We start from the raw sequence: 127,879 nt of genomic DNA on the forward strand, positions 1-127,879 counted from the left end.
GGTAGAATTACACAATGTATTATGGGACTGTAATAAATGTATAATAAGAATGTATTATTACACTGTAATAAAGGTATAATAACACAGTGTATTATTACACTGTAATAAAGATATAAGACAATGTATCATTACACTGTAATAAAGGTATAATATCACAATGTGTTATTACACTGTAATAAAGGTATAATAGCACAGTGTATTATTACATTGTAATAAATGTATAATAACACAATGTATTATTACATTGTAATAAATGTATAATAACACAATGTATTATTACATTGTAATAAATGTATAATAACACAATGTATTATTACACTGTAATAAAGGTATAATAGCACAATGTATTATGGCACTGTAAAAAGGTAGAATTACACAATGTATTATGGGACTGCAATAAATGTATAATAAGAATGTATTATTACACTGTAATAAAGGTATAAAAACACATTGTATTATTACATTGTAATAAATGTATAATAACACAATGTATTATTACACTGTAATAAAGGTATAATAGCACAGTGTATTATTACACTGTAATAAAGGTATAATTACACAATGTATTATTACATTGTAATAAATGTATAATAACACAATGTGTTATAACACTGTAATAAAGGTATAATAGCACAATGTATTATTACACTGTAATAAAGGTATAATAACAAAATGTATTATGGCACTGTAAAAAGGTAAAATTACACAATGTATTATGGGACTGCAATAAATGTATAATAAGAATGTATTATTACACTGTAATAAAGGTATAAAAACACAATGTATTATTACATTGTAATAAATGTATAATAACACAATTTATTATTACACTGTAATAAATGTATAATAAGACAATGTATTATTACACTGTAATAAAGGTATAATAGCACAGTGTATTATTACACTGTAATAAATGTATAATAAGACAATGTATTATTACACTGTAATAAAGGTATAATACCACAATGTGTTATTACACTGTAATAAAGGTATAATAGCACAGTGTATTATTACACTGTAATAAAGGTAGAATTACACAATGTATTATGGGACTGTAATAAATGTATAATAAGAATGTATTATTACATTGTAAAAAATGTATAATAACACAATGTATTATTACACTGTAATAAAGGTATAATCACACAGTGTATTATTACTCTGTAATAAAGATATAAGACAATGTATCATTACACTGTAATAAAGGTATAATACCAAAATGTGCTATTACACTGTAATAAAGGTATAATAACACAATGTATTATTACATTGTAAAAAATGTATAATAACACAATGTATTAATACTCTGTAATAAAGATATAAGACAATGTATTACACTGTAATAAAGGTATAATAACACAGTGTATTATTACACTGTAATAAATGTATAATAACACAATGTATTATTACATTGTAATAAATGTATAATAACACAATGTATTATTACACTGTAATAAAGGTATTACAAGACAATGTATTATTACACTGTAATAAAGGTATAATAACACAGTGTATCATTACACTGTAATAAAGGTATAATAGCACAGTGTATTATTACATTGTAATAAATGTATAATAACACAATGTATTATTATATTGTAATAAATGTATAATAACACAATGTATTATTACACTGTAATAAAGGTATAATACCACAATGTGTTATTACACTGTAATAAAGGTATAATAGCACAATGTATTATGGCACTGTAAAAAGGTAGAATCACACAATGTATTGTGGGACTGCAATAAATGTATAATAAGAATGTATTATTACACTGTAATAAAAGTATAATAACACAATGTATTAATACATTGTAATAAATGTATAATAACACAATGTATTATTACACTGTAATAAATGTATAATAACACAATGTGTTATAACACTGTAATAAAGGTATAATAGCACAATGTATTATTACACTGTAATAAAGGTATAATAACACAATGTATTATTACATTGTAATAAATGTATAATAACACAATGTATTACACTGTAATAAAGGTATAATACCACAATGTGTTATTACACTGTAATAAAGGTATAATAGCACAATGTGCTATTACACTGTAATAAAGGTATAATAACACAATGTATTATTACATTGTAATAAATGTATATTACACTGTAATAAAGGTATAATAACAAAATGTATTATTACACTGTAATAAAGGTATAATAGCACAGTGTATTATTACATTGTAATAAATGTATAATAACACAATGTATTATTACATTGTAATAAAGGTATAATAACACAATGTATTATTACACTGTAATAAAGGTAAATTTCACAATGTATTATTATACTGTGATAAATGTATAATTTCACAATGTATTACATTGACATAAAGGTATAATAGCATAATGTATTATGGCACTGTAAAAAGGTAGAATCACACAATGTATTATGGGACTGCAATAAATGTATAAAAAGAATGTATTATTACACTGTAATAAAGGTATAATAACACAATGTATTAATACATTGTAATAAATGTATAATAACACAATGTATTATTACACTGTAATAAATGTATAATAACACAATGTGTTATAACACTGTAATAAAGGTATAATAGCACAATGTATTATGGCACTGTAAAAAGGTAGAATTACACAATGAATTATGGGACTGCAATAAATGTATAATAAGAATGTATTATTACACTGTAATAAAGGTATAATAACACAATGTATTATTACATTGTAATAAATGTATAATAACACAATGTATTACACTGTAATAAAGGTATAATAGCACAGTGTATTATTACACTGTCATAAAGGTATAATTTCACAATGTGTTATTACACTGTAATAAAGGTATAATAACACAATGTATTATTACATTGTAATAAATGTATATTACACTGTAAGAAAGGTATAATAGCACAGTGTATTATGGCACTGTAAAAAAGTAGAATTACGCAATGTATTATGGGACTGCAATAAATGTTTAATAAGAATGTATTATTACACTGTAATAAAGGTATAATAACACAATGTATTATTACATTGTAATAAATGTATAATAACACAATGTATTATTACACTGTAATAAAGGTATAATAGCACAGTGTATTATTACACTGTAATAAAGGTATAATTACACAATGTATTATGGCACTGTAATAAAGGTATAATAACACAATGTATTATTACATTGTAATAAATGTATAATAACACAATGTATTATTACACTGTAATAAAGGTATAATAGCACAGTGTATTATTACACTGTAATAAATGTATAATTTCACAATGTATTATGGCACTGTAAAAAGGTAGAATTACACAATGTATTATGGGACTGTAATAAATGTATAATAAGAATGTATTATTACACTGTAATAAAGGTATAATAACACAATGTATTATTACATTGTAAAAAATGTATAATAACAAAATGTATTATTACACTGTAATAAAGGTATAATAACACAGTGTATTATTACACTGTAATAAAGATATAAGACAATGTATCATTACACTGTAATAAAGGTATAATATCACAATGTGTTATTACACTGTAATAAAGGTATAATAGCACAGTGTATTATTACATTGTAATAAATGTATAATAACACAATGTATTATTACATTGTAATAAATGTATAATAACACAATGTATTATTACATTGTAATAAATGTATAATAACACATTGTATTATTACATTGTAATAAATGTATAATAACACAATGTATTATTACACTGTAATAAAGGTATAATAGCACAGTGTATTATTACACTGTAATAAAGGTATAATTACACAATGTATTATTACATTGTAATAAATGTATAATAACACAATGTGTTATAACACTGTAATAAAGGTATAATAGCACAATGTATTATTACACTGTAATAAAGGTATAATAACAAAATGTATTATGGCACTGTAAAAAGGTAAAATTACACAATGTATTATGGGACTGCAATAAATGTATAATAAGAATGTATTATTACACTGTAATAAAGGTATAAAAACACAATGTATTATTACATTGTAATAAATGTATAATAACACAATTTATTATTACACTGTAATAAATGTATAATAAGACAATGTATTATTACACTGTAATAAAGGTATAATAGCACAGTGTATTATTACACTGTAATAAAGGTATAATTTCACAATGTATTATTACACTGTAATAAATGCATAATAACACAATGTATTATTACACTGTATTAAAGGTATAATACCATAATGTGTTATTACACTGTAATAAAGGTATAATAGCAAAGTGTATTATTACACTGTAATAAAGGTATAATTTCACAATGTATTATTACACTGTAATAAATGTATAATAACACAATGTATTATTACACTGTAATAAAGGTATAATACCACAATGTGTTATTACACTGCAATAAAGGTATAATAACACAATGTATTATTACACTGTAATAAAGGTATAATTTCACAATGTATTATTACACTGTAATAAAGGTATAATAACACAATGTATTATTACACTGTAATAAAGGTATAATTTCACAATGTATTATTACACTGTAATAAAGGTATAATACCACAATGCGTTATTACACTGTAATAAAGGTATAATAGCACAGTGTATTATTACATTGTAATAAATGTATAATAACACACTGTATTATTACACTGTAATAAAGGTATAATACCACAATGTGTTATTACACTGTAATAAAGGTATAATAGCACAGTGTATTATTACACTGTAATAAAGGTATAATTTCACAATGTATTATTACACTGTAATAAATGTATAATAACACAATGTATTATTACACTGTAATAAAGGTATAATACCACAATGTGTTATTACACTGTAATAAAGGTATAATAGCACAGTGTATTATTACACTGTAATAAAGGTATAATTTCACAATGTATTATTACACTGTAATAAATGTATAATAACACAATGTATTATTACACTGTAATAAAGGTATAATACCACAATGTGTTATTACACTGTAATAAAGGTATAATAGCACAGTGTATTATTACACTGTAATAAAGGTATAATTTCACAATGTATTATTACACTGTAATAAATGTATAATAGGAATGTATTATTACACTGTAATAAAGGTATAATAACACAATGTATTATTACACTGTAATAAAGGTATAATAACACAATGTATTATTACACTGTAATAAAGGTATAATAACACAATGTATTATTACACTGTAATAAAGATATAAGACAATGTATCATTACACTGTAATAAAGGTATAATATCACAATGTGTTATTACACTGTAATAAAGGTATAATAGCACAGTGTATTATTACATTGTAATAAATGTATAATAACACAATGTATTATTACATTGTAATAAATGTATAATAACACAATGTATTATTACATTGTAATAAATGTATAATAACACAATGTATTATTACACTGTAATAAATGTATAATAGCACAGTGTATTATTACACTGTAATAAATGTATAATAACACAATGTATTATTACACTGTAATAAATGTATAATAACACAATGTATTATTACACTGTAATAAAGGTATAATACCACAATGTGTTATTACACTGTAATAAAGGTATAATAGCACAGTGTATTATTACACTGTAATAAAGGTATAATTTCACAATGTATTATTACACTGTAATAAATGTATAATAACACAATGTATTATTACACTGTAATAAAGGTATAATACCACAATGTGTTATTACACTGTAATAAAGGTATAATAGCACAGTGTATTATTACACTGTAATAAAGGTATAATTTCACAATGTATTATTACACTGTAATAAATGTATAATAACAATGTATTATTACACTGTAATAAAGGTATAATAACACAATGTATTATTACACTGTAATAAAGGTATAATAACACAATGTATTATTACACTGTAATAAAGGTATAATAACACAATGTATTATTACACTGTAATAAAGATATAAGACAATGTATCATTACACTGTAATAAAGGTATAATATCACAATGTGTTATTACACTGTAATAAAGGTATAATAGCACAGTGTATTATTACATTGTAATAAATGTATAATAACACAATGTATTATTACATTGTAATAAATGTATAATAACACAATGTATTATTACATTGTAATAAATGTATAATAACACAATGTATTATTACACTGTAATAAATGTATAATAACACAATGTATTATTACATTGTAATAAATGTATAATAACACAATGTATTATTACACTGTAATAAATGTATAATAACACAATGTATTATTACACTGTGATAAATGTATAATTTCACAATGTATTACATTGACATAAAGGTATAATAGCACAATGTATTATTACATTGTAATAAAGATGTAATTTCACAATGTATTACATTGTCATAAAGGTATAATTTCAAAATGTATTATTACATTGTAAAAAGGTATAATAACACAATGTATTATTATACTGTAATAAAGGTAAAATAACAAAATGTATTATTACACTGTAATAAAGGTATAATAACACAATGTATTATTACATTGTAATAAATGTATAATAACAATGTATTATTACACTGTAATAAAGGTATAATAGCACAGTGTATTATTACACTGTAATAAAGGTATAATTTTACAATGTATTATGGCCAGGGTTCGAATTTATTATGATTTCATCTTTGTGGGGGTCTCTTTAAAAAAAAGGAAAAAAAAGTAGCCAGGCGCGGTGTAGCTTACTAATGTAAATAAATAAAAATGTTTAATAAAAAAAGCGTTGCTAACAATTCAGTTTAAATACATTTGGTTTAATTTGTCATTTAATGAGGTCAAATGAGGACAAATTTGAGCGTGTACTTGAGTGGTCCAGTGGCAGAACTTTTGCCAAGCATGTCAGAGGTTCTGGGTTCTAATCCGCACTCGTATAGGTTTTTTTTTTTTTTTTTATCAAATCCGATTATGTTTATCAGTGGTTGTATATCAGGCAAGAACACTTTTGTGTGCATTTTGTTTTGTAATTTCACCGGAACGAATAGAGAGTTTCCACAACGGATTGAAGCGCTCGTCCGAGTGAAGACTGCGCGGGAGCCACAAGAGAACACAGTATCCGCGCCACTGATCGCAGCGACAACGAGCACTTTGATCACTTTATTTAAAAAACAACACATTTCAGCGCTAGATCGCCTCTTAAATGAATGCTCTGTATAACTGGAGATGTTTTATTTATTTGTATTGGTATATTAGTGCTGCGAGATGTTTCAAAAGTGGTGGGGACAATATCGACCTTAGCAAAAAGTGGTGGGGACATGTCCCACCCGCAAATTACGCCTAGGTTAAAATAACTCTTGCCTGATGGGTTATGCTAATGCTAGATCGGACGTTGACATCACTTCTGTGAGTTGAGAAAAGTCAGTAAAAGTCCTGGCAGAAAGCATAAGGACGTAGTGTGATGACGATCCGAGATCCCGTGAGATCCATGTGTTTGGCATCTTGTCCTATCTTTTAAGTCACGCTACAGTAGTCTGAAGGAAATAGTGCTTTATTTGTAATTTAAAATAATGGGGCTGATGATTTTTAGAGACCCCCACAGGTGTATGATTTTACTGCTTTCATGGGAGCTCATCCTCTCTCTATGGGAGCTCAGCTCCCACTGGCTCCCACGTAATTCGAACTATGATTATGGCACTGTAAAAAGGTAGAATTACACAATGTATTATGGGACTGTAATAAATGTATAATAAGAATGTATTATTACACTGTAATAAAGGTATAATAACACAATGTATTATTACACTGTATTAAAGATATAAGACAATGTATCATTACACTGTAATAAAGGTATAATTTCACAATGTATTATGGCACTGTAAAAAGGTAGAATTACACAATGTATTATGGGACTGTAATAAATGTATAATAAGAATGTATTATTACACTGTAATAAAGATATAAAACAATGTATCATTACACTGTAATAAAGGTATAATAGCACAGTGTATAATTACATTGTAATAAATATATAATAACACAATGTATTATTACATTGTAACAAATGTACACTGTAAAATATTTCCAGACTTTCACAATATTTAACTGTGTTTTTTTACAGTAAAATACTGTTTTAATTGATTTACTGTAAACAATTGTAATTTCACAGTAATGTGGATTCGCTCACTGACTTTTTACTATCTGCTGTGATATGACAGCAAATTACTGTAAAAAAAATAGGCTGTTCAGCTGAGAACGAAGACCCCACCCAGATAGCAAGCACAGTTGGGCCAACGGCTTTTTCTGTATGGGCCAGCCTGAGCCTCGGCTGAAATCAGTTGTAATGGTGTCAGGTCCATACTCGGTGTAGCTGTGTGTACCTTCGACCCGAGTTCGTTTTGTCACAAGCGGGCCACAAAAAAACTGAAAAAAAATTTTTTGGCGGTTAAATCCTGAGGATGATCCAACAGACGCGTCGCAGACCATTTCGTTTCCGAGAGGAATCATTCAGCTGAAAAAAACGGGTAAGTAATTTAATTCATTTATTGTTCTATTGTTTGATGTTTTAATTGAGATGGTTTGCGATGGTAATTAGGCCTTCGTAACATCAGAATACCCATTCGGTCGCGGAGATACGGAGTGTTGATGAAAAGGCCTAACGTTACGGTTTCATTTTAGGATGATTGTGTATTTGTTTTATTAGAAAAACTGCTGAGCTGGATCCAGTGCACTGTAATGTTGGCTAATGAAATTATATTTAGTAGTTATATTCCATTTTGTTTGCTAAAATTTAGTCAGTTATTTCGTCTTTTTCAACGAGTGATTATCGAATCATAGGAGTCGGACTAACGTATGCTTTCGGTGCATAGATTTGATTCACTAACATTTCAAAAGAGTCAATTACTTGTGAATCGAACTACTACACTGACCACCACGCTGCTGCATAACACCCGCGGAGACAACTCATTATATGTACAATCTGAAATTAAAAAAGACTTATTTTGTTGTAGCTAACACTTCTGTGGGGAGCTCCGAAACGGGAAAGCGTTATAGATAAGTGCAGCTTATTAATTCTTTGTCTTTTGCTCGACTTTTGTTATTGAATGTTACGTTAACGTCAACGTAATTTGCTTTAGAGCAGGTGCACTTTAGAGTGAAAGAAAAAATGAAAGAGTATATATCACTGTATATTGCGATTAAAATGGTTTAACATTTTACTGCAGTGGGGATATATGATGATTATGAGCGAACATACTAACTTAATTGATGTTTATCTGATCGCACTGTTTGGAATCTGACACCAACAGTTTTTGCAGTCTTGGTTACACTTTATAATAAGGTTTTATTTGTTAATATTAGTTTTCAACATTAGTTAACAGAGTAACCATGCGTAATACTTCAAAATGTATTAATCTTAGTTCATTTTCATTTTGACATTTAAAATAAAACAGTATTTGTTAACATTAGCACTGTGAACTACAAGAACAAACATTGAACAGTTGTATTTGTATTAACTAATGTTAACAAATACTGTAACAAATGTATTGGTAATATTAGTTAACACATTAATGTTAACAAATGAGACCTTATTGTAAACTGTTACCGATATTTTGCATATACTGCTGCGTGAACTCTGACAACAACATTTATCAAACCTATGCACATAAAAAACGGATGCTTAAGATTTAATAATGACTTCACAATATGTATTCCTTTATTTAAAAGATGCAGTTCAGAGAAACCCTGACAGCTAATGCTGCTGAAATGGAGGTCGAGGGATCATGGACTGGTGGATCCAGCCGTCTAACTGGCAGTAGATCGAGGAGCAGACACAAGGTAAGTCTTCCTAGTGTTGATCAGGAGGCAGACACACTCTGGCAGTTTAAATCTATATTAAAAACACACCTCTCTAACCTAGCATAAACATAATACATCTATATCATTAAAATCCCTATAATCCTATATAATTCAAAAAGGATTGTTAGGCCGCATAAATTAGCTCAACCAGAACCGGAAACACTTCTCATAACAATGAACAATGGCATTTTTGCTAATGTTAGTCTCTCTGTCTCATTCTTATCCCGAGGTTACTGTTGTCAGCCGGATCTAGTCCGTATCCAGATCAGATGCTGGACCTGCACCCTAAGATGAACACAGTGAGCCCTGAATGTCAGAAGAGACCATGACAACTAGACGAGACCTAGAAACAAACGCCTGTCAAGACCTTGTTGACACAACAGTCATCGGCACAGTCATCGGATCAGATCCACGAGAACCAGACCAGTCCTCCACACAGACCCAACGGCCAGCTTCAACTCCTCTCCCAACAATTGCCAGCGTGATCTTATGAAGGTAAAAGAGTAGCAAAACTCGAGATTAGATGTGAATTTGAGAACTTGTACAATTAATATTTGTACTTGTACACTAAAATTTACACTCACATCTCCAATGTGAAAACTTGTTGAATGTTGAGATCAGCACTTGCAGAAAATAGTCACAAACATGCATTCTGAATTTTAAGCTGCAGATAGTTACAAATGTAAAAGTCATTCACAGAAATACAATGACAGACACAAACTTGTATTCTTTCATTCACATTCGCAGCACAACCTCAATTAAGCACTTCTCAAATCTGCTTTTGCAATATCAAATCTTCACACATTGACTTTTGCAACTTTTTTTGCGATATATTAGATGCGTAACTAACTTTTGCATTTTCAAACTCAGTGGCAGTAAGAGAGATAGGCGTGGCAATTTGAAATGGCAGATTTGAGAAGCTGGAAGTGCCTAATTGAGTGTATACTGGGAATGTGAATGAAAGAGTACAAGTTTGTGTCTATCATTTTATTTCTGTGAATGACATTTTAACATTTGTGACTATTTATCTGCAGGTTAAAATTCAGCTGGTCCAAAATGCATATTTAGGCTGCATCAAAATAATCCACACGATTCTAGTCGACAAATAAAAGTCTTCTGATCTGAAACGATTGATCATTTTTATAAACAAAACGATAATTATGTAGTTTTTAACTGCAAACGCTCACCTTTTCCATCGCTCTGTGATGTGCACTTGGTCACGTGTCTTGTAATCGCATTACGTTACGCTTTTGCAAGCGTGCATTGCATTTCTTTAATTAAACTATCACTTTTTGAAGTTTAATAATTCTATTTCACTCTATATCATGACTCTTGTTTTTCTGTCCATAACATTAAGACTATTTTTAAAACGCCTTATGTTAAAGGGTGCTCATTCCTGTTCCTGGATATCTATCCCAGCAACAGGACCAGCACCTCTTACCTAAGGTATTTTGCATGTGCTGTTGTGATCAGCAAATGTGGAAAAACTTAATGGATTATTGAAAAATAATCACTGTAAAATATATTGTGAAGTTAGACTGCTTTTTCAAATTTATAAAAATAAATAGGGAATCTATCAGACTCTGAAATGTAACTTTTTTACTTGTCGTCTTAGGTGCTTCCTGGGCATCAACCTTGATACAGGATCTACTCCAAAAAGAAGCAGGGTGGCATCGATCAGCAAGTTTGTTCTCTATTGCGAAAACTTGTGGATTTTGAATGGATGGCAAAGCAGATTTTGTGCTTTTTTTCCATTTGCTCCAGTCATTGTTGCCTCTCTTCATTTTCACCTGCCATATTGCCACTGAATATTTTGGACTGCCCTTATGGTTGAGACCTTCTACCTGGCTATTGTTTTGGATTTTCCCTGTGTTTATTGGACTGATAATCTCGTTGCCTACTCCTGCCTGCTCTCACACTTAATCTGCCTCATCCTTCTGGGGTCGCTGCCAGTATAAATGAATAAACAGTTTTGTTTTTTGGGTCCTTACCCATTACCTGACCTGTGCACATTCATAAGGTAAAACACTCATTCACAAGCCAACATGCATTCAACATACATACACATTCACCTTTACCAGTTCTTGTGTCATTGCATTTGGAAGAATTAGAATTAGAATCTGTGTTCTGAGAATAGTGTCAGTCAAGTTAGAGTTTGGGATGCAGTCCTAACAGCTTAATGCAACATGTTTGTTATGATATTATTGTATCAATTGTAAAAAATAAAACAATTGAGGAAAGCATTGTTTAATCTTGTTTTTTTTATTACTACTTTTCTGTGATCACATTGCATTGCTGTATTTAATTGTAACTTTACAGTTAATTACTGGCTACTAATTGCATTACTTTTACAGCCGAAACACAATAAATCACTGTGAAATTACAGTAATAATGTGATATAATTAACTGTGAAATCACTGTACACAAGTGTAATTTTACTATAATTTACATTAAATTTCTTACTGTAAATTACTGTGAAAGTAATGCAATTAGTAGCCAGTAATTTACTGTAAAATCACAGCAGAATTTTTTACAGTGTATAATAACACAATGTATTATTACATTGTAATAAATGTATAATAACACAACTTATTATTACACTGTAATAAAGGTATAATACCACAATATGTTATTACACTGTAATAAAGGTATAATAGCACAATGTATCATTACACTGTAATAAAGGTATAATAACACAGTGTATTATTACACTGTAATAAATGTATAATAACACAATGTATTATTACACTGTAATAAAGGTATAATAGCACAATGTATTATTACACTTTAATAAAGGTATAATAGCACAGTGTATTATTACACTGTAATAAAGGTATAATTTCACAATGTATTATATGGCACTGTAAAAAGGTAGAATCACACAATGTATTATTACACTGTAATAAAGGTATAATTACACAATGTATTATTATACTTTAATAAAGGTATAATAACACAATGTATTATTACATTGTAATAAATGTATAGTAACACAATGTATTATTACACTGTAATAAAGGTATTATAAGGCAATGTATTATTACACTGTAATAAATGTATAGTAACACAATGTATTATTACACTGTAATAAATGTATAGTAACACAATGTATTATTACACTGTAATAAAGGTATTATAAGGCAATGTATTATTACACTGTAATAAAGGTATAATAGCACAATGTATTATGGGACTGTAATAAATGTATAATAAGAATGTATTATTACACTGTAATAAAGGTATAATTACACAATGTATTATTACATTGTAATAAAGGTATAATTTCACAATGAATTATTATACTGTAATAAAGGTATAATAACACAATGTATAATTACACTGTAATAAAGGTATAATAACACAATGTATCATTACACTGTAATAAAGGTAGAATTACACAATGTATTATGGGACTGTAATAAATGTATAATAAGAATGTATTATTACACTGTAATAAAGGTATAACAACACAATGTATTATTACACTGTAATAAATGTATAATAAGACAATGTATTATTACACTGTAATAAAGGTATAATAAGACAATGTATTATTACACTAATAAAAGTATAATTACACAATGTATTATTATACTGTGATAAATGTATAATTGCACAATATATTACATTGACATAAAGGTATAATTTCAAAATGTATTATTACACTGTAATAAAGGTATAATAACACAATGTATTATTACATTGTAATAAAGGTATAATTTCACAAAAAAATATATTTTAATAAAAGTATAATTTCACAATGTATTATTACATTGTAATACATGTGTAATAACACAATGTATTATTACACTGTAATAAAGGTATAATTACACAATGTATTATACTGTAATAAAGGTATAATACCACAATGTGTTATTACACTGTAATAAAGGTATAATTTCACAATGTATTATGCTCTGTAATAAAGGTATAATAACACTGTTTATTATTACACTGTAATAAAGGTATAATAAGACAATATATCATTACACTGTAATAAAGGTATAATTACACAATGTATTATTACTCTGTAATAAATGTATAATACACTCTAATCAGAGGTAAAATTAGGCCAGGTCCACAACACACCCTGCCGGAGCTCAGCTCCATCTCGTTTAGCACCAAATATTTTTATTCCACTTGAATTATTTTTCATCTCCTGGCAACTACATGGCATATGATATTGAATAATTAGCAAGACTACACAGAGACACCCAGGCTACATGGAATTATCAGACGTCATAATGCATTAATCTCTGCATTCCCTGGTTCAGCAACCCGCCCACAGTCATTAAGGGAAAACTGTCACAACTCTTTAAGCCCCGTTCACACTACAAGCGACTTTATCGCTGCATGTCGCCAGTGGCTGGAGATGAGGTCCTTAGTGGGCGTTCTCACTTCTGGTTGCCTAGGTAATGTTTGTGAGTGACATTCACGGATGTTACGTGTTGTATACAACAAATCTGTTTTCTTGCCGCTACAAGCTAACATTTTGGAAGGAAAAGTCTAAATATAAATGGGATCAGTACATAAAATGCATAATATTAAAGATAAATGAGAAACAGTGAGTGCCCTGTGCTATCGCGGCTATTTAACTGCAGAAAAAGGGCAAATACTGGTCTTTCTGAGTTCACGAAACCATTCGGGGTCGGAGTCAGCACGACGAGTACTACTGTATGGACACAGAGACATATCATAAATTATTGGACAGTTTCTGACTGCTAAAATAAACTTCTCATTCATCTTGCCTCGGTCAGACGCTGCACTGAAGAGTGACGGCTCCACTGACTTCACTCCTATTGGTTGTCGCTCACGAAAGTCGCTCTTCATTTGCATAAAGTTAAACATTTCTCAACTTTGTCGCGTCGCCAGACACGCCCCATCCAGTCGCCAACGGTCGCGACCGCGCGTGTCGCCGGAAGTCGCCCGCTCCCCATTGAAAATGAATGGTATCGCGTCGCTTGGTCGCGTGTAGTGTGAACGAGGCTTATGCGTAACAGCGACGTTATCAAGGAAACCCGCAAACAGCTAGAGTGATCGAGTTGCTACCACTGAAGTCCTCTGTTTACAGTCTTGAATCTTTGATTTTTTATTTATTTTTTTTGTTGCCAAATCAAATGTTTTATGGTCAAGATTCATCTCGTAGCTGGCTGCCTTGGTTTCAGACATAAAACTCTTTAATGAAACAACAATGGAGATATTTAACGGGGAAAACACTTCGGAAAAAAGAGCTGTTAAAAAATTCTCTTGGTCGGCGTTACGTCACAAATCATGTGACCTGCGTAGCAACAAGCCGCCGCAATGTTTGAAGGGTAAAACAAACCGATGGCAAAGCCCGAGGCAAATCAAAAAGGTATCTATTCTCGGAAGTTTTGCTGTGGACTATGTCAATTATGGATACTAACGGACTACTTTGTATTAATGATGAATGATATCTTTGTATGCAAATGTATATCGGTGGTGAGAAGTGAATGTAATAAAACACTCATGTAAAGTGCTTTGTGACTAACTACATGTCTGTGAAAGGCGCTATATGAATACAGATCTTCTTCTATTACAAAATGTCTTATCAGTAACAGTCTCTTAGCGTCTGTAAAAAAAAAAAAAAAAAAATATTGCATCACATTAAGTGTATTTTGATTGTCAAAACATTTTAGTAACTAAACCGAATTTGATTAGGTTTAGTGACAACATGTTACAATGTTTACATGGTACAATTTCTGGTAAGCTAACGTTACGCTTTTTTATTATTTCAATTCAATTATTGGGATTTGATTTAATATTGACTCATTTGGATAAATATTAGGTAGGCTACGTAAGATAGGCATTAATTTTTCTCAAGAAAAAAACAACTCGCCTATAAAAATAATAAAAATAGGTAAAAAAAAGTTTGAGCTGAAAGAAATGTTAGCTGTCTGTATGTTTAACCATTCAATTGAGCTAACGTTAATGTTAGCGAGCTCAGTAACATAAGCTAAGTTAGTTGACATTGCTCAGGCCCAATTTAAACTCTGATTACACTTTATACCTTAATTACAGAGTAATAATACATTGTGTAATTATACATTTATTAAAATGTAGCAATAAATGTTTAATTATAACTTTATTAACTCATTAACTATTAACTAATTATAACTTTACAGCGTGATAATACATTGTGTAATTATACCTTTATTACAGTCTAATAATAAAGTTATTACAGTGTAATAATAAATGTGTGATTATAACTGTATTACAGTGTAATTATACATGTATTACAGTCACTGATCTATATAATGTCATTCTATATAGATCAGTGATTACAGTGTAATAATACATTGTGTAACAATGCCTTTATTATGATGTAATAATGAATGTGTAATTATAACTTTATTACAGTGTAAGTATACATGTATTACAGTGTAATAATGCATTGTGTAATTATACCTTTATTACAATTTTATAATAAATATCTAATTATACTTTTATTACAGTGTAATAATACATTGTGTAATTATACCTTTATTACAGTGTAATAATAAATGTGTAATTATACCTTTATTGCAATGTAATTATACCTTTATTGCAGTGTAATAACATTGTTTAAATATACCTTTATTATGTCCTTCGGATGAGATGTTAAACCGAGGTCCTGACTCTCTGTGGTCATTAAAAATACCAGGATGTCCTTCGAAAAAAAGTAGGGGTGTAACCCCGGCATCCTGGCCAAATTTGACTCTTGGCCTCTGTCCATCATGGCCTCCTAATCATCCCCATACTGTCTACTGATTGGCTTTATCACTGTCTCCTCTCTACCAGTAAGCTGATGTGTGGTGGGCGTTCTGGCACAATATGCCTGCTGTCACATCATCCAGGTGGATGCTGCACATTGGTGGTGGTTGAGGAGATTCCCCCTTCCATGAAAAAGCACTTTGAGTACCTAGAAAAGCGCTATACAAATGTAACAAATGATTATTATTATTATTATTATTATTATTATTATTATTATTATTGAGCTTTTTATAAATGAGCTTTCATTTGACCCAGATATCAACAGTGACATCCATTTTTTAACGGCTCTGTTTCCGAAGTGATTTCCCCCATTCAATATCTCTGTTGACGTTTCATTAAACTGCTGATATAAAGAGTTTTAAGTCTGGAACCAAGGCAGCCAGCTACGAGATGAATCGTAACCATAAAACATTTGATTCGGACAAAAAAAAAACTTTTGAAAACGGCAAAAAAAAATAATAATTCAAGACTGTAAACAGAGGACTTCAGTGGTAGCTGCTCGATCGCTCTAGCTGTTTGTGGGTTTCCATGGTAATGTCACTGTTACGCTTACAATTCGCTCTGTGCACAAAATGGCGACCGTTGACGTTTCGAACTTGAGTGTGTGGGCCAGTACTTCCGGTGAAAACTTCCGGTGATCTGACAGCCAGAGCGGGAGACAACAGCGACCGAGGTCCATTACCACAGCGATATTTTTCACATTGAGTGTTTTTAGGATTCAAGAGAGGTGACTTGCCTTTCAGAGGGTGACAGCCTCAGCACTTGATTGTTGTGTGCCGTTATGTACCATGTCGTCACGTTATAACAGAGAAGTCAGCTTTCATGCATTCCCCGTTGACGCTGCGGAACGGGCATGAGTGGATACAGAAGATCCGGAGGGGTGACTTCAACCCGACCAAATTTTTAAATGCAGAATTTTCAGTGTATTTCACCTGTGCGTTTCTATGCTTTCTATTACTGCATTTATTTTGTGCAAGTGAGATGAGTAAAGACCATCTGTTTAATAAATCATTATCTGTCTGGTGTTTATATGCAGCACATACAGTATTTTTCTACGTGTGTAAAATATACACAAACTTACCCATACATTTTTTTGTGGTACCTACAGTTAAAAATGCAAAATATGTGATAATAATATTGATCGAGCGATTGATGTAAGTAAAAATATATGCGCAGAATTGAGAAAATAGTATTTATGGACATAAATTGTAGGCAGCCTATCACAGGGCAAACATGTGAATGTTCACGGTGCATTTTATGCAAACAACTCTAATCGTAGTTATAACTCTATTGGGTCATTGACGAATAAGGTTTTTAAAAGTGTAAAAAAAAAATAGAATGGAGATATAACTATATTTGAAACCATTTTTTAGTTTACTTAGTTTTTTTTAGTTTAAGATTTTGTGGTTTGTACAATCAATTAACACTGTTTTTTGTCATTTTTTACAAGATGGAAAAAATCTCACCAAAAAGTCATTGGTTTAACCACTGATTTGAAAGTTAAAAACGGATTTGACATTGATGTTGAGATAGTATATAGTGTGTACCACAGAAGAAATTAAAACAAATTATCACTGATCTCATAAATGTAATCATTTATTGGACTACTCTAAACACTCCAACATATTCAAGTAAAACATTGCACAGGGAAAGGAGAAAAGGGGAAATGTAAAAAAAAAAAAAGAGCCTTGTATTTGTATTATTGTAGTTCCTTTAGTTATTAAAAGCAATATTATTCCATTTAAATATTTACTATATCGGTTTTACCGAATGACTTTTTGACACTTCAAAATCTTTAAAATACCTTTATATGTAGTATAATATAATTAAAACCTTTTGGATTCAGTAAAAGAGATCAAGTTGTACTACCTTACATACTTTGGATGTTATATATTTGTTTTTTATTATTATTAAGGCCTTTGGACAAAAAAAAATGACCCGTCACGTCATTGACCCATTTACAGTAGGCATAATTGTTATTGCGTATACAGCATGAGTCAAATACAATCTTCTGTTCGTGAACAGTTGTATTTCATTCATTAATCTGACTACTGTTTTTACTTACATCTATTGCTCGATCAATATTATTATCACATATTTAACATTTTTAACTGTATGGTACGACAAACAATTTAATATGGGTAAGTTTGTGTATATTTTACTCATAGTAAAATACTGTATGTGCTGCATATAAACACCAGACAGATAATGATTTATTAAACAGATGGTCTTTACTCATCTCATTTGCACAAAATAAATGCAGTAATAGAAAGCATAGAAACGCACTGAAATACACTGAAAATGATATGCATTTAAAAATTTGGTCGGGTTGAAGTCATCCCTCCGGATCTTCTGTATCCACTCATGCCCGTTCCGCAGCGTCAACGGGGAATGCATGAAAGCTGACTTCTCTGTTATAAGTAACGTGACGACATGGTACATAACGGCACACAACAATCAAGTGCTGAGGCTGTCACCCTCTGAAAGGCAAGTCACCTCTCATGAATCCTAAAAACACTCAATGTGAAAAACATCGCTGTGGTAATGGACCTCGGTCGCTGTTGTCTCTCGCTCTTGCTGTCTCCCGCTCTGGCTGTCAGATCACCGGAAGTACTGGCCCACACACTCAAGTTCGAAACGTCAACGGTCGCCATTTTGTGCACGGAGCGAATTGTGACAGTTTTCCTTTGATGGCTGTGGGTGGGGTGCTGAACCAGAGAACGCAGAGATTAATGCATTATGATATCTGATAATTCCATGTAGCCTGGTTGTCTCTGTGTAGTCTTGCTAATTATGCAGTCTCATATATGCCATGTATTTGCCAGGAGATGAAAAATAATTCAAGTGGAAAAACAATATTTGGTGCTGAAGGAGACGGAGCTGAGCTCTGTCAGGGTGTGTTGTGGACCTGACGAGGCGGAGCTGCGCTCCGGTGTGCTCCTGCCCAATTTAACCTCTGGATTTATGGTATATAGCCTGGCCTGCACACTAATGCACAATATATGTAGCCTATAAGGCACTACAACAGCTACATTGTTTTGCATTGTAACCAGTAGATGGTAGCATTCTCACTGAAAATAAACTCCTTAGCTTCTTTAGCTTTCAATTGGTGCATTTTGATCTCCAGTAGGTGACTGTGGCAGTGTTTTCTTCTTGTCTGTTATGGTCGGATCTGAGGAGAGAGAGAGAGCGAGAGAGAGAGAGAGACAAACAATAATAACGTCAATAACATCACTCATCACTTTGCCTAAATTGTAACGCTATTAGGCCTACGTGACATTAGGTCTACGTTTCGACTCCACTTAAAATGTGTTATTGCCCATTTCATTTACGCCTATATAATAACATTTATTTATTTTTTTTGTCAATTAGGCTAGCCTACTGACATTTTTTGAAATGCTTACAAAATACACTAATCTTTACACAGCACAAGTGTAGCTATTAGTTAAACTGTATTCGATTTAGACCTTCGAAACATATTTTTAGACAGATAAATAGCCTAAAATGCAAACAAAAACTATATTTTAGTTTTTATATTTTTTTAGGAAAAATATATATTTTCAAATTGTATTATTAGTAGGCCTATTAGTATTATTATAAAACACAAACTGGAGAGATTAGCCGATATGCCAGGGAGCAAGAAAATAACGAAGGCGACATTTTTAAAGGATTCACAGTTTTCATTAGAAGAATCAGAAATCAGATGCACAGTATAAGAGAAAAAGGTTGAAGAAAGGCTTACTCTTACTAAATTTACACTTGTGTGTAAAATATTTAGCCAAGTTTGGAAAATTTGTTGATGTCGCTTATTCACGCATGGTGACGTCACCTGCTCTGATCGCGCAACATAACTCTCGCATCATGTCGGCAGCTCACATGGCGCGCTTTCATTCAAAGGTTTCCTAGCAACGAAAGATGACCAGAGCAGAGGACACAAAAGGAGCCACAACCTGTCTGACAGGAGCTCTGAGTGTAGAGGATCTCCCAGACAACAAAGCTCTGGCAGGTAAGAGTGCTTTATATACTCTACACTCGGTGAAAACTAAAACTAGCCTATATATTTTATAATGTGATAATTTCCCAGTTAATCTCCCAAATTAATGTAGAAACAAGTAATTGACATTAATGTAATGCAATGTAATTGAACAAGAGCGTGATCATATAGGCTAGCCAATGTAACTCTAGCTAAAGGATGACAGAAAAATTACCAGATACTAGTGCTGTATATATATATATATATATATATATATATATCATGGCCTGCACTTGTAACGAGTCACGTGTCTTGTAATTAAGAGGCTGTTTACATTACTGTCCAAATGACTATTCCAACGGATAATTAAATGTGATTTCTACTATTTCCCATAATTTCTTGGAGGTTCTAGGATCTTCTCTATGGCCGAAAAGGAACGTGGTTTTGCTCCTCTGGTGTTCCGACTGCATGGAGGAGCTCCGCTGGTGGTGCGTGAGGTTCTGCTGGAGCGAGGATGGGAGGAGTATGATGAAGACGAGCAGGAGGAAGGAGACTGGAACCTCTATTGGAGATCCTCTGGCTTCCGAAACTCTGACTACAAAAACATCCTGCCCTGGCAGAGACTGAACCACCATCTCAAAATGACCCACATTACACACAAGGACTATCTAGCACGACATTTGAGAAGAATGAAGAGCGCTTTCGGCGCAGCCTTGTATGACTTCAGCCCTGCTGCTTTCATTTTGCCAAATGAATACACAAAGTTTCTAGGGGTGTACACTAAGAATCGCACCACTGATGGAGGGAAGTCTTGCTACTGGATTTGTAAGCCTGTTCACCTGTCGAGAGGAAGAGGTATATTTCTGTTTAAAGATATCAAGGACTTGGTCTACGACTCTTCAGTAATCATACAAAGATACATCAGCAACCCGCTTCTCATTTCAGGCTACAAGTTTGATCTCCGCATTTACGTTTGCGTAAAGAGCTTCTGTCCTCTTGTGATTTACATGCACCAGGAAGGCCTAGTGCGTTTCGCGACAGAAAAGTACAACCTTGCTTCTTTAGACAACCTATACTCTCACCTGACGAACACCAGCATCAATAAGTTTGGATTGTGCTACGCCATGGACAAAGAGCGAGTTGGCCGAGGATGCAAGTGGACCATGAGCAAATTCCGCAGCTTTCTTCACAAACAAGATGTAAACGAACTTCTCCTTTGGCACAGGATCAGCAATATCATCACGTTGACTCTGCTCGCAGCCGTTCCTTGCATTCCCTCCAACCCCAATTGTCTGGAACTGTTAGGGTTTGACATCCTCATCGACTCCAGCTACAAACCGTGGCTTCTGGAAGTCAACCACAGTCCGGCGCTTTCATTAGACTGCCCTGCTGATGTAACTGTCAAGAAAGGGCTGATCAATGATATAATCGACCTGATGAATTACAGGATGATGGATGGTTTCAGACAGAAGGAAGACCTCAGAAAGAGATATACAAGACCAAACATTCCTCTGCTACCCAAAACTTTGCATGCTACTCCATCAGGCAAGAGAAGCTGGAATCAGTCTATCTCAACCTCTTCAAGTTCTCAAGACACTGTGTTGTGTTCTGTGGATGATTGTGCTAGAAATAACAGCAGGTATGCTTCTCGCCCCGTTCACCCCATTTCAAAATCCACAATGTCCAGTGGACATGAAAAGGCTCCACAGAAGCTGGAGGAAATTTACGTTGAGGTGGAATCTGATAACCTAAAACTCACAACGCTTAACAGTACGAGGCAGTCTCACATAAATACACCATCTTCCACATTCAAGTTGCCTTCTCTTCACATGCATAAACTCATATCCCCAACCATCCCATGGAACCGCAGGACTCAGGACAGAGACATCCCTCCTTGTCGTGTTGGAGACTTCATACTGACGTTTCCCTTCAATGAGGCTACGTGGAAAGCCTCTCAGGACCAAGTGGATGTTAAGGCTATTGTGAATGAGGTCCGTAAACTCACGAAAAGACTGGGATCTTCCGTTAACGAAAAAAAGAGGACAAAGGTGGACAGCAGTCAGAGTTGTAATGCTGTCAGGGACAAATTTGAGTCTCTGCTTTGGGGGCCAAAAGATCCACCTCTTCTCAGCGAATGCTACTCCTCAAATTCAGAAACGAAGTAAAATGGTTTAAGTAGGCCTAATTTTTTCAACGATTTGTAATCTTTTACAAGACAAGACAAATGGGGAGAGCATATACAGTATATCGCACTTGCACATAGCTTGTTTACTAATTCAGACAGAATTTTCTTTTTGCCTTTTACATCTTTGACATGTTAGCAATTGTTACATATGACAATTAAACTCACTTGTGTATTTTTTTCTTTTTTTTCTTTTAATGCTCACCATGGCTGCATTTAGTTATGCAAAAATACAGTAAAACGCTTATATTATGAACTATTATTACAATTTAAAAGAAATGTATTTAATTTTTTTAATTACCTTTCTAATTTTTCTGACCCTGACTTTTGAAAATTAGTGTACATGCTACGATTAGACAATACAAAAACATTTTCAAACACGAAACATAATGCTTATGTAAGATATTTATCCCAGCTCTCCCTTACTATTTTAGGAATGTTCCTCTACTGAAACCGGAGAGTTGCAATGTAGTACAATGTCACGACTAGGTCAGAGGGTCTTCACCTGAATACAGTATCAGATGTGTTCATGCTGAGAGAAACTCTTAGCAACACAAGACACCTGCTGACAGCACATGTAAAAATAGGCAGGCTTAGTTCACCCGATTGTCATTTACAGTTTATTGATATGTTCAGATCAAAGACAAATAAATAAAATGAAAATAGTTTTTAGAAGTTCACTTTTTGTCCATTATAAGGACACATTCATTGTTCTTAATGTGAACCCTCCCAGATGAGAACTTTGTCTCTTGTCTCCCATCCCTATAGACAGTTTTAACGGTTCCATCCGGATACATCCTCCTCTTGTACAGTGAAGTGTGGATCTCTCTCTGTCCATTAGTAAACTCCACCATCTTTTCACCATGTCTGTGGAAGCAGTGTGTAAGAGAGTAAATAAAAAAGAAGCGGAAAAGAGAAAGGAACAAACAAACAGGAAAGACAGACATTCATCTTACTGTGATATCTTGACAATAGTTCCATCTGGAAAAATGCTTTCCTCTCGACCATCGGAGTGGAGAATCTTGACGGTGCCATCCGGGAAGGATATTTCCCTTGTGCCATCAGGATGGTGTTTTTCTACGGAAATTTAACATTTAAACAGACATTTATAATCCCAAATTCAAATTACCCTGACATTTTTTTATAATTTCACTCAGAAAGTAACTAATTCCTGTAGTGAAAAATAAATATACCAAAATGTATTTGAAATACATTTATTTTAAGCTAAGTATACTACAAATACATTTACATATTTATGCACTTAATATAAATACCCTACAATTGTACGCTTAGTATACTAAATTGATAGACTTAAAGTATGCTAAATTGGATACTAAATTGGAAACTAATTTTGAAATTGTACTCAATGTGCTTTAGTTATCCAGAAATAATATTGCAGTCCAACTAAAGATATATATATAAGTATTGGTACACTTCAAATATCTTGCATTTAAAGACTGATATTATACAGAGGTCATGCTATCCTTACTAATAGTGATATTAAAACACATTTTAAGCTTAATATTGAGAAATGTGCTATGTTTCAATAAAGAAGTACTCCAAATAAAGTTTAATTATAATATTTATATCTGTAAGTCTCAAGCGATATATCAGTAAATACAGTGAGGAAAATAAGTATTTGAACACCCTGCTATTTTGCAAGTTCTCCCACTTGGAAATCATGGAGGGGTCTGAAATTGTCATCGTAGGTGCATGTCCACTGTGAGAGACATAATCAAAAAAAAAAAATCCAGAAATCACAATATTTGATTTTTTATATGGATTTTTTATATTTTTTATATTTTTATATTTATTTGTATGATACCGCTGCAAATAAGTATTTGAACACCTGTCTATCAGCTAGAATTCTGACCCTCAAAGACCTGTTAGTCTGCCTTTAAAACAGTCCACTCCATTTATTATCCTAAATTAGATGCACCAGTTTGAGGTCGTTAGCTGCATAAAGACACCTGTCCACCCCATACAATCAGTAAGAATCCAACTACTAACATGGCCAAGACCAAGGAGCTGTCCAAAGACACTAGAGACAAAATTGTACACCTCCACAAGGCTGGAAAGGGCTACGGGGAAATTGCTAAGCAGCTTGGTGAAAAAAGGTCCACTGTTGGAGCAATCATTAGAAAATGGAAGAAGCTAAACATGACTGTCAATCTCCCTCGGACTGGGGCTCCATGCAAGATCTCACCTCGTGGGGTCTCAATGATCCTAAGAAAGGTGAGAAATCAACCCAGAACTACACGGGAGGAGCTGGTCAATGACCTGAAAAGGGCTGGGACCACCGTTTCCAAGGTTACTGTTGGTAATACACTAAGACGTCATGGTTTGAAATCATGCATGGCACGGAAAGTTCCCCTGCTTTAACCAGCACATGTCAAGGCCTGTCTTAAGTTTGCCAATGACCATTTGGATGATCATGGGAGAAAGTCATGTGGTCAGATGAGACCAAAATAGAACTTTTTGGTCATAATTCCACTAAACGTTTTTGGAGGAAGAAGAATGATGAGTACCATCCCAAGAACACCATCCCTACTGTGAAGCATGGGGGTGGTAGCATCATGCTTTGGGGGTGTTTTTCTGCACATGGGACAGGGAGACTGCACTGTATTAAGGAGAGGATGACCGGGGCCATGTATTGCGAGATTTTGGGGAACAACCTCCTTCCCTCAGTTAGAGCATTGAAGATGTGTCGAGGATGGGTCTTAATGACCCGAAGCACACAGCCAGGATAACCAAGGAGTGGCTCTGTAAGAAGCATATCAAGGTTCTGGCGTGGCCTAGCCAGTCTCCAGACCTAAACCCAGTAGAGAATCTTTGGAGGGAGCTCAAACTCTGTTTCTCAGCGACAGCCCAGAAACCTGACTGATCTAGAGAAGATCTGTGTGGAGGAGTGGGCCAAAATCCCTCCTTCAGTGTGTGCAAACCTGGTGAAAAACTACAGGAAACGTTTGACCTCTGTAATTGCAAACAAAGGCTACTGTACCAAATATTAACATTGATTTTCTCAGGTGTTCAAATACTTATTTGCAGCTGTGTCATACAAATAAATAGTTAAAAAATCATACATTGTGATTTCTGGATTTTTATTTTTTTTGATTATGTCTCTCACAGTGGACATGCACCTACAATGACAATTTCAGACCTCTCCATGATTTCTAAGTGGGAGAACTTGCAAAATAACAGGGTGTTCAAATACTTATTTTCCTCACTGTATATTAATGGATTTGTAGTATGAAATAAATGTGTTTTTATGTTTTAAATACATTTTGGTATAGGTTTTTTTTCACTGGGGTCACACTGCACTGACAGACGCAGACCAATGCCAACAATCACTAGATTACAGTGAGTCATTTCTCAGACATTCCACGTCCCGACAAAAGCAGACTGAACGTGGAAACATTAAAACAAGCACCGACCAAAAGCAACAGACACTGGGTCAGACAAAACCCACCGAAGCGTCTGTCACTGTTGGTCAGCGTTTGTCTGTGCAATGTGAGTTGGCAATTAAACACGTTGAATTAAACATGAATCTTGAAGTTGAAAGACTAGAAATAGTAATGTACCCCAAAAGTTTATTTTTTTACAGTGTGTCAACAAAAGAACATGTTTTCTTCTAACCTCTTTGGTTGTTTGGAAACTGTACAACCTCCAAACCAGATGGATAGGTTGAGTGAGTTGTTTGAGCATCACAATAGTAGTATATCTATATAAACAGAATTTAAAACAGGCTAATCGTTAACTAAAATGGCAAAACCAAACAATGGTTTTTAGTAAGGAAACCATACTAAAACTGGAAACCAAAATACAAAATGAAATAAAAATAAAAACAAGTGACATTTTGAAAACTATAAAAAAACCCTGATCTGAAGACTTATCTGAAAAATACAAATTCAGGAACAAAGACAAAAGGCGTGGTGAATTACGGGAAACAAAAATCAAAGCTTAAGCCTGTAGGAACATGTAAATATTCTGGTGAATGTCCACAAAATATTTAGTGAATTTTGAAGTGTTGCAATACAGCAGCAGTAAATGTGGGAACAGACTTGAAAAGACATCCTTATTCTCTAAGGGCCTCATGATACACACCACAGTCCCGTCAGCCAGCGTGCGTTTAACATCTCCATTGAAGAAGGAAACGGTGACCGACTTGTCAACACCAATCTCTTTCTTTGTTCCATTGCGAAATGTGATCACACGACATCCGTTCAAAAAAAGACGTTCTACCTAAGAGAAAGTAGAACATTTTGAAAAAGGGTTGGAAGATAATGCGTGATTCAAATTTCTAATTGCACAACACCCTCCTTACTCTTCCATCTGGATAGTGAGTTTCCTCCCGTACTTTGTCTTTTCTGGCCTGGGATGCCATTTGTGCATCGTTGCAGGCAGTATGATGATAAAACAAACTTCCCTGTGAACAAAAGTGTCACTATGATGCGTTGCACATTTCATAATAGAAACTGGGTCAGAGTCTATTCTGTCATGATGAGTGATACATATACAAAATACACTCAGAAAAAAAGGTACAAGAGCTGTCACTGAGGTGCATTTAAAAGGAACAAGTGTGCCTTTTGAAAATGTGATTGCTTTTGTACCTTTTTTTCTGAGAAGTGTGTGTAATTCCTTCATGCTCTGAGAGTACTGATGTTGACTGCCTGCATCGCGTGAACTGTGCCTTTAAGAGAAAAGTAAATACCTTTCCGCCACTCATGCCATTGTTCTGTGGACTGTCAGTGGAAAGTGCAGAATTCTTTCCTTTTGAAAAACATAACACAAGATATAGCAAGTTGAACACAGTAGGCTTAGATTCAGTGATGACAACTTGTATTTTGGCTCATAAGAGATGAAGCACAAGCAAACATACTTACTCAAAGAGTCAGCTGAGCATTCTGTTATCCTGTTAGCTTTGGTAAAAGAGTGTCCATTTGTCTGTCCATCAAATAACAAGAACCAAGAATAACTTGAAAAAGACACTGAAATCAAATGTTTTCAATAAACAGTATTGCACTAAATATCATTTTTGTTCTGTTATCCATTAAAATATCAAAAAAGAAAAGGAAATTTATTTATTCACTTACATAAATCAAACAAATAGATGATGATACAGATGATCTGGATGCTTAATCATGCATGTCACAACAACATGCACAGTGATTGAATACATATATTATGTGAAAGTGATTCTGCATTTATTCTATGTTCCATTAAATTGAATAGCTCTTTGTGTTCATAAATTATGAACATGGCAAACAATTACAAAATAAAATCAGGATTTAACACTTACACTGTATGAAATGAAGATGGGTAGATGCATTGCACAAGCATGAATTAATTATAAAGAGCTGAGTCAATTATCTGACACTGGGCTTTGAGAGCCACCATGAATTATTTCTGAAGAGATTAAAGGGCACTTGAGAACACATTACACACCTCAACGGCTTTAGCAATTGAGTTTATAACTAGTTGTATGGGTCCTTACAGCAAATGACTACAAATAAAAAAGGAAATATTTACTTTAAAGTAAAAGAATATTTTCATAATTAATCATTTATAGCAAGACCATGCACATTAATAATGTTTGCATACTAACATCGCTCTTTTGTGTCCTATGGATGGTGGGTTTGTTAAAGGCTGGAGTTGCGCTCCTAACACGAGAGGTCTTCTGTGGTTCCTCTCTGCTTTTCTCAAACTGAAGCACAACATATGTGTTATTCATTGAGGCATATATAAATACAGATATTTGTTTTTGTTCTGAGTAAAGATCATAACCTGCTGAGAAATATTGCCCTCCATGTTTAAATATTTAGGTATATGAGACTTTAGACATTCTTCTAAGTAACTTTGCAACTACAGTACATGTCAACAAGCAGTCATTCGAGTATTAGTAGACCGTAATATCTGCTAACACTACTGACTATAAGTAACTTTGCAACTACGAGTCAACATATTATACTAAATCTAACCTGACAGTCTACTAATGAAAGTTAGTTGACATGTAGTTGCAAATGAATGAAATTAATGAGTTAGTTGACGTAGTTGCAAATGAATGAAATGAATGAGTTAGTTGATGTAGTTGCAAAGTAATGAGATAGTTGACATGTAGTTGCAAATTAATGAGTTAGTTGACATGTAGTTGCAAAGTAATGAGATAGTTGACATGTTGTTGCAAATTAATGAGTTAGTTGACATGTAGTTGCAAAGTTAATTATAGTTAGTAGAATGTCTAAAGTGGACTGTCTAAAAAAATTGTAATCAACCGTATGTTCATTCAAAAAGATCGTTTTCATTCTGCCCTGCTTTCCATATAGAATATCTAAATATTCTTAAAATAAGAAATTTCCTTTGAGCAAAATTGCCAAATGTACTAAGGCACTTATAATAAAACAGAATTATAGGAGACTTGACATCTATATTATATTTTAATAAATAAATAAATAAAGTTATATATTCAGATTGTATTTCAATAAATAAAAATAAACCTCAAAGTTCAAAGGGAAAGTGTACAATATTGGGAAATATTGTAAACCTCTTTAAATTTAGCTATATTTCTCTGAAAACAAAACTTAATGGGCTGGTTTCAGACAGGGCTTAGATTAAGCCAGAATTTGGCTTTAGTTCAATAAGGACATTTAAGTAGCTTTGATAAATGTGTGTAAAAATATAGTTTAAATCTAAATATTTGATCTGTGGCTCATTATTGAATAAGGTTTGAATTTACTCTCACTGCGCTGTATGATCCAGCATGAGGAGCAGAGGAACCAGCGCTCTGGGGCAAACTCTTGTTCACATTAAACCTGCTGTGAAGCTCCTGGTTCTCTCGGATGAGGGCTTCCACACGGCTCTGGAGGAGACTGTGGGCCTGTGACCAGTGAGACTCCCTCTCCATCAAATGCTGCTTCAGAGATGAGATCTGCTGGCTTAGATCCTACAGTAAATGCACAGTGATTTAAACATGATATGAAGTACTTTCTGAATGCATATTGCTATTAAAACCATGTAAGGATCCTAAAAAAAAACTTGTTTGGCATCAATAGCTCCATGAAGAACCATCGACATCTATAGAACCTTTCCACTGCATGAAAGGTTCTTTATAGTGGAAAAAGTTCTATATAGAAAAAATGGTTATTTAAAGAACAACTTAATGAAAGGTTCTTTGGGGAGCCCAAAATAATGGTTCTATGAAATCGCTATGAGACCCCCCTTGTATTTTAATAGTGTATAAGAAGTATAAAGTGGTGGTTCTTTACAAGGTCACACATGGAGATTTGATGTGAAAAAGGAAGAAACTTTGGTCTAAAATGTCTTGTTTTTACCTGAGGTTCATGAAGTTCTTTCGTAAGCCTGAGCAAAGGTCTGCAGCCATCCTCTTGTTTGAAACCATGCTCTTCCATCTCAGACCTAGTCAAATTCAGGAATATGTTCAATCAGAGATAGAAACTTAGAAATGTTCTGTTTTCAGTTGAAAACGATGTAGTGTACGTGGCCCTTAAGTTGATAACTAATGATTTTTACAATGGAAATGAATTAATCAAAAACATACCCAGGCAGCAAAATAGTGTCGGCCCAGATCCGGCCCACATCACACATACCAGATGTGGGCCGGATCTGGACCGACACTATGTTGCTGTCTGGGTACTTAAGCTAGACAATGACTTTCTTCTAGAGCTGCTGTAGGGCCAAAACAATCTTTGTTGCATTAATTTCCTATCACTGTAAATCTGCTATGAAACAATCTGTATTGTAAAAAGCGCTATATAAATGAAGGTGACATGACTTGGTTTTAGGGCATATAGAGCATAGTTTCTCTTAAAAATACCCCAAAATTGGTAAAAGTCATAATCTTTCTACAAAACCTGATTGAAGTATGTGGTTTCTCTTTCTCCATGCCATGTGAGACGTCTTCTGGAGTAACCTTGACTTTTGGAAATGTCTTTGTGAGAGTGTCAGGAACAGAAGGTGGTCTAAAATCAGTGTAGATCCCTCTTTCTTCTGTTTTTTTGGAGCAGTTAGCCATAGACCCCTCTAAGCTCTTGAGTTCAGAATCACTGCTGAAGCACGAAGAGCTAGACGTAGGAGTTGAAGTGCGTTGTTCTTCATTGAATTGAGTCTCACTCGGGGCATCACTAGCATAGTCACCATCCGACAGATCCAGACTCTGATCTTTGTGATCCGTGTGCCTTGAAAAATAATTAGGAAACGGCCTGTGAGGCTGAGAGTTGGGTCCGTCTTCGCTGCTAGAGCTGTTGTTAGATTCACTAAGAGCCAGTGACTCCATCACCTCATCGGTTAAATTGACTTCTTTAGACGTCTCTTTGGTATGTCCGCTTTGACGGTGGTTTTTGGTAAGACAGTTTTTCTCATGGACTTTGACAATGTGGTCATTAACTTTTTTAAAGCCAACACTCCTGCTTTGTATCGGAGCAGATCCACTTGGCTTACTTCCACTGGTTTTACCATAATTCCTCAAAACTCCTTCCCTGTGCTTACTTTTAAGTGAGACTGCATTGTTAGCATTATTAGCAGTCAAAGCTTTGACTTTCCCTTTGTTGTTTGATGAAAAAGAATTGTCTTGTAGAGCAATGGTCTTCTTTAGAGAGTCTTCCAGGCCAGGTTTTTGGTCACTGAGGTTTCCCACACCCTTCAGTGCAGGACTGCTCCTATTTGGCATCTCTTCACTGGGTCGTACTGACTGCTGACTGGGCTTCATGTTCATCATTTGTGGAATAATAGAGCATCTCCTCTTTAGACTTAGTGAGCCGTCCTTAACCTTCGAAATTTTAGATGTTCCTTCTCCTTTACGAAGAAAGTTCCTCTTCTCTGCTCCACTGATTTGTGTACTAGCCTGTAAAACAGAAAAGATCATGCTTAGAACACACTCAATCTGCAGAAGAGTTTAAGAGTTTAAATGCTGCTCATACCTGATTCTCATATTGTAGAACAGCCTGGTCTGTTTTTAGATGTTCTTCAACAAACTCTTCAAATGTTTTTTGCTCTTCTCTCAGTCCTGGTCGAATGGGCCTGTGTTTAAATTATATTTCTTTTTAAATTGTACAGCTCTCATACTATACATATTGCAAAAGTCTTCTATTATACACTTGTGATGAACATGATGCACTGAGTCACATGATGTGTGGAGCACATGGCTTAAGAGAGTTGGAAGATGCCAGTTAAAGGGCAATGCCTTGTGCAGTGGGAAGATGTGGGAAGTTAATCCCTGCATATCTCCAATCACTAAGCTGCATTTATTTGGTCAAAAACATAGTAAAAGCAGCAATATTGTGAAATATTATATATTTTAAAATGTAATTTATTCCTGTGATGTCAAAGATGAATTTTCAGCAGCATTACTCCAGTTTTCAGTGTCACGTGATCCTTCAGAAAATTGTGCTGATTAATACTTTTATAGAAATTATGATCATTATTTTTAGGATTCTTTGATGAATATAAAGTCCAAAAGAACCGTATTTAATTGAAATAGAAAACTTTTGTAGCAATGTAAACTATCACTTTTGATCAATTTAATGCATCCTTGATGAATAAGATTTCTTTAAAAAAAATCTTAACCCAAACTTTTGAACGATAGTGTATATGAAACCAATTAGCCACTTAAGTGACTTGAATGGCTTATTGCTTTTACTTAAAAAAAAACAGCAATATAATTATAAATATCAATAAACAGTTAAATTAATCATACAAAAGTCATTAGCCAAATTGAGGCAGTTATATTAATTTATAACTTGATATTTAATGTAGGCCATGTGTGTTTCAGAATTTGACAACAACTTAAAAAGTGGCTCATCCAGTCAGTATTTAGAGTGATAACTAAATGTTTTCTAAATGTATTTTTGCATCATATAATACCTTTCCTCTGGGTTCGGTGGGAGACCTTGCCTCAGTCCGAAAGGGCTAAGAGGACAGTCGTCTTGTGCAGGTTCTGAAGACTCTTCTTCAACAGGAGACAAGCATCTGAGCTCTGCTACTTGTGCAACATCTACAATACAATACATCTCATGTAATATTATGACTCAACTTATTGGCATAGTTTAGTGTACAGGAAGTCGGGAACCTGAACTTCGAGAAACAAATGTAATGCAATTCACCTTTCCAACATTATGCAAGATATAAAGTCTTAGAAATGAACGTCTGCATTGTTAGTAATAGTGAACTAAAAATCGGCTTGCTGTGCAAATATATAAGGTGTGGCAAATCTTTTAAACAGGTCATAAAAGGCAATACTTGCCCTTCAGCTATTTTTTTTCTTTCACATATCTGCTCAAGCTCGTCTGGACAAGCCACTAAATAGTCTAATCAATGCGTGTTTAGAAAAGAATATCAATAACCTTCACATTTTTTCATGTACATTTGTTATAACTTGCATGGTGTAGTCAACACGCCCACTATTGTCCTGCCTAAATATGCTCAGTTCTTATTATGATCTTTGCATTTGACTGTCTTTAGCAGACTTTTTTTTTTTTAAATGTTTGTTTGCTTTGTCCACTGTCAACCTTCCTGACACTTGATCTCTATCAATGCACGCTCACTGAGTGCTCTATAAAAGATTTAACCTTCAGTTGTCTTTGATGACTGCACTTGTCTTTTTCAAAGCAGTTCGTGACATCAGGCATTTAACTTCTCAACAGGTAGAGACTTGAACGCTCAGGCGGAGGAAGGGCTTCGCCTTTAAGTCTGAGGAGCTTTAAAACGCTCAGCTTTGGGAGCACAGACATTCAACATCTACACCCTTTAGGAAGCGCTTCAGTCCAGGGATCTGTAAAACATGGATGATTATAACGAAACGGACAACAACTGTCAGGATAACATCGACAAAAGCAGAGCGCTGTATATTTTCTACTCTTCTGTGGTTGTGCTGGAGTTTATCTTGGGTCTCCTGCTGAACATTTCAGTTATCCATCTCTTCGTCATCAAGCTCAAGTTCTGGAAATCTAAAACCATTGACATTTTCCTGTTCAATCTGGTCCTGGCTGACATTTTGTTGCTGATTGGATTGCCCGTAAAGGCGTATAACTTTCAGCAATGTAGTGAAAATAAGGTCGTGTGCAAAGTACAGCTCTTTCTGCAGTTTCTCAACCGAGGAGCCAGCATCGCTTTCCTGACGGTCATCTCCATTTATCGATATTTTAGCGTCGTCCATCCAGGGAAGAGGAAACTCCTTTGGATTTTGAGACGGTCACCTCAGATTTCTATATTTATCTGGGTGCTACTGGGAATTTTGACTATTCCGGCCATGTTGCAAAGTTTTATCAGGTGCAACAGCAATGAAAAGGATGAGGAGCCCAGCTTGGTGGTTCTACTGAGGGAAATTGTGTTTTTTACCCAGATTCTGATCCCCTTTTTTGTTCTTGTGTACTGCTCAATACGGATAATCAAAAGACTCAATCAGAAGTCGGTGGGTGACAAGACTAAGCTCCGGAGAGCGATGTTCCTCGTCACTACGGTGGTTCTCGTCTTTGCCGTCTGCTTCTTGCCGTATACCTTTACAAGAGTGGTGCAGCTGAAGAATGGGTTTGTAATGAAAGAGGAAAAAGTCGCTGTCGTTAAACTATACGATGGGTTTATTTGTCTCTCTTATCTGAACTGTCTGCTGGATCCAATACTGTACTGTCTGAGCAGCAGTAAATTTAAGAAGTTATACATATCAATGTATCTCCCCTTTCTGCTGAAGAAGGAACAAGTGGAAATTTCAGATGACACTGCAGATGATTGAACCTGAGCATGCCAACTGAAAAAGAGGATTCTTGGAAAGACTGTTTTGGGGATTTTTTTGTAAATTATTTGCAATTGTATTGTGTTTAATACATTTGAATAGTTGACTTGACACATCATGACATCGTGTCCAAGACTTATTTAAAAAAAAAAAAATGTTTTTTTTAAATCAAAGTCTGGATTTTAGTTAAAAACGTTAAGGAATGTTTATCTTATGCACTGTAATCATTTTAAATGACCATTTTGCCTTTATAGTTCATTCTAAATGATCCTGCGGTGTGACAATTTTAATTTCACAAATAATCCATGTATTCTCATTTTGCATTCTACTTATGTCCTCATATTATTTTACTATTTAACAATTATGAAAGCTGTATGCATAAAAATGACAAAACAATTAGACATATGCCATTTAAAATTGTTTTAAATGACGTAGCATGCCACACGGAAGCATTTTTAACAGCTTTATCTCCCGTTTACACAATGTGTCTTGCACATATCGGACATTCTGATGTGAGTGATGTATTTGTAAATGTGACTCATGATTTGGACTCACAGACGGTTGTCTGTTTTCTCTTTAACTGGAAATGTATGATTCTAGAGACTTCTCTGTCAGGCACAGAGGAGGAAGAAATGTCCAAGATTTTGTTTTACTTGCATTCTATGTTAGTCTACTATAAAAAAAATGTTTGCATGTATTATTATTGTATTGATTATTAATGTAGAGAATATAGTATCTCAAACTGATTTTTATCACAACACTATTGTATGATAAAGGACTTCTCGATTCCTACCATTGCTGTTATTAGTTGCCAGCAGAGCTTCTGACTTATTCTCAACCTGGCCGGTATATGAGGGTTTGGTTGAGCTTTCGTTGAAGGGATCTAAATTCTCAGTAGTGTTGTTGAGATCAGCTTCTGAAGTGCTCGGAGGTGTCTGGGCTTGCCAGTGCGCTAAGAATGTGGGAGATAAAATCAGCCCTGAAAGAGAAAGGAAGGTTCTGTAATGACAGTGGTCAACTATAGGTATACTGCATTTGCAGAGCTGGTGGCTTGGTGGTTAAAGCTGAAAAAAGGTTGTAATGCAAATGCCACAGGTCTAATAACAGATTAAAATTGTCATTTACATTACGCTTCCTGTAAGTATAATTTGAAAACTACAGCATTTCAGATATGAAACCCTAAAGAATGAAGATACTTTCACAAAGATTTGTTTTTCTCAACCTGATAACCGTCATAAACAACTGTTATATGCATGAGGGTTTCTCCAGTCATACCTGGACTGATGAGAGAGAGCAGTGTGTTCTGTTCCTGTAAAACCCTCTGCAACTGAGTCACCTGACGCTGAAGGAGAAGCACATTTTGGCCTGGATTCTGTTCAGACAGATATAAAAATCGAAATCTGTATTGAGATTCAAAATGTAAAGGTTCTACACTCTATAATATGCATCAAGCTAATAGAGCCACTAGTAAGTGTTGCAACAAACCTATTCCACACTTCTTAATATATTTATAATAATAATTATTAGAATCAAACATTGACGGAGAAGTATTTGTACTTTTAGGTTTTATTAATTTACAGTTATTTAAATAATCACAGTTAACCCCTTAAGTGTCAGTGTTTTTTTTTGGGGTTTTTTTTTTATAAACATGAAAATGCACATTCCGAACTTAAATGGTTGTAATTCAAGAATGCTTTGGAACATAGATGTAAGATTGGTCTTGTTTTAAAGAAGACATTTGGCCGAAATTTAGAAAGTTATAGAAGTTTGAGTTCTATAGTTAAAAATTTTAGTTATTCATATTTTATATAAAATATATATTTTCAAATCATGTCTAAAACTGCAAGAAAAAGAAAGCCTATTATCTGAACAAGTTGTATTTCAAATTTTGATATCTCAAAAAATGAGCTTTCAGTAAGATTTTGTTTGGGCGCACAAACTTTTTCACTAGGTGACAAATTACTGCCCATATCAGGGCGCCTCCATTTCCATATATGTTTTGAGTGATCTGAACCATATATTTCCACAATTTATGAAGTAGACATCCTATTCAGAAGTAGTATGGGAAGTTTGGCAGATTTTGATATGAATTTAACCTCTAATAAACACATAAAAAGAACACGTATGTGCGTTTTAGTTCTCTGGTGAATCTATTTATTTTATTTTATTTTATTTTATTTAAAACATTTTCAGACCTTTTTTTCAAAGAAAAATTAATGGATGTTATCTTTTGTACTCTTGGCATGAAAACAAACTGAGATTTCTACCATTCTTTCATTACCATTTCAAAATAAAGGTCTGAACACGCCTTAGGAATATGAAAATATTCTGAAAATATTGAAAATAGCCGTTTCACCCAGATATATGTCAAAAAGCTGTTATGTTTATATAAAAAAAAAAAAATAAAAAAAAACCTTGTTTCTAATAAGAATGTTTGGGGTGTGAGTGTGTGCAGTTTAACAAAAATGTTCAAGTATCGGCAAGTTATGTTTACCAAATACATTATTTTACTCATAAACTAATAATAATATCTACTAACACTTTATTTTGATGCTCCATTCTACAGACTAAAAGTAACTTTGCAAGTAAATGTCAACTTATTCTACTAACCCTAACCTTAACAGTACTGAGTTGACATTGCAAAGTTACAGGTGTCTAAAGTGGACCATCGAAATAAAGTGTAACCAAAAATTATTTAAAACCAAAAGAATACACATTGAATAAAAATATTTGTCATTTTATGTAACGATTTAATAAAAAAAAAAAAGCAGTACCATAATAACCATACCATAGTCTAATCAAAATACAAATATCAAAGGTTTCTTATACAGAAAATATGTGTGTTTTTCAGAGTGAAAGTCAGGACCATTTAATATCAGAACATCTTTTCTGTTTACCTGTGAGTTTACCATCTAAAGGTAGTATTAGCTAAGACAGTAGATTTCTGTTAAAACATGGCTTCATCTTACACATCTTACACACCTGCAAATTCCAACTTGCACATTATTTACTGAGATTCTAAAGGCCACATTCAGCATTCATCATGTCCACTAACTCATTGATAAACAATACAAATTAATAAAAATGTAAATACCAAAAGAGACTAACCTCCTGAGGCGATCTTTGAGACATTATATGTTGGGCAGGTTGGCAGGCGGCTCTGCCCATTTCAGATATCTGCTGTTCCTCAAACGCCTCTTGACTCACTGACTTAGGGTCAGACTCACTCATTGGAGGTAGTTGGCGGATCGACTGGTTTTCTTCATGATGCTGGACAACAGAGCCGACAGATTGAGACTCCAAACTGTCTGTCTTTGGGCTTAAACTGGTTTCTACCACAGTTCGGTTTTGGGGTATTTCTGCAGACATTGCCCTCAAGTTTGACTGTAGAACTTTGGTGAAAGATGTTTGATTGTTGTTATGAAATCAATATAGCATTAGTTATGGACAAACAAATGAAGCAAACTCAAAATCAATATGATCTTAACAAACCTTAAAATGTCATGCTTTGAACAACTTAATTCAACTCCATGTGAACACAAAACTGATACATAATCTGTTTAATTTAACATAAAAAAACTACAACTTACCTTGATCAATCCTTTAATCTGGTTAAAGTGAGCAATGAGCATATACATGTGTGGACTTATGCGGCCATGCACACCCTTCAGCGGACAGTTTCAACTGTACTACAGTAGTTATAGTAACTGTAAACAGTGGATGTTGATACCGGATTAAAATGACAAACCTTGAATGCTTCCTACAGTTTTGCTGAATGGGATAGACTGAGGAAAACAAGCTAAAAATCTAGTGTATTTTTCTGAGACTGCATGTTTTTTTTCTCCATTGCACTATTTTTGCCTTGTTAGCTTTTTTTGCTGTCATTCTGTCTATTTTCCATTCAGTTCAAATCTTTAATTACACTAGTATTTTTCTCATGGTTGCTTGGCTCAATGTTCACAATTGCAAAATTAGGCTGTTCTGTTTGTGTATTGAGTCAGATGACTCCTAGTCTCTCAGTTGATAATTAACTTGTTGATTTGCTCTTTATTATTTGTGACACTGATGAGAATATTCTTTTAAGGAGGATTGAATTAATATGTATCTAATTTCATTACTTTAAATCTGTATTCAAATATTGAAATGAAATACATTATTTACTTAGCCGGGTCTTAAGAAACAATCTTGTAGTTTCTTTAATCGGTTGCTTTATAATGGATGACTTTCTCAGCCTATCCTTTCTTCTCGACTTTATTTCTTATAGTTTTTCTCAATGCAAATTTTAGTACCAAACCAATATGAAATAAAACCAAAGATGTTAATCAAATAAAAAAAGTCCAGCTCTGATAAATCATGTGATCAGAAACAGTAATGGTGGGTTCAAACGCACTGATCGACAAACACTATTTGACCTGGTCCATGTCCTTGTTAGGACAATGATTGACTGATGAGTGACGGCCCTATGATGTTTGTTGTATTGATATGCTTAAAAGATTGAAAACCTCTCAAAGTCCCTGCCTGTCAATGCTCCAACATGAAGGTTCACAAAGCTGTTCTTTTACTTAGTCTATTCCTTTTTACAGGTAAGCCAACAGATATTTATTCACAGTGCCTTAGTTATTAAGCTATTTCTGCGATCTATAAATGAACAAAAATAAAATGAACTGAGTAAAATCTATAACTAATAGCATTCATTTATCTGAATTTCATTAACAACTCATGTTACCTTCAGATTTCCCAAGGGCTCAGACCGAAAGCACAGGCAAGTAAATCTGAAAATTAGTTTTTTCAATTCATGTTTTGATAGTTCTGTTGATCAAGTTTCAGATCTTTATATTTTAGAAATAGTAGTACAGTTGGTAAGGGCTTACATGGGCTTTTGTTCAGGATAATTTTGCTTTGTTGGTTTCACTGAATCTAAATAGCACAGTCCACAGAACCCGTTCGTCTTACTTCATCAACATCGGTAATCATGTGTTTATAATTAGAAGCGTAACTTTCTCTTTTTGCCACCCTTTTTTTTACATTTTACAGATGTTCTGGAAGCATATATTAAAACGGATGGGGCCTGGATAGTGAAATTGCCTAAAGTTGTATACACTGTGAAAACAGTGGAAGAATGTGCCTCCAAGTGCGACAAAGAGACTTCCTTTACATGCAGGTGCAAGTCAGACCATAACTATAACTCTCAAAATATATGACAAATGATTTATTCTGCTCTATTATGTTAAAATACTGGGTATATATGTGCTTTGCAGGTCCTTTTTGTACATCGAAAAAGATCAGGATTGTGTAACATTACCTGCCAACTCAAAAACTGATCAGATACTGCGAAGAATGAGTGCTGTTCTCTATGAGAAAAAGGGTAAGATTTTATAGCCCAATCTATTTGATCACTTTACAGATTTGAAAGTTTAATAGCAGATGATGTTATGAATTATCTTCAGCATGCATTACTCTTAAGTACATTATGAATTATAATTGTAAATGGTTACGCTTTTTCTTGTTGTTTTTTTCTTCTTCAAAAGTCAGTCCGAGTTAATATTTAATCTAGATTTATCAAAGTTTAGTTTGGTCCATGTCAGTAAACAAAGTAAAGAAGATTATCTGAAAATCTATCGTCCAATGAGGGATTTCTCTTTCAAATGCAAATGTATCAAGTACTGTCTAGGTTAAACAATGAGAAATGTTTCGCTCAAAATATACCTGATGGATGTTGTCTCAACAAGCATACTTAAGGTCAATGGTTCTCAACTGGTTTTGTATTAAGACCCAGATTTTACATTTAAAATCATGTAGTGAATAGTATTATCATAAAAAAGTCCTTAAACTCAAACATTTTAAAATTGTCACAAACTGCATAAGACCATCAATGTAGAAAATAATTGACACAACATAGATTATAAAAATAGACAATTGTTTAAATGCATAAACAGCAGAATTGTAATTTACTGGGCAAACCCTTGGCTATCGCATGGAACAAAAAATGGGCCAAAACTGTAGAGCTTGTTTCACCATACAGTACGTTGACATCAACAGATTTTGCACTACCTTTGGTCTAAAAAGCCGGTTTCTTTTGCCATCTTAACTATACTGTAGCACTAATTTTGTCACATTTCAGTATTAGTATTTACCATCTTTCCCTTATGTCAGAAAAGACATGAGACCCATTTTTGTATCACAAACTACATACCTTGTGAGAACCACTCCACTTGTGGGCCAAAAGAATGTACAGTAACTACCAATAAGGAAATTAATACATCATCATCAGTACTGTATCAATATCAAATTAAATTAGTGTACTAGATTGTAATAGCTACAGTTAATGTGTTTTTAAGTATGTTGTAATGAATGCATTGGATTCCTTCATGCAGAGTACTTACTGGAATGCGTGAATGGCATTGGCACGGACTACAGAGGGACAAAATCCAAGACAAAATCAGGAAAAACATGTCAGCGATGGGAGGGAACTTTCCCCCATGTGCCAAAGTAATTCTTAATTAGAATTTTTCAATTGTTATACTGTAAAAGGAAATACAGAAACTAGTGGTTAAGTCAGCTAATTAACCTCAATAGTAACTTTCTACAGCATAACGCCAAAGTCACATCCAAAAGCTGACTTGGAGTCTAACTTTTGTCGAAACCCGGATGGAGACAAGGGGGGCCCCTGGTGCTACACTACAGATCCACAGAAACGATGGGAGAACTGCGATATCCAAGACTGCACAGGTACATTTAGCAAAGAATGTGTAAATGATGTGTGAATCAAAAGAATGTCACACTGATGTGTGAATCTCATGCAAAAATTAACCTAATTATGAAATGCACTTGAGGTGAGCACTCTGAAGTGAGCAGGGCATTAGCTGTGTCACTACCACTTTGTCCTTTATCCATCTATATTCTGAACATTCTTAAATCCATATTTACAGTATTTCAACTTGTATAGTGTCTCTTTGTGCAGCGTTTGATAAAACTGGATTTAAATCCCTGGGAACATCACAACAATGATAATTAGCCTAGGTGTTAAAATAAATCAAGAAGATGTGCCACCCAGAATCATGTATCCATAAAAGAGAAGATTAGTTGCTTGAGACGTCCGTGCACATTTCATTAAGGGCCTTGTGGAAAAGCCTTTCGTGAGGGGATTCATTGGCTCACTTTCATTTGGAGCAACCTTTTGAAGCAATGTACAAGAGTGCAAAAATTTGGAATTTGTCCCTTGAATCTGCTCTTTAATATATCCAGAGGAATGTATGCAGTGCAGTGGAGAAAACTACAGAGGCAAGATCTTCACTACTGTGAGTGGATTTACCTGCCAACGTTGGGACTCTCAAAAACCCCACAACCACGGTTACATCCCTTCAGCGTGAGACATTATCATTTATAGCACAAATGAGATATGGTCTATTTTGTGCTTATTTTGACTATGGTCTGTCTTTTGCAGTCTTCCTGATAAGTACTTGGAAGAGAACTATTGCAGGAACCCCGATGGAGAGCCAAGGCCCTGGTGCTTTACCACCAGTCCATCCAAACGTTGGGAATCCTGCTCCATTCCACGATGTGGTAAGCAATGTCCTTGTCAATCTGTAACACAAAGTTGTGTGTCAAATGATTAGTCAATCATTAACTGGTCACCGTTTTCTTGTAGCAACTGAACCACCCACAATTGTACCAGAGCTTAATTGTACAAGTGGAGAAGGTAGCTCCTACAGGGGCACCATTGCGGTGACGGTCTCAGGAAAAACTTGCCAGAACTGGGCTTCCCAAAGTCCCCAAAAGCATTCCAGAACTCCAGAGAACTACCCATGCAAGTAAGTATCCACATGATGGATTTGATAAACTGGTTTTGAGAGACATTCAGGTTTTGATTAATTTCCCAAGCGTGTCAAATCCTACACATGGAGGTCCATCTTTGTGCTGAGCAGCTAATCAAGGTGTTCAAGATTACTTGAAAATTACAGGTGTTTTGATCAGGGTTCAAACTCTGCAGGACAAGGCCCTTTCCGGAGCTCCAACTCCATTTAGCAAACATGAACCAGCTAATAAAGGTCTTCAGGATTACTAGAAACTTCCAGGCAAAAGTGTTGGAGTTAAACTCTGCAGGACAGGGCCCTCCAGGAGCAGTATTTGACACAGTTTAACTAGAAGAACGAAGTAGACGGACTTCTTCAAAGTCTGAATTATTCTGTAGGGCAAAAATTTTACTTGCCTCAGTATGCCAAACGCATACAGAATAGTGACTGCACAGGGAATGCAACTAAAGTTTGTTTCCATCCCAGAGGCCTTGATGGGAGCTACTGCAGAAACCCTGATAATGAAAGAAGTCCATGGTGTTACACCACAGACCCAGAGACCCGCTGGGAGTACTGCAGTGTGCCTAGTTGTGGAGATCAACCTAGACCTGGTCGGTTTTGAAGGAGCCATTACAAACCATATAACATTAAATGTAGATTATGGTGTCCTTTCTTTGTATGTTACTTCATATGCCCCTAGAACTGGAGAAAGATCCATGTATAACGTAAATATTTTATTCCCAGAGGAGCCGGTGATCCCTGAGGGTGAAGGATGTTATGAAGGTGATGGAACCTCCTACCGTGGTGCCATGTCAGAGACCATCAGTGGAAAGAAATGCCAGTTCTGGACATCCATGGAACCTCATAAACATTCCAAAACACCTCAGAATTTCCCTAAAGCGTAAGACACTACACTGAACTATATCTTGAACTGTTGCAACTTTTGACTCCACTGATTTCCCCTCTGGCTCCTGACATGATTTCACCCATCATGCAGAGATCTGAGGAGGAACCTGTGCAGGAATCCAGATGGTGACCGAGCCCCCTGGTGCTACACCACAGATCCCACAGTTCGGTGGGAGTATTGCAACATCGAGCGGTGTGAAGAAAAGCCCGGCTCACGGGAGCCTCCTACCAATCCATCAGAGGCTGCAGCTTCTCCATCTATTTTTCCACCTATTTTTCCACCTACTTCTCAGGAAATAGGTTAATCCACCTACAAGCTAACAGATTGTATCAAATGTCTGGGGAACTATAGTATTTACTAAGGGAGGAAGTGAGTTACAATGTGCTTTGTTTCTTTTTACAAGATTGTAAGGTTGGTAACGGAGCAAGTTACCGGGGTCCCACATCCACTACTATTATGGGAGTGACCTGCCAAGCATGGAGTTCTATGACCCCCCATCAGCATGCCAGTTTTACCCCTGAAACGCATCCAGACAAGGGTCTAGAGTCAAATGTAGGTCTATGTAGAATTTCAAGTATTTTTTCAAGGCAATTCCGGACATTTTAACACATTTTTTACTTGATTACACAATTAGCAATGCAGAAACCCAGACAGTGACGTGAACGGACCTTGGTGCTATACAACGGATCGAAATAAGAAGTGGGATTATTGCCAGATCCCAGACTGTGGTAACTCTTAATATTCCTCTTGGAAATGCTTGATTCCAATTGCAAGGAAATTACCAAATGCTAATTGTTATTTCGAGGCGATCAAATATCCTTGCTATGTAAGAAACATGACATGCATATTCCTTTCTAATCAGATGGCCTGAAATGCGGACAACCAGCAACGAAACCCAAGCGGTGCTTTGGGCGGATCGTTGGGGGATGTATTTCCAAACCCCACTCCTGGCCTTGGCAGATCAGTCTTCGGACCAGGTATACCACCAAGCAACCCCCCCTCTGCCTCAGTACTCATTTCCAGGCTCAGATGAATTGTAGTTATTTACTGTCATTTTCTGTCATGCCAGAAGCAAAATTCATTTTTGTGGTGGAACGCTAATTGATGCACAATGGGTTCTAACTGCAGCTCACTGTCTAGAGAGGTAAGTGATTTTTTTTTAATTGTTTGAGGAGACAAAAATGCAAATAAAGGGTTGAAAATGTTGCCAATGTTTAGAAGTGGAACCACTGTGCTAGTGGTTCTCACTCCACTACTGGGGATTCACAACACTGTACATTGTAATTATCTGTGGACTCCCTGAAATGGAGTTGACAACCATGTACTCCACTAGCATATACAGATGACCTGCCTAAAGCCTAAAGAGACAAGGAAAAAAAACCACACAACTCTTCAATGGGGTCTTTATACAGAAAATGGTTAAATGTGTACATACCACTATGCAGGTCTGCAAGTCCATCTGCCTACAAGATCTTCCTTGGAATCCACACAGAACGTGCAAATGAACAATCCAAACAGGAGCGAGAAGTTTCGAAGATTATTAAGGGGCCAGCTGGAACTGACATCGCTCTTCTCAAGTTGGACAGGTTAGAGTATTCTGTGTGCAACTGTTGCCATTGCAACTGAAACAACACACTGAATCTGGTGAAGTGTTTAATGTTTCATTTGTTTATACTTTGTCGTATATCCCAGTTTAATATACAGATAAAAGAATGATTAAGTGATTTAACAGTTGATTCATGAGTTTTAGATGGGATTGTCTGTACATTGGAGTAATGGCAGATGGAGAGTGTTGAGGAATCCTTATTGAAAACAGTCACTATCTTTGCAATTCGATTTGGTTACACTAGTGGCACAATACTTCTCGTTTAAGCATTATTTAATGTCTTTGTTGCGTTAAATGCAGTTCTGGCTTTTGAAACTGTAACCTCATTCTATTTATAAATTACATTACGAAGGAAAACTAATTTTGTCTGATTTTAGGCCTGCATTAATAAACGATAAGGTATTGCCTGCGTGCCTACCAGAAAAGGACTACATTGTACCAAGCAATACTGAATGCTATGTAACAGGCTGGGGGGAGACAGAGGGTAGGTAACTTTAACAAGTAGGTATAGCGAAATGGATTCTTTATCAAATCTCTTTACTGTTTTACTCGATAAAGATGATTGATTATTGATTAAAGATTTCACAGTGTTCATAGCTTCAAGACCTTCTGTTTCCTAGGAACCGGTGGAGAAGGTTTCCTGAAAGAAACTGGTTTCCCTGTAATTGAGAACAAAGTCTGCAACCGTGCATCTTTTTTGAATGGCCGCGTGAAGGAGCATGAGATGTGTGCAGGAAACATAGAAGGTGGAACTGACAGTTGTCAGGTAAGGGAGCTTGCACTATTATTAAGGTTCAGTCACTTCTCTGATTTAAACCCTAGTAAGCTGCCTACCTAGGCACCACTTTTAGCAATAATTATACACTGAAAAAAAAAAAGATATGATTAATAAGTTAGGACAGCACATGTTTTTACATTGCTTTAACTCATCAAGTTTAGCCATTTTCAACTTTTTTTTATACGTTATACAAGATTCAACTCATCCTTTAAGTCAGTTTAATGTAATTTAAAAAGTGCACTTTTTCTTTTTGGAATTTTTAGTGTGAACACACTACTTGCACTGTTTATACTTAAAAACGACATAGAATAGTGCACAAGTACACAAATTGGGACGCACCTTATGAATACAAACAGACGTAGCCATGTACAAAATGCTTTGAAGGAAGCATTGCAAATATTTGTCACTGATAAAGCAACAAGTTCAACAAGTTTTTAGCTAACTGCATGATATATTGTCTTAGAACTGTAATTTCTGCAAAATGGATATTACTTTGACACAGTCACCTGATAACAGATTACTCTTAATTGTAAAGTAGAAACATGCATTTTCTGTGAAGCTGCTTTGAAACGATATGTATGGTGAAAAGCGCTGTACAAATAAATGTAAATTGTGCATTTAAAGGAATAGTTCACCCCAAAATTCAGTATTTTACTATAATCATTATCTCACCCTCATGTTCTTCCAATCATTTATAACTTTCTTTCACAAATGAAATTTGAGACCTACAATTAAGTGAATAACAGCTTAAATTGTGACGTGTTCCCCACACTTATACAGGGTGACAGCGGTGGGCCTCTTGTCTGCTACGCACAGAACACCTTCGTCCTTCAGGGAGTGACGTCATGGGGTCTTGGCTGTGCTATTGCCATGAAACCTGGAGTGTATACCCGCGTCTCCAAGTTTGTCGACTGGATAGAACGCAGTATGAAAGAAAACTGAGAATTATTCGGATTAGTTGAATGATGTGCAGCGGAATTTAAGTTAACTGATGGTAAAATAATGAAATTACATATTATTGATGCATAAGCCGTTTTAAAGTTACAGACCCTGTTAAGATGTTCAGTTTTACAAACTGTCAAGCCCACTTTCAGTCTGTACGGTTATATGCACAAGCTGGATGTGTTCCAATTTGAGGCAGTCCCCAGTAAACATGTTTTATTACAGAACTCTTCAAAGAACCAAAAATGTAATCAGATTTTAAAAAATGATCATTTCCTTCATTAAAGCGATAGTAAACATCTTTGAAGAAAGTCTCTTTATTTGTGCTCCACAATACAAACAGTTTTGCTGTTACAGTAACAGTGCTCTAAAATGTGCAAACCCTAGTAAGCGACAGAAAAAAATAAGTACAATTTACTATTATCATGAATAATTTAAGACAACATTTAGAAAAAAAATATATATACAGATATTTTTATTGGGAGTTATTTTACATTTTTTTTTAAATAAACATCTTTGTCAAAAACATTCATTTAAAGAAATGTCAAATTATAACAATAACTAACTAAATATATATATATATATATATATATATATATAAACTACAGTCAATGACAAATCATTAGTTTGGGAACAATAATTACATAATTACATAGCTGTGGAAAATCATTGTTCCTTTGATTAGATTGCTACATATTTTCTAACTTTCTCAGCTTGATTACTAAATCAAATTCATATTTTAATAGTTCGTTAACTTTTGGAATGACAAAACTTGTTGATTAATGAGAAGTGGTTTTCAGTTTGTATAATTTAGATGAAATCCTCAAAGGAAAAGGGATAAGCAGCATCACATAATAGTCAAGTTAAGGAGGTTGCAGTATTCAGACTGCTGTAACTTCTTTGTTCGATGTCAGATCAGAGGGCAGCAAATTCTCTAGCTGTTGACCTTTCAGATGGTTTTCTTTGTTTCTGCATGTACAGTTCACATTTGTGAAAAAAAGGTTCAAGGTGACAAATGTTACCATGGTGAATATGTGCAGGGAGTAAAACCTCACCTCTTTGGACATTCGATGTCATCAATGGTTTCTGGAAGAGGCACACCTTTGGTTTCAGGTAACAGAAGAACCAGTCCACCAGCCACAAACGCAAGAGCACCTGTGAGAGTGAACATTGATCTTCACCAACCTGACACTGGAGCTAGAACATGCTCAACATCACTTTACTATGGTCAGGGGTGTAATGCATTTATTTTGAGGGGGCACCAGTGAAAGTCATGCTAAGATATGACCAACGGAAAACCCTTTTAATAGAGTTTCTGTGAGACCTGGGTTCTGCGATAATACCTTATTTGCTTTGTAATAAACAAAACATTTGACTGGAACATCCAATGAGGAAATGTTGGTCCAAGAGGGTCAAAGTTTGTCTGGTTAACATGAACCTACTAGCCCCTGGTTGTAGAACTACACCGTGCAGTGGGCAAAAATAATAAATAAATAAGGTGTATATCTATACATTAATCTATAATTTATCCAAATATATATATAATACATACAGTACATTTTTTATATAATATATATACACACACACACACACACACATATACATTTATATATATATATATATATTATTATTATTATTTTATTTTTTTTGGTCTGTTAAAATCCTGACATTGACTGCTGCCTTTGATAGTTAAACCAATTTTTTTTTTAGTTGTCCTTCTCAAGTTGTTCTAATCCTGTTGAACACAAAATAAGACATTTTGAAGAATGTTGGTGACCAAACAGTTTCTGGTCCAACTTTCTTTTTTTTTTTTTCACACTATGGAAATCAATGTGGACCTGCAACCCTTTGGTTACCAACATTCTTCAAAAAATCTTCTTTTGTGTTCAACAGAACAAAGAAACTCATCCATGTTTAAAACAACTTGAGTGGGAGTAAATGATGCCAAAATTTTCATTTTTGGGTGAACTGTCCCTTCAACATCTCACCTCAATAGTTTCTAGTGAAGTGTTTGGGACGGTGTGTGTTAATCAGCCATTCAGCAGTCAGGATGTAATTTTCCTGCATCTTTTACTTACATTCAGTGCTCTATCTAACACAAACAACTCAGTCTGATTGTATGTGAAATAAACATAACATCTGTTTTTGTACCGAAAATGATAAGAGGTAGTTCTAGCCAGATGACAGAGAGCCTGTAGAGCAGGAAGGGCGCTATAATCCCTCCAATGTCACACAGTGTGGAACAGGCCGATACACCCAGATTTCTGCATCAAACAACGTCATATACAGTAACAATATTGACCAACCTGACCACAAACAAAATTCTAGAAATGATATACTGATTATTCACATGTTATATACTACATGCAATGCATACTGAAAGATAAATGCGGTCCATCTGCAATATAACTCACCTGATAACAGTGGGATACAGTTCAGTATTCACAAACACTACCATTTCGAAAGCCATCGTGATGCCCAGCCTTCCAACACAAGCAACAGCGCTTTTTAACCAGAACATACCTGTAGAAGATACAAAATTTAAAGTAAGCATACATGTACCGCCCTTTTTCAGTCAGCTTTAATTACAACCACAAATGGTATCTCACTGTCCGGGATGAATGCTGTGATTAAGCAAGCCGCTCCTGCCACGATATTCGCAGCTGCAAAAGGAAGCCGCCGTCCGATCCGCTCAATAGTGAGAAGGATGAGGAAAGCTGCTGGCAATTCCACGACTCCAGATATGAGGAAGTCCACATACACGTTTCCTCCGAGGAGTCCCAGCCTCATAATAAGACCCTGGTAAACCACAGCACTGGTGAACCTACAACATGAGGTTACAGATAAATGTTCGCCCTAACGCACTTAATGTGGTGTTTAGGATCTGACGTACCAGTTGAAACTAAGGATGAATGTGTATCTTCTCAATTTGGAAGTCTTGAACAGATCCATGAAAGAAGCAGCTGAGACAGACTCTGTGTTTTCACCTGACAGTGTCTGATGGATGAATTTGGGGCATTTAAGAGACATTCGGTATAAAATTTATGCTCCTCATCTATGTGCATGTGTTGTACCTCAATATTCTTGGACAGCGTTTTCTTGTTCTCTTTGGCTATCATTTTTGTGATCTCCAGTGCTTCGGTTCTCTTGTTTTGGCTGAGGAGCCATCTTGGTGATTCGGGGATAAACCTGAAAAAGTATATTTAAATAATGCAACATGGCTACACCTATCTAACACAGTGTAACACAAAAATATTTAACTACTCGTATACAGTATCCTAAATGAAAACCCTGCTTGAAATTGTTCTTTACGTCCATCCAGAAACCAGCCATGTCATTACAGTTTGGAGAGAATAATAATAATAATAATGCTAAAATGTTACAGTATGATGTTCATCTGTTAAAGAGCACATCGTTTGGAAATTTGCATTTGAACCAAATGCTCAAAAATACATTTTCAGATGAAAATGCAAGTCAAATAGATACACTACTGTTTAAACGTTTGGGTTGGTATGATTTTTTTAAATGTTTTAGAAAGAAGTTTCTTATGCTCACCAAGGCTGCATTTACATTACAGTTAAAACAGTAATATTTTGAAATATTAGTACAATTTAAAATGACTGTTTTCCATTTGAATTTATTTTAAAATGTAATTCATTTCTATGATGTCAAAGCTGAATTTTCAGCATCCTTACTCTTCAGTGTCACCTTCAGAAATCATTCTAATATGCTAATTTGCAGCTCAAGAAACATTTATTCTTATTTTCAATGTTGTGCTGCTTAATATTTTTGTGGAAACCAAAAGAACAGCATTTATTTAAAACATACATTTTAAAACATTGATCAATTTAATGAGTCCTTGCTGAATAAAATGATTCAATTCTTGCCAAAAAATGTTACTGTTAAAAACTTTTTTAATGTTACCCAAACTTTTGAATGGTAGTGTATCTTGAAGATATACATGTGCTATAAAAAGCACTGGGTAAAACACAACAGTTCTTGTCTCATAGTTTATATTTAATCTGTATCTATATTCTTTCAAGTTCTATAAAGGTGGGTTGGTGAAGATTATAAAAGGACACAATATTTCAATACAAATTTGCACACAAACAAGTTAATAAATCTGGAAAACTCAATCAATTAAGAGCAGCCTTCCGAAGACTCTACCTGTATTGCAGATAATGCACAGGCCCTTACCAATAGTAAGTCAGGAAGAAGATGTAAGGTACGGTGAAGACCACTTGCAGCCAGCGCCAGTTTGGTATGAGGTAAGCTAAGAGAGGAAGGACGAGAAGGCCAATGCTGAAGAACATCTGATAGGTTACTCCCACTGTTCTCCTGTAGTCCACGCCAACCAGCTCCGTGACTGCAGCCAGGAAATATGAGGATATCAAAAATCCAAATAATGCGGTAAACATTTCAATCAAGAACACTGCAGCTGGACTGACTGACCCGATCATTGCTAGACCATAACTATGAAAGTACAATTAGCTGTACACAGAAACGTATTTAATTTAAGTGTGATTAAATAAGTGAAAAATGTTTAGTTAGGCTACTTAGCACGTATCCAACCATCCAGCCGCCCTTCACTCCGAAGCCAAAGAGAACTCGGAACACCAGCAGGGCGATGTAATTCGGAGAAGTGGCCACCAGAATCCCTGTTATTGCGATGAAGAAGTTGGTCATCAGGAAACTCTTCATTCTGCCATATCTGAAAGAAAACGGACACACAATTCACAATTGGATGGTTACTGAAATAATAATAATTTGGTTTTCATTTTGTATAGGCAAGCCTACTGCTTGATAACATTTACTCTACCGTTCAAACGTTTGGGGTTGGTAAGACAAGTCTCTAAAGCTCACCAAGGCTGCATTTATTTGTAAAAAAAAAATTGGATTGTGAAATATTATTGCAATTCTTTTAAAATAATTTTTAATATGTATTTATTCCTGTGATGGCAACGCTATATTTTTAGCATCGTTACTCCAGTCTTCAGTGTCACATGATCCTTTAGAAATCATTCTCTGATTTGCTAAATCAGCATATTAGCTAACCCCTCAAGAAACATTTCTTATTATTATCAATGCTGCGCTGCTTGATATTATCATTATTTTATTATAATATTTTTGTGGAACTGTGACACATTTGTTTTTTGCAGGATTCTTTAATGAATAGAAAGTTCAAAAGAACAGCATTTATTTCAAATATTTGTTGTGACATTATCAATGTCTTTAATGTCACTTTTAATCAATATAATCCATCTTGCAGAATACAAGTATTAATTTACTGATCCAAACATGTATGATTGCATTGAATAATTATCTTTTTTTTATGTCTTCTTTTCCTCTAAAACATAAAAACATGATAAATTTACTTGAGAATCAGCACAGCATACCGGTAAGTCCCGCCCCTTCCGTAAAACCCCGCTGGACCTCAAAGTTGAAAAACCGTCAATGCAAGTGAATGGGAGAAAATAATTATTTTCTGATCCCGTTTGAATTGTGCCATGAATTGAACATATGTTGTCTGTGAATTTTTTATATAACTTTTCATGTTACGAGTTTGACAGTATATGGTATGATTCTTCGGCTAGCAGTTGTGGAAAAGACATAACGAGAAAGACTACATATCGCCTATGTGACGTCACCCCATAAAGTTGACTTACCCGTGGTTTTCGCCAACCTCAACGATTTTGTCCTCTCCCTGAAAGACGGCGGTGAAGTGCACCAAAGACACAGCCATGTTTAGCGGGATCCGTGAGCTAGTGTCCGTGTGCGAGTGGTGTTGACGTTTCAAACGCGTCGAAAGCAGCGAGAATTGTAGTCCACAAAGTGCCCTCACACAAAGTCTAACCGTATCAAACTTCTACCCGCTAAATTCTAGCATTCTTTACACGAAAAGTTATATAAAAAATTCACAGACAACATATGTTCACATTCATGGCAAAATTCAAACGGGACCAGAAAATAATTATTTTCTCCCATTCACTTGCATTGACGATTTTACAACCAAGAGGTCCAGCGGGGTTAGCGGAAGGGGCGGGACCAGCTCTAATACCAATGCTCACCTCATAATGGATTCTGATTGGCTGTCAATGTTTTATCGTTCATCAGCTGGAAAAAAAATTCTGATCATGATTCCAACTAAATTCCAACTAAATCATTCCAATGATTATAGTTCTGGTGCAGATTTTGCTATTCCTTTAGAACGATTTTTAGAACTACATCTTTACGTCATTGGTGTATGCCTTAGGGGCCATTCACACAGAACGCGTTTTTCCATTCCAATGCATACTTTCCCATTGTTTTTCTATGCAGACGCGCTAGATGGAAGTGTATAACCGCTGCGCTCGTGTCTTGTATCTTCTGCAGTGTCTTGTTGAAACTAATTTTAACTTAACTTTAGAACGCAGTGTCATGATACGCGAGACGCCGCAAAAGACGCAAGACGCCAGTGCAACGTTATACACGTCAGTCTAGCGCGTGTTTACATAGAAAAACAATGGAAAATGCTGTGCGAACGGCCCCTAAGCCGGGGACACACTTAACGACTAGCTGAAACATTTTAAGACTGAACTGAACACAATTACAGACTGTTTCCAACGACTGCAGCAGACTTTAAACACCGACTGTGAAGTGAACACGACTGAACGCAAGGTTCGGCAGGTTTTCTTAAGTATCAAATTACATTCATAATGGGCCTTACAGTCGATAAGTGTACCCCTGGCTTAAAGGGATACTTCACCGATTAGTATTAGGTTTTGTATCAGTAGAAACCTGGTAGTATTTTTCGAGTAACCATGCTTCCAGCTCCCTCATGTCCCCCTGAGATGAGAGATTTCTGTATTGTGTGTCAAAAAAAAAAAAAAAAAACCTCTGATGAGGTTTTATCAGAGGCTTTTTTGGCCAGAGGCGAGAGACTACAGCCAGTAGCAGGAGCTAGTTCCGCATGTTTTCAACCCACCCATAGAGGGTGGGATGTAACGATAAAATGGCGTCTTTTCAGTTTCGAGCATAGACAGTAAAAGGTTTCGAGTCAACTAGTAGCCTAGTTGTATCATTTCTTCCGATACTGCCCTTTGTAACCGGTAGGCGTGGCTTGGGAGTGGCCTCGTAGGGCAGTGAAGCAAGTGCATTCTGGGAGTTGTTGTCCTTCATCCACATGAGCAAAAAATACATTTTCTGGCTTTTCTCAGTCTAGAAGGCACCAACTTCTAAAATAATTTCACATTTCTACTTCATAAATGACCCAATTTAAATACACATTCAAATTTCCAGCAGTGAAATATACCTTTAAGACTTGTTTTCAGAGAATGTTGAGTATTGAAACTAGTGCATTTTCCACTGACAGATTTCCCCCCGCACATTTTTAAATATAAACAAGCTAAAAACAAGTGAAAGAATCTGCCAGCGCAGAAAGACAAAACACACCTAGGCTATTTTCAAGATAAAAGCTGTGAAACAAGTCTTAATATCCTATGCAGCTTAATTATGTTGCTTATCAAGGAAAATGTATCTAGTTTAAGGATAGTTAACTTTAGATATTTAATTGTAGAAAAAAAAGACCCATGTTATGGTTAAAAAAGAAAAGAAAAAAAAAAGATAAAAAGTGTCTGTCATACTTGTCTGCCATGTATCCAATTGCAATGCTGCCCACTAAGAAACCAATACCGAGCGTGGCTTGGAACATGTCAGCATACCAGGCGTCTGCACACACTAAATCAAACTGCAACACACAGGTCTCATAAGACATTTTGTTCTATTCATGCACACAATTACCACCAAAAGAAAGTCTTGTTTTGTGTTCACCTCAGTGACAAACGACTGTCTTCCATTATAATCGTACTCCCAGCCGTCTGAACAGTCCGTCGTAGCAGAGAGCTGGGCCTGGACAAAGTCACTTTCTGGATTGTCGCAGTCGAGACCGGTGGCGTTCCAGTCCATGTCGAACCTCTTACACTGACTGTACGTCACCCCTGCAGAGCCGTTCATCTGGGGTACAGTGGCCCTGCGTGCATCTTGAAGGCTCCAGCCGCATCTCTCCCGGATCTCACTGATGCCCGGGTCACGGCACCAATGCTCCGGGGTGAAGCCCTGGAACACAATCCCCACATAGACGAAAGAAAACGGTATGGAGACCAAACTGAAAATACAAAAAATTCGCATTTGGTACCGACCAAATGCGCCGGCCTCCTCTAAGATGTCATCGAAAGTGGCCATGGTCAATGTATGTCTAGCGGTGGAGGCGTCCACAGCTTTAGAAAGAGGTCTGCGAAGGGGAGGCGCAGAGTATTTACCCACAGCTGGTTGACCAAAAGTCCAGAGGAGGTTGAAACTTGATATATTCGTGCTGTGACTGACCAATTACATGCTGAGATGGGACGGGGGCCACAAAGTTACAGTTTAACCCCGTGACATCTGAAGCCCGTTATGCAATTTGTTACTGTATAATTTCTGTTCAGCAAGTGTTGTATGAAAACGGTTTAGTAAGTGTTAAGTAAACCTCTGTTTTATTTTATCCCATTTCCAATGAGAAAAGTGGCACTTTTTTCACCCTAAATTTGTCTAAATTTTAATAATTGAAATAGTTAGAGGAAACACTTCAAACAAACAATAGAAATGTTGCATTGTAAACTAAAAGCTAAAGCACTAAAATTACTAACTGAAAATAAACAAAATATTAATTTATAAAAAGAGTTAACCAGAATATCTACTCACCATTAGATGAAAACAAACTAATGTTAGAAATGTTGCAATTGCAATTAACTGAAATAGGTTTACGTAAATTAAGTTTAAGCACTAAAATCGCTAACCGGAAAATAAGATAGAACCAAAAAAAAAAAAAAAAAAAATTTTTTTTTTAAATAATATAAACAAAACAAAACAATAACATTAACCCAAAAGTTAAAATGAAAACCAAAAAATATAAAAATATATAAAAATTGAAATAAAGCTGAAATAAATTGTAAACCGTACATCTACTCAATATTAGATGAAAAACAAACTAATATTAGAAATGTTGCAATGGCAATTAACTGAAATAAGTTTAAGCTAAATTAAGTTTAAGCACTAAAATTGCTGACGGAAAAAACTAAAATTGAACAAACTAAAACTGAAAAAGAAGACAACCCCCCCCCCCCCCCACACACACAAATAGTATAACATAAAATCACAAAAATGAAACCAAAATTTTTAATGAAAACTGAAAATATAAAAATAAAAGCTAGTTCAAAATATTTATAAAATCTATAATCATACATAATGTTAAAATTATACTGGACCAAATTCACACCGACACCATCATTCTACCAACAGCCATTTGATTCAGTTGCTTGAGTGAGAATCAGTTACTAGTTAAAGTAATAAGTTTAATAGTTAAAGTAGCGAGATGAACCACAAGAACTCCTAGTAAGAATGCATGCAGAGCAGCTGATAGTTTTATTGAAATAATGCCATCATATCTCAGCATAAACTATTTAAATCCAAAAACAGGATGCTGTATAACATGACAAATACAGTCGGAGAAGAGCTAAAGCTTCTAACAGAAAAAAAGATGACCTCAGGACTCTTGAAGTTTTTCAGAGAATTAAACCATACAATATCCCATACAGCAGTCGCAGACATTTTTTTAGTAGGGAGAGGGGGGACCCGTGACGACCAATAGCTATCGAGTGTACCGTCCACCTTCTGCCCTAAAGGACAGAGGAAAAAAAATGTCCACCAAAGTGCAAAGTACTTAAAGAGACAGCCAGTCATGCTTCACCTCAGTTTGATGTACCGTCTCAGGAACAGTGAGTTATGAAAGACATACAGAACTGCTGTGGCTTTATTTGGCAACCATATATGTGATGGATGGATAATACAAGCCTATGAGACAACCTATTAGAGCCAGAGTGAAAAATACTGTAACACATGCTGTCGAACAGGACCAGTATCCCGTTTCATTGCCATGTGAGAAGAACGTTTTGGTAAATCATTTCCGGACAGCAGAATGCAACCCTGCAACACAGCTTATGCAAATGTATGCATCTTTCTGAAAACCGAGTTAGTCAGCAGGACATTAAAGGTGAGCTGAAACTGATAAACAACACATCCAGCAAACAAAACGCATAAAATTCGATTCATGTGACTAGCAACAAAACGGGAAAAGTGCTTTGTAGAAGGCTTTCTGCTGCTTGCTGTACATGTGACTTCTTTCATAGGCGCGGATTTCTTCTGTGCAAAGCGTAAATTTAAAAGAACGTAGGAAAAAACACTTTTACAATAAAGTTCAATTTGTTAACATGAATTAGTGCATTAGATATCACAAACTAACAAGGGACAAGACTTTTACAGAATTATTAATTTAGCTAAATGTTCATTTCAACATATATTAATACATTTGTAATACATTAAGTTGTATAAATTAACGTTGGTTAATGTTTCATGAATGAACATGAATAACAAGTAACAGTATACTTATAAATGAATGTGGATTAATAAATTCTGGGGGAAAAATGTAGTTCATACGAAGGCAAGGTGAAATGGTGATTATATTTCAATGCTTTGCATTCCCTTGCAAAAGCACTGCTTTTCCCAGAGAACCTTAAAAATCGCTTCATATTTGCAATCGCTTACAAAAATATTGCGTTCCCCTGAGAAACTTTGCGCCACCACATTATTTTCCCATCATTTTCATCAAAGTTTTGCTAGTGAACACAAACTTTCTCTGGTGAACGCAAAAGTTTGGTGAGAGAACGCAAAAGCATTGAATATAATTCTTCCTCCCACTCCCATTTAAAAAAAAATACCATCACCTTGTCACTTTAGAGGCTTAGTAAGTTCATGATATCAAATATATTTAATAATGTTAATGAATTCAACCTCATTGTAAAGTGTTACGCAAATATAATAATTAAATAAATTTAACATAACGCAAATGAACAGCACACTGTGTTGCACTTCTGATTGTGATGAGAAATTACAATTCTAAAGGAAGCCTGCTGGAGTCTTACATGCATTGTCATTCCTTTGTGGCACTAAACCTCTGTATGCGCTCTGTGTTCTAGTAGAACATGCTTTTTTGGCAGAACAAGCGGAAAAGCATTGCACAAAACACTCAACGACGCATGGATGTTATGGTTAGATTAATGCTGATGCGGAACGCAAGCGCGAAGCGTGATATTTGAAGCGAATCAATCTCCTTTCAATGCTACATGGCTCAAGATATGTGAAATACTGCTTCAGATTGAAGTTTAGAAAAGGTCTTTGACTGTATCTGCCACAATCAATCAAAATCATTTCATAAAACAGTGTATTTTTCCAGTGAGCTGGTGTGTTAACAAACAAACAGTACCCAAAAATCTTTAAATAACAATAAAAAAATCTATATAGTCCATTTCTGTAAGCTTGTGGGAGACCAAATTCACATATGATGCTGTACACAATTCATCTTAATCAATGGGAAACGAACAAACAAACAAATAAACGATCAAATGACAAAAAACATTTTTGTCAGGAAGGCATCAAGTCTATTTAGTGGACGAAACGACTAACTTGCGGTCTCGCAAAGATTTCCCTTTAGAAAACCAAAAAAAAACTGAACATTTAAAGCGTGGTGGCAGAAACATTCAAAAGTTCAGTTCGGCTGCCCGACGCGCTCAGACTTTAAGCAGGTCCTCGTCGCTGTCATCAGGGTCTGGCTGGGGTTTCTTCTGGTTTCTACCGCTGTATCTGGTCTGATTTCTGCTCCGTGTGTCCACCAGGAGCCCCACCAGATCCTCATCGCTCTCTGCTTTCAGCAAAGCCGACTGCAGCCGTGAGGAAGAGGACGACGAAGGGGCCATTCGGACCCCTGGGACCGTGAGCACCTCGTCCTCGCTGTCCTGTTCGTCCAGGGAGAAGGAGCGCAGGGCGTCTGCGCTGACGGGTTTGGTGGTGATGTGACCGTTCTCTTGAGGCTCCCGCGTGGGCGTCCCGGTCTCCTCCATCAACCACTCCATCTCATCTTCACATCCATCCTCATCGGTGTTCACCTAAAGAGAGAGAAGAACAAAGACGAGGAGAGTTAAGGACAAACTCGTTCTGTTCAACTTGGAATCCTTTTGAAATGGTAAAAGAAAAAAGAAAACCAAAAAAAGATAAGACGTTACCCTGGAGTACTTGTAAGACACTGGATTTCCTTTCTTGAAGCAGCTTGACACTTTCTGCATTACAAGTTGCCTAAAAATATATAAACACATTTTAAGCAGCTCAAGTAGAAGTAGAATTCCTATATATTTGCTGCTCATGAAACAATTTCTATCATCATCAATGTTAAAAACAGTTGTGTTGCTTAATATTTTTGTGGAAAACCCTGATAATTTTTTTTTTTCAGGATTCTTCGATGAATAGAAAGTTCAAAAGAACAACATTTATTTAAAATGTATTTTTAAATTTTATTTAATGTCTTTACTGTCACTTTTGATCAATTTTAATGAATCCCTGCGTGAATCAACGTATTCATTTCTTAAAAAAAAAAAAAAGCACACATAAAATTTAAGTTGCATTTACCTCCTTTCTCGTTTGTGCAGCAAGAGAACAAGCAAACAGATTGTGAGCACAACCAACAGCAGGCTAAGCACCGCCCCTAAAGCCTGACTCCGCCCAGACAATCCCGCATGCTCCTCCCCTCCATCAGTGCTGTGTGGGTCCATGGAGCTGGATGAACAATAGGAGAACCAACGTACTTTACTCAAACTTCCTTTGCTGACATATCTCTGCATCAGAACTGCCTGGAAACATGTTTAGGCTTTGTGATACTCACAAAATTGTACAAACGGTGGAGGTGTGCCAAACAAACAGATACTGGCAGCCATCCGTTTCCAGCAAGAATTCTGGGATACCCTCTCCTGCTTGAGGGCTGCAGTGGAACAGGATGGTCGAAGACACATATTTGGTTTTGTCTCGCCCACATACGGATTCAGACGGTACCAAGACGTCAAGGTTTCCACCTGACAACATACAACATGCCAACAGTTACAACATTACAGGAATATTTTTTCCCCTCAAAGTGAACTGTTTACAGAAAAATAAGTAACCTAAACTTAAAATATATTATGAATAATATATTGTTCCAAAATTCACCCTAAGTGATGAAAGTGGACTTTATCAATTTGCTAGTTGTAGCCAAATATTAATACTACAAAAAATAGTGAAAAAGTAAAGAAAAATCATCCAAAATATATTTAATTTTTTTTTGTCATTTTCGTGATTTAATTTATAAATTATAAATAAACAAAACAAAGAACATATTTTAAACAAACTATTTCATATTTTAAACAAAATATTTGTGAAGTTTTAATGTTGTTACAAACAAAAATTTAACATTAAATGAATAAAAAGAAAGAAAATACAGAAATATTTTTTATTATTTTGCCGATTTTGTGTATAAAACAAAATGTATACATTCAAATATATAAATAAACAAACAAACAAATAAATAAACAAAGGAGGAAATAAACCCTACTTTGCCTTTCATTTGTCCCAACATGCCGAAACATTTGAGCACTGCGCACACATTGTATTTCCCGATATGGTTCCTTATAGAATTCCTCTTACCTTTGATATAATACTTGGCTTTGCTGGAAGAGCCAATTTTTCTGCGGTAACTGCTTTCAATCTTGACCTGACAGATATTGGCACCCAGGCAATTGGAAATGGAGCTGTCGGTGATGCCTGATAGCTGGATGTGGTAGATATAGCGATCTCCATTGGAACGGATGTCTCCTGTGGCGTTGTGGAAACTGGGGACAGATAAAACACTGTTTATCTCATGCACATAACTAGATGTAGTGTGGTGTAGTTGTAGGCTCTGTATTAAAGCGGGAGAATTGAGAGAGAGCGAGAGATACTCACCGGTAATAAAGCGCTCCCAGGTTGAACATGGCTCCCGTCTCTGGGATTATGATGGTTCCATTGACCATCTCGACTTCCTCCTGCTTTACAGCACATGCGGATCGAGTCTCCCACTCCACCCAGAACTCACATGCAGTTTTATCCTCCCTAAAACACACAGAGGCAAATATATGAATCTTACTTATCTGCCTGAGTACTGTGGTAAAGCCCTGTAAAAGTACATTAAAACTACAGACCAGATTCCCAAAGGAAACTTTATAAATATGTATATGTTTTTTTCATATGGTTAAGTGAAGCCGGAAGTTGATGTCATTAAAGTCAGCATGGAATTAAAATGGTCAATTCTTGTTCTTCATGGAGTATTGCAGCATTTATTATAAATGATTTATCTGTGCAAAACTTTTTTTTTTTTTAAATCATGTGCCCTTGTAATCTTTACTCAAAATAACTCTCCCTCCCTCTTGCAGCAACATCTCCTCTTCTCTGATGACGCGTTTACGGCGCGAGGGCGGGACAACTTAAATTCATGCCAACTTTAACAGATTTAAAACACCACAAGTTAAGAATCCATTCACGCCAAGTTTCTCATAACTTACGTATATAGTAATTTTGGATGACCCACTGTGCTGCCACACTTCAGCTGTATGATAGTTCTGGCTGGTTTTTTGTTTCCACACACCTCGCCACCCATGGAATAATTGACCAGGATCTTTCCATCTGGAGAAAATACATGCTGATGAGAAACCAACAAAGTCATAATTATGTCAGAGAAGGTTTAAAAACACTTACCGATTAACTCCATGGTCTGCGTGTGCACACGGCCCAGAGTCTCCGTCTTTCCGTTGGCACGTCTGCGACACACGGCGGCGTCCGCTGCACAACCTGGCTGGCCGCCATGGATGGCCTGGCACAGATTGAAGTAGTAACTGTGGGAACGAAGAGTACAATTGTGACTTTCATACATACTGAACAGATGCAGGTGCAATATTACACAATTGTTCCATTAACGATTAAACGAGTTGTGTCCAAGTTCTACTGATGTGAAAGCGTCACACAAAAACATGAATACTCCAGAAATGCATGTTCGCGGACAAAAAGGAAAATACTTGCACAGATATAGCAATTTTGGCTGATACCAATAACTGGTAATTATTTTTTTTTTTTATAAAAAATGATCAAAATAAATAATTATTTTAGGATATTATGTTTATTTATAAATGTGTATATTTATGTTAAAGTTTACTTACTGTTATTTTATTATAATTATTATTAATACATGCAACAGGGTGAAATTAAATTCAACAGCGAGACTCACGAATCTTCCCCGTGGCTAAATTTCCACGGCTCTGTAAGAGAAGAGAGGGTGCGCAGGTCGTAGGTCTGGTGTTGTCCTGCCAGCTTGCACTCCATCTTTTTGGGTGGGCACACCACATGCGTTCGCCACTGGAAGGTGGCAGAACACCCTTGGGTTTCGCTCAACAGCTGAGGTGTGCCACGGCCCGCCGCTGGGTCACACGAGAACAAAATGGACGACTGACGCTTTCCTCTTACTGCTGTGAAATACACACAGAAAAATAAAAATACCTTAAAACAGCCCTTAAGTCAAGTGCAGACAGAAACACATTTCTTATTCAAATCTTATAAAACACATACAATTTAAAGGTATACAATGTACCTTTTGGCCCTCTGGCAGTTAAAAAAAACAAAACATGCATTTTGCAAAAGAACATTGTTTTGGATGTGCTTCGGCTCTGTGTGACCGTGCGGATGAATATGACCTTTCCCAATAGATAATGCTTTACAACAAACTCTGTTAAGAGAAATACATATGGCAATTTATCTGTTCAATAAAATACCTTTTATAATAATAAAATAAATATAAATAAAATATATATATAATAATATATAATAAAAAATAAAAAAATAAAAATAAAAACAATTATATATATATATATATATATATATATATATATATATATATATATATATATATATATTAGGGCTGTCAAATTTAGCGCGTTAATAACGCGTTAACGCAAAATCATATTAACGGCACTAATTTTTTTAACGGACGATTAACGCAGCGCGTATTTTCTGTTTGACCCGTGGCCCAAAACCTAGTTGGAGAAATGCAGATACACAGTGTTGGCAACTTAGCCACATTGCAGACCCCTTTAGCGATTTTTTTCCCTTCAACAAAGCGCCCAAACCTTATTTAGTTTCTGAGAATATACCGGTACTGCCGGTACTGCTCTCCCAGCACGCGCGCGCGCCTCTCTCTCTCTCTCGCTCTCTCTCTCTCTCTGCGTCTCACGCGGAGGAGCAGCGCTTTAATTCAGTTAAACACAGATATTATGTTGCTTCTCTAATATTACAAATATAGCCGAAATCAGAGCACGGATATTGTCTTTAGCTTATGTGTATTTGATTTCACCAGACGACGGCTCGATTATCAGAATTTTTGTGCAGATTAACGTCTTGGAAGGGAGAGCTGGTTATGTTTATTTGGTCGCGTTTCAGTCACCATTTCAAATTCATTCCGTTGTTTGACAACAGAAACAGTAAAATATACGTTTTATTGAGAATGTATTGAGAATTTAGCTTCATCAAAATGGGCACAGAGAGAGACAAACTACAATGTAATAATAAATGCTAAATGTACATTTAGCATTTTCAGAAGAGCTGCCCTGTCATGCAAAAATCTAAACATGTTTGTGTTAGTAAATTGCTCAGTGCAAAGAAAGAGAAGTAATGGGAACCTGGTATTTCTTTGTTCTTTCTACATGTGTCTAATAGACATGAACAAGTTCTTTGAAAAACATCTATGACCTTTGAAACATGTCTCGTCTTCATGCTATATTGACTATGGTTTCAATAATAAACATACATTTGCATAAAGCATCTATATTTATCAATGCCCACGTTGATTAGAGTATTACAAACTTGAAAAGTATTAATTTAAGGTATATTTAGAACAAATAAAAAATGTGCGATTAAATGCGATTAATCGCGAGTTAACTCATGACAACCATGCGATTAAAAATTTTAATCGATTGACAGCCCTAATATATATATAATAAAACATCGCTTTTACAACATTTTAAATCCCTCAGTTTGCTCCATCTACAAAAAGCCAAACCACTGTTGATTCTTGTTTTATTACAAGCTGTGTCCCTTTCTCTTTTTGCCAGCAGACTCTCCTTTGTTCGGCATTTGTTTAAAACGGGTTATTCCCCGGAGGTTGGAGTTTTAGCTGCTCCATGTCAATCTTTCTCATTCATTGTGACAACTAACTAACCTATATCGCTCCCACACCAGACACGCGTCTGAGTAGCCGGAGCAACTTTTCTCTATTTACGGATATGACGAGAGACACATGGGCGAGTAACGCATGTAAGCAATTTCCCATGAAAACCATCCCTTCAGGTCTAAAATATAAACACTTATAATAGGCTTAGCAGAGTGAATCAGGGAAGACAAAAACACATTTTGGAAGAGGGGTTTGAAGTACATTTTTAACAACAACAAAAAAAGTTTCATAGTGCACCTTTAAGTTCATGTTCATGTTATGTGCTGCCAAAATGCTGAACCTAATAATTCAATTAGTTTTTAAATATTACTTGTTTAAATTAAACCTAATGTAATTACAAAATTGTTTAAATAAAATTTTTGTTGCATTTTGTAAACACAAATATTTACATTTGTACTTCAATTATATATGTATTATTTATTATTCAAAAGAATATTAATATTTACTTTATCTTTCTTTCTTAACATGGAACTGAATCCATTAATTACAAAAAAAAAAGAAAAAAAAAGAAAAAAAAAAGAATGAAAGCTCTTTTTACATCAAACTTTATCCCCCAAAAAAAGTACATCTAGTTTATGAGGTTTTCGTTTGCCAGGAATTCTTACCATCAGAGCAGAAGCCCCATTTCTGATCTTTGTCATAGTTGCTTGTAGTTGCACACCACTTCTTTCCGTCAGTCCTGCCGTGAGTTGTGCAATCAGTATAAGACTTGCCCAGGAAATTAAAGGGGAAAGTGCACACTTCATCTTCATCTGTAACTGAAAGACAATTAACACAAATTTTAATCATTTAGAGAAAAGTGTAACTGGATTCTTCCATCTTAGATTTTGAGCTTGCTTGAGTACAATGCATTCTGGGATTGCCTTTACTATGAAACATTTACTTTGCACCTTACAAAGCACCACAATTAATTATTACCTTTTGCCAAAAGTCTGCCTATTATGCCTTAAAATGTGGTTTAGTTCACTAGGTTTTTAGAGCGATTCAGTGCGTCTGTCTTACCTTGAGGACAGGTGTCTCCTCCACTATACTGCATCATCACATTCTGCTCTTCTCTATTGTAGTCTAGGTTCATGACTTTGCTGTTCCCATATGAAGCCGCTGAGCCAGTGGAGATCAGACATACTGCGCTGTCTTTACATTTTGTGTCTGCCACAGTCCCACACACATTGATTGTAAAGGAGCCAAAGCTTCCAGGAACCTAAAGACACAATAAACTGAGCTCCAGAAGCATTCTTTTGCTACTTTGCTCCTATAAGCTGACAAAAATTGAGATTTTTGAATATATATATATTATATATATATATATATATATATATATATATATATATATATATATATATATATATATATATATATATATATATATATATATATATATATATATATATATATATATATATATATATACACACACACACACACTACTGTTCAAAAGTTCGGAATTAAAACTTTCATTCAGCAAGGATGCATTAAATTGATGACTGAGAGTAAAGACATTAATAATGTTACAAAAAAATTCTATATATAAAAAAAAAATGCTGTTATTTTGAACTCTTTATTCATTAAAGCATTCTGAAAAAAAGTAACGCAATTTCCACAAAACTATTAAGCAGGACAACCGTTTTCAACATTGATAATAATAAGAAATGTTTCTTGAGCACCAAATCAGCATATCAGAATGATTCATGTGACTCAATCATGTGACTCTAAAGACTGGAGTAATTCAGCTTTGACATCACAGGAATAAATTACATTTTACAATTCAAATAGAAACTGTTATAACTGTGATCACATACATGCAGCCTTAGTGAACAAAAGAGTCTTCTTTCATAAACATTACTATTCAAAAACTTGGCGTCTGTAAGACTTGTTAGCATACTTATTTAAAATGTTCAGTCTTTGTTTTCTGGAAAAAAGTCTCTTGTCTTTACCTGAACAGGCCCTGACAGCGGTGAGAGGTCAAAGGTGTATCGCAGTTGGGAGACGGTCAGACTGCAGCCATGCGGCGTGACGCTCTCCGGGCAAACCACATGAGTGGCCCACTCGAACACATACATACAGTCATGTGCCCGGATCATCTGAGGCGAACCCTGTTTGTGGAAAACAAACACTTACACTCATGTATAACAGAAACGAATACCAAAATTATTGAACCAACAACAATTCAGTTAGAGTCATAAATTGTCGACGTCAACCAAGGTTTTGGGTTGATCTCTTACCAACTCTGCCCCTTTCTGGCAGGTGAAAATGATCTTGGAGGAGTAGTTGGAGGTGCGGTTAGAAGGGCAGATGGTGGTGCTGGTAAAGGTGATCTCCACCTCTTTGGTGTTGGTGTTATAAAGAGGAGGGGAGGTGATGCGCCCGATGTCCTGCACAGAAAGGAAAAGCCCACACTGAATTTAAAATCTAATTCAAACATGTCATTATAGATTATGGGTGATTCAATAGCAACCCCTGGTACCTCTGTATCATTAATGAAAAATACTTCATGACATTATTCCTATTCATTTGACTGATAGTATGAACTTCATCTAAATTGTGACATTTAAAGTGCCATAATTTATGCCTGTGAGACGGCTTCTGTAGCATATTGGTTATTAAAAATATAGTATTGTTAGTTTATTTATGTCTATGATGTAATTGTGTCTGATTAATAGAATATTAAGCATAAATACAATATTTATGACTGTATAGCTGATGTGCACAAGCTGCTAAGCAAAACATGAAGAGTGGGTTGAGTGTGCAGCGGCACAGAAGCGAGAGCATTTCACGATACAAAAATTATGACTTCGATATGATACCAGACTAAAATATCACAAAACCCATACGGAATTGATATCATGGCAAAAAATAAAATAACAGTAAAAGTAATTGAATAAAATGACAACTTAAAATTCATTCATCCATCCATCCATCTTCTACTGCTTATCCGGGACCGGGTCGCGGGGGCAGCAGTCTAAGCAGGGATGGCCCAGACTTCCCTCTCCCTAGGCCTAGACACTTCCTCCAGCTCTTCCGGGGGGGACACCGAGGCGTTCCCAGGCCAGCCGGGAGACATAGTCCCTCCAGCGTGTCCTAGGTCTTCCCCGGGGTCTCCTCCCGGTGGGACATGCCCGGAACACCTTCCCGGGAAGGCGTCCAGGAGGCATCCGGAAAAGATGCCCGAGCCACCTCAACTGACCCCTCTCGATGTGGAGGAGCAGCGGCTCTACTCTGAGCTCCTCCCGAGTGACCGAGCTTCTCACCCTATCTCTAAGGGAGCGCCCAGCCACCCTGCGGAGAAAGCTCATTTCGGCCGCTTGTATCCAGGATCTTGTCCTTTCGGTCATGACCCACAGCTCATGACCATAGGTGAGAGTAGGAACGTAGATTGACTGGTAAATCGAGAGCTTCGCCTTGCGTCTCAGCTCCTTCTTCACCACGACAGACCGGTACATCGACCGCATTACTGCAGAAGCTGCACCGATCCGCCTGTCAATCTCCCGTTCTATCCTTCCCTCACTCGTGAACAAGACCCCAAGATACTTGAACTCCTCCACTTGAGGCAGGAGCTCTCCACCAACTTAAAATTCATTGTTTTATAAATTAATAAATCAAAAAACACCAGTATTAATTATATTATCAATCACATTCTGTAAAATTACACAATTCTGAACAGGATGGAATAGGGGTGGGTGATATGACCAAAATCTTATTTCAGGATATGAGTAATTCAATTTTTTATGTCATTTTATATCACAATATAGTTATTTAATTTGATTTTATCTTAAAATATTATTTGCTATTTGCTAAACGAATCAAGCCAACTAATATGATTCATATTCTTTCTTCACCCAATATTTTTATATATATATTTAAATAATTAAATAATTATTTACTTAAATTATTATATTTAAATTATAGAAAAAAACTGCACTGGAAACTCATTTTGGCGAGTAACAAAAATTAAAGTATCAAAGTATCATATCGAAATTGTTTAAGAAAAAGTGGTATCGTGCTTCCCTACAATACACCATCTTAAAAAAGCAAGAAAAGTGGAAATCACTCCTCATGTGTTTACTCACAATTGGTTGTCCATTAACAGGGTCCATGCACACAGCGGCCCCTGGAGGACAGTTGACCCCTGGGATGGGGTTGAGGGGCTGGCAGATGTTGATGTAGAAGTCAGGAGACTTGTCCCTGTCTACATCGTCATCGATAGCGGTGTAGTAACCAGTGAGATGGATCAGAGGACTCAGATCAATCTGGTTGGTTCCATTCCAAACGGAGCACTTCACCTGCAGAAAAGATGCATTAAATACGTTGCAGGTTCAAATGAAGTGAGGTTCAGAGGATTGAAAGTTTTAAAAGACTTTCCATTACCTGTTGTTCGCAGACCAGAGGGGTGTGCCAGGAGAAGAAGTGAGTGCAAGTGGTGTCATCCGAGAACACCAGCACGGGCTCACCTGTGCCTCCTTCCCCAGACTTGCAGACGAAGCTGAAGATGCTCTTGTGTTTTAAGGAAGGGTTAGCGGCGCACGGGTCTCCATCCTCATAGATGAGCTCCACCACCTGATCCTTATAGACCAGCTTCCTTGTGGCGTTTCCGCCATTTAAGGCCATCTGATTGTCCTTGATGCACACACCTGCAGCAAAAAAACATCTTAACATTACCATGTGAAGTCTTTATTTAGGCCTAAATGTATTAAAACAATTATTCTGTTCTCACTGAAACAGAAATAAATAATCAAAACTATTTGTGTCTGTCTGTCTATTCATCTATGATTCAGGGACCAACAGCTGCCAGCTATAGATGGACCGACGCCGAAGTCCAGGCATGTTGTGTTCTTATCTCAGCTTCGATCAGGGTTCATAAAGATTTTTAAGAGTAAAATTCAAGCACTTTCAAACAGTGGCAGCGGTGCGTTTCAAGGCTGGGTACAGGTGAATAATCAAGGGTTCAGTGAATAATTAGATGTACATTATATGCAAAACAGCTGAGAAGTCATTTATACTTTCTCATGAACTCCTGTTGAACTGTTGAAGACTGGACGTGCGCATGCAATATTCAGGCGGCAATCTACTTAATGTGCCCGGATGACATCAACGCAGTGATGCACAAATGATCCACGACTCAAACATTAAAGGTTAATTTTTCTTTTTTTCCCTCTTTTTAATCGAGACATAAGAAAAAAATAGAGCATTTTCAAGGATAACAATTCTAAATTCAAGCATATTTCAAACTTTGTACACAGTTCAAATCAAACATTTTCCAAACTCTGTGCGAACCCTGCTCGATGATATGTAGCAATGCAAGTTGTCGTAGGAGATTTCGTCTCTTAGCCCTCTTTCTTGCTCTTTCAAATCATATAACTTATGTGTCTACATTCCATCTTCGTTATCACAAAACCCACAACACGCAACAAAAACACAGCTCTGATCAAGGCGTCCTCCATTCTCCAGTTGTTGAAGTTGTTGAATGCTGCGCTCAAATGTCATTGCTGTTGATTGGCTTGCGTCACAAAATTCCTACTGGTGGTGCGAATGCAACCAGGAAAATGGCCCTAGGGGAAAATTAAGTTCTTGGGGGACTGCGCTGGTGACTAGTTCCCATTACACTAGGAACTAGCCCTGGTGCAAAAGCCCCTATAGACTCCAAAGTTCTACTTAAAAATAATCAAGAGATATTTTTCACAGTTTTTCACTAAATGAAGAGGACAAATGGAAACATACCTGTTCCAGATGCACAGCCAGCGTTGGCTACTTCTCCACACACGTTCAGTCTGAACATCTTCCTATGGGCCACGGGATCATAGACCGTATAGCCACCTGTTCGACTGAGGCCGTTAAGGTCAAAGAGATGACCTGTGGAGACCAAACACACACACATCTTAGATTGATTCAGCGGACAAAAATAAATGCAGTATGCTAGACCTTGTGTGAAAAAACATTTTCTGTATTTAGGCTATTTGCAGGCAATAGACACATACACCTAGAAGACATTGTTATGAGCAGACAGGAAGTGTCTGGATAAGATGATTCAGTTGTTCTGGTTATGAGTGTTCATGTGAGTAACTGTGTATTCTGTGTGACCGTCGCTCAAGTGGGCGACTCACCTGTAGCTGGATTAGTGACTTTACAGTCTCCATGCTCAGTGCTGTTGAGAGGACAGGCTGCAGCAGTGAACCACACAAAGTTATACACACAGTTCTCCAGCGCCGTGATCAGAGTGGGTTCAGAGTCCTGTAGACAGACAGCAAGTCAGAGAGACAGACAACAACAGGGTTACAGATATATACACAGAAATAATTGTAATTATTATTATTTACATATAATTATAAATTTAGGACAGTAAGATTTTTTATGTTTTTGAAATAATTAAATTGATCAAAAATACAGTAAAAGCAGTAATATTGAGAAAATAAAACACTGTTTTTTATTTGAATGTATTTTAAAATGTAATTTATTTCTATGATGCAAAGCTGAATTTTCAGCATCATTACTCCAGTCTTCAGTGTCACATGATCCTTCAGAAATCATTATAATATGATTCGCTGTTCAAGAAATGTTTATTGTTATTATCAATGTTGAAAACAGTTGTCTTAAATATTTGTAAGAATCCATAGACAGTTCAAAAGAACAGCATTAATTTTAAATATGTTTGTGTTACATTATAAATGTCTACTGTCATTTTGATCAATTTAATATGACCTTGCTTCATAAATAAAAAAATAAAAAAAATAAAAAAATGATATACACGCACACACACACACACACACACACACAGTCATGGTCAGAATTATATTTAAAAGCCTTAATAATTACAGACCACTTTGTCAGGGTCGCATCTGAAGCGAATGATGGTGGTCCGGTTTCTCTTCTTGTCAGGACAGGCTTGTCCATTGGTGTACTTCAAAATCAGTATGTTTTTATCCCACTGTGGTCCTGCCTCTGCCTCCCCCAGATTCACATACTTGTCTCCGTCCTTCAGACAGGCCGCTGCGCTAGACGGGCAGCTCCACAACCCTGAGACAAACACCAGTTATAAAACCTATGCTGAATGGTCAATATGCTCCAGCTGTGCTGCTGACACTCACCGGTCTGAGGCACCAAAGACTTGCACACATTGATATAGTAACGCTGAGTCTGATTGGCCTTTTCTGGCATGATCATCCAATTAGATTTGTGCAGGGCCAGAGAGGATAGATCGTAGGAATGGCCATTGCCATCACTGCCAAAAAAAGAGTAGATGATTTAGACAGTTGTATTATGTGTTAGGTGCAAATACATTAGCAAGAAAGTTGGGTTACTCAAATAAGTACTGAGTAATATTAATTAACTACACTAACTTACTATAGAGTTACGGTTAGGTTTAGGGTTAGTTACTTGTAATTATGCATAATTTACTGTTATTCCTATAGTAAGTAAGTAGTACATCGTTAGCCTCATAGCATAATTGCCCAAGACTTAGGCAATTATGCTATGAGGCTAACGACATGTAGTAACGTGTAACTGTCACTCTAAAATAAAAGTGTTACCAAAAGTTGCTCTCACTTGTAAGAGCAGGTTGTGGTTTTGAAGGAAGGGCAGGCCAAAGCTGTGTGCCATTCAAACAGATATGTGCAGTCTGCCGTCTCCTTTATGAACTCTGGCTTACCCTGACAAACAAAAAAAATGAATTTAGGAAAACCATTCAACTTTTTAATAAACTTGTTGATTGGCTGCAAGGAACTCACAGGATTCTTGCTGTGGTCGCAGGAGAAGAGAATAGCCGTTGATCTCTCGTAGATCTTGTGGCACGTTTCCCCATTCGTGTAGTTGATCATGATAATCCCATCATCAAATGTGAGGTTTTGATTGGCTACCCCTGCAAAGGAGCATGGGAAAGGTTAAACATGAGAAAAAAAAAAAAAAAAAATCTTCTACTAATCACCTACTAGCTCAGCATTGATACTGAACTTTAGAAATAAACTCACCTGCTATTCTGTGTGTTTGGCCCTCGACCTGGCAGGAGGACACAATGTTGCTGGGACTGTGAGGGCAGACCGAGGTTGTAATGGGGCTGCACACTGCAAAGTGATACTCGTAACCCAAACCCTTCACTTCATAGTCCTTTCCAGCCAGTGGTGTGAGATTGTATTCATAACCACTCTTGGGGTCCTGGACTTTACACTTTTCACCTGCAGAGAGCAGGAAAAACACTGAGTTAAAGCGAGAGTATTAGTTAACTGTCCTGCGAAGGAATTGGCTGTTCATCTTACCCTGCACTCTTCTGATTGGACAAGCTTCTGAGGTTCTCCAGATGAAAACATACTCACAGCCGTCTTTGCGATCAAACATGGGTGCACCCTGTTAATAGAAGTAAGAAAAATGTGTTTTAACAGCTTCTTCATAAAAACCTTCAGTTTCTTAAATACATGGGACACTTTCCAGAAATAGAGTACAAGATTTGTGTAGATTTTTTCATGTTTTTGAAAGAAGTTTTTTCTTCTCACCAATGCTGCATTTAGTTGATCAAAAATACAGTAACATTGTTAAATATTATAACAATTTAAATCAAATTTGATGGATTTGATGGAACTTTTGAGGAACAGAAAGCTCAAAATAACATTTTTTTAAATGGAAATCTTTTGTAATACTATTGTCACTTTTAATAAATGTAATGCATCTATGCTGAATAAAATAATTTATTGATTTCAAAGAATAATAGTACAATAATAATTTAGCTGACCACAATTTTTTGAAAGTTAGAGTATATTTTTTTCTTATTTCTTTTTGTTTTATTACATTTTTGCAATCCAGTTACCAAAATAGGGGACAAGAGTTGTATCTTTTTTGTGATCCTGTTATTTGCCTAAATCTAAATAAAAATAAATCAAGTACACCAGAATCAAAAACCCTAAAGGGGTTACAGAATTTGCTTATATTCAGCGGTCACTAATTAGGTACCAAACATTGGTTTGTAGTTACTTAGAAATTTACATTATACTTATATCAAAGGTATAGCGGAGGATCTTTCCGAATTTTAGATAAGACCCGCCCTCTCCACTTTTTGAAAAGTTTGATTGATTCACCAGAATGATTGACAATTAGGAGGACCAATAGTATAGGCTATCCACCCGGAAGTAAAAAATCCTCCGCTATACCTTTAAAAATGAATATGGAATGATATTTTTTGCTTTTAGCTAAATACTAATACATTTTTGATCAGTAAAATAATTTAACAATAAACATTTAGATATAAATTTTAGGTTAGATTATAGTTTAAATATACATCATTTTCATAATCTAATCCCTTTCATTCAAAAGAATATGAAATTACTTTTAAATTAATTAAAAAGGTAATGAGACACCAATTTGTTCCTTATTTGTGGAAAGTGCCATGGATACGAATCTATTTGGACTTGTAACCAAGCACTTGCTTACAGGACTGTCATCACACTGGAAGATGATTCGGGTGGAGTAACGTCCTAAACCACACTTGTCCCCATTCAGATAAACAATACTGATGGAGCCATCTGGTGCAGCCTGCAGGCTGGACTGCACGTATCCAAGGTTCACACTCCTGCCGTTGATCTGGCCACACGCTCCAATCGCTCCAGCTGCCAACAACAGAAGTCTATTAGTTTATTGCGTGGTCATTCAGACCAGAACTAATGTGTCAACTCTTGGTTGCAGTTATAAACAAACCATCAATCACAAAATACCCAGAACCAAGCTAGAAACAGAAAGACCTTTCAAAGAGTCTGTCAACACATCAGTAGACACTCACCAGGGCAGCCCTGGACACGAGGCAGTGGTTTACACACGTTGATGTAAAACTTTTGAGACCGGGCCTGATCCGAGGTGTCCAGAGGCACATAATATTTTTCATCCAGGCTGAGGTCACCCAAGTCATACGCTCTACCTTGTAAATCTGGAAATACAAGGGGAAACAGCTTGAGTTTGGTGATAATAGTGGTAGAGAAATGATACCTCAGTTTTAAAGTCACCATGAAATTAAAATGGACAATTGTTCATTTTTATGGAATATTACAGCGTTTATAATAAATGGTTTATCCCTGTACATCACTATTTTTTTTAATTCATGTGCCCTCATGATCTTTAATCAGAATAACTTCCCCTCCCTCTTGCAGCGACATCTCTTCTCTTTTCTGATGATGTTTACTGGACAACCGGTCACTCACAAATAGCAAACCACAACCATCCAATAAATTCCCCATGGACAAAATTCTTTATTCTTATTCAAAAAGCCGTTTCACTCGGATATACATTACAATAGGAAAGACTCTCGCAAGTTGCATTTCATGCTGACTTTAAAAGCATGTTTTTGGTAAGTAAATGGAGCATGGGAAGGCTTACCAGTGATTTGGCAATCTACAGGAGCAGGCTCGCAGGCTAGTGCAGTGGAAAGCTCAAAGAACACATTGTGGGTTACATGAGTGCTTGTGCCCAGCTCTTCCTGTATAAGCCTCAGGGAAGCTGTAGTGGCCTTTTGGTCACACACAAGATTAATGATGAAGGTGTCTTCGGTACCTACAGTAGAGACGGCAAACAGGGAAAAAGTGGGTTCAGTCCGGGGCAGAACTGTTGTAACCTTAATGCAAGACTCTCTATAATACTTGATTCTGATGATCAAATTATCTGATGATTCCGTGATCAAATACATTCGTGTAATGTTGCTGTCATGGCAACATATTTCCTACAAAGCTGTGCTAGTCTCATGATCACCCTAATATGATCATGTTAGGTATTCATGATACACTATTTGTCAAAAGTTTAGGGTCAATAAGATTATTTTTCTGAAAGCAAGTAATAATTGTATTCAGCAAGGAATGCATTAAACTGATCAAAAGTCACAGTTAAGACATTTATAATGTTACACAAGTTTTATACTTAAATAAATGCTGTTCTTTTGAACTTTTGAATTATTCATTAAGGAATCTGTTTCTCCAATATTTATAATAATAATAAATGTTTCTTGATCAGCATATTAGAATGATTTATGAATGATCAAATGATTCTGAACAGTTATTTTAAACTAGAAGTAATAACATTTCACAGTATTACTGTTTTTACGGGGTTTTTTTTTTATCAAATAAATGCAACCTTTGTGAGCACAGGACACTTTAAAAAAAAAAGAAGAAAACCTTTTATCTATAAGCTATTTAATAGGTTTTTTTTTAATCGGGACGCATAATATCTCTAACTAAAAGTATAGGTAATCAGGTTATCTTTGCACGGGCTATGCACCTGTCGGTTTGTCCATGGCCCCTTTGTATGTAAGAGTGAGAGCGCCATCGGTGGAGAACTGGAGAGATTGTTCCACCCCGACCTGACTCACAGGCTTATTATCTTCCAGCTCACAGCCAGACACAGGTTTATCTCCGACAGTTCCGCACTCTTTTACAGGGCCGCAAATGTTCACCTACAGTAGACAGGAGGGGTATGTGACTTTTGGTTTCAATTTGTTGTAATTGCACTAAAGACACGTTTCAAGAGGGCAAAAAGAAACTTGAGACAAACTTAACAGAGTAGGACTGCACAGAATAATTGTGCTGAAAAAGTTCAGCAGTATCAAAAGTTTCATTATTTCTCAAATTCAGACTTAATAATAGTGAATACTTAACAATTACCGAATCTACTGAAAGTCCCAGTTTCATTTCATTAGTCATCCAATGCTGTTATTGCTATTTAGTATAGATTTTAGTATAGATACAACCCTACTCAAGAACATTTGAAAGATTTGAAAGCGCTTACGACAAAGTCTTTTCCATGAGCCTTGACATGGTATCCACTTTCATTGGCTAGCGGCTGAAGGTTGAACTCAAAGCCATTGTTGGGATTTTTCACTGAGCATGTCTGTAGATAAAAAGAGAAATAAGAAACAAAATCTTCTTCATTACCTCAAAGTAATCACTTAAAAAAAAAAAAGAAAAAAAAAAAAGGTTGACCTGGTTGGTGTCAACAGCAGTTGAGATGGCACAGGCTGCTTCTGTGTCCCAAACAAAGTCAACGATACATTTCTGGTTCACCACAAAGCGAGGGCCAGATGGCTAAATAAAAAGAGGAAAGAAAAATATACTGTTATCATATTGTTGTTGCCACTGATTTATAACTAAATAAGCCTTAAAAACAAGTAAAAGATCAGGAATGACTCTCACTGCTGTCCCGGATGAGCAGACAAAGTGGATACGTGTTGTGTACGTGGTCGTCACCCCATCCGCTTCACACATCGAACCATTCGTGTACTCCAACATAAGCTGGTCCTGCTCCACTATCACCGGCCCTTTCTTAGCAATGCCCAAGTTACTGACCTCTACCTTCTCAGACAGGCCTTCCTGCTCAATTAACATGTACACACACGTTTTTTTGTCAGTGTTGCAGTTTTATTTCACCATGTCCATTCTCCTCTAATGTTCAGTCAGTGAACTAACCTTGCCAGTCTCGAATTTTATCTCACAGACGGAAGCACTTCTGTCACAGCCAGGCACGGCTTTAAGAGGTCGACATACATTGATGTAGTACTTCCTTGGGCCGCTGGGGTCAGTCGTCTGCATGGCCTGCCAGTTCCTGCCTCCATTAGATACTGACAAACTGCGGAGGGGAAGGAAACAATTGATTCAGTTTAAAGACATTGTTGTTAACACTGTCTAGCTTTCCTACCAGCACTTGTTCTGACACTGTCAAGCATGTATTGAGAAGAGATTACACTGCCTTATGAATTGTTATATTGATTATTAGTGCACTTATATCAAGTAATCGTATCTAGTATCCAAACACGTCTCCGGTATGGCTACAAATGAAAAGAGAAAGTTAAAATAAAAATAAAGTAAAATAAAAAACTCTACGAACCAAAAGACAAAAAAAAAAAAATACATATATTTAGTAGATACATTTTTAAATGTATCACTTTAAATGACAGACATTTCTATGCCAAAAGGAAATTTTTTCCAGTAATTTGTCAATCTTAAAATATCAACGCCTATATTAGTTTAATATATAGAGACAAGCCATTCAAAGGTTGATTCACTCATAAAGTCAAAACATGGCACTGTTTGTTTCATCATCCAACCAGCAACACTGGCTCAACCAATGACATGAGTTTAGGAAGGGACTATCTGTTTGATTAATCAATGGCAAACGCAGAAGTATTCAGGTAACCAATTATTTGTTTAAACCAGTTTGATGACACTAGTGCAAAAATGTCACAGTTCACATTTACAGTAACATATTTAATATTTCTCTAGAACATGAGTCTGTGAAAGGGGAGCTAACCTGGACAGGTCATACTGCTGCAGTGTTTTGGGGTCCGTCACGACACACTCGTGTGGTCTCTCTGGACAGGCGTAGGAAGTGTACCATTTAAAGTTATAAGTGTACTCATCCTCATCCTGCAGAAAAATATTCATAAATGTAGGATATTTTTATAAGACATAAGCCTTAAGGCCCTGATATACTTCAAGAGAATTCGAAGAACAAACAGGTGTGACGTCATTTTAAACAAAATAAAGTAAAAACAAAGTTCATTTGGACAGTGCAAAAAAGCACACCAAAGCTGGTAAACACCTTTGAACTATTATTGGTCTGTGGCGATTATGTAATAGGTGGGTGTGGCTCTGAGACTCCGCCTTCATTGATGTGGACATCTCTGGTTAATTTCATCTGTTCAGTCCGTCGAGCTCAGACGTCCGCAAGTAAAACATGAACACGCTGGAAAGTGCTTTATAGTAGAAAATGAAGTTGTAATTCTGATTAAAAGTGGCACTGTTTTTTTTTTCATTTTTAATACTTTCAAGCTGCTCGCTTTGAAGCAATATATTTTTTAAAAAGCTAATATAAATAAACATGACTTGTCTTGTCTGGAGTGCCGAATTGCAGATCTTAAAGTCCCACAGAAGTGCCTTGAAACGCACAGCATTATTCAATGTGTTGACATTATTTGCAATGAAACAGGAAGACGGAGCGGGACATATCGAACAGCTCCTCCCCTTTTTAAAATAGCCAATAGCTATTTATGTCACAGCTCGACTAGAACCGTTAAGAATGGTAAAGCCGCAGTTTCCTCCTAATCTCGAACCGTTTCTCCTCCATATCACTTATAAAAATAGCATTCTGCGCAGAATTCAAATGGGTTTGATACATTTTCTGGTCTCTGCCAACTTGTGCATAAGATCCACTGTGTATCGTGTCTCTGATCCGAAGCAGACTGTAAAGCTATGTAAAAGCTATGTAAAGCTTTTGAATAACTGTTTGAGTTTTCCTTGTTTTGATTTTATATTCCTCTCTATGTGAAGCACTTTGAGTTGCCATACTGTATGAAATGTGCTATATAAATAAACTTGCCTTGCCTTGCCTAACGACGGTTCGTGTGACACTATAGTGAAACCAGATTTCATTCGCCCCAATGGTAATCATTTACACTGTCCGAATCATTCCCATCCCCTATATAGTGCACTATGTACCATTCACCATGTAGAAAATAGTAAATGTGTGAACAAGTGAACGATGTTAGCAGCAGATTCACTGTCTATTTATAATGTAGGGGGCGGGACGCTTTAGATTCTAGAGAGCATTTGATTGGACAGAATATCTGATGAGAAGCTGAAGTGCAGAGTCATGACATCAAAATCATTAATATATATTTTGGAGGAAGTGAGAGGCTGTAAGTTTAGAATGCTTATATCTTCTAAATGCTAATTTTGTCATTGTTTTGGAGCACACTAGCTTATAGATAAGATATATATACTAAAAGCCAAAAAAAAACTTCAATTTTGATTTCATAGGGACTTTAACTTTTTAACAGTTTTTTCACTGCTGTCATTTTTGTTGTTGTGACACTGAACTAAACACTGAACTAGCAGTGTGAGTTGCATTAGGATGTACATTAACCGTATACCGCAGCAAACATACTTCAGGTTTACCCCTAAGAACAAAAAACATTGCTGTGAGTATATCAGGGCCTTTATAGGAATAACATCGGAAGGTGTGTCCAATGCAAAGCTTGAGACAAAAAATGCTTAGCACACATCCCTTTATGTTAGAGTAGCGTTACTTGAGGTGAGGCTAAAAATATTTATTGTGTGTGAACAGTCAGCACAAACACAACAAATGAGCAGGTGTGATACCTGAAACTCTGGTTTGCCTGGACCGGCCTCTCTGTCACAGAGGAAGGAAATATGTGTGGAACGCTGCGTGTGCTGCTTGTTGTTGTACTGAGAGCCATTTTTGTAGGTCAACTGGATCATGCCATCATAGTAAGAAAGCCTGGAGTTGAACTGGCCGAGATTCCAAGAGTCTGTGCTGCTGCAGAGACCAAACAAAAAATGGTTCGCTCCACCCACAGTGAAATCTTATTGGTTCAAAAATCAAATCAAATATGTTGTGCTTGGTGAGATTCCGTTGCTTCATATTACACTTCACAAGTGAGGACAGAAGAAACTTGTTGGATTGTACCTTGTTAAATTTAAATGACCAAGGTGAACTTACCTCTGGTCAACTTGACAAGCCCCTGCTGTTTCTGGACACTGTGCGGCCTTAACATTGCCACACACGTTGATTAAGTAGTCATACTTTTCCCTGGACATGTTATAATAACCTCCACTAGGTTTCTGAAGGGGGGACAAATCAAACGAAATTCCTGCAAAGAAACAGAAGCACATTTAAAAGCAGCCCTAAAAGAGCCCATGTAAATAAACCCCATGACCTTTAACCACTAAGCCACATATCCCCACAACAATAAAGCAGAGAGTACACTAAAATTATAAACACTATGGATCAGAATTTTTTATTTTTTTTTAAATAAAATATAAATTATCATCATTTTAGTTTAATTAAGCATAGGGCTGCATGATATTGAAGAAAAATGCAATATGCCATAACTCATTAAATAATGTGATATTCGAAATGCGATATGATAATGCTTAAAGGGATACTCCACTCTAAAATGAAAATTCTGTCATCACATACTCACCCTCATGTTCTTTCAAACCTGTATGAATTTCTTTCTCCTGCTGAACCGAAAGGAAGATATTTAGAAGAATGTCAGTAACCAGACAGTTTTTGGTACCACTGACTTCCATAGTAGGAAAAAAATATACTATGGAAGTCAATGGTACCAAAAACTGTCTGGTTACTGACATTTTTCTAAATATCTTCCTTTCGGTTCAGCAGAAGAAAGAAATTCATACAGGTTTGAAACAACATGAGGGTGAGTATATGATGACAGAATTTTCATTTTAGAGTGGAGTATCCCTTTAAAGCAGGGATCAGCAACTCCGGTCCTGGAGGGCCACTGTCCTGCAGAGTTTAGCTCCAACCCTAATTAAACACACCTGAACAAGGCAATCAGTGTTTTCAGGATTACTAGATAGATACAGGCAGGTGAGTTTTTATCAGGGCTGAAGCTAAACTCTGCAGGACAGTGGCCCTCCAGGACCGGAGTTGCTGATCCCTGCTTTAAAGTGTGTAAAATAAACGTTAAAATATATTTAAAATTAAATAACCAATATAAGTGTTTCACATTCTTTTTGTGACAAGAAAATATGCCTACAACTTCTGAAAGTGAACAGCAGTGTTTTACTGTAGCATAAGAAGTGTTATTTTAACATCAGTGTAAACCACGGGGTTCAGGGTTTCAGGTTATCCTACATTAGGTTTATTTAACAACAGAAACTGAATAATAAAATGTAAAAATAAAACACTGCTTAGTTTTCTCTGTATATATATATATATATATATATATATATACTGATTCTTATTAAAGCTACAAAAGTTATTCTGCCAAGAGCAGTGAGTGATTTTCTGTCTTTTTGTCTCTGTCTTTCTCTGTTCATGATTTTCTATGTCTTTCTGTCTTTCTCTGTTCATGATTTTCTGTCTTTCTGTCTCTGTCTTTCTCCGTTCATGATTTTCTATGTCTTTCTGTCTTTCTCTGTTCATGATTTTCTCTGTCTTTCTGTCTCTGTCTTTCTCCGTTCATGATTTTCTCTGTCTTTCTGTCTTTCTCTGTTCATGATTTTCTCTGTCTTTCTGTCTCTGTCTTTCTGTGTTCATGATTTTCTCTGTCTTTTTGTCTCTGTCTTTCTGTGTTCATGATTTTCTCTGTCTTTCTGTCTCTGTCTTTTCTCTGTCTTTCTGTCTCGGTCTTTCTCTGTTCATGATTTTCTCTGTCTTTTTGTCTCTGTCTTTCTCCGTTCATGATTTTCTATGTCTTTCTGTCTTTCTCTGTTCATGATTCTCTCTGTCTTTCTGTCTCTGTCTTTCTCCGTTCATGATTTTCTCTGTCTTTCTGTCTTTCTCTGTTCATGATTTTCTCTGTCTTTCTGTCTCTGTCTTTCTGTGTTCATGATTTTCTCTGTCTTTCTGTCTCTGTCTTTTCTCTGTTCATGATTTTCTCTGTCTTTTGTTCATGACCCCAGTTATTGCAAGCTGTTGCGATATGCATATCGCGATATATACATTTGCAATATTTCGATAATTTCGATATATTGTGCGGCCCTGATTAAGTGTAGTTTAGTTTATTTTAAAGGTCCCGTTCTGCGTGATCCCATGTTTCAAACTTTAGCTAGTGTGTAATGTTGTTGTTAGAGTATAAATAATATCTGTAAAATTATAAAGCTCAAAGTTCAATGCCAAGCGAGATATTTTATTTAACAGAAGTTGACTACAAAAAACGGCTGGATTGGACTACACCCCTCTACTTCCTTCATTAGTGACATCACCAGAACCGTGTTTAGACTAACCTCCGCCCACAGGAACACAGGCGTATTGATGACGAAATGTCAACAGACATGGTTGATGTTTATCTATAATCGGGTACTGCAAAAGTTTAATTCGAAGTTGTTAGTTTGCTCTGTCCATTTCACCACGGACTGTTTTTCTAACCTGGGATAATATCAAGCAGGCTTCTCTCAGCGTTTCATACTGACGAAGGGGACAATTTCAACTATATTCCAGCAAGCAGTAAGTAGTGATTCACTATGGAAGTAGCGATTAACTTCACATCGTTTCTCTTAGTACGATGAAAATAATCTTACTTAAACTGTGATTAATATACCGGTACAGAAAGCGATCAAAGAACAATCCCTTTCCAATCGCCTAAGCTGTTGATCACACAGAGCGAGTTTATCTGGACACTTGCCAAACCTCGTTATGAAATCAATGACGCTGTTACGCTGCACAACGAAGCTCTTACTGTATTTATATACCTCATGTTTGCATTGGTGAAATCATTAGTGAGAGTGCAGAAACTGCGTTGCAATGATAAGATCTTTTTTCACGTGATCAACAGTCTGTCATCTGCTCAATGCTCATCATCACTACAACCTTTTATGTGATGAGAATAGATCTAAATACCTAAAAAACTTCTCCCGATTCGTTAATCCAGATAGCTGTAATAGTAAAAACGTATAATAGCTGTAATAGTAAAAGTTTTCCAGATAGTTCCACATGTAATGCCAGATATTTCATATGCAAGCATTTCAGCCAATCACAGCAGAGGGCATTTACATTGAAGTCTCACAGCAGACACGCCCCTTCAAACAGAGCGTTCAAACCAGGGAATGAAATCAGGCTAGGAAATATGCCTTTTATTTTTAAATTATAACAATTTTTGATCTAAAAAACATACTAACATTATAAGGGCACCCCTGGAAACATTATAAAATAATAAAAATAATCCATGGAATGGGACCTTTAAATAAAAAATAAACCAAGCTTAAAAAAAATAATGTTTTGCACAGAAAAATCTTAACATGGTGGAATGATCCAGTTTGGGAGAAGACATATTAGAATGGATACAGATTAAACAGTTTTTGCCAATTGTCCCAGCGTTATTACTATTATAGGTTTTAGTAATATTTTGAATTACATTTTATGCTGTCCGTTTTTTTCCGGTTTCATTTTAATTTCAGTTAAAGTGTTAGAAATTTTGTTAAACTAAATCTAAATGAGAAATATTTTTTATTTATTTAAAGTACCAACATTTTATTTTTTTTTAATGGTTTTAGTTGCAGCTATTATAATAACCCTTCATTTTAACTAAAAAGTAAAACTATATAAAACAGGTTTTTGGAAAAACTTTTCTTTAAGTTTTGGAAAAATTTCTTGTTAAATAAGTTTCAAGAACTAAAAACAGAATTTTTTTTATCACAAAAGCACACACAACTACTGAATGAAAACTGAAATTATGAAAATAAAATCTAAACCAATATATCAATAAATACTATGATAGTATATATAGATAACACCAAAATAACACTGTCCAGTACCTGCTTGCGGGTCTTCCACCTTGCAGTCGTTCCCTTCTGTTTTGGAGAGGACGCAGGCCGAAGCAGTGAACCACTCAAACTCATAGATGCAGCCGTCACTGGACACGCTCCTCAGGACCGGAGCGCTCTCAACATCTCCAGGCTTACACTTCAGAGTGATGATCGTTCTCACCTTCATGTTCTCTCTGCATTTGTCTCCATCAGTGTAAATGAGTCTGATGTCATCTCCTTCTGCCACCTTTTGCGGAGAAGACAGGAATTTGCCCAAGTTCAATGTTTTCCCATTTCCTAAGTGGAGAAAAAATGGGTTAGAATGAATCATCATGAGTATGATAAAACTGAACACATTTATCTAGATTTATCCAGGATCTCTAATGTCACACTGACCAATGGCACATATCGCTGAGTCCTCAGGGCAAGAGCTGGCCGCCCCCTCCTGGATGATTTTATGACAAACATTGATGTAAAAACGCTTCTTATCAGACTCCGATGCCTTGGCGTCCACAGCCTCCCAGTTTTGAGATCCTTCAGATTCTGAGAAAACAAACATTCGCAATAAGTGGAGTTGGTACAAGAACTTTTTAAGATGTTTACAGAAACATTCATAGTTTTGAGAATGGGTTTCAAACTACCAGTCTGAGATCATTTTATATGGCCCATCAAATGCTCATGATTAATACTTGAATTCAGCTTGCAAATAAGTATTTCCACCTATTATACTACATTATGATTTGAGTTTTAATGTTACTAATTTCAGTCTGTTCCGGTGTCTAATCGTATGGCTTGGAATAGAGTGTAAAATAAAATAAAAAAATACTACTTTATAGTACTATTAATATTTCGCAATAGTACCTTTTTTAAATAACGTAAATAAATGCAGCTTTGGTGAGTATCAGTCTTCCTTTAAAAATATTACAAAAATCTTACCAACCCTAAAAATTTGAACAGTAGTGTATTAAAAAAAAAAAAAAAAAAAAAAAAAAAAACACATCATAAAGCCAGTTTTTATGATCGATTATTGCCATCATTTCCCAGTACACAAGTGATCCGGCTCATCTTTACCTGGGTAGCGTGTTAAAGGTGACAGATCATAATGCTTCTTGTGGTCTGTGACTCGACACAGCAAGTCCTCCTTCTCCTTCACACAAGCGTACGCGGTTTGCCAGTCAAAGTAATACGTGCAGTCAGACTCTCCCGTAAAAACCGGCAGGCCATTCCCTGAAAACAACAAGCCTGCTGTGAGCGGAACATTTTGAAAAGACTAAATTTGGACATGAAACAAGGTCATCTAGGTCACGTTGTTGCAGTTCCTTCCTTTTGGTTCTCAGACCATAAGCTTCCTCAATCAGGCAGTGTTAAAACAGTGGTCTCATGAGCACTTGACTTCACAAGTCACTGTGTTGAGTCATGGTGTTACTCACCAGCAGTTGCATTGCACTCAAAGTTAATAATGGTCATGCGCTGGAATCCTGTGCTACATCTGCTGCCGTCTGGGTAGATTAGTGTGAGATCTCCATCTGAATATCTTAAGATAAAAAGCAAAGAGTTAAGACTGCTCTTCATTTTAAATTCTGCACTGCATTTAAGGGTTGTGTAAATCAGTAAGAAATAAAATGTGAGTAAAACCACACCTCAGTGTTTGGTTCTGGTATCTCCCAGCAATCTTCTTCACATTCCCGGGGTCTTTGACTTGGCAGGTGGATACGTAATCTTTGTCATTGCCACACTCACCAGCACTGGTCGCTCCGCATACATTCAGATAGAAGATATAGCTGTCACTGCCAATTTTTGCCTCAGTCATATACGGTGTGTCAGCAACTAAGAATAGTAAAGTATTATATATACATCATAAATAAGTACTTGATGAGGAACCACAACTGCGTGTAATTGTTATTGAAGGAGGGTTTGGTGTTTTTGCTAAATTGTATGAAGTTATGCTAACACCAACATTGATTTAATGAATGTTTCACTATGTTTACAGTAGGGGTGCAACAGTTCTCGGTAAAAAATGTACTAAAATTGAACTGCACCGTTATGTCATAAGTGAACAAACAGTCGAGAGAGTATTAGTATTTGAGATACATGTATTATGTCTTAAAGTGACAGCAGCCTAATATTCCTGTTGATGTCGGTGTTTTTAATGTTAGTTAAATGACAAAATACAAAGAAACCACTCATTGCTCTTGACTGAATAACTTTTGTAAATTTAATAAGGATTAATTTTTATTTAATTTATACAGTAAAGAGATTATATGCACTATTTTACATTTGATTACTTTATTTAATTTCTGTAACTGAATACTACTGTTAAACGTACCTGAAAAACCTGAAAGGCATAGTTTATATTTTACATATATATATATATATATCCAACAAACTGCCCATCTGATTCATTTACTAACATAAAAATTGCCAAAATATACCATACCAAAATAGTACAATGGAAACACCATGTTATTTGAACAGAGTACAATGCCAATGTCTTGTTTTTTGACTGAAAACCTTGGAAATACTATGATTTTGGGACATGGTACCATACCATTATCATGCTTTTAGACTAATGGTATCAGTGTTATTTTAGTACTATTTATATACCATTTGCCAAGGCAACACAAGTTTTTCATATTTATATATTTATATTAGCTTTACTTCAACTACTGAAAACTTTTAATAGTACCACTGTACCATGATACTGGTATATCTGTGGTTTATTCAATTAATTTACTCATTAAAGGTGCAGTAAGTGATTTCTTAAATGCTGTTGAATGTGGATCAGATCGTGCACCACAACACACTTGTAGCCAATCAGCAGTAGGGGGCGTGTCCACTCATGATGGGGGAGGAGAGAGTGAGCAAGAGGGAGAATTGTAGAAGGAGGATGAGAGACATTACAAAAGAGAAAAGCTCAGAGGAATATCACTGGAAAAAGAAGGGTTATGATCGGGCAAGAGCTTTAGGATCGCGTTAATATTAGAAAAGCATTCCAGCACTGGAGAGGCCTTAAAGGTATAGCGGAGGATCTTTCCGAATTTTAGATAAGACCCGCCCTCTCCACTTTTTGAAAAGTTTGATTGATTCACCAGAATGATTGACAATTAGGAGGACCAATAGTATAGGTGATCCACCCCGAAGTAAAAAATCCTCCACTAAACCTTTAAGTGTGAAAGGCTGAAAACATCCGCTGAAGTTGCGTTGTTTCTGCTCCATAATTATAGTTATAGTAACATTAGTTTTGCTATAATTCACAGAACCAATAAATGCTGCTGTTGTAAATGTTAGCTATAGTAACAGGACAGTTTTGAGAGTCATTGTTTGCCTGGAGCTGGTGTGCTGCTGGCGACTAACAACCAACTCTTGTTTGTATATACTTTTGTGGACTATATGTTCATTCTTTGTTCTTCCTTGTTGTTTGTTCGTCATCTTCGCTTTGTTTTTCGATATTTGTTGATTTCAAATATCAACAGAATTTCTCAGAAAATCACTTACTGTACCTTTAAAGACCACATAAAATTAATCGCTCCATCGCTACTTTCCACAGAAAAATGTACATCACTTTCTAAACTATCAATGTAACTCACAGCTGTGTGTCAGGTGACTTAGGTCGATGGAGATGTCGTGCTGATCACTGGTAAATTTGCATTCGTGACTCTCCAGGTAATCTCTGTGGCAGGCGTACTCCGTCACCCACTCGATCTCATACCGACAGTTTGAGTTGCTGATCATCTTAGGGTTACTTCCCTGATAAACCATTGAGAAAACTGAGCTCAAGGAGTACAATAGGTACAATAAGATGAAACACTAGGCATCTTCTTACCGCCTGTCTTGTAGAGGGACAAATGAATGTAATCGTCACTGCTGGACTGTGGCCATCACATAAGTCTGGGATTTTGTCTGGAGTCTGGAGTCCCTCGTACCGCAGCCTTAGTCTGAAAAAGAGAACATCAGTTACACTGTTCCTGTTTTCAACACTGATAATAATGAGAAAAGTTGAGATGCAAATCAGCTTTTCAGAATGATTTCTGAAGGATCATGTGACACTGAAGACTGGAGTAATAGGTCTTGAACATTCAGGTTTAACAACAAAGGAATAAATTACATAATTTTTTTTATATATTTATATATATATGTGTGTGTGTGTGTGTGTGTGCGTGTGTGTGTGTGTGTGTGTGTGTGTGTGTGTGTGCATTTTATAAAAATTTTTCTGAACAGCAGTGTAATAAACTTAATAACAAATTAGCTAATAAATGATCCCATACTTGTCATTGGAGAGCAACTCGAGCTGGTGAACAGGCTGACCCATGTCGAAGGAATCTTTGCCAGAGATGAGACAGGCAGCAGATCCCTCCGGACAGACACTTCCAGCAAGATCTGAACAGAGAGACATTATCTTAGTTATCTGCATTGCACTGTAAAATGATTTGGTTGCTTAAATAAGAACCGGCTCAGGTGCTTTGCGGATTGTTTGGTTTAAAGCAGCTATATAATCAAAAAGTTTGTTGACTGGTTTGTCACCCCAACACTATGTCCCAACACTGCTATGGATAAATATGATAAAAAATTTTTTTTTGAAACTCACTTAGACTTCTGCATATATTAATGTAGAAATCACTTTCATCATCTGGGTCGTCAACCAGGTAGCCGTCCGACAGTTTTATCAGTGGGTTGAGGTCATGCTTCTTTCCATCCGAGTCAAAGGCATAGCAGGGGACCTTTAAAAATGCAATATATATATATATATATATATATATATATATATATATATATATATATATATATAATTTTTTTTTTTTTACAACTTTACTACAAGAAAGTTTCAAGTCATTGCCGTTTCCTCTGTTTGTTGTAGTATAACAAAGATATATATAAGATATAAGGCAGAATATCTAAAAAAGTGGATTTTCACATTTTCTGAAAATGATTGGTGCTTGGATTAGCATAATAAAACAATTTGTTTTCCCCCAAATTCATATGTATACTATTTCAACAGGTAAATATATACATAAACAAACTGTGTAAAGCAATTACATTAACTTATATGTGCTTTTCACAAGTTGAAAATGTTAATGTTCTTCTTAGATAATTCTATGCAGTCTATCTTTATGCAGACTATGCATTACTCAGGAGTTTGAAAAATGATTTGTTCAAGCATGAGTTTAATTAATTATTTTCTCACTGAGAACAAATGAAAATGCCAAACACACACATTTACACATTCACACCTCCCCCCACAGTCATGCTCCAACTGAAATGTCAGCACGTCTCATCAACTTTACTCACCTCCTTATGTGGTGTAAATTTATCACGTTTGCAGGCGAAATACGTCCTCCATTCAAAGTAGTGCACACACTCAGAGATGGTGACAAACTCAGGTGTGCCCTTTGAAGAAAAACAAAAAACACAAATGTAATTTAAATCAGCAAGCAATGTGATAAAAATGTTTGCAGCGGGGTTATAATTGTACACAAACTATTTAAAACATTTCTGTCAATTGAAATAAAAATGTAAATATATTATTATAAAAAAAATATTTATATATGTGTGTGTGTGTGTGCATATATATATATATATATATATATAAAAGTTTGTGTTTATATAGTATATATGTGTGTGTGTGTGTGTGTGTGTGTGTGTGCGCGCGCGTGTGTGTGTGTGTGTGTGTGTAGATGAATATATACTTTTATGTATCGATTAATCGATTTGACAGTCAACAAAAAAAAAAAAAGTGAAATGTTGCCTTGGCAATGAACTGAAATAAATTTTAAAACTATGCATTAAGACTACCGGTATGCATCAATAAATAAATAGTCTAGTGATAGTAATAACAAGCCAAACTATACAAGACGTTCAAGTATCCATCAAAGCCCATTTTGAGTAACTTCAACCACACCTACTTTTACTTTGCCTCATTATTATATCAAGTTTTCCATCTATGTCATTTCTTCCTGCGCAGCAAGAAGGTGGAAGGAAACAAACAGCTCTGCAAATGCCACAGTCTGTTCACAGGCACCTCTGACTAACAGCGCATGCTGCGCACCAAAGCTCACCATTGTTTTGCCGCATTGAAAGGTGATGCTGCTCTGAAAGTTGCTGCTCTTGTTGCATTTCCTCGAGCTGTTGAAATCAAGCACAGCAAGAGAGTCCTTCCGCAAGGAGAGCTCACCTATGGAGAAAAAAGCTTGTTTAACAGCAGAAGTGTGTCTGCATAGCAATAAGACACTAAACCTGAAACTGTTTTTCAGCAAGCTGGTAACACAATACAATTATTAAAATAACTGTTGAAAGTTATTGCTATATATTAACACACTCTATATGCAGTTAGACTTTAGTAATAAAAACAAAATCAAAAGTAATTTGTAAATGCAGAGTTGTGTCTAGCACAAGAACAACAACACACAAAACTGTTCGTTCAAACCCAAGTCAACTAAAGTTTATCAGCACAAACAAATCAGAAAATGTCTCTGTGACACCCAACAAGATAAAAAATATTACAGCATGTGATCTGGAGAGGTTGGCCAAACATCTAGCAGTTCACAACCCATGGGAACAAGCAGCATGAGAAGAAGATAACCTAATAAAACGTTACAGACGGTTCCATAAACATGTTGGCTAGAGCCGGACAAACTATGGCTGAAATTTTTGGCCACTCGAGAACATTTATCATGCCATGTGTGGAGAAAGCTAATAAACTCTAGTGTACTACTGCACAGTATTTTCTACATACTATATATTTTTTTATTTTTAAAACAGTGGGCATCATACATACATCAAGACAGTAGAGCACTACATTGTCATCACATGACCTCACTGTGTTGTATATATTTCAGCATGTGCCACTTCAATTATTTCACTGAAATTAGAAATGTTAATTAAAACAAACATTATGCATGATTATTCCAAATTAGTGTAAAATTGTTTTATTGTTTAATTGTTTATTCTTTTTTTTTCCTACTGTAGAAAATCAATGGCTACCGTCAACTGTTTGATTACCAACGTTCTTCAAAATATCTTCTTTTGTGTTCAGCAGAATAAAGAAACTCATAAAGGTTTGGAATAACTTGAGGGTGAGTAAGGGATGACAACTTTTTAACTTCTGGGTGAACTAGGCTATCCCTTTAAGTCTGTACAGAGACGCAAACAAGTGGTTTAAATTGGACGAGTCAAAGCGAGCATTCTTTCATTCTTCCATTGTCCTGTTGTCGACAGACTCAAGTGTGTGGAGTATATGTCAGAAACTGAACGCGCATCTGTAAACTGTATCCAGTGTGACAACATCAATGATTATAATGGGTTCTATTTGCTTTTTGACGCAACACAATGATCACAACTAGGGTAGGCAAATTTCAGCAGTTAAGTGACTGAATGCAAGTGGGCATGCTATGATGGGATTCATCAAGTATCAAGTATTCATCAATGTTTAGCTATGGAGGAAGGCATATGCAAATGTATTTGCCCGTAAACAAGCACTTTTTGGAACTTTTTGGAACTTGCTTAAATAAATGCTTAAATAAATGTTTATAATGAGGAAGACATTTTAGGATGGGGTTCCCTCACACAAGGATGATTATATTTGAATGTCCATAGTATCATACTTCAGACCTCTAAGATGTCATAAAAATAGCTTGTGATAGGACTAGCGCTTTATGATTTATAATATGTGCCGGAGCCTGACATTTTAATTACTGCCATTTCAATTCTGTCACTTACTTACAAAACAGGCATTTTTCTAATTGTCATATTCTACGAGTGCACCTGCTACTACTGTAGATAACTTTGACCTACTTACTGTGAATCATAAATAACCGACAGCAGGAACACGAGATAAAGAATACCAAGATATGTTACTGAGCAGCATACACACTTTAAATGAATGCAAAAGCTTTCAGATGCATTGACACTATTGTGTGAACCACACATTAAAGGGACGGAAAGCCCCATAAAGGATGCAAACAACCACCAAAGAGTGACACCAAAGACAATATAAGTCAGCACAGCATGAAATACTATATAAATAGACATCACACAATGGTGTTTAAATGCTTTTCTTACAGGGTTGGAAAATAAACAAATTATGCAATGTATGTAATATGGCTGAAAGAGAATATAATTATTATATTAGCACAGATTTAATCAGCATGATTAACATCTGCAAGTTGTCTTATTTTGTCGTTGGGTCACATGGCATGTGATGCAATATCTGGTAAATATATGGTGTTTGTTCTGACAACAAATGAAATTGACTCCATTTAAATCTTGGACAAACAGAAGCAGACTCAGATCGCTATTGGTCAGGGTTTTCATTTGATAGGTTTGTGTCATATGGAAGTCAGCTGACTAAAAGGATAAGGCCAAACAAACAAGTGCTCTGTCATGCAGCTCTCGCTTACAAATGAAAAGTTCCGTGCACAGTTATATGACGTGCTATAACAGCCCTGGGTTTATTGGGATGTTATCTAATGCAAAGACAGAAAATGAGAACTATTTAGCGCACTTCCTTTAAAGAGTTTTAATGTTTAATAGGAATATCCAGACTAAGCAAAAAAAAAATATCAATCGTTTCTTTCTTTGTCCAACTGAGTGTTTGATGTGACTTGAATCAATAGGAAATGGTATCACATGACCGAAACGCTTAAAAGGGTGAATCTTGAGCGAAAACATGTTTAGGTCACATTTCACCACAAAATTAAAAGAAAACAAAGGGAAAGAAAAGAAAATATACACTACCATTCAAAAGTTATTTTTTTTAAGTAGTTCATACTTTTATTCATCAAGGATGCATTAAACTGATCAAAAAGTGAGAGTAAAGACATTTTTCATTTTGATTTCAATTAAATGCTGTTCTTTTAAACTTTCTATTCATCAAAGTTTCTTGAAAACAAACAAAAAAGTATCAGTTACCAGACAAATATTAAGCAGCACAACTGTTTTCAACATTGATAATAATGAGAAATGTTTCTTGAGCAGCAAATCAGCGTATTAGAATGATTTCTGAAGGATCATGTGACACTGAAGACTGGAGTAATGATGCTGAAAATTCAGCTTTGACATAACAGGAATAAAATACATTTTAACATATATTAAATGGTTGTTTTAAATTATAAAATATTTTTAACATTATAACTGTTTTTCCTGTATTTTTAATTAAATATGCAGTCTTCAAGACACTTCTTTCAAAAAAATTCTAAAGTCTTGCCCAATCTTTTGAATGGTAGTTTTGACGTACTTACATATTGCATAAAGAAAATAACCTCTATTTTAAGACCGATAGAATTGAAAACCAAGTGAAGAATGAGAATTTGAAAAATCTGATAATGTTCTCATAGAGGTCTTGGATCAGTGCTACTCTCACAGATGGTATCATGTCTTAATCTTCTTAATTACCACTAAATCAAACAATCATTCAAATTTCTTATCAGCATACAGTAGAACTGGTAATCATTATCCCATGCCAGAAAACAGAATATTCCCGATAGAAAAACACTTGGACCTGATAAAAATGAACATTAATAAATGTATGCAATACTATTTAAGATGAGTAAAGCACAGGTACAATAAAGTGTTTTGTGCTTTCATTTTTTGCACATTGCTGTAGCAGTTTGGCTGTGTATTGTGTGATCTTGGCACATTGATGCATTGCACTTACCCACTGACTGGTGCTGACTACTCGTAAGATTGTGGGCGCAGACCGCACTTCCTTTTCCACATTCTGTGTCTGGAGACGAATCACAGATCTTCAAAGCGTAGCTCACATTGCTGTCCTGGTCGATGGCCTCCCATTTGTAACTTCACAGTCAATCACACACACACACACACACACACACACACACACACACACACACACACAACAATTTAATTTGAACTCATTTCCAAGATCAGAATGTATTTCAATTACATGGATATTACATGACATCATTGGATTACAAAACAAGCTGAATGTCTAAATGATTGCATTTCTTTTGTCTCAGGTGAGACAAAGTGTCTGTTATGGTTTTGATTAGGTCCACAGGCATGTACCTTGATGCACCCAGGCTAAAGAAGGGCCATGAACTGTATAAAAGCAGTGATCAGCAAACTAGATCATATTTAAACGCATGAATTTCTTTCTCAACAAGTGTTTATATGTTAACCATCACGGTTTGCCAGCAATGATCAGCATTAAGAGTGTTTGTTTATTTATTTAAGATCTCACCTGCACAGACCCTTGTACCATAGGCTGTCATCCGACTTCACTGCTGATGTGACATTCTGAAGCAGTATGAAACTAGAAATAACAGTAGCGACGACTCCGCAAACACGAATACGACCCATATTTTAGGCAAGGAAATAAATTAGTGTGCACAGTCCGACATGATACAGCAGTCCTTTCTGATTACTGATCATTACCCGTTACAGGAACCACTCAGTCACATGACGGCATGACATGTGGTACAGGTCACGTGGTTCGCTCCGCTCGAATAAGTAGAATGACCGCAACGTGGAAAGGATCGTCCAAAATGGGCGTGACTCGGCGGCACAGACATTTCTAAATATATGTAAGAGATTATTTAAAATTACAGCGTCATTAACGAAACATAAAACCCTGACCAGAATCATTACACTCAGTAGTCACTTTTCAGTTTTTCTGTAACGTCTGGCTGTCAGCTTACCAAATAAATAATTATATTACATTTGTGTTGATGGTAATGTTTTAACATCTTACTTAAATATTTCGCTAGGAAAATACCCAGCAGCCTAGAACAAAACAACAAAAAGTGTAACAAAATGTTACATTACAACTATAATAATTATTGTTATTAATCCTTGGTAATTTTTTTTTTGCGTCAATTCAACATTTCGTCTTCAAAGTGATCTCGCTTTCTATTTTATTATTTGTTTTTAAAGTCTATGATTTTTACCCGCATTTGGCGGCTGCTCAATGGATTAAGTTGGCTGTTTGAGCCGCCATGCGCCCCCTCGTGGACGATTTTTGTATCGCATGAAACATTTAAAAATTACTGATGTGCCATCCAATATTTGCCAATGAGTCATCATTACAAAACAAATGTATGTCCTGTTTAGCTAACTATACTATATCACAGAGAGAACAATAAAACATTCATGAAGCCAGTGATGTGTACATGCAATCACTATAGATGCACTGACTGTAATAATTATATTGTGTAATAACCATGTAATAACAGTCAGGATGGCCGAGCGGTCTAAGGCGCTGCGTTCAGGTCGCAGTCTCCCCTGGAGGCGTGGGTTCGAATCCCACTTCTGACAACAAACTTTTTAACCCACATCAACATTATGTTTTTATTGTGTTTCAACAGAACTGGAAATATTAACATCTTCACAAAAAAAAACAACCACAATGTTTTACACAGCAAAATCAAACTGAGGTCAAATGTCAATCCTAAAAAAAAAAAAAAAAAAAAAGGTTTTCTGTTCAGATCTTAAAGCCATCATAGCAATCAAACTGATGGCATATTTCATCAGTCACATGTGTCCATTTATAGATACACAAAATCTGCCAAAAAGCTGCAAATTCACTCTTTAATTCTAAAACTAGACTCTTTAATCAAAAAGTATGTGATAGTTGCATGCTTAAGATGTTTTGATTTTAAGATCTTACTATTGACTAATGTTTGAACAATACAACCTCATAAAGCAAAATGCTCTATTTTTACACAACAATTAAAGAACATCATAACTAGGAGGTCAAAGAAAAAAGAAAAAAGAAAAACCCAGCCATTCCAAAACTGGATTATTCTTTGATACAATGCAGAGCGCAACCCGCTAGCTTCTCGGCTCTGAAATAAACCAATGGGAAAATTAAGTTCATCTACACACTAAACATACAGAGAATCAATCAAAATGTGCAATACTTACATGAGCCTTCTCACATCAGTGCACCTAAGAAATTAATACAGAAGAAGAAGAGAAAAAAAAAGTCAGAGGTTATTTATAGGTCTTTAGAAAACACAAAGAGGTAAAAGTCTGGACAGTGGACACACTTTACTAATTTTATATTATAATATTTTAATCTAAAGTTTTAGATTTATGTTCAGAGGATATTTCCTTAAATTATTAATTTCCTGAATATTTTTAACCCATATGACCACAGGAATCTAAAGAGATTTTTTTTAACCAACAATGGCCAGTAGGTGGCACTATCACCAAACTTTACAGGTATGCTTAGATGAAAGTGCCACTGACACCTATTGAGCTTTGTTTATGTCCAAGCATTGCAGAACTACAACCGAAGCAGGATGGATAATGGCCAATATAAAACAGATATGTTACTTTTAAAGACAATATGGAATAAAATATAATATTTACAATTAAAAAAAAAAGTAATCAGTAAAAAAAAGTAGCTGTTATTATTTTTAATGTTTTCTAAAGAAGTCTTATTTTCCACTAAGGCTGCATTTATTGAATCAATACTGCAAAATATAATTACAAATTAAAATAACTGTTTTCTATTTGAATTTATTCCTGTGATGTCAAAGCTGAGTTTTCAATCATTACTCCAGTCTTCAGTGTCACATGATCCTTCAGAAATGTCTTCACTGTTACGTTTGAGCAATTTGAATGGTATCATTGTTTCCACAAAATGTTAAGCAACAAAAACTTTCACCAATGATAATAATAAGAAATGTGTCTTGAGTAGCAAATCATCATATTGGAATGATTTCTGAAGGATTATGTGACACTGAAGACTGAGTAATAATACTGAAAATTCAGCTTTGATCAAAATAAATAATATTTTTAAATGTATTAAAATAGAAAACAATTATTTACAATTTACAAAGTTATAGTTTTTACTGTATTTTTGATTAAACAAATGCAGCCAAGAGACTTCTTTCAAAAACATTAAAACAATGGAATGTTTCCAGACTTTTGACAAAGAAAAATAGATCTTGTAGAAAAATAGACTTGTGTTCTATAATCCTATTCTGAAAAAAAATTCATATATATATATATATATATATATATATATATATATATATATATAATATAATATATATGAAATTTTTTTCAGAATATATATATATATATATATATATATATATATATATATATATATATATACAGTACAGGCCAAAAGTTTGGACACATTACTATTTTTAATGTTTTTGAAAGAAGTTTCTTCTACTCATCAAGCCTGCATTTATTTGATCAAAAATACAGAAAAAAAATTAATATTGTGATATATTATTACAATTTAAAATAATTGGTTTTCAATTTATTATACTTTAAATTATCATTTATTTCGGTGATGCAAAGCTGAATTTTCAGCATCATTACTCCAGTCTTCAGTGTCACATGTGACATCCAGTCAATCACATGATCCTTTAGAAATCATTCTAATATTCTGATTTATTATGAGTGTTGGAAACAGTTCTGCTGCCTAATATATTTGATGAATAAAAGGTTAAAAAGAACTGCATTTATTCAAAATATATATATATATTTTTAATATAAATCTTCTTTTTTATCACTTTTTATCAATTTAACACATCCTTGCTGAATAAAATTATTGATTTATTTAAAAAAAATAAAGAAAAAAATTACTGACCCCAAATTACTGACCAGTAGTGTATATTGTTGTTATAAAAGATTTCTATCTTGAAAACATTTGCTTCTTTTTTTTCTTTTCTTTTTTCTTTTTCTTTTTTTTTATTCATCAAAGTATCCTAAAAAAGTATCACAGGTTATGAAAAAATATTAAGCAGCAGACCTGTTTCCAACTTTGATAATGAATCATCATATTAGAATGATTTCTAAAGGATAATTTGATAGACTGGAGTAATGATCCTAAAAATTCAGCTTTGCATCACCGAAATAAATGATAATTTAAAGTATAATAAATTGAAAACCAATTATTTTAAATTGTAATAATATATCACAATATTACATTTTTTTCTGTATTTTTGATCAAATAAATGCAGGCTTGATGAGCAGAAGAAATTTCTTTCAAAAACATTAAAAATAGTAATGTGTCCAAACTTTTGGCCTGTACTGTATATATATACACACACACCCCCCCACACACACACATTAAGAAATTGTTTAAAACACTGTAACCAACCAAAAGTTACCATGAATATTTAATCCCTAATTAAGAATACGTGTGTGTTCAAACATGTGACTGGTAGTAACAGAAAAGACAGTTAAATTAAAACAATAAATCAAAGTTTTTTTAATTCTCACTCACTCACATTGTTTGATACCTGATGGTGGACTAAGCATTGCCCTCTCCACAGGTCCAAGATGATCACCACTGCTGTGCGAAGTGTCTTGCTCCACAACAGAATCTTGAGATGACTTTTGATCAAACATGGACTCATTTGAAAAGATCTGCAGAGAACATGTGGCTTCGCATGTGTGCTCAGTTATCATGGATAAAACATTCACAGTGCTGGAGATGTCTTGTTGTTTAGACTCTCTATTGGCTCCTTGCTCTTGCTGAAACCTGATTCCAAGCATATTATCGATATACATGGCGTGATCAGCATCTACTAACTCTTTTGCGAGATTTCGCTTTCCCGTGATTATGTCAACCTCCCATTGTGTCTCAGAAACAGGCTGTCTGAAACGGATCTGTAGGTTCCCATGACACATAGAGTTCTGGAAGAAAACAATGGCATCATCAGACCAGTCCTGGCCATTGGGTTTCACTCCCCTCAGTAAACAATGATAGGTGACTTTAGGTAATCTACCAAGCTCCTCTGGAAGCTTTTTAAGCTGGCAGACATCTTGTAGGGACAAAACTGAATACTGTCCATAGTCAACCAAGTTTATGAGCACAGAAGTGGAATCGCACTGCACGATCTCGGCCCTGCACCATTTTTTCTTCTCTGCTGATTTCACCAAACAGCTCGCACCAGGAACAAAATTAACCTCCGGTAATGGCACCAAAACTTCGGGAAGGTTCTCAAGAATGGCAGAGACAGTATCTACAATCAAAAGCAGGTCTTCAAGAATGATGTAAAATTCAGATGGGGTTGTGACTGCAGCTGCAAATCCTTTATATTCAAAGTTCATTTGGACAGGGGCCTGGAATAGGGTCTGTGGTCGATCCAAACTGATCTTTGAAGAAGTGTCTGGGAAGGGAGGATGGTCATCAACAACAAGCAACCCATCAGTACTTTCCACTGCCTCAATATCTTCCACATGTTGCAGAGCAACGCTATCAGGTGACTTGGAGGTTTCATGATCATTTGCATTTAATGTAGAAACATTTTCTTGCAGAGCAACGCTATCAGGTGACTTAGAGGTTTCATGATCATTTGCATTAAATGTAGAAACACTGCAAGTTTCAGTCACTGATATGCTTGAGTCACATGGTAGTTTTGCAAGAACCACGTGCTTAGGCTTCAAGTTATTTTGCCTCTTCTTGTACTTTCTATTCCAAAAGACATACGTCGGGAAGTAAAAGCCTGCTTTCTTAATTGGCTTTGTTGGAACTGTCTGATTGTTTCCAAGTTCACATTTGCGTTGTGTGTTTGACTTTGTCTTTTGCTGGTAGGTTCTAAATTCTGCATGATTCTTTTTGAGTTCACATTTGCGCTGTTGTGTGCATAACTCAGTCTTTTGCTGGATGGTTTTAACTGATTTAGCCTTGTGGGCCTGAGAATCGGTTTGGGTTTCACTCTGGGACAATTTTGGCAGTTTGTCTTGACTAGACAAGACTACATCTTTGCCCTGATCACCATCATACTTTGAGTTCCCATGTATGTGGCCATCCTCAATCTTAATGCTCACTTCCCATGAATTTTCAAGCTTTCTAATTAATTCAACCATTAAAGGCTTGCCAACTGCTTCCTTGATAAAGGAGTCGTCGTTTTCAAAAGAGTGAGGTTCTGCAAGTGTGCACAGAGTGCTCAATCTGGGCTGAGACAAAAAAGTATTGGTTAGCATGTGAACATTCTTTCTGTCGACAGTTGCAGGATTGCCATAATCAATAAACTCAACTGCTAAGCTGCCACAGTTTAAAACGTCGGTGACAACAGCTCTGTACAAAGCCAAGTCTTCTTCATACTCGGCGGCAACAAGGTCTCCTATTTTTACTTCGGTTGCCACATTTTTCATGTTATCCTTGAAGACAGTGCTGTTTAGTTCTTCACCCATTTGAAGGATCTTTGTTTCATCGTCTTCCATCTGGATGAAGAAGTTTCTAACAGAACTGCAATGAGAGATGAAGCCCACGCCGCTAGAACCTTGTTTCATTTTGACAGCAGGAAGATCAGATAGTTTAGGCAAGTTCTTATGTGATGGCACTACTTTAAGAAAACAGGTAGTGTCTTGTAGTTTCTCTTTTATTGCTGCTTTATGTTGCGTTTTGGGAGGTTTTATGGGTTTCGACGTTTGCTTATTTCCCGGTTTGGTTTTATCACATCCCCTCTTTTTGGTGTTCACTGTACTGTTTAAAATGCAGACATCCGCTTCTTCTCTGAGGGAATCTAAAGCAGGCTTACTGACAGTCAGATTACGTTCTGCCACACTGCAAGTTGCCGTGAGCTCTCTGACTTTTTCATTGATGTGCACATTTCCATCATAAAGATCACAAACAAAATGTCCGTTGTTGTCCCTTGACATAAACTTGGCCTGGAAGGATTTGTTGAGGATGTCAGTCTCGAGCCACATGTTGACTTCTGGCAAATGTTCCCCCTCTGGAACATTCAAAAGGCTGCATCTCAGAGCCTGCATTGGTGTCATCAATAAATCAACCGCTGTTTTGGGAATTGTTATAACATCTGTCTTCTCAGAAATTTGCTTATCACCATAATCAACAAAGAACACACTCACATGTTGATGAGATTGGACGGGGTGTGTCAGAGCCCTGTACCACTGGCCGTCACAGAAATATTTGGCCAGGCAAACATTACCGCTGCAGTCGTCAGATGTCGTAGTCAAGAGCTGACTTTCTTCAGCAACTCTCTCCATCAGCGTATCAAGGATCTCTGTATTCCTGTCGAGCTGAAAATAGATTTCCCAAGGACTGCAGACTTGAGTAACATGCACCAGTTCTTCGCTTCCAAAACTCAAGTTGAAAGATGAGTAAATGAAGGAGCGAGGGTAGAATGACGAAATTAGCTGCTTTGGAGATTGCATTTCCACCGCAACACCTTTCTCTAAAAGATACGTGGTAGCCTGTTGATGAGGTGTATGAATGGTGACCACATGAAGGAGACCTTTTCCTTGCTCATAGAGCTGGGAATGAACTCTGCATACACTGGGTGAACCCTCAGACACAAAATCCTTGAACAAACTGCATGCTTCTGAACTCCAAGAACTTCCTCCAACAGGTTCAATCAAGTTCAAACTACATCTAAATGCTTGTTCATGAAGTTCATAGAACTGTGGTGCAAGAGCTTGGATGTTTTGCATCCTTTCCTGGAGAATTATGCCCAAGTCGACCAGGATCAAGTGGAGTTCCTCATTGTTTTTTCCTAATATGCATGCTCTATGCCATCGGTTATCCTGTGGAGACTTTACTGCACAACATCCTGCTGACGTTTCAAGTGCAACTGTGTGCGTTTGGTAAAATGCCTGCATCTCTTCCATTAGTTTGTCCAGATCAACTTTTGTGCTCTCATTTTGGCACCAAAAGTCAGATGGAGAATTTATATGTAAGCAACTGACACTTACTTCAGAACCAGGCTTGAAATGCATCGGTTTGAAGGCCTCAGCAGAAAAGACCTTCGGTTTTGGCGTCACATTTGGATTACATCTTTCAAGGTCATTCTGTTGTTCACACTCTGGTTTCAACTGATTTGGATTGGGGCCATAAGGGATGACTTTGCAAAAGGTCACCACACGAAGGTCCTTTCTGTTTTTTTTCTTGCTCAGAGCATTTCCTTTGTCTTTACATGGCTTCTCCACTTCAACAGATGCTAATGCTGGGTTGTATCTCCAATGCAGGGCCATTTTTGCTGTTGTCATGATGTTTGCAATGCTATAGCTATTTTCAACACCTCTCTCAAAAAGATCAACAACATATTTTGCATTTTTTCTGTGAATGGCGTGAACCACCAAGGTTTTGTTTGATGTGACTTGTCTGAAGAAGTTGGATGCTGTGGTTGTCCAGATGTCCTCAAATGGAGCCACATGCGCTAAAGCACATTTCAGTGCAAATTCTGGATGAATGGCAAACTTTGGGGGAAGCTTCTTAATTAATATGTTTGGCACCTTTTCAGTGTTTCCAAAGTCAATGAAAAACACCTCAGCTCCCTTTTCCAAAGTATCTACTACAATGGCCCTGTAGTAATGCATGTCTTTTTCGTACATTGCACAGCAAAGTGCACCAGGCACTGGGTCTTCAAAAACCTCCTCTTTTAACTGTAGTTTGGTGAAGTAATCGTTAATTTCTTTCGTCATGTTTTCAAACTTAGGATTTTGTTCTTTGGTCCTTATCCAGAAATGTTTTGGACTCTGGACATGCACCACATAGCCCTCAAAAATAGAACCATTAGGTATCAATTGACTTGAAACTGAATCAGAAGTCTGGACCGCTTTCGTTTCTGTAGCATACATCTTTGAAAGGATATTGTGGGGAAAGTTGGACTTGATGTCAAAAACTTCTCCAAGCAGTTTAACTTTGGCTTGCTCCTCTGAGTGTTTCTCAGCAGTGCTCAATGTGACCAAGTAGAAGTTCTGATCTTTGCAAAAGTCATCGATTGAAACCTCTAAAGCTTTCCCCAGCAACCCGGTTTTTAGAGCCACTAGTTGTTGGTTTTTGATGGTCTCATCTGGTTCTTCCAAGCATGAAAGTGAACATGGGAATGCCATGATCGGTGTTGAGATGAATTCTGATGGTAGCTGCAAGATGTTTTCAACTTTCACAGATTCAGAATAGCCACTGTCGACAAACACAACTTGGACCTGGGAGTTGAGGGGGAGACATTGCACAAAACCTCTGTGCCATTTTTCATCTTTCCCTTTGATTGCACAGAGCAAGCCAAGATTTTCAAGTGGTTTATTGCTTGGGTAACCACTGCCTGATTCACATGCACGTGCTAATTTGTCTGACATTTCTTGAAGGTCCTTGTCCATGGATGACAGTCGGCAGTAAAATAATCCAGGATTCACTGCTGCGGATACAACAACTCTTACTTTTTGACCAACTTTCAGCTTTGGGCCATTAAGTGACAGAATTTCTTCAAAGCCAAGCAGGCTTGAGGATTTGAGACAACATTCTTGCCCTATTTGCTTTTCAATCAAGAGATCAGGGACGGATTCATTGTTTTGTAGGACTGGTTCCCCAATAAGAATCTCAACCAGTAGCAGAAATGTACTAGTGTCCACATGTCTCCCAAGCCTCATTTTTAACAAGTCACGATTAATGTCCGGAACTTCAAGAATGAGGACGTGGTATGGAAGACGGGCGTGGATGTATCCTTTGATCTGGCTGCCTATCAAGGAAGAGAAATAATTCTCTGTCAAACCGTCCCATCGGTTCTGGACTGGCAGTATATTGGCAAAGAAACCGCAGACAATCTTTGGTGGGAGCATTAGTAGTGTGTCGGATATAGAGGACAATTGGCTGGGCCCAACAATCAACACATCTCCATGGTCTAGCAAAAACATGTGGAATAAATTGTTCTGTATGTTTTGGACTCTTCCTCTGTACCAGCGACCAGACGCTGCATCTTCTACCAGGCAAACTTCTCCAACTTGAACAGAAACTTTCGATTTCACAGCATTTTGAATTTCAACTTGAAGAATGTTGTAGTCCAGTTCACAGATAGTCATATATTGGCCCTGAAAGTGTATTAGTGTCTCCTCAGGACTACAGTCAATGTGAGTCAGCTTCAGCTCCACAGGCCACAAAACACATGGAGCAGGGAGCTTTGTCTCCTCTTTCACCCTAAATTACAAAAAAATAAAATAAATCATGGATACAAAACTTTCTCATCTACCATCTGCATTCAGCAAATATGCATTTATATAATTTAAACAAGTATTTGAACATCTAGGCTAATAAACATTTAATTTCACAATCCTTGTAGCTGTGAGATCTTCTGAAGGTGCATTTGTAGACAATAGGCTAGGACAATAAATCGATGCATCGTGAATCGAGAAATGACTCTGGATCGATTCTGAGATTTTCCGAATGCATCGCGATTCTCTCTCGATTCGATTCTGAGTTTTTAACAGCAGATGGCACTGGCATTTAATTTGTTTTTTTGATGTAACAAATGCAAACCTCTATTGCATCTTGCCATTTTGATTTGAATAATGTGGGTAACCAAACAGTTGCTGGTCCCCATTGACTTCCATACTAGGGAAAAAAATTACTATGGAAACCAATGGGGTCCATTGGTAACTGTCTGGTTACACACATTCTTCAAAATATCTTATTTTGTGTTCAGCAGAAGAAAGAAATTGATACATGGAGAGTGAGTAAATAATGACAGAATTTTCATGGGTAAACTAAATTTTTTTTAACCAATGGCATTTAAAGTGGTTAACTTGTTAACAGTAAATGCATTGTCTGCTAGTTTATTTAGCTACTTTCAGTACACCACATTAAGTAAGCCACTTAGTGCTGTAAGATTTTGAATATTAAAGTTCAAATTAACACCTAGCCACTCTTGTGGATTTTCTACTGTTACAATTTAAAACCGTTGAAGGGTAAAAACATGCCAGGCAGACATTGACGCAAGCAACAAGCAACAACTAATAACACTGATAAATGATAATGGGTGTCTTTTGTTGTCTGCGAATGATCAAGCATTGACAATAGTCAATCATATTGGCGCATAAAGGCCAAAAAAATACTTCTGGAACCAATTACAGTATGTGTATACAACTAATTAGTCTCAGCCTCAGACGTCACGCCCACGGAACGTTGGCTAAACGTCTGATGCATATGGTACACTTAACTGGAAACACTTCAGGAATGTCAAAGTCGTCATCTGATTTGTTGAATTTTATCGGATTTCCGGGGGGCGCGAGTGTCGCGTTTATTTTCGGTCCGCCGGGAAACAAAGCGCAGACGTGTAATTGCGTTTCCTACTGATTTACTCGGTGTTTTGATCAGATGTGGTAATGCAGACGCCATTGTTGTTATACGTGCACGAACAGATCAATGACTTACTGCTTGTTTTCTTCTCCTCCTTTGATTTTCTATACTGACTGACTTGTTGCACGCCGGTCTGTTGTTGTGGGGACATTTCCACGCAACGAAACGTGACGCTGAACGAAACGAACTGTAATTGGTTGTTTGACATGTCGGTCAAACGGCCTTATGGGCGGGCCTTGGCCAAAGAAAGCTGCTATGAATTCCAGACCTTCAGCCGTCAGTCTGAAGGTCTGGCTACGCGAGACTAACAACTAATTGATAACGCTTTACTGCAGTGGCATATAGCGAACAGCATGACAGGGTGTGCAAATGCTGCTTAAAGGTAGGGTAGGTAGGATTTTTCTAAAAAAAAAAAACATTCCAAATTTGTTTAAACTGTCTTTATATACCAATACATAATTAAAATGTAAGTACTCTGAAAAAGAGAGTATAAAAATCAAGTGACTGTAGACCTTTTAATCTGCAATAAACAGCTCATTATTTCCATTCACTCCCACCCCCTCCCTTCTGAGCTCCTTCCAAAGCCACGCCCCCAAAACACATGAACGCGCGACGCCAAACGCTCAGGCTCAGCAGGTCAGGAAGACGGCGCATTTATTTACCTGAGACGAGTGGAGAGGAGCGCAGTACATGCAGTCACATGTCAGAATCACATGTAATAAAATACCTAACTTTATCACTATAAATATAAACAAATAAGATTTCTTTTAGTACTCACTATCAAGCTAGCATATCGATACTGGTAAAGTTTGATTCGGTAACGAACTATATTTATAGGTAACGAGCTATATTTATAAGGCAAAGCAAAAAACATGTTGCATTTATACACGTTTTTCCATTACCATCAGTTAAACTGTGATGAAGGTGAATTTCGTGTTAGATTCATAACATATACGGTGTTTTGCATGTAAGAGTTTCCATAATGAAAACATTGTTGACTCTAATGAAGACTAACGTACACTCCGGAGACAAGTACCGCTTCGTCGGTTTGAGGACAGGTCCGGGGTCGAGGGCGAAGCAGAGGAGGTCATTCAAGAGTGCGGGCAGGGTCCGAGGAAGTAGTTTTTGCCTTGTTTGCCTTCGCTGACTGCATGCAGGTGCTTTGAATTTTGAATGCTCTTTCTCTGCCATCATTTTACTCCTTGTAGGTTCCGCGCCTCTCAAATCAAACAGGTGCGCGCGCATATGGGCAGATCTAGCAACAGGGGTGGTAGCCATTGGTTGCGAGAGTGAGTGACAGTCGCCTAAACCAATCAATTGTTTCGTCCCGAATGGAAATAATGAGCTGTTTATTGCAGATTAAAAGGTCTACAGTCACTCGATTTTTATTCTCTCTTTTTCAGAGCACTTACATTTTAATTATGTATTGGTATATAAAGACAGTTTAAACAAATTTGAAAAAAAGTTTTTTATAAAAATCCTACCTACCCTACCTTTAAAACAACATGTTCCTCGCCAAATGAATGAGAAGGGTTTTTAATCTAAATAAAGGGCAAGTAGGATTGTAAAATAAGTCGATGTGATTGATCATTTATTAAATTACTTATTTAATAATCAATTATAACAAGGAATATGCGTCACCAAAGCCGCCTCAGATGTGTGCTTGTCAGAATGTGCAACTCCTGTTGTGGACTCGCTCTTCCTGGAGCAACACTACGAAACACAGCAACTACACCCAAATAATTCACAATGCTTTATTACAATATTGTTCTCTTTATAATGTTATGTAATATGACAGTCGCAATCATGATCATTATTAGTTGTGCATTGCTGTTTGAGCTGCATGCAATAAAGCTGAAGGTTATCACCAGCATGCTTTACTACAATCTATAGGCAATCTACATGTTTGCGGTTGAGCAGCACGCACGAGCATAAACCTGCTTAATCGACGATCGATAAGTTTTATAATTAACTCGATTAATAGTTAACATTTCTACTTTTTATATTTAACAACACCTTTAGAAGCATTTTAATAATTATAATAGGATTTTTTTAGATCATGCCATTGATCTTATACATACATAAACATATTTTACGCTGCATAAATAACTATTTCTGCATGTGAAAGTATTCAAGAGATGGCTCATCGGTTAAGTGTTGCCAAGTCCGCAGATTTCCCGAGGAATAGTGCTACTTTTACACTGTTCCCGCGGGTTGTTTTTCTAGGTGTAAAGCTTCTGGGTGCAAGCTGTCGTAAGCACCCTTAAAACCCCCTTCCTAGTCCGCGGGTTGAAGAGCTAGATAGAAGTTTGGGTAAGTTTTGGACGTGATTTGGATAGTTATTTTGATTTGCAGTGGCAGTGGGACGGGCTTTGTTATGCAGACCTGGCAACCCTGCATCGGTTATTCAGTCAAAGCCTTACCTCTCCATTTGACTCGAAGGCATCTGAATCCAATCTAACCGTGCAGTCCTGGTAAATGTTCAAGTACTGAGCACGTCAGCCACAGCTTGGGATGATGGAGGTCAACACACTAATAAAATAGCGTTAATACAAATCATAACGTTAATATATGGACCGAAATACATGCAATAGAGTCATATTAGACTGTAGCGTGATTTATGGTAGGCTATATCATCATGCAAGTAACACTTGATGATTCTATGATTTACATTTTAATACATAAACTAAATCCATAAACAGTTCGGCAGTTAACCATTTATGAACGGTTTTTTTCTGAATGACACAACTGTCGACATGACAGATTTTCGACTTCAGGTTTATTTGGGTGGAAAAGTAGTTTTCTACGGTGTTTTTTATGAATACCGAATACATTAAGTATTATCTACAGACAAAGTGGTTATTTTGTCTGTAGCATTTATAAATTGAGTTGTTTTTACATTAGTGTCTGACAAAATTCTCTTACCTTCTCGCGCATCATGTTCTCTGCAGAATTCGCGGCCTTGGCACGTGCTGTAAGAGGAACTCTAAGCTCAGTAAGCTGTAAAGTCGTGGGCCAATCAGATCCAGGAAGCGCCTACCTACACTTTCAAAAGAAATTTTAGAGGACACAGGGGCTAGTTGTCACTCAGGTATGTTGTCTGGATCTCCATAACTATTTGCCTTTGGATTAAATCATGTTCAATTAAACAAATGTTTGTTTTCAAGCTAGTTTCATTGCTACTCTTGGGTGAACAAGTTACCGTAATAAAAGCAAAATAAATAAAAATATAAATTAAAAATTAAGTTAAGCATATGGAACATTGTTATTTTTAACGTTTTTCAGAAATACATAAAAAACTGTACTATTGTGAAATATTATTACAATTAAAAATGATGGTTTTCTATTTGAATATACTTTAAAATATAATTTATTTCTGTGATGAAAAGCTACATTTTCATCAGCCAATACTCCAGTCTTCAAAGTCACATGATCCTTCAGAAATCATTCTAATATGCTGATTTGATACTCAGTTATTATCAATGTTGGAAACAGTTGTGCAATTTTTTTGAAACCTGTGATACTTACTTCAGGATTTATTTGATGAACAATAGGTAAAAAAGAACAACATTTATTTAAATTAGAAATAGAAATATTTACGATCTCTTTTTTAATCAATTTAACACATCCTTGCTGAATAAAAGTATTAGTTTATTTCAAAAAAAGAAAGACAAAAAAATTGACCTACCCCAAACTTAAAAGGTTTTCTATTTTAAATAAATGCTGTTCTTTTGTTTACTTTTTATTCATCGAAGAATCCTGAAAAAAGTATCACAGATTATAAAAAATATGTTAAATATGTAATTATAAAAACTGTTTAAGTTAGCATATTAAAATGATTTCTGAAGGATAATGTGACACTGAAGACGAGTAATGATGCTGAAAATTCAGCTTTGCATCACAAAAAAATTACATTTGAAAATGTATTAAAATTTCACAATATTTCATATATATATGCAGGCTATATATATATATATGTTTTGTGGCAACATTAAAAAGTAATCCAAATGACAAAAATGACTTAACTTTATAAATTTACTAAAACTTTAACTAAAATTAAAATGAAATAGCAAAATTTTATCAACATTTTAATAAAAACTATAATAGTATCTCAGTAATACTAACATAAAAATAATCTGTAAAGTTTTGCTAATTTGTATCCTACCTTTTACATTTGTTTCTGATTTATGTATTGTTTTGTAATTGTTTTCTAAATGTTTTACTTTAAAGGTTGCTATAACGGGGCATGTTGTCACAAAATGTTGACACTTATACAGACATTACAGTCAAACTGTCCCACAACAACTCAACACCTAAAGCTTTTAATAATATGCTTTCATTGTCCAGTCTTTGTGTTTATTTGTCCATTTTACAATTTTCCTCTTATTTCCATGCTTCAGATATGGCGTTTTAAACTCTGCCTATTATACAAGGCCAACAGAATCTTCTCCTCACTGTTACAGATGAAACCAGCGGAAAAAAGTTCCAAAATATGTGTGTGAATGGATGTAAACGAAAGGCAAAAGTAACATTAAGGAGACTGGCTGCCTCTGATTGGGTCTATAGGCGAGCTGCAAGATTTCCAGATTTCAAGGAGATGATATCCCTCTTGGTTAATCATTAAATCCCAGAATCCATTGCCAGTCTTCTGTAAATAAGATAAATGGCCCTAAGGCACTCACCTCTGTGACGCACCATTTCAGAGAGAGCAGAGCTTTAATTAAGACTGGAAGGTGTTATCTTACCCATTCTTGGATTAATGATTTTTTACAGGATTATTGTTATATTTCAGCTGCTATTTTTAGAGTTTCCATCATGCTACAGGTTTATTTTGTGAGCATTTGTTTCTAGTGAGGAAAGAGGAAAAGCAACACACATAGTTGACAAATTGTTTAAATGTTTGGTTTTTTTTGGGATGCTTTGGAGATGTGTATCATTTCAGGAATGGATATATGCATCCCTTTGCCAAACGTGAGAATGGGCCGCGTTTATTTTGGAATGTTTTAACAATTTCGTTTTTTAGGGGCTCTATTTTTTTATTATTTCACTCGGTGGTTTTAATTTTGCATTCCAGTTTTTCTTTTTCAATTTCTCCTTGAACATGCCAATGAAAAGAAATATAGGGAGTCCTTTGAAGAATGACACGTTTCATCAACTACAAGCATCGCAGACAAAGAGAGCTTGCAAAAACGCAGATGACCTCCACGCGACAATTCTTGTTGACCAAGACGATCTCGGAAAAAACATGTTTTTCAAAGCCAGGCTTGATGAGGAGGAGGATTCTGGCATTAAATCAGGTGGGGAAATCATCTTTGTTGAAAATTGTTTTCAAACTCGCTTTGATTAAACTACTGCTATGCTTTCTTTCAATGCACTGTTAGAAATTCTCAATCTGTCGCCAGTTTGTTTTGCAATTATACGTTATGAATAGTTTTGGCACACGTCACCGTTTGAAGGCTATGTATGTTATTCATTTGGCAGAAGCTGATGAAAGTAATGGAAGCATTTCCTCTGAAGAGGACCTGGGCCATCTGGATTATTCTAAGACGTTCTCTGTCAAACAAACGGTGCCAAAGAAAAGTATCAGTCAGATCATCAAGGACAAGAAGAAACAGACTCAGCTTACTTTACAATGGTACTCTCTGCTCAATTCTTCTTTTGAAGATGAAGCTTGCCATTAGAAATAATCTACAAAAAGTGGAAGCAAAGAATGATATTACTATAACCTTGCGTTTTGCTTTTTCTATTAGGCTTGAGGAAAATTACATAGTTTGTGAAGGTGTTTGCCTGCCACGGTGTATCCTCTACGCTCATTATTTAGACTTTTGTCGGAAGGAGAAGTTAGATCCTGCTTGTGCTGCCACTTTTGGGAAGGTAAGAGGAGTTTTTATATCTTCTGTTATAATACAGACAGTTATACTTCTCTGCGACAAGTATTATAATATATTCGACTTCAAAAATAGAGACCGACTGCACCGAAACCAATTGCATTTTAGGTGTATTTTAGTTCATCTTAGGATAAATACCTGGTAAAAGGCTGTGCTTGCCAAATATGTACATTATCAGACATAAATAGCTGTTGATCTTGTATTTACAGTACATGGGGATCGATCTTACGATGTGTTAGAGCTCTAATGTTATCATTTCAGACCATAAGGCAGAAATTTCCTCTGCTTACAACACGAAGGCTTGGAACCAGAGGCCATTCAAAGTAAGAAAGAGCCACTTGGCCCGGTCACTGACTGAAAACTTGATTTACTTCTGTTTAATAATAAATAAATGCCTAAGCTAAAGCTCTTGACAGTGTTTGTCCTCTGAATGTTTTTCAGGTATCATTATTATGGTATTGGAATCAAGGAGAGCAGTGCGTATTATCACTCTGTGTACTCAGGAAAAGGCTTGACACGGTTAGTTTTGACCTTCATCCCTTCAATTCAGCATCCAATCATAAGTCCTTGAATGTTTTGAATAAACACATGAAAGGCGAGTGATTTCACAATGCCCATGCTGAGACACATTATATTTTTCAAAGTTATTTTTCATTTTGGTTTTTAAATGCTTAAATGCTCTTATGTGTTTTGCACAGATTCTCTGGAAGCAAGCTAAAAAATGAGGTGGGCAGTCTTATATATATATATATATATATATATATATATAGGACCATTCTAAAGTTTGAGGTCATAATTGTTTTAATGTTTTTTTAATGTTCTCACCAAGGCTGCATTTATTTGATAAAAAATAGTAATATTGATAAATATTATTACAATTTAAAATAACTGTTTTCTATTTTAATATATTTTAAAATAGAATATATTCCTGTGATGACAAAACAGAATTTTCAGCATCATTACTCCAGTCCTCAGTGTCACATGATTCTTCAGAAATCATTCTAATATGCTGATATGGTGCAAAAAAACATATTTCTTCTCATTAAAAATGTTGAAAACAGTTGTGCTTCTTAATATTTTTGTGGAAACGTTTAATAATTTTATGAACTTCATTTGTAGTTCAAAAGAACAGCATTTATTTAAAAAAATAAATATTTTGTAACATTATGAATCTCTTTAGTGTCACTTTTGATCAATTTAATGCAAAGTATTCATTTCTTTCAAAAAACCCATAAGTCTTTTGTGGTGGAATTTATGCGGGCAAAATAAGAGACTTCACATACATTCCATATAAATATTTAGAAAATGTTGTCATCTGTTTCTATCAACAACATAGCAGAATGTGATATAAAATTACTTATTATATTCCTGCTTATTTTTTCACAGGGAGGATTCACCAGGAAATACTCTCTTAGTTCTAAAACAGGAACTCTTTTACCAGAATTCCCAAGTGCTCAGCATTTAGTGCTTCAGGAGTCTGTTTCAAAAGAGAAGGTCTGTTCATTTCAATGGAAACCCATTCCAAAATGCTGTTTATTTAATTTACTTACCTCAGATTCTGCTATGCTCTTTATTGTTTAGGTCGACACATTGATTATGATGTACAAAACTCACTGTCAGTGCATTCTGGATAATGCCATTAATGTCAACTTTGAGGAGGTGCAATTTTAAGCTCTTAAAGAATCTATTGTCATCATATCTAGATTTTAGAAAATAATTCACTGTAATCAATCAAATTTGTTCCAGATCCAGAACTTTCTGCTTCACTTCTGGCAAGGAATGCCTGAACATCTCCTTCCACTGCTAGAGAATCCAGTTATTGTGGACATCTTCTGTGTGTGTGACTCCATACTTTACAAAGTGAGTGTTTATGAACCATATCTGGGTGTTTCTTCAACTATGTTTCGTTCATAGGTTTGGGGATGGTTAAAAATGGATGTGCTGTTTAATATTTTTATGAAATCTGTGGTAAATTTTTCCCAAGATTCTTTAATGAATATAATGTTCAAAAGAACAGTGTTTATTCAAAATAAAAAACTTTTCTAATTATAAATGTCTTTACTGTCACTTTTGATCAATTTAATGCATCCTTGCTGAGAAAAGTATTAATTTAGCTTACTGACCTCAAACTTATGAACGGGTATGTCTTTACATTTTTTTCTTTTCTTTTTTTCTTACATGGTCACATTAAAAGTGTCCAGAACACAATGACAATCATTTATTTTTGCTACTTTTCAAGTGGCATTTATGTTTAGATTTTATTCTTGAATCATAGTCCCAGTCCAAAACTTTGAATCTTAAAATATTCAAGATCAATCAAAGAAATTTTGTTACATTTTTAAAGTTACACTCTTAGAAGAAATGGTTCTATATAGAACCTTAAAGGGTTCTGTCAAGCACTTCATATGTGGAACCTTTTAGGGGTTCCCATAATGGGATCATTTTATGGATATAGTTTTCATAAATGTATTTAAAAAAAAATGTATTCAGTTTTAATCTTTATTAATTAAGTTGTATGTATTAAGCAGCTCGTAAATATACTTTATCACTAGAAAAAATGAACTTACCCATTGAACATGAAAGTATTATGAAATCATTGAATCAAGACATTTCTCCTTATATAACCTTTTTGGCTTCTTTAAAATTGAGTAAAGAACCCTATAACTCTATATAGAACCCCATTGAACTATTTTTTCTAAGAGTGTATAATAATATACAAAAGAGTGAAATAATCACAAACCATTTCAATATTCGTTATGTGAAAATGTGATCATTTTTTACACTTTTTTTATTTTTTTATTACTGTAGTTCATTATTGTCACATCATGTTTGACTTATCACCAGCTGGATAAATTGTTTTTCACAGGTTCTGACCGATGTTCTCATCCCTGCCACTATGCAGGACATGCCAGAGAGGTTTGTATTTTAGACTGCTGCATGATATACACAACATTTGGTTATGCAGTGGATTCAAAAAGATGTTGACTTTCATACTGTTAAGTGTTTTTGAGTGAGTTTAGGAAAATATCTCCAGTCTTTTGGCAGATATTCGAAATTTTGCCAAGCACTGGGAACACTGGATGGTGTCTTCCTTGGAGAATCTCCCAGAAATCCTCTCAGACAAGAAACTGCCGATAGCTCGACAGTTTGTGTCCTCCTTAAAGAGACAGACCTCCTTTTTACATCTTGCACAGGTAGGTGATTTACAGACACATCAATAATTCTTGCTTTTGTTTATTGTAAATATTCTTGTAAATATTGGTGCAACTATAATGTACTCATGTCTTTTCAGATTGCAAGACCTGCACTTTTTGACCAGAATGTTGTGACTTCTATGGTGAATGATATTGATAAGGTGGATCTGAACAGTATTGGTTCTCAAGCACTCCTTTCAATTACAAATGACCAAGATTCAGACTTCTATTCCGAATGTGAGTTACTGGTGGCTTGGTAGTCAAACCTTTGGATGTTTTTTTAGAGGGATCATGAATTGAGAAATCAAATCTTCCTTGATCTTTTGACATATTTATTAGAGATCATTACTATAAAAATATCCTTTAAGTTTCAGAACTCAAAACGTCCCTGTTAGTTCAAAAACAGCTAATTAAACCAAGCTCTCAAAACAACTCATTTCGGACTCTCAGTATGACGTAATAGTGCGACGAAAGACCGCCTGCGCTGAAGATCAACGTCTACATCTACATCATTGCCTCTTTAGCCCCGCCCACAGATTTGCATATGTCATGTCGTAGTAAATACGAGATAATTTTAAGTTCAAGATCGCATCAGTAAGACATTGTTCATTTGTTCACGTTTACTGCGAATCTGTACGTAAACTTTTTAAGTCTTGGTTGTAATAATAAAGTTTATATAATACGCATAAATGTTTCACAGTTGGCAAATGTAATGAGATAAACACCTTTCTGTAGCATCTTCATTTCTACTATAATGCAATGTAATAAAATTTCCTATTACTTCTAAATGAGGATGTTTTTTTATGTAGAAATCTTGCTAACATAATAAGTGGACCTCAGAGTAGATTGTAAAATTCGTGACCCTTTAAAAAAAAAAAAAAAACTCATGCTAAGCCTTGAAATATATTTATGATTTATTTATCTTTTCTACCAGATGACTCCATTTCAGTGTTTCAAGAGCTGAAAGACCTCCTGAGGAAAAATGCCACTGTAGAGTCTTTCATTGAATGGCTGGACTCGGTGGTCGAGCAGAAAGTCATTAAGGTTTGTTGCACTGTAATCCCACAGCAGTCAGACTAGCAATGAATGTTAATATTGAATTTGCATATTATCTGTCTTATAGCCCAGCAAGCAAAATGGTCGGTCGGTGAAGAAGCGAGCTCAAGATTTTCTTCTGAAGTGGAGTTTTTTTGGAGCACGAGTGATGCACAATCTCACCCTAAACAATGCTACCAGCTTTGGTAAACCTTTAGCATGCATTCATGCACACTGTAGTCATTGATTCGGTTTCTTTCAAATACTCCAGATTATTTTAAAGTCAGCATGAAATAGAAGTTGTGATCGGTTTTGTGACTTATATCCAAGTGAAATGGTTTCTCAAACTAGAAAAAGTGTTGGGCAAAACTTGAATTTGTCCATGGGGAATTGATTGGATGTTGTGGTTTGCTATTACTGTGATGTCATGTGAGTGACAGGTTGTCCCGCCCTCGGGGCAGTAAACACATCTTCAGAGAAGAGATGTCACTGCAAGAGGGAGGGAAAGTTGTTTTGGTTGAAGATTACGAGGGCACATGAATAAAAAAGAATAATGATGTGCACGGATAAATCATTTATAATAAACACTGCAATAATTCCATTGGAAAAAAACAAGAATTGTCCATTTTAATTTAATGGTGACTTTAAATTCTTTAGGTATAATTGGAGCATCATAGTATATAGTCAAATGTATACCATTCGTTTTTAGCTTGGGATCCACTGCGGAGAATAAGCCATAAAAGCCTGTACAAACAATCCTTTATCTTGTGCCGTGTGTGCGCGCCCTGATTACAGCATGACCTTTCTCTGTGTTCCTAACATCTGATGACCCTACAGGTGTTCACAAAGCCAAACAGTATCACCTGGAAGGCCACCCATTTGACCTCCGCACTAGCTCAGTGAAACCCGTGGGAAAGGGAAGTTGAGAGCATTGCATTGTGGGATACAGTACTCTGCGTAGTGTGCTAGTGTAGTTGCACACTGCAGTTTTTTGAGAGCAAAGCCAACTTATGTGCAGCATGAGTGAAGCAGTCGGATACCTATTATTTTGGATTATTACTGTTTAGGCAGTGATTTTTGCAATATATAGCCTACTAAAACTATTTAAAGGGATATGAAATATGAATTTCTTTCGTCTGCTCAACACAAAAGAAAATATTTTGAAGAAGTTGATAGGAATGAAAAATACTAAAGTTTAATACTGTTTGGTTTGGCCCATCATTCTTCAAAATATCTTCTTTTGTGTTCAGCAGAAGAAAGAAATTCATACAGGTTTGGAACAACTTTAGGCTGAGTAAATGATGACAGAATTTTCATTTTTGGGTGAACTATCCCTTTGAGCTGGTTTAATGTTACTTACAGGCTCTTTCCACCTCATTCGGATGCTTTTGGATGAGTACATCCTGCTAGCAATTGAAACACAATTCAACAACGACAAAGAGCAAGACCTTCAGAATCTACTGGAGAAATATATGAGGAGTGCAGGTACCCTAATAATTTTGTTTTATTTATATTATTAGTTCGTTGTTTTACTGAACACTGCCTTTCAAAAGTTTGGGGTCGGTAAGATTTTTGAAAAATATTTTTGAAAAAAGTCTCTTAGGCTTACCAAGGCTGCATTTATTTGATTAAAAAATAAAGTAAAACAGTAATGTTGTGAATATTATTATTACAATTTGAAATAACTTTTCTATTAGAATATAATTTGAATTTTTAGCATCATTACTCCAGTCTTCAGTGTCACATGATCCTTCAATGATCATTCTAATATGCTGATTTGCCGCTCAAGAAACATTTATTATTAGACATTATTCCATTTCTTATCTGTTTACATTTCTTAAGCAGCATTAATTTGAAATATCAATTTGTCTTGACTCACTTTTATTCCCCAAAAATAAAATGATAAATCGTACTGACCTCAAACCTTTGAATGGTGGTGTATATGCAAATTAATTTAACCCAATTATCTGTGATGTTTCCATTTCGACAGATGCTAGTAAAGCTACATTCACCGCCTCCCCAAGTTCCTGCTTCTTGGCCAATCGGAATAAATCCAGTGTGGCGTCCAATGATTCGACTGTCAAGGACGAGAACCCTCCAGAACATGATTTCCTGTCGCTCACAGCTGCACAGCAGGGGCTCGGGGCCAGTACTATCGTGTACCATAGTACCGATCCGGACAACTTTACTATTACTGGTACTTAAAAACAGCAGCTCACACGAATTAGAGACATGCTCATTTTTAAAATGATTTGTTATAGAGCGCACATGTTTCAGGAGCCTTTATTCCAGAAGTGTTTTTTCTATTCAAACAATCCTTCAGCTTCAAGATGAATCGCAACATTGCACATTTATTTTAAAATCAAAGACAGGGGTGTGAAAGCAGGGAATTAAACTGTTAACTGTCAGTGTGCTGGTAGCGGGACACTTGGCATTTTGAAATTGGACATTGCGTTACCATGGAAAAGGTACTTTAAAACCTTTTAGCGGACTCAATTTTTTGTGATATCAACTTCAAAATAATTGATTTGCTGATCATTTATTACCAATTATTATTGGTGCTAAGTTATTAATAATAGTTTTTATTATTATCAATGTTGAAAACAGTATTTTGCTGCAAAAAATCACTTTTGATCAGTTTAATAGATCCTTGCTGAATTAAAGTATTTCTTTCTCATTTTCAACATTGAAAATAATAAGAAATATTTCTTGAGCAATTTAGAATGATTTCCTAAGGATCATGAGACACTGAAGACTGGAGTAATGATGATGAAAATTTAGCTTTGCCATCGCAGGAATAAATTAGATTTCAAAATATATTTAAAATTGTTATTATGTTTCACTGTATTTTTGATCAAATAAATGCAGGCTTGGTGAGCATAAGAGATCTTATTCAAAATTTTTGACCGGAATTTTACCGGTAGTGTACACAATATTTAATATTAATACAATTAAAATGATTATTAAAATTATAATAAATAATTTTAACATAATTTATATGAATATAATTACTAATATTTTTCTAGGTCAAATGGATTACTCGCTGAACAGCGCCCACCTGATGACCCCTCCGATCTCTCCAGCCATGATCAACCGTAGCAGCGTGATCAACCAGGGCCCGATGGCTGTGAGGCCGCAGAGCAGCTGCCCCATACAACCCCAAGTGTCTTGCCAGACCTTCCCCGACACCATGTACCAGAGTCTGCACAATGCTAGTTCTGGCTCCTACCCCAACTCCTCTTACTACCAGCCTGTGTTCAGAGCTCAGACTCACACTCCCACATCTGCCTATCAGGCTCATACCGAAAGCGGACGCTACGCACCCTTTTCTGGACACCAACTGACTAAAGACTGCTTCAGCAGCAGCTGTACCGGGTCTCCCTACAGCTCGAGGGTTGCATCGACTGGATACGCAGCCACAGGTGACCCTGCGATGGACACTGAGGGCGTACAGCTGCTGGACTCCACAGGGTACAGCTTTGGAGGAAGTGCTGCCAGTGGAGATGGATGTGCAGGTTCGGTTTGCAGCTCTGGGCACAATGGTAAGAGAAGCTGAACTTATTATTGGCCAATTAAGAGTGCACTTATATACATTTATGCAAATGTACACTACAGTTTAAAAGTTTGGGGTCAGTATGATAAAAAAAAGAAAAAGACTAATACTTTTATTCACCAAGGATGTATTAAATTGATCAAAAGTGACAGTAAAGACATTTATACAGTTACAAAGGATGATTTTTTCAAATAAATGCTTTCCATTCATCAAAGAATCCTGAAAAAACATTCAGCAGCACAACTGTTTTCAACATTAATAATAATATGAAATGTTTCTTGAGCAGCAGATCAGCGTATTAGAATGATTTCTGAAGGATCATGTGACACTGAAAACTGGGGTAATGATCCTGAAAATTTAGGAACAGGAATAAATGACATTTTAAACATAATCAAATAGAACAGTTATTTTAAATTGTAATAATATTTCACAATATTGCTGTATTTTTTATCAAATAAATGCAGCTATGGTGGGTATAAGAGACTTTAAATAAAAATCTTACCAACCCCAAACTTTTGAACAGTAGTAGTTAGATAAAAACTATTAAAAAAAAAAATTAAGTTAAGATTTGCTTATGCATATAGACATGTCTAGTGGTGCATTAGTTCAAATGTTGTCTCTTTTGTCTTTTATTAATGCAATTATAAAAAAAAGATGGAATATATTATACCCATTGAAGCATTTTCTATCCTTTCTTCACTATTTCTTTTTTTTGTAATTTTGCTAGTTTTATTTGATATATATATATATATATATATATATATATATATATATATATATATATATATACACACACACATATACATATGTATGTTATATTTTGATGGTCCCCTTTAGACAATCTGTTCACTACAAGTAACGTTGTACCTATATGTCAACTAACTCTATTTAGAGTATTAGTAGACTGGTTAATATCTCTGCTAACATTTTAATTGCAATGGTCCTCCAACAGACTTTTTACGTATTATAAGTAACTTTGAAACTACATGTGAACTTATTCTAGTAACCCAAACCCTACCCCTAACAGTCTACTAATACTCAACTAATACTCTAGTGAGAGTTAGTTGACATGTCGGTGCAACATAGTCAACAGAATGTCTAAAGGGGACCATCAAAATAAAGTGTAACCAGGAATGATAATATAAACATACAATGAAATAAAAAAGTGATTTACCTTATTTTCTTTACCCCCAAATTTATCTGTAACACATAACAAGCCCCAAAACTGACAGAGGTCCTCAGAGGTCAAGATTTATCATGCATTTTTTAATTATGTTACTATGCTGCTCAGAAAGGTAAATATGAGTTTGTTTGCTCCTGTTGAAACATTATTGTTCATCTTTCTCCCGAGCAGGATATTACAACAGCAGTGGTTATGTGGACGCTCAGAGGATGGGCACGTTCATCGATCAGCATGTGTCCGTTATCAGCAGCGTGAGCAGCATTCGCTCCGTTTCAGCCTACGCCGAAGTGCACGACCCTCTGAACATCCTGGACAACACGAGCAGGAAGACCACAAGACCCTACTACACTGAACTGTCTGCAATGGGCACACACACAGCAGGTGAGAACAGAAATCCTTCTAGGGGAGACTGGGGCTAGTTGTCACACAGGTGCTATATCTCAGCACTTAAAACAGCTGCTGGGAAAACACTGACATAACAAGAGTCAACAAGTTTAGCACGTTTTATTTTTACACGATCCTTCCAAAGTTTAGGGCAGGGATAGACAACTCCGGTCCTGGAGGGCCACTGTCCTGCAGAGTTTAGCTCCAACCCTAATTAAACACACCTGAACAAGGCAATCAGTGTTTTCAGGATTACTAAATAGATACAGGCAGGTGAGTTTTTATCAGGGCTTAAGCTAAACTCTGCAGGACAGTGGCCCTCCAGGACTGGAGTTGTCTATCCCTGGTTTAGGGGCTGTACTAGTCTAGTTTAGAAGTCTCTTATGCTCACCAAGGCTGCATTTATTTGATCAAAAATACAGTAAAAACTGTAATATTGTGAAATAGTATTACAATTTAAAATAACTATTTTCTGTTTTAATATATTTTCAAATATAATTTATTCCTGTGATGTCAAAGCTGAATTTTCAACATCATTACTCCAGTCGTCAGTGTCACATGATCCTTCAGAAATCATACTAATATGGTGATTTTCTGCTCAAGAAACATTTCGTATTATTGTTGTGCTGCTTAATATTTTTGTGGAAACAAAAAAATAAAATAAAAAATTCAGTGATACTTTAATAAATTAATGAATTTATTCTAAATATAAATCTTTTGTAACACAATAATGAAATAAAACTGTACTGTCACTTTTGATCAATTTAATGCATCCTTGCTGAATAAAAATGTTTAAAAGTGTTACATTTACTGACCCCAAACTTTTCAATGGTATTGTATGTTGTAAAATGTTGCATTTCATTAATTGCTTCATAACATATTTACTCTATAAGTTTTTCAATTAAATGTTATATAATTAATTATTTAATGGCAGGTTCTTACTGAGACAACTTGCCTCGCTGAATGTGTTTCAAATAAACTACATCTTTATTCTTTATTTATGTTCAATAGCCGTATTCTAGCCAAGAATATGTGCTTTGTACGGAGTGTGACAACTAGTGTGTGTGTGTGTGTGTGTGTGTGTGTGTGTGTGTGTGTGTGTATATATATATATATATATATATATATATATATATATATATATATATATATATATATATATATATATATGATGTATATCTGCTATTATATCAGTCTTAAGCAATTTCTGTTCTATTTCAGGATCCAGCATCGCTCATTCCTGCTCCGTCTCAACACCCTGCATGTATGGAACTCCTGCTCCTTATCACTCCCAGAATGCACTGCTGCCTCTCCAGGGGACCACAGAGATCAGAGAAATTGTGTCGTCCCTGCCCCCCATCAACACTGTGTTCATGGGCTCAACTGGTGGGCCACCCTGACTGATACCTTATCTGTAATTCTACATCTCTATTATCCTCACAGGAGGTGAGACATGTTTTAGTTCATCTGTATATCTTACAGTAATTTTTTCATTGCAGACAGGCTAACTGATTTATTTTTTATTGTTTGATTTGAAATGGGGGGGTTTATGCTAACAAATGACAGGTAATGACCCAATTATATAATTATTTTTTCTTTAAGGTTGTGTAGTATATACTGTAATATAATCACAATTCATCTTTGTTCTTAGTTTAGCATTCATGTATATACTAATAAAAAATATCAAATTTGTTCGCATTATTAGGCTGAAATTTATTATTTAATAAACTACAAACCAACAAACATCACTGTGAAAATCTGATATCGGATAAGTGGATAAGTTGATTTCTGCATTGTTCACTAGGTTAACAAAGGTGTTGACTAAAACTAGGCAACCCGGCCACAAGCTGTTCATACATTGAGACTCTTGGTGTGGGTTCTTTAAATTTAGCTTTGTTAGTCTTTGAGCAGATGGGCGCTAATAAATCCATAATCAGATCGGCTGAAATGATATCATTACATCATAATATATTTGTATGTATGCTGCTGGTGCAAACTCGCCATGGCTCGGATGAGGATTTCAGCATTAGTCTGTGTGTAAAGACGTGACGATAAATGATAAAACTGGCCACATTGTGCTGGCCTTTATCTCCTCAAAGGGAAAATCCATTTCAAGACTCGGACAGGAACAGATGGCTTGAAATGTAATGATTACAAAATCCTGACGTTAAAATAGTTTAATTACAAAGTCAATAATGCCTCCAACAATTGCCAGGGCTTTAGTGTAAAAACAACAGAAGGCAGAACGCAAACCTTGGGACAATGTTTAACCAGAACTTTGCATTAGGCAGGGAGACTCCATATGCAGCTCCGGTAGAGCAAAGATCAACAGATCCTGTGTAATTATGACTGTGTGTGTGTGTGTGTGAGACAGAGAGAGGTAGAGATGGGGTTAGTGCAGTAATGTGTGCTTACCTGACCGGTCACAATCATATTTACCACTTATGCTTTTACAATCATTTTACACTCTTCTTACAACAGCTTTCAAATGTTAATTCACATCTGTAGGCTTCTTTCTCAGCATATGACTATAGCAATCATTCGTTGCATCCATGCTAATACACCACCATTCAAAAGTCATGCATAAGCTAATCTTAACTATAATTGAAAAAGTTTTTCTCTGAATACTGCTTAAAAATATGGGGTCAATAAGATTATATTATTTCATGCTTTTGAAAGAAGTCTCTTATGCTCACCAAGGCTGCATTTAGTTGATCAAAAATACAGTAAAAACTGTAATATTTTGTGAAATAACTGTTTGCAGCATCATTACTCCAGTCTTCACTGTCACATGATTCTTCATGTGATAAATAGAAACTTCAAAAGAACAGCATTTATTTGAAATATCACTATAAATGTCTTTACTGTCATGTTTGAACAATTTAATGCATCCTTACTGATTAAAGTTATTAATTTCTTTCAAGAAAATCTTACTGACCTGATACTGTCACTGTTACATATGTTATTTCATATGTGTAAGAAGTTTTTGTATCTAATGGCTAACTTTGATGCTAATTTCATCCAATTTAACATTAAATGTACATTTAAATTCAACCAACAGGGGTCGCTACAGATCATTTCCAGTACTGTGATTGTAGCATTATGGGACATTTATTTGATAGCTCTGAATTTTATTTGATATGATGGGTACAAGTGAACTACTAAATAAAGCATACATAGGCCTACTGTTACTAAAATGATTATATTGTTTGCTACATGCTACTTTATGAACTCACGTTGCATGTGTAACTCAACCGAGTGGTGTAAACTTGGAAATAAAAATGATTATTTTGGTTTTTAATTCAAGTTTGTGTAAAAATGACTCACTTTTTGTCAGGCCGAGTCAAGAAAGAGATAAAAATATGGGCATTAATTTTAGAGTAGACGCTTTAATTAGTTAGTTAGTAAGAGTTTGAGGGTATTTATTTAGGATAACAAAGTCAGTATTTTAGATCCATAATACTGTTGTGTTTTCAATGACGGGAGGCACACAGCTATGCAGATTCAGACAGTTTACACGTTATCGCCAGGATCAGCTCCGCTGTAGAAGTGTTTCCTCAACACTTGAGATTGCAGGGTTGAGAGGAAAAAGCCCTACAGCATCTGTAGCAACACATCCATGAAGGAACTTTATCAGTGTGTACCGTTTGCGGAGAAGGCTTTTGACTAGATTTCCCAGTAGGGGTTTGTTAACAGGTTGTCAGAGAACTTAGTGCCAATAGCCAAAGGAATGGGTAATACAGTCCTTAAAGGGATAGTTCACCCAAAAATGAAAATTCTGTCATCATTTACTCACCCTCATGTTGTTCCAAACCTGTATGAGTTTCTTTCTTCTGCTGAACACAAAAGAAGATATTTTGAAGAATGTCGGTAACCAGACAGTTATGGTCCCCATTGACTTCATAGTATGGGGGAAAAGAAATACTATGGAAGTCAATGGGGCGCATCAACTGTTTGATTTGGCCCATTTTTCTTCAAAATATCTTCTTTTGTCTTCTTTTGATGACAGAATTTTAATTTTGGGGTAAATTACCTCTTTAAGGTTGGATACTCTATCAAAAAACAATATGATGTGTATTGCTTTTAAACAGCTTTTTTAATGTAAAATACATTTAAGTTGTGTCTACTGTAATTTAAGTCTTGGCCAATAGCAGGGAATGTTGTCACTGGATCAAACCCACATTTTGTTTTTCTCCATTTCTGTCACGTAAGTTTTGGTTACTTGCCACTGTCTTCTTTGGCTTGCTTTGTTGGGGTTTAAACACTATTGAATGAGAACAACAATATGAATTGAATCTTTTTTTCCTGTTTATTACTGTGAAACCATTTTTTTGTATAAAGAGCTATAGAAATAAAAGTGGCTTGACTTGCCATTCGCAGGCTTTTCAGCAAACAGTAAAAAGTAAAACAATAAGTGAACTCTACAAATTGGGGTAAAAACTATGTAATGACAAGTTGACAACAAGCCCAACCTGATCATTTGCTCTCAGTTGCATTCATTTAGGCATATGGAGAGAAGTGCTGACTAATTTAGGTCCTCCATCTTTTTTGTCTAATTCTTGTATTCGACTTAATGACTCTCTCCATTATGATGTCTTCTGTATGAGTATTATTAGATGTTTTGTGCTGTATGTCCACATAGGGGCAGTGTAGTGAAGGAGATTGAACACTGTTGTCCCTCACAGAGGGTTCAGGAGCACTTTGGCCTGTTTTAGAAGATGATGTATTTAATTTATCAAAGCCTTTTGAATCTGGTTGAACTGACATTAAATGTTTCTATTAAACATTTGTGTTTTAATGTTAATTATTTTTTTTTATTGTACATTTCCTCGTTCGTAGGTCCTTTGCATAGAAGCATCTGTTTAATGAATAAATGCAAATGTTAATAAACAACAAAGGGCTGTTATTTTTTAAGTGAACCTGAAATAAGGAAATGCTGAAAAGATGCATTTTCTTGTTTTCCAGGAAAAGGTTATTTAAAAGTTATTTACTGGCATATGGTCTCATGAAGAACCTTTACCATCCATGGAACCTTTCTATTGCACAAAAGGTGCATACTTTATCATGCTCTTCATATTAAGGGGGGAAAAGGTTCTTTTAAGAACGGTTCACTGAAAGGTTCTGTGGGTGACCAAAAATGGTTCTTGTAGGGCGTCACTGCGAAGCCCGCCTTTTGGAACCTAAAAGTGTGTGGAACAAAACTTTGTAATATAAGTTTATAGTTTATAATTTATTCATTTTCTCATCCTATTGGAAAACTCTTTTTAAAGCATAAACCTCGCAAAATTATATTATCTTTGTGCTTAAGTTATCCCATTATGAAAGATTTAGTTTTATTATCTTACAGTTTTGCTTTTCAAGTAAATTTATTGGAAAACAATACTGCTACATACATCTATTTTACTGAAAACAACTGAGACTGATTGTTGACAATCAAAACTAAACAAAAAAAAATGATATCATTATCTTTATTTTCATATGGTTGATATTTTCACTCCTCAGCTCATAGATGGATGGATGGATGGATGGATGGATGGATGGATAGATAGATAGAACAACAGAGATAGATAGAGAGAGAGAGAGAGAGAGAGAGAGAGAGAGAGAGAGAGATAGATAGATAGATAGATAGATAGATAGATAGATAGATAGATAGATAGATAGATAGATAGATAGATAGATGGATGGATGGATGGATGGATGGATGGATGGATGGATGGATGGATGGATGGATGGATGGATGGATAGATAGAACAACAGAGATAGATAGAGAGAGAGAGATAGATAGATAGATAGATAGATAGATAGATAGATAGATAGATAGATAGATAGATAGATAGATAGATAGATAGATAGATAGATAGATAGATAGATGGATGGATGGATGGATGGATGGATGGATGGATGGATGGATGGATGGATGGATGGATGGATAGAACAACATAGATAGATAGATAGATAGATAGATAGATAGATAGATAGATAGATAGATAGATAGATAGATAGATAGATAGATAGATAGATAGATAGATAGATAGATAGATAGATAGATAGATAGATAGATAGATAGATGATAGATAGATATCTTTAATGCGTCCATGTCTAAATCATTTTTTTAATGCATCTTCCCAGACAGAAATGTTTATCTCTCAGACAGATATTAATTATATGTTGTATGGCTCAGATGTCTGTTCTGGAGGCTCACTCAACCCAGAGAAGAGCTCCTTCAGCTTCAACGGCTGACGTCAATCCGTATCTCTCACATGGAGCATGTACATGTCAGATCACAGTGGATCTTTTACCCAAAATACGGTTTAAGTTGATTTGTTTCTGTCCTTTTTAATTGTTTATTTTTCTAACTTCGATTCAATAGCATATCAGTATGGGGATCCATGGCATTGGCCACGCTAGCATTTGCATTTTCAATTTCAAAAGTAAAAATACATCCTGTAAAAACATCCTTTTTGATTTGTCATAAAACAAGATGCATTTACTTGAGGAGCAAAATTGTATAATACGACTTGTTTTTCTTAAAGCTGAAGTGTTTAATTGCTTCTTATAAGCTATTAGGGTAAAACAAAATAATTCTGATTAGCCTATTTATTTATTTAGTATTATTCTATCATGTACATTTGCTTTCATCTTGCATTCTGACAATGTTTCTCCAGGTTGGTCAAAACAACTTAACCTCCTTTGTGCACCCCATTTTAAAGCAAAAATAATTGCAAATGCAATCCTTAGCTTTCTTAATAATGTCAGCGTGAATTCTAAGGCGCTTTATGCCAACACTGAGCATCCAGCTGGTTGTTCTCCTGCTTTTGCCCTGTATGATCTCCATTTGACGGAGTTTCTATTGGAGATGGAGTCTTTACACGTTTATCTATTAGCTGGGTAAAGTGAAAGGATTCTATTCAAAACATCATTTTAATTAGAGCGGGAGGTGAGACGCCCATTGAGGGCCACTTGATGCAAATGGAATAAAAGTGTCAAATGGGTGAAATCAAATTAATGTTTCTCTATGTTCATGCCTCAGCTTAAAGAAGCAAAAGATATGTGAACAAAATCTTCAAATAATTTTAGTAAAAACCCTGTTGAAAGCTAATTTGCAAACATCTTCCTCGTCTTTCATATCATTTGCAGCTGATGCAGGTTTATGCAGAATCACATAAGGGGTTTTTGCTATTCTGTGTAGCTTTTTGATATTTTGCGCCTGCGTTTTGACTGTGTACCTCAAGCCAAATGAACGTCCCCCACCCCCCTTGTCTCTTTGTTATGGACCCTTTGCCTCACTGGTCTGTGTCAGTGTGTCTCTTTTGTGAAGACGTCCCATGTCTCTATGGCAGCCCAGATGAGGTTCAGTGAAGGCAAGACATGTGATGTCTGGTGAGATGGCCAGGTGTGACGGGACTCTTTACAATGGGGCTGCCGAGACAAATCACTCCCACAGATATTAAGACGGCGTTTAGAGGTAACACTGACTATCATGCGGCAATGCACACTTTTTTTGTTTGTTTGTTTATATAACCCTTCACCTAAATAGCAAGTTATTTTATAATCATTGTATTATGACAAATTATATTGTATTATAAATTTATATATCTATATAATATATAAGGTCTTTATTTACTGTTTTTTTTTCCTTGTGACCAGCTACACAGTATAATACCGATGTATTACATAAATATTATATATATATAATATATATATTATAATATAATCCTCTTTCTCTATTTCCACTCACTCACCATCTGTTTTCTACTTGTCCTATAAAAATAAATAAAAAAAGTAGTAAAAATATAATATAAATAGCGGGCTGTCAAAAGATTAATCGCGATTAATCGCATCCAAAATAAAAGTTTGTGTTTACATAATATGTGTGTGTACTCTGTATAATTATTTTGTATATATAAATACACACACATGCATGTATATATTTAAGAAATATTTGCATACATATACTGTATATATTTATATAATTTATATTATACATAAATATAATTTTTTTTATGTATAAATTACACATTTTTCTTAAATATATACAAGCATGTGTGTGTATTTATATATACAAATTTAATTATACACAGTACACACACATATTATGTAAACACAAACTTTTATTTTGGATGCGATTAATCGCAATTAATCTTTTGACAGCCCTAAATATAAATGAAAACTTGGCTTTTTGTTTATATGTTTTATATGCTTTATATGTTTTGTTTTTTCATTTAATAAAAAAAAATAATTACAGATAAATTATCTGCAGTTTTATCGAAAATGTATATATATGAATATATAATTGAAAATGAATATGTTTTACCCATTATAGCTAGATAATGTAGACATGAGAACTGCTGCGATCAAAGTAAAATTACTAAGAAATTCTGTAAAACAAATTCCCTAAATTAAACTAAAATCAGGATTCTTAACACCTTTTTTAAAGTCTCATGGAAACATGATTGACAGAATTTCTTAGTGTATATACTGTGTGTATATATATATATATATATATATATATATATATATATACACACAGTATATACACTAAGAAATTCTGTCAAATATATATATACACACTATGTTTAGGTTTTATGGGGACTTTCCATAGACATTATATACATTCCATAGACATTATATACATTATATATATATATATTATACTGTACAAACTGTATATTCTATCCCCTTACACTAACC

General features: G+C 35.6%; 7 protein-coding genes and 1 long non-coding RNA gene across 10 annotated transcripts; 5 read left to right on the forward strand and 3 right to left on the reverse strand.

Annotated features, from left to right (window-relative positions):
- Positions 1 to 8,381: 8,381 nt before the first annotated feature.
- LOC308698511 lies at positions 8,382 to 10,258 on the forward strand. Its single transcript, XR_014031068.1, has 3 exons — positions 8,382 to 8,478; positions 9,680 to 9,790; positions 10,041 to 10,258. It is a non-coding gene; the product is annotated as an uncharacterized lncRNA (long non-coding RNA).
- A 10,719-nt stretch (positions 10,259 to 20,977) lies between these two features.
- Positions 20,978 to 22,720, forward strand: ttll2 (tubulin tyrosine ligase-like family, member 2; the record flags this gene model as incomplete). The annotated part of the gene is made up of 1 exon (XM_081378142.1): positions 20,978 to 22,720. One exon carries the CDS (start codon positions 20,978 to 20,980, stop codon positions 22,718 to 22,720), a length of 1,743 nt encoding a protein of 580 aa, XP_081234268.1.
- A 10,767-nt stretch (positions 22,721 to 33,487) lies between these two features.
- Positions 33,488 to 35,826, forward strand: gpr31 (G protein-coupled receptor 31). The gene has a single exon (XM_081378947.1). The coding sequence runs from the start codon at positions 33,530 to 33,532 to the stop codon at positions 34,475 to 34,477; it is 948 nt and encodes a 315-aa protein (XP_081235073.1). The 5' UTR covers positions 33,488 to 33,529; the 3' UTR covers positions 34,478 to 35,826.
- Positions 35,827 to 38,961: 3,135 nt separating this feature from the next.
- On the forward strand, positions 38,962 to 46,808 carry plg (plasminogen). Its single transcript, XM_081377922.1, has 20 exons — positions 38,962 to 39,060; positions 39,210 to 39,239; positions 39,512 to 39,638; positions 39,736 to 39,842; positions 40,852 to 40,966; positions 41,067 to 41,206; positions 41,723 to 41,843; positions 41,922 to 42,040; positions 42,126 to 42,288; positions 42,757 to 42,881; positions 43,015 to 43,171; positions 43,268 to 43,476; positions 43,581 to 43,729; positions 43,812 to 43,905; positions 44,040 to 44,154; positions 44,247 to 44,321; positions 44,623 to 44,763; positions 45,161 to 45,267; positions 45,404 to 45,549; positions 46,342 to 46,808. The coding sequence occupies exons 1-20, from the start codon at positions 39,012 to 39,014 to the stop codon at positions 46,501 to 46,503; spliced, it is 2,451 nt and encodes an 816-aa protein (XP_081234048.1). The 5' UTR covers positions 38,962 to 39,011; the 3' UTR covers positions 46,504 to 46,808.
- Positions 46,809 to 47,384: 576 nt separating this feature from the next.
- On the reverse strand, positions 47,385 to 54,723 carry slc22a2 (solute carrier family 22 member 2; the record flags this gene model as incomplete). Its single annotated transcript, XM_081378143.1, is given in 11 exon segments — positions 47,385 to 47,472; positions 47,559 to 47,658; positions 48,655 to 48,767; positions 48,918 to 49,080; positions 49,083 to 49,327; positions 49,397 to 49,500; positions 49,578 to 49,692; positions 50,701 to 50,869; positions 51,060 to 51,214; positions 54,126 to 54,229; positions 54,313 to 54,723. Coding segments are annotated over 11 exon segments (1,767 nt in total).
- A 1,189-nt stretch (positions 54,724 to 55,912) lies between these two features.
- igf2r (insulin-like growth factor 2 receptor) lies at positions 55,913 to 93,345 on the reverse strand. 2 transcript variants are annotated; one of them, XM_081379264.1, is made up of 47 exons: positions 93,128 to 93,345; positions 92,582 to 92,721; positions 88,986 to 89,101; positions 88,219 to 88,317; positions 87,518 to 87,650; positions 87,198 to 87,309; positions 86,756 to 86,867; positions 86,520 to 86,679; positions 84,573 to 84,759; positions 84,363 to 84,466; positions 84,004 to 84,159; positions 83,329 to 83,475; positions 82,942 to 83,229; positions 79,160 to 79,310; positions 78,799 to 78,976; positions 76,949 to 77,064; positions 76,108 to 76,267; positions 75,835 to 76,011; positions 75,625 to 75,726; positions 75,431 to 75,532; positions 74,924 to 75,098; positions 74,033 to 74,206; positions 73,443 to 73,586; positions 73,097 to 73,272; positions 71,932 to 72,019; positions 71,647 to 71,850; positions 71,407 to 71,537; positions 71,225 to 71,328; positions 70,768 to 70,901; positions 70,500 to 70,696; positions 69,787 to 69,913; positions 69,404 to 69,535; positions 68,054 to 68,316; positions 67,756 to 67,968; positions 65,911 to 66,060; positions 65,623 to 65,781; positions 64,691 to 64,889; positions 64,294 to 64,446; positions 61,694 to 61,928; positions 61,168 to 61,304; positions 60,975 to 61,095; positions 60,379 to 60,525; positions 60,082 to 60,266; positions 59,288 to 59,474; positions 59,035 to 59,181; positions 58,635 to 58,704; positions 55,913 to 58,517 (listed from the first exon to the last, which is right to left on the reverse strand). In XM_081379264.1, the coding sequence occupies exons 1-47, from the start codon at positions 93,244 to 93,246 to the stop codon at positions 58,143 to 58,145; spliced, it is 7,386 nt and encodes a 2,461-aa protein (XP_081235390.1). In that variant the 5' UTR covers positions 93,247 to 93,345; the 3' UTR covers positions 55,913 to 58,142. The 2 variants fall into 2 exon arrangements, with proteins under 2 accessions (XP_081235390.1, XP_081235389.1); XM_081379263.1 differs by having other exon boundaries at positions 61,694 to 61,931.
- Positions 93,346 to 94,212: 867 nt separating this feature from the next.
- Positions 94,213 to 106,976, reverse strand: tdrd15 (tudor domain containing 15). The gene is made up of 5 exons (XM_081378090.1): positions 106,877 to 106,976; positions 106,375 to 106,483; positions 97,143 to 102,793; positions 94,810 to 94,833; positions 94,213 to 94,730 (listed from the first exon to the last, which is right to left on the reverse strand). Exons 2-4 carry the CDS (start codon positions 106,395 to 106,397, stop codon positions 94,820 to 94,822), a joined length of 5,688 nt encoding a protein of 1,895 aa, XP_081234216.1. The 5' UTR covers positions 106,398 to 106,483; positions 106,877 to 106,976; the 3' UTR covers positions 94,213 to 94,730; positions 94,810 to 94,819.
- On the forward strand, positions 106,463 to 120,885 carry rfx6 (regulatory factor X, 6; the record flags this gene model as incomplete). 2 transcript variants are annotated; one of them, XM_081378092.1, is made up of 21 exons in its annotated part: positions 106,463 to 106,574; positions 106,903 to 107,042; positions 109,067 to 109,248; positions 109,433 to 109,586; positions 109,702 to 109,825; positions 110,101 to 110,162; positions 110,281 to 110,358; positions 110,538 to 110,565; positions 111,226 to 111,333; positions 111,421 to 111,498; positions 111,586 to 111,699; positions 112,706 to 112,755; positions 112,874 to 113,033; positions 113,132 to 113,270; positions 113,968 to 114,077; positions 114,157 to 114,274; positions 115,431 to 115,553; positions 116,059 to 116,265; positions 117,095 to 117,610; positions 118,976 to 119,185; positions 120,410 to 120,885. In XM_081378092.1, the coding sequence occupies 19 exons, from the start codon at positions 109,197 to 109,199 to the stop codon at positions 120,586 to 120,588; spliced, it is 2,610 nt and encodes an 869-aa protein (XP_081234218.1). In that variant the 3' UTR covers positions 120,589 to 120,885. The 2 variants fall into 2 exon arrangements, with proteins under 2 accessions (XP_081234218.1, XP_081234217.1); XM_081378091.1 differs by lacking the exons at positions 106,463 to 106,574; positions 106,903 to 107,042 and having other exon boundaries at positions 109,053 to 109,248.
- Positions 120,886 to 127,879: the final 6,994 nt, after the last annotated feature.

The sequence above is a fragment of the Scardinius erythrophthalmus genome (assembly GCF_964197995.2).
Source record: "Scardinius erythrophthalmus genome assembly, chromosome: 11".
In the NCBI taxonomy this organism is placed as follows: Eukaryota; Metazoa; Chordata; class Actinopteri; order Cypriniformes; family Leuciscidae; genus Scardinius; species Scardinius erythrophthalmus.

Excerpts from the sequence above, each read along its gene's own strand:
- gpr31 (XM_081378947.1), top strand. The coding sequence starts at position 33,530 with ATGGATGATTATAACGAAACGGACAACAACTGTCAGGATAACATCGAC.
- plg (XM_081377922.1), top strand. The coding sequence starts at position 39,012 with ATGAAGGTTCACAAAGCTGTTCTTTTACTTAGTCTATTCCTTTTTACA. Across the intron at positions 40,967-41,066 it reads ACTTTCCCCCATGTGCCAAA|CATAACGCCAAAGTCACATC; the intron begins GTAATTCTTAAT and ends AACTTTCTACAG. Across the intron at positions 41,844-41,921 it reads CACGGTTACATCCCTTCAGC|TCTTCCTGATAAGTACTTGG; the intron begins GTGAGACATTAT and ends TGTCTTTTGCAG.
- igf2r (XM_081379263.1), bottom strand. The coding sequence starts at position 93,246 with ATGGGTCGTATTCGTGTTTGCGGAGTCGTCGCTACTGTTATTTCTAGT. Across the intron at positions 76,268-76,948 it reads CAGCAGTATGACCTGTCCAG|TTTGTCAGTATCTAATGGAG; the intron begins GTTAGCTCCCCT and ends TCCCCTCCGCAG. Across the intron at positions 61,932-64,293 it reads ATGGGGCTTCTGCTCTGATG|CAGTAAGAGGAAAGCGTCAG; the intron begins GTAAGAATTCCT and ends TGTATTTCACAG.
- tdrd15 (XM_081378090.1), bottom strand. The coding sequence starts at position 106,397 with ATGCCTTCGAGTCAAATGGAGAG. Across the intron at positions 102,794-106,374 it reads CCTTCGAGTCAAATGGAGAG|GGTGAAAGAGGAGACAAAGC; the intron begins GTAAGGCTTTGA and ends TTTGTAATTTAG.